Raw genomic sequence first — 143,095 nt, forward strand, 5'->3', positions numbered from 1 at the left:
AACCCTCTGTTCCTCACAAACCCTCGCCAAGTTTTACTATGAATCTAGTGGTTTTGCTTCCAACTTTTTTCAGTCACCCCATCGAATTAAAGACAACTTTAGCCTTGAACTGGAAAGAAAAGCAACGTTTTGTGTGGGGTAAGGGAATATTCAGATCACACGTCTAGGACAATTTTGTGCATTAATAGAATATGGCGGTGAATGGGAGAGGATTTGATAGGAAAAGCATCGGCACAAGTTGTCAAAGCCCAAGCATTAAAATCAGCAGTTGCGGACAAGTTTCACAACATCATCGCCTCCTACGCCCTTCCTCAATTTGAACACAGAATGGCTTAAGAGTAGATTTTTCATGGTTGCTAGAAAGAGAAATGAAAACGGAGGAGTAGCGTTGGATGGTGATGGGAAAGATGAGAGGCATTCAACTGAGTGGAACACACGCAAACGACAAAGATGATGAGACCAATTAAAAACATTATCCCTGTATGGCTGTGTGGCTGTGTTTGGATTTGATGGGAAGGAAAAGGAAACGAGGATGATTATGGAATTTTAAGAAAACTAATGAAATAAAGAGTTATTAACCTTTTATTTTCAAGGTATGAAAAAGGATATGGAGACGAAAGGACGTTCACTTTGAAGAAGAGGGGGTTGAAAATGGGGCAGCACATTAAAAGGCAATTTGTTTGGGGGTGGGAGTGGAGGGAGGTCACGGGTGATGGCTAAAACATGAGCTTCAAAGTTCACGGGCCTGTCTTTGCATGTGTGCTTATATGTAGGGAGGACTGTGGAGGAGGGGTTGCAGTCCATGACATCCTCTTGAAGAGACACACGCAAATGGCCCTTTTAACTTTTTGGTCATCTTGTCCTTTGTACAAGCCCTCAAACGTATGCATCATCAAATGACCGACCATTTGTGGGGGCGTTATCACATGATGGCTAGTTACTCCCAACCTCTATATTTTCTTATCCTTTGTTGCTCAGATTTGGAAATGATTAATATTTATTAAGAGTGAGCTTCATCTGCGCCTCTCTTTTCATTTCTCTCTGCAGGCCCCTTATGGTCTTTGGAACGCGGGGACTGGCACCATGTGCATGACTACAAAATCTAATGTGATTGCCTGATAACAGTAAGAAATCCTGCAAAAAGAAAAAAGACATGTAAAAAGTAAGAAATCCATGAAGAAAACTCTATAAATAGCGTCCTCCAACCAAAGGAGACAAGTCCTGCTCCTCTTCTAAATCCCTTTTTGCACTACCAAATGATTGAATAAAAATTCAATCATTCATGGAAGAATTTTAGCATCTGTCATTGGCGTAGCTTGTGAAAAAGTCTAAGTTTTCCCTGCTTAGCTAGAACGAAAAGCTATTACAGAGGACCAAGAATGAGGTTTGAATCCATTTAAGTGTTACCATTGTTCAACACCAAAATTTTCCATCAAGCTAGGCATTATAAACAACAACAATGAATGCATTAACAACAAATGGAAACCATGACTATCTTCTTATTAGAATAAAACTCTTAAAAGCATAACACGATGTAATAAATCTGGATTTATTTCTCTTTATGTTATGCATTCTACCTTCGGGAAATCATGCAATCATACATCACCTAAAAATAATTAAGTTTTTAGAACTTTGCTTCTATCTTTTCAATTTTAGTGTAAAATGAGAAAAAATATTAGTCATTCATGCACTCTAATAGTGCTTTCACATTTGTTCCAAAATTATCCTCAAAAGTTAAAAGACAAGTACACCTATCACTTTAAAATACCTATTGACAAGTACATCTATCACATTTTTTTTTTATCTCTCTTGTACAACTCACTTGCCACGTTTCTACTCTTTTTTTTTTTTTCCTTTTTCATCTCTTACCATCGTATCCATTCTCACATGTTATATTTTGTATTGTTATTTTTCTCTTTCCTTTGACTTTTTTATTATATGCTCATGTATTCTCTTATAAAAACTTCTTTAATTTTAATTTTTTTTTTCACTCTCTAATCTCTCCATATTTATTGATTTCAATTATTTTTTGGACATATTAAACTTAAAATCATAATATATAATAAATAGTTAACATAAAAAATTAAATAAAAACATAAATATATATAATGGATAAAAATAAAAATATTATCCCACAAATAATATACTTGATGATTTTAAATATTAATTATAATAATATGTTTGATAAATTAAGGTTTAAATTTAAATTTTCTATTTTACTATTTAGAGGTTTATGATATGAGTTTTTTTTTTTATATTAATGCTAAACAAAAAATTTATTTATTTTGTAAATACTATCACATGTAAAAATAAAAATATCTTTGTAATACTATTTTACGATTTATATTATTTTTATTTTAAATTTATCATATCAAAATCATAATCAGTGATGATATTTTTATATTTTTTTCTTATGGTTTTAACTTGATCGTGGATCTAACTTTTTGTTTGGTTAAAATCTTTCATTTTTAATTAAAATAAAATATAAAATAAAATACAGTTTTTCATTTAAAAAAATTATATTTAACCTTTTATATTAATTTCATAAAAAATAGGTACATTCATTCCTATGGAAATTGAAACCCCTTATCTCCCTTATCATTCTCCATATATTCATTTGAGGACTCTCGGTAAGTGATTGAAGGTCCTTCCTCAGCCCAGAGCGAACTTTGGAACTCTAGGTACATCCATTCCTAGGGGAATCGAGACCCCTATCCATTATCATGGTCCATATATTCCTTTGGAGGCCCTCAGAAGAAATTGAATGTTGTTTCCTACCTTGGAACGGACTTTGAAATTCTAAGTATATTCTTAAGAAAATTTGGTACATTCAATCATCGGGCTACCAAGACCCTTATATCCCTTCCCATGGTCCATTTGATCATTTGGGGACCTTCGGGAAATGATTGGAGGTTGTTTCCCGCCCCATAACAGACATTGGAACCTTAGATACATCATTAAAAAAATTTGGTATATCCAATCATCGGGCTACCGAGACCTCTATATCCCTTCCAATGGTCCATTTGATCCTTTAAAGACCCTTGAAAATCGATTGGAGGACATTCCCTACCTCGAAATAGACTTTGAAACCCCAAGAAAATTTGATATATCACTAAGAAAATTTGGTACATAAAATCCTTGGGCTATCAAAACCCCTATATCTCTTCACATGGTTCATTTGATCCTTTAGGGACCCTTGAGAAGTGATTGGAGATCGTTCCTCACTTTAGAATAGACTTTGGTACCCAATGTACATCCTTAAGAAAATTTGATAATCATTGGGCCATCGGACCCTTAAATCCCTTCCCATGGTCCATTTGATCCTTTAGAGACCTTTGAAAAGTGATTGAAGGTTGTTCTCTATCTCGAAAAAGACTTTGGAACCCTAGGCATATCCTTAAGAAAATTTCGACATCCAATCCTCGGGCTACCAGGACCCCTATCTCTCTTCTCATGGTCCATTTGTCCATTTGAAAACCCTTGGGGAGTGATTGGATGTCATTCCCCGCCTCCGAATGAACATTGGAATCCTAGGTACATCCTTCAGAAAATTTGGTACATTCAATCATCGGCTACCGAGACCCCTATATCCATTCCTATGGTCCATTTTATCCTTTTAAGGACCCTTGAGAAGTTAATGGAAGTCGTTTCCCACCTTGAAATAGACTTTGGAACCTTATGTACATTCTTAAGAAAATTTGATACATTCTTAAGAAAATTTGGTATATGCTTAAGAAAATTTAGTACATCTAATTCTCGGGCTATCGGGACCCTATCCCATTTCTCATGGTCCATTTGTACCTTTGGGAACCTTTAGGAAGTGATTAGATGTATTTAATATAATAATTTATAATGCCAATTTTTTTTAATAAAATTAAACAAAAATATTTTCATATCAAATTAAAAATACCAATTATTTAATTCCATATATATATATTTTAAAATAATCACATAAGTTTATTTACCACTTACATATTAATAAATAGAAAATAAAATAATATAATAAATTTATGATATTAAATTTATCTTAAAAAATTAACTAAAATATTTCAAATGAAACAAGTTCAAAACCATAGTCATCAACTACAGTTTTATGATGTAAAGGCTTACGTGACAAAACTGTAGTTAATGACTACGACTTTGACTTTTTTCCTTTTTAAAATGATCAAAGTAATAATCACCAACTACGGCTATAAACTTAGTTGATGACTATAGTTTTGACAATTTAAAAAAAAAAAATCAAAATCCTAGTCAGCAACTACGGTTTTATGATGTGAAGGCTTACATGAGGAAAACACATTAAATTGACAATTATTTTGTTATTAGGCTTAGGTGGTGTTTGTTTTTTTACTTAATTCTAAATAGAACCTTAATGATTAATAGTGTTAAATATTTGCTTGTTTGTTTTTGTAGTATTTTATTTCTATTAAGTATTAAAAAGTAAAGAAAAACTAATATACTATTTTTTCTATTTAAAAAAAACTACATATTTTGGTTTTTTTTTATTTAATAAAAAGTTTATAATAAGTTATAAAAAAGTAGAAAATAAAACGACCTAAATTCTGAAAACAAATTGTTTTCAACAAAAAAACCAAAAAAAAAACACCACCTTAATTTCCGGATTTTTTTTTTTTTCATAAAAAAAATTGCTTTTGGTCAAAGCTCGTTAATTTTCAAGTTTCTAAGTGTATTCTTACTACTTCCACTAACATTCAGTTGCTGCAATGTGATGTCTAGTTTTCTTTCACTTGAGCCAACGGCAAATCAACATGGTGAAAATAATTCTTGTGCCTTTCCTTTTTCTAGTAGTGCTAAGAAGCTGATTTATAACATGCAACTTGTGAAAACATTTTTGCCTTTTTTGGCATAATTGTTATTGTGGCCATCTGAAACCTGCCTATTGGATTTTTTTTCACATTAGTACGTGGGGGGAAATTTGCCTTGATAAGTTTAACTCTATTCAAACCTTTTCTCCCTATGATAAGTGATGTAGCAAGAATACTTGATACAAATCGGATACAAGTTTGATGGAATGTTGAGAAGACAATAAACCCTATTTATAAAGCATTAATTGTAATAATAATTAATCCATTAATTTTATGTTATTTTATTCTAAGGGCATGAATGATATCACCCCATATACCTATAGAAAGCGAAACGAGATTATGATTCTCTTTATTTTCAAATACATCTCTCATTCTCGTTGAATCACTTCTTGGTTCTAATTCTGCACTTTGTTGTTAAGGCTATATTGGTTTAAATCCCTTTTTTACAAAATTCAAGATAGAGATCTTTATGGACTCTTTTTCAATTTTGATCACAAAATGAGGAGCTTGATATTTGTTTCATGACTAGAAAAAACCATGTGCAAAAGGTCCAGATACTTTCAAGTAAAAGAGGTACTATACCTAAGGGGTAAGCAATTCAAACAGAAACTTTATCTTTAGAAACACAATAAAGATTCATAAAAACCAAGCCTTTGTCCCTTATTCTTGAAACATTGGTCAAATCTCTCCTTAGGGTAGGTTTACAGCTCGACCTCGACAAAAAGCCCCATCACAAAGGATGATCCTGGCACATTCAAAAAGGAAAAGGACCGACCTAGTCTACCATTCTCAAGTTGTGATCAATACCTATGTCTTGAACTAGGGAGCTGTTGGCAAAACTCCACCAGTTTACCTCCCTAAGAGGACTTGATCACAACCTAGCTTCCTCCCTTGGCCAAGAAGGAAAGAAGGTTGGACTTTTCTCAATAGTACGGTAATTTAAAAAAGTTATGCTTAAATTATTGTAATAGAAGAATTTATTACAAATATATGGTAGTTTTTGCCACATAGGAGAGAGGAGAGAGAGATAGGAAAGAGGAGAGAGGGTGAACGGATAAATTTTTTTAAAAAAGGGAACTCGTCTCTTCAAGAGACGAGTTCCATGAAAAAAATATATATATATTTTTTTAAAATTCCCCGGAACTCGTCTCTTTAAGAGACGAGTTCCATGAAAAAAAATATAAAATAAAATAACAATTCCTCAAGGGAATTCGTCTCTCAAAAAGACGAGTTCCATGAAAAAATATATATATATATATTTTTAAAAAAATTCTCAAATTAAAAAAAAAATTCCTTAAAAAAAAAATAATTCCTCAAGGAAACTCGTCTCTTCAAGAGACGAGTTCCCATTAAATATATATATATATATATTTTTTAAAATTCCCAAATTAAATAAAATAAAATAAAAGACGAGTTCCCATGAAAAAATATATATATTTTTAAAAAATTCCCAAAATTAAAAAAAAAAAAAAAAAAAAAAAAAAAAAAAAAAAAAGGAATTTCCTCAAGGAACTCGTCTCTTGAAGAGACGAGTTCACATGGGAAAAAAAAATATTTTTTTTTTAAATTCCCAAATAAAAAAAAATAAATAAATAAAGGCTCAAGGGAACTCGTCTCTTCAAGAGACGAGTTCCCATGGGAAAAAAAATATTTTTTTATATATTTTTTAAAATATATATATATTTAAAAAAAAAATTCCCAAATTTTTTTTAAAAACAAAAAATTTTCTCAAGGAACTCGTCTCTTGAAGAGACAAGTTCACATGGGAAAAAAAAATATTTTTTTTAGAAAAATATATATATTTTTAAAAAAAAATTCCCAAATTTAAAAAAAAAAAAAAAAAAAAAATTTCCTCAAGGAACTACTTGAAGTTCCATTGAGGAATTTTTATTTTTATTTTTTAATTTGGGAATTTAAAAAAAAAAAATTTCATGGAACTCGTCTCTTGAAGATACGAGTTCCCTTGTGGAAAATATATATATATTTTTAAATTTAGGAATTTTTTTTTAATATATTTTTAAAAAAATATTTTTTTTTTCATGGTTCCCTTGAGGAAATTCCTTTTTTTTTTCTTTTTTCTTTTTTTTAATTTGGGATTTTTTTTTTCCATGGGAACTCGTCTCTTGAAAGAGATGAGTTCCCTTGAGAAAATTCCTTTATTTTTTTTTCTTTTTTTTAAATTTGGGAATTTTAATATATATATATATATATATATATATATGTATATATTTAAAAAAAATATTTTTTTTTCCATGGGAATTTGCTTTTTTTTTTTTTAATAATTTGGGAATTTTTTTAATTCATGGAACTCGTCTCTTAAAGAGACGAGTTCCATTGAGGAAATTCCTTTATTTTTTTTTTTAATTTGCGAATTTTTTTAAAATAAAATATATTTTTTAAAAAATATATATATATTTTTTTCCATGGGACTTGAGGAGTTGTTTTTTTTTTTTTTAATAATTTGGGAATTAAAAAAAAAAATTCATGGGAAGAGAGACGAGTTCCATTGAGGAATTGTGTTTTTTTTTTTTTTTTTTTTTAAATTTGGGAATTTTTAAAAAATATATATATTTCAAGAGACGAGTTCCCTTGAGGAATTTTTTTTTTTTTTTAAATAATTTGGGAATTTAAAAAAAAATATTTTTTTTTCTATGAGAACTCGTCTCTTGAAGAGTCTAGTTCCCTTGAGCAACTGTTTTTTTTTTTTTTTTTTTTATAATTGGGAAATTTTTTTAAAAATATATTTTTTTTTTCATGGAACTCGTCTCTTGAAGAGACGAGTTCCCTTGAGTAAATGGGGAATTTTTTAAAAAATATATATATATTTTTTCATGGAACGTCTCTTGAAGAGACGAGTTCCCTTTTTTTAAAAAAAATTTCCATTCACCCTCTCTCCTCTTTCCTATCTCCTCTCTCCTCTCTCCTCTTTCCTCTCTCCTATGTGGCAAAAACTTCCATATATTTGTAATAACTTTTTCTACTACAATAATTTAAGCATAACTTTTTAAAATTACTGTACTATTGAGAAAAGTCTAAAGAAGGTTACTACCGACCATTCTTTTCCTAAACTAAGCATTTAACTAACAGAGTGAAGGCATTAAGAATCCTACTTTCACAAAAAAATAAAAGCTACAATGGGTTACTATAGCAAAAGCCCTACAAAGGCAAATAATCAATTGAGACAAAAATGTCCAACAAAGGCAAATAACTTTTCAAGGTGCTTCAGGGATGAGGGAAGATTCAAATGAAGGTAGATCAAGCACTTTTTCCCCACCAGAGGAACCATTTCAGATTGCATCCTGATCCTTAAAACAAGGCACCACCAAAGGCATAGCATCCGAACATTCACTTTCAATCTTGTTTCCCAAGGTCTAGCTCGTCAAACGATCTCAAGCAAAGGCATTCACACCAACTTTCAATCAAGTTCAAACGAACCACTCACTCCAATATGACTCCTTAAGACGACTTGGGCAAGCATCTTTAGAAAACCACTTAACTTGAGACAGCTCATAAAAGACAGACGACTTAGCCTTTCAAGCTTCCTCTTTCAAAGGGAAGACCAGCACAAGAGGCAATCGCTTAGACAACCATCATTGCTCAACACCACTTCCCAAGAAACAGCCTCCACTCTTCAAGCCCTCCATCTAGAAGAAGTGGAGGTTGCGGTGCACTAAAGGGGCTAAAAGTTTGGTTCACCTCAACCAAAAAGAAGTAACTCCAAACTAAACCACTTTCAAGCAATTAGAGAAAACCCCACACCTAAAAAAGTCTCTGTAAAGCGTAAAAAAAAAAAATTGATAACAAAGATCATGTTTCCAAGGCCAATAAAACCATCAATACGACAAAAGGAAAGAGTTCTATAAAAAGTAAAAAGTTTCACAAGAATCCAATGAAGAGAACTCCATAAATAGCTTCTTCCTACCAAAGAAAGGGGCAAGTCGTCCTCTACTAAATCCCTCTCTATATTCACCAAACAATTGCATAAAAATTTAATCGTTCATGGAAGAATTTTAGCATCTTTAATGACAAATAAAAACAAACAATTAGGAGAAGTAGTTGTATAAAAGAAATGTATATCTAATTAGAAACTGGAATCAAATTTCCAAGCCACCTTTTTAACTTAGGCACGAGCATAGAAGAGAACGCGACATATGTCTTCTTCGCAAGAAGAGTGCTTTCTCGTATTGAAGTAGGAAATATTCACGAAAAAAAAGACATACAAAAAAAAAATAAAGAAAACAACATAAAGTCTAAAGCTTGGGGAATAATGAGAGAAATAAAGTAACAACTTACAAAAAGGAAGCTGCTCGGCATGTCTGATGTGGATCTTGCGTTGCGGTTGAAACCGGAAGGAGCAATTCATCAACTAGGGTTTGGGGAATGAAACGGTCGGAGGGAGATATACAAGGAAAATAGTGTTGGGGTGAATTGGCTGTAAGGCCCATAAATTTCCACGCTAGGTAAATCACTTAAACGAAGGTCAGGTTGTAGGCCGCAGCTCCCTTGAACTCATTATGACTAGGGGCTTTGAATCCAAACCATTTAGAGGTAGGCCTACAATTCGTCCAACCTTGGAATAAAAAAGCCCATTTAGGTTTTCTGTGAGATGTTGCAGCTGAAAATATACACCAAAGTTCAAAATTTGGGCCCAGGCAGAAACCAGATTTCAGAATCGCCACCCAAACATGAGAAACCTCGTTCTTGAAAACCACATATATTCATTTCACCCAGTTTATACACACACCACCAATGCCAGTTCCCCCAGGCGTTGTGCACAACCGTAAACTCACTTATGATACACGCACATAACATGGATCGATATCCTGCAGTCTAGGCTATGAAAGACACATAACTCGCGTTCAGCCTGGACGCTACTAAACTCTTACGATGAAAACATCCCTAACCATGGAGAGCATTAGATTCGTATAACATTACCCACACATTGGGGAGCAAATAGTAGCCTGTAAAGATTAACTACCTCTTGAGTAAAAATGGGACAGGCCCCAAAAGGCCAGGATGAAATTAGCATTGCATTCGGTATTACTCTTATGTGCCCTGTGAAAACATGAAAAGTCTTATGTAGATGTAGACTCCTTCAGACTCCTTCCCCTTCGTTACCTTCAGCATTATCTCTCATCAAGAGCCTGCCTGGTGGAGGTAACTCCCTCTGGCAGAATGATTCGCAACTATTCCCTTTGGATCATACACAACTTAAAACATCTATGACCTAATGCAACAGTTGTTACTTGGAGAGCTCCCTCATGCTGGGAGGAGTGTCATGGTTAATAGCCCAGAAAAATGACCTCCCACTTCATCCACCATCAAATCATAACTCAACGAAAGAGAGGAGCCCCTTGTAGTATAATTAGATTCGAATTAGATTTGGAAACCGTAGACAAACTTGTAGAAAAATTCATGATCTAAACAAAAATATTATGAACTGCTGAACAAAAATACATCTGAACTTAAAGTTATTTAGAGGAAACGAAACTATAAATTACGAATTACTGAAACAAGCAGTCTCAGAGGATTGTGAACATGATAATACTAAACTAAAAAACAAAACGGTGTTCAGCAAACCCTATATACAGATTTAACTGGCTATTTTGTTTAAACATTGCTAAGAAAAATAAATTTAACAATTAAGCACGTTCGCCACGGATTCGCCTGGCCAGTTGGATGTCCTTGGGCATGATTGTCACCCTCTTGGCATGGATAGCGCAGAGGTTGGTGTCCTCAAACAGCCCCACAAGATATGCTTCTGCGGCCTCCTGAAGCGCAAGAACTGCGTGACTCTGAAACCTCAAGTCCGTCTGAGACAAATAAACTCACGTTAGGAATCCGATGAATGTAAAAACTCACAGAATTGATAAAATCAGAAGCAATTTGTTCTGGAATACCTTAAAATCTTGAGCGATTTCACGGACAAGGCGCTGGAAAGGCAGCTTGCGGATCAAAAGTTCGGTACTCTTCTGGTATTTACGGATTTCACTGTTGAAAATTTAGACGAGTTAGGGTTCTGTTGTTAAAAGAAGTAACAACATTTAAGCATGCTTTGAATTCAAAAATAAAAAAGCAAAAAATAAAAATAAAAATAAAAATTACCGGAGAGCGACAGTTCCGGGACGGTAACGGTGGGGTTTCTTGACTCCACCGGTCGTTGGGGCAGACTTCCTTGCAGCCTGCACATCGATAAACACAGGAGCCAAAATTCAGAACCGTGATGTCAGATCGAACGATTAACGATTAGATTTTAGGGTAAAAGAAATTTCATATAAAAAAAAAACCTCAAAACCGTAATAAAAAACACTTTGAAAAATCCTAGGTAATCTCTTACCAACAGAGGATTGCAACAGAGATTAAACGAATTACGAGAATAAGAAGTCAAATGAGGAAAAGCAGCAAGAAAAAAAAAACCCACCTTTGTAGCGAGCTGCTTCCTTGGGGCCTTCCCACCAGTTGATTTGCGAGCAGTTTGCTTCGTACGAGCCATTTCGCTTCACAATAGACGACAAAGAATTGGGGAAATCACAAAATCTGCAAGGCAGAAACAAATAATAAAAAGATCAGATCGGCAAAAGAACCGCTTTCCTTCAAACTAAAACATCCCGGCCCAGAAGAACCAGAAGATGGAGGAAGAGAAAACCTAGAGGAGAAGAGGAGACCGGCTGTTACCTTAAGGAGATTAGGGTACCTGATGCAAGAATGATCAACGGGCTGATAACGGGAGGTTTATATAGAGAGATTAAGTCGGTGCTTATTAGGAAACCGAGGCCTTCAACGGCATTTTAGAAAGAGGGGCTACTAATTTGAAAAGTCCTCGATCCGTGTGATTGTCTCTCATTGGCCGCTTCTGTAAGATCAGGATTGCCAGCGTGGCAGTTTTGTGTTTCTTTTGTGAGTGAAATTGAGGCCGAGTTGTGGTTGGCCGAACCCGCCTGAGTCAAAAGCGACGCCTTGCCCTCTTCCACGAGTCTTCACTACTTTCCTTTTCTTTCCGTCTTTCCTCTCCTCTTTTCTTTTATTTTTTTTAATTTTTAATTAACACTTTTTATGTTTTACTTTTATTTATTTAATTGCGCTCCAATTTTTAATAATTATTTTTCATTTGATGCATGCAAGTGGCCCTTAATAATACTCATGCAATACAACCACTATTAGTTTTAAATTTTGTTAGTCTGCACACCTATAAATTTATTTTATTTATAAAATTTATTTTTAAAAAATATTTTAAATGAAAAAATTTTAGATAAATGTATTTAATAATTTTTTAAAAACTAAATTTTTATTTATAAAATACATCTATAAGGATACTAACGATGAATTTGAAACCAATAATGACTCAATGTATTTATATTGAATTTTTTAGGGTGGGAATATAATTAGTCGTTTTTAATAATATGTTAAGTAATAAAAAATGATATTAAAAATAAGTAAATTTGAAAATATATTAATCAATCCTAGACAGATTCTTAAGAAAAGACGTGAATATGGTGTTTCGTATTTTTTATAAAAATTTTGACAAATTAAGATATAATAATAAATAAATAAAAGAATACAATACAACTTAAATCAATACAACGATGGAGACATAGAAAGAAAGTGCTTATAGTGGTTCAATGGTAACTTATATTCGGGCCATTTTGCTTTAATATGAGATTAAGGTTCTTCCACTACTATCAGGGTTTTCTTCAACCAAAGGCTATGAATTTATTTTCCATGTGGATTTAAGGCTCTAATATGTCTTTACAAACCTTCATATGATGTTTCACACTAGAATAAAATTCCTCGCAAAAGTAGGGCTCAAATATATAAGCGAAGTGGGGTTAAGATTTACTAAAAGTTGAAGATTGGTACACTCATCAAACTCTTTTGAAACTCGTTAGAAATGACAATGATTTTTCAAGGTTGGTGAATTAATAAATAAACTTGGAGAATTTCAATTAAAGTTTTGGAATACAACAGTGAAACTAACAATTAGTTGCAATTTCAATTAACAGATCAATTAAAGTATTAACAATTGAGGAAATCTTACACTTACGAGAAATCATTAGACTACAAACAACTCAATTGGTTGAGGTTGTTCGACTAATCGATTTTAAACCGATTAAGATAAAACCTAAATTATTCTAAGTTTGTAAACCACAATCATAATTTTGTTCAATTCCAACTCAACCAATTCGATTAGTTCAACCAATCCTTGAATGGTTGAGGTTTATGTTACAGTCTTTAAGACTAATTACAATAACCTCCAAAAAATCCCCCAAACAAGTCAACCTAGCAATTGACTAAAAAATCCCGAATTCTTCTATTATTGTAAGATTGCCATTTTTTAGCTCAAAAAAATTCAAAAAAATAAAGTATTATCACTCCTTTTATATCGGGTTTTCTCATCATTTAATATTTTTTTTTGAAGAATTTAAGTCAATTTAGAAATCAATTGAATAAGTTTTTGAATCATTATGAGCGTCAAAAATATTTTCTGCTTCCCTAGTTAATGTATCTCAACCTTACAACTTTTGATATCCTAAACACAGCCTTTACATATACTAGAGATCCTTCATAGGTCATGATCTTGATTTTTCTTCTCAAGTTGATCCTTATAATTTCAGGAAAGTTGTGTTTTTGGAGGGCCATTTCCAAATAATATTGTTTTCAAAACCCAAGTTTGCATAACCTAAGATATGTCCACTAATTGAAAAAAAAAATTCCATTTCATGCACTCTGGTGTGAGGTGTTATTTCATACCGAAAATGCCTTCCCCTTGGGCCAGCTCAACATCCACATCAGAAACTTAAAAAAGACCAAAAAAATTAAACAGAAAAGGAAAATATGAAGAAAAGCCTTGATTTTAGTCTCATTCTCTTCTTAAAAATAAACAAGATAACGATCTGGTGCATCAACGATAGCTTCAACCTGACTCTTTGAAAACCCAGAACTCGAGGTACGAAGCCGAATTTCGAAATATGGGTATCGATCGCCTGCTCAAGACCTCAATAAACAGATCAATTGTATCAAAGAAGCTATGAAAATGGAAATTTTATGAGATCTGGTTAGAGCAAAACAAGAGAAAGTGACAGAGATAACTTCAAGTTCCAAATGTTTTTCGGGTCGAGTGCTTTGTGGGTTTCAAACTTCATAACTTCAAGTTTCACATTTTAGTATTTTTAAAATTGCGCATCGGCCTGCTGACATGGAGACCGGGTCACATTTCAGTGTTTATTAAATTGCGCGATGGTTGTTGACATGGAGACCGGTGGCTACTGACAGGAAAAACTAAAGGGCAATTTTGGAATAGCTTGCCGAAACAGTATATAGTGCACAAAAAGAATAATAGTTTTGTCATTAACGGACAAAACCCATATTCCAGTTTCTTTGGGTTTGATTTCCATATTACCTTCAAATAACCCACTACAAACACAACTTTCCCTTTAATTTCTTTGACAACTTTAAAGTTAAAGAAAATGCTTAACTTACAATTAAATTGTCAAATTTTGTATTTTAATCATTAAAATTTATTATAGAAAAATCATATGCTAATAGTAACCACCAAATGTTAATTCAAAATTTATGAAGTGATTTTCTAAATTTTTAGAAGCGTTTTACAATTGTTTGCAAATTATATAGCTTTAAATTGTATGATCTTCTAACTTTTTTTTGGTGTGGTGCCAATATTCCTTGTTTAACAAATAATTTCTAATAAAGCGTATTGGGAGTGATTTTGAGAAGAATATAACAGTTAGTTATTACTTTAAATGCTTAGTTCCAACTTTTGAAATCATTTTTAAAAATTATAAAAATCTTCTTAAACTTTTAAAAACCTAAAACTTCACTAAAGTGATTTGTGATTTATGAACAATCACTTGATAGGCATTTCATAACCTTTTTTTCAATATCCAAACATTAAATTATCATACTTAAAAAAGGTGTTTATAGAAATGCTACTAATAACAATGTTACAACCAAAAAATGCTTTTAAGTATAATCACTTTCAAACTAATTCTATGGAGATTCTTCTAATTCAATCTTCTAGCGTTGCATTCAAACCTATAATACTCATATCTATTGTAATGATATTAAGGAAATGTTTAGTAAAACTTAATATTTATTATTTAATGACTTAAGTTGACTTTAAGTTAAATTATAATTAAGTTGTTAATTTAAAACTTATTATTTAATTTTTATTTTAAGTATTAAATTTGTTTGATAAAATTAACTTAAAATTTATTTTAAATTATCAAATTAACAAATTTATCCTCATTAATTATAATTAGGGCAAAAGAGGTTGACAATGAAGATTGTGAAGTAACAAAAGAGATCACGAAAGTAATTAGGACAAATAGAGATAAAAATACAAACTTAAGAATAAATTAATTATGTTTACTTATTAGTCAAAGTTATTTTTGACTTTAAATCATACTACTAAATTATTTTACCAAACATACATAATTTACTTAATAAATTAAATTAAATTATTAAACTGGAGTTAAAGCGTTACTTATTCTCCTTTTTGGCCTAATCTAGAATTTTTATGTAATCATTTTATCAACTCTCACCATTTTTTCTTGATACAAAACTGTCTTCACGCTCTTATTTTTCTTTTTTATGATTTAGTCGAAGTTTTGTTTAGGTTTGCAAAGAACCTAGTACTTCATCCAACCTCATGGTACTCATATATTTTGATTCTTCAATCAATACAATTTAATACTGAGATTATATTATTAAGGTTCAAAAAATTTCTCTAAATCTTAAAGATCTTAAATGTTTTTGTAATTAAATTTCACCTAATCGATAAGACTTAAGAGCTAATATTAGTGGAAATAATTAAAAAGAAGATCTATTTTACCCATAGAAAGAAGCTTGAATTGATAAAAAGCATGTATCTAAACATTATTTACTTATTAAGATTTCTCATGCGCCTTATGCTGCAATTGAGACAAGTAAAAAATTTCTCCAAATAATTTTTTTGTACTTGTATGGATTGTGTTTCATCTACTATATCATACAAATTAATTATGTATCCACTTTCATCAAATATCTTGATATCTTAACAAGAGTTTACAATTTGCCAAATTAAATTGTGGAAGCAAGATCTAATTGTACTTGTGGTTAGTTGTTGCATCTTTGATCTTCATATTTTCATAGTGCAAACAATAAATAAATAAATTGTCACCAAAACAAAAATACCATATCACTTTTGTTTTATTTTTTTTAATATGCATTCAAACAATTATAAAAACCTAATTTCAATAAAACCAAATTGTTAATGGGTGTTTGGAAAACCAACCTTAATAACTTAAAAGTAACTTAATAACTTAATTTAAATTATTAAGTAAATTAAGTATGTTTGGTAAAATAATTTAATAGTATAACTTAAAGTAAAAAACAACTTAAAGTAATAAGTAGAATTAATTAACTTATTTTCAAGTTTATATCTTCATTTTACCTTATCATTTTCATTTGCTCAATTACTTTAATGATCTCCTTTAGTACATATTCTTCATTATTATTCCACCTCTTTTACTCTAAGGTCATGTTTAATTGGTCGGATATAACATAAAACATAATAAGAGAAAAAATTTTATATCTTATCTCATGTTTAGTTGATGATGGGATATGATAAGTTATATAATCATTTATATTATCATATGTTCAACCAAACATGGATATAATAAATGGTAAGATATATTATCAATTTTTTTTTCATGAGATATGTTAATTACATATTAAGATATGTGATATGTGATATGCATATCCAATGCATCATAAATTTATTTATTTTTATCAATTTTATATTTTTTTATATACTCATTTTGCAAAATAATTTTTTTATTATAAATTAAATTTATGGTTAAAAAGAAAAACTAATAAAATATTATGAATATATGATATATAAAAATAAAATAATATTAACATATGATACATAAATTATTTTTATATATTGAATAATATAATATAAAAAAATTTCTTTATAAATTTTAAATATTTTAATGATGAATTTTATTAAATATAAAAGAAATTTCATATTTTTTATTTGTGATATAATTTTTATTTTAAACATTGAAAATAATATATATACTATTTTTCTATTCCTTTTACAAATTAAATATAAACATAATATAACACAACATATTTATAGGATATGCTACCTTAGAATATGATATTTATAGGAAATATTTGAAAATATCATATTTCATTGAAAATCATGTCCTACGATATGTATTTATTATCCAATGAAATATAATATCTTAAGATATATATATCATATCATATTCTATCTCGCCAAGTTTAATTATAATTTATGATGATAAATATGTCAATGTAATGATTTAAAATAAATTTTAAGTTAATTTTATCAAACAACTTTAATACTTAAATAATAATTAAGTAATAAATTTTAAGTCAATAATTAAGTCATTAAATAATAAGTTTTACCAAAAAGCCTTTTAATAAAGTTAAGATTTCCAATCCTAAAACCCAAATAACTTTAATATTAATAAAATTCTAATAAGATAAGGGAACAAAAACTTGGTTTATTAAGGAATTCTACAAAAATCGTTTTAAATAATCTTATAATTTTTAGAAAAGATCTTAAAAACTTCACCCAATAACATTTAAAAAAAAAAAACCTTTGAGGTGTTAAGAATAAATGCATCCAATCCCCACCCAATTTTCATATAAAATATAAGTACGGTTGAAAATTTACATTTAAAATATAATGATTTTTAAAAAGGGAGAATTATCCAAAAGGGTAGGTTGGGGAGAACAATTACTAAAAAGGGTGATATCTTTTAATAATTCTGGGGAAGACTTTAATAAGCTTAATATACCAAAACTGCCCTTTAACTAAAACTTCTAAAATTCAAAGCATTTAAAGCACTTCACTTGATTTGTCAATACATTTATGGTACATGGGTCCCACATTTATTGTAATTATTGATATTTATATTTTAAATCAAAATTTTGGGTTTAACCCTTACAATTATATATAATTTGTTATTTAAATTTACTATTTAAAACAAAAATACTTTTAAAAAATATTTTCAAAATATCATTTATTATTTTTTTTTCTTTTTTATTTTTATTCTAATTTTTAATTTTATGAAGAAAAAAATAAGTTTTATAATTATATAATAAAAATGATGATTTTTTCATATATATATATGTTAAATTGACAAATTATGTTTTTGTATTAAATTTAAGAATAATAAAATGTTTAATTTTTCATTCAGATTATCTAAAAAGAATAAGAAAATGATAGAGAATGTTTAATCATTTTTTTATTTTTATAATAAAATAATTTTAAAAAATTTATATGATTTTTTTCCGTTGCATAGTGTTTTTTATTTATTTATAAATTTTCATATATATTTTTTTTTTCAATGCATCAAGTGGATGATGTTAATATATTTGATATGTTGAATATTAATAAGGTATAAAAGGTGATCCTCAAGATTATTACTTTTATTATAAAATACAGGTACAACAAAAATATGTTATAATTACAATATAAATACACTTACATTACAATAAAACCTAATTAAGAAATTTATGAATTTTTTTATAAAAATGATAATTTGTATGATCATACCATATTTCACAACATACCTATATCATAAATAATTTCTGAAATAAAATAAAATACTAATTTGAATTCACGTAGTTTATATATATATATATATATATATATATACAAAAATTATTAAATAATTTCAAAACACTAAATAAATGTTGTTAATATATTAATACGATGTGTTAATACCAATAGAGTATGAATAAATATTTTTAAAATTATTACTTTTATAATGAAATATAGGTACAACATAAATGCATTATACTTACAATATAAATACACTATCATTACAATATATTACAACATAATTTAATTTATTTTTATTTAATTTTTTCACGTGCTATATTACCTAATGAATAATTGTGAGTTATTCCATTTAATAGGTGTGTGTTAGTCAATTGAATATTTATATATTATTCAATTGATGAGTGCTCGTAAAAAATAATTATTTATTATATTATGATAATAAAGTTTTTAATTGTATGTTTTATATATAAAATGATATAATAACTTTAGAATATGGTTTTTATTTATGAGATATTAAATTTTTTTTTTTACAAGGTTCTTTAAAAAATCTCAAGTTTTTTTTAATAAAAAAATAGCAAATTTTTAAACAGTTAATTATTCAAAATTGACAACAATTTTTTCAAGCTAAGAAATGTACCGTTGATTGCCTATCAACTGGGACATATCATCATGTATGGGTTCCACAACATTTATCAACCTGTACTTATCATCATGTGTAGGCCCCACATGATTGACAATCTCAATTTATTTATAAATAATATAGAAAACATATTCAAGGGTAAAATTGTCTTCTAAAACAATGAGCCTTTATAGTCATTTTTTTTTTCTAACCCACCCTTTTGGATAATTCTCCCTTTTAAAAATTGAATCATTAAAATTTTTTATTACCTTAAATTGTAAAATTTCAAAAATATGAAGTAAATCTATATCACGGATATAATAATAAAATATTTGGTTAAAATTGATGAAATAATCCGTAAATTGTAAATATAACCCTTCTCATGTTTTTATTTGAAAAGTAATCAATTTTTTATATAAATATTTTTTATTGTTCCAAGTATTTATATGTAGGTTTTTAAAGAAAATATTATTTTTACAAGAAAATAATTAAGACATTTTTATCAAAATGAGACAAAAAAAATGACAAATGGTTAAATTTCAAAAATTAGATTTTCATTGAACCTTTTAATCAAATAACCTTATAATAACTAGGATTAATTGATTAAAAGGGATGAAAAGATCCCAAATTTGTAAAATTAACAACTCCCACTTTTGAACTTGAAGAGTAATCAATTTTTGATATAAATACCCTTCAACATTTTCATTATTTTATATGTGTGTTTTAAAAGAAACTATTATTTTTGCAAAAAAAAAAGAAAAAGAAAGTGCGGGTAATCTTTTAATCAATTATCCCTAATAATTATACCAATAATATAGAAATTATATATTATCATTTTTATCTTTAAAAACAAAAAATAGGGAGTGTATATATAAATTGTAGAATATTTATATAACCACATAAATTAATCATATATGATTGAAGGATACTAATAATAGAAAATCACTTTAAAGAATATATATGTTTGAGCGATCACAAAAAAAACAAGTGATTGATTGTTGCAATCGAGTCTTCCTCTCTATGATCTTGATAACAACTATGGTGACTCTATGAGAAAATAGAAAGACCCTTTATCTAGATTAGAGAGGGGACTTAGCATAACTCAATATTGGGTTTTCATTGGGTCCTCCCATAATGGGTTTCAATGAGACCCATAGCCTACAGTTGCCACTCAATTGAGCTTCTACTCAAAAGATACAAAACTCAATCCAAATGTGATTACTAGTTAATTGAGCTCATTATATAATATACTATCCATTAACCCGTTTTTTGCAAATACAAATTATTCAATTAATGTTAGCCCATATAAAAAATTTCCAACATAAATACCTTAATTTTTTTGGATAAATACAAACAAGACTTCTTTTGAGATAAAATTCTAAAGTTAGAATTTTCAAAACTAAAAAAAGAAGTCTATTACAAATACAAATGCTCTAAAAGGAAGTCCATTACAAATACAAATACAAATACTATATTTATATATATATACATATATGTAAGCAGACACTTTATCAATGGTTATACAAACAGTTTTCTATTTTGATCATCCTCACCATCTTTTCTCTGCCACAATGGAAGGCTACACCAAAAATTCGGAGATTCCTGAGGGTAATTGAGAAAAAATTTCCTCACTTGTTGTACAGGGTTTTATTTTTGTATATTAATTTGTTCCCACCATTGTAGGTATCTTCTACATCAATTTGGATCAATTGTTCGAGAAAAGGTTGTTTTCTACAATCTTTTTAATTTGAAAATATTTTTGTCGGGAAAATTTTACTGACTCAATCTTGATGTCAAATTTTACAATGCAGAGTATCGCAAAGAGAGAGCGCGCTGTCTTTCAATATCCGGGCCTTTACTGAGAACCGGCAAAATCATGGGTTTATAGAGCAGAAGTAAGTCACAGTACCGTTTGGATACGTAACTTTCAGACTCTGTTTGGAAATTTTTTTGAAGTATGTTGGTTTCTTGCAGTTTGATTACTTTACTGTATCGATGCCTGGATTCCATGACGAAGGGGTCTGCCAAAGAGATTTCCTTAGCAGCTCACACCATTGGTTTGTTGGGACTTTCCAAATATTAAGTTAATTTTTGCTCTCACTTTCTGTTTTGGAATATTCGATCATTCATCCTTTTCTTGGTGTCTATTTGTAGGACTGGTGGCTGTGGCGGTTGCCCACAGGGCACGTGAAGTATACGTGGAGTCGCTCCCTGTGCTGTCCGCCGCTCTTAAATCTGGTTCCGTATCTTCAAAGGTACGTATATGGAATGGAATCTAGTTATGGCCAGATTTAGAGTTTTGATAAAAAATAGTATATTTTAAAAAAAATCTAAAAAATAAACTAGATTATAAAATAATGTCTAATCTAACGTGTTTGAATCACATAAATTGTCATGTCATAAAATCGTAATTAATGACTATAGTTTTATTTTTCTAAAACGATTAGGAACCGTAATCATCAATCACGATTTTAACTTTAAGTTTAAAGCCGTAGTTGGTGACTACAGTTTTAATTTCTTTTTAAAATGGTCAAAGACGTAGTGACCAACTACACTTTAACTTTATATATACAACTTTAATTTTTTTAAATAAAAATATTATATTATTTTGATTTTAAATAAACTTATCTCATTATTTAAAAAATAATAATATATAAAATTAAATAATTGATATTTTTAATTTGATATAAAAATATATTTTTTTAATTTTATTACAACAACCGGCACTATATTTAATATAAATATATTTAGTTAATTATATTTAAATATATATAAAATATAATAAACTATATTTATTTAAAATAAATAAATTATAAAAGCCTATTTAGAAAAAATATATATATAAATTATTATATTAATTAATAAATTATTATACATTATATGTAAGTGGTATATAACATCTCTCTCACATACATACATATATATAATTTAATTTAAATTTTAAATTTATCATATTTTTATTTAAATATATAAATAAATTATTATCATATCGATATGATATTATGAACTTAAATTAAAATATGATAAATTTTAAACTTAAATTAAACTTTTATACATGTGATATTATATACCACTTACATATAGTATATAAAAAAATTATTAGTTAATATAATAATTTATATTATTTATTTTTTAATAGGCTTTCATAATTTATTATATTTTATTTATATTTAAATATAATTAATTAAATATATTTATATTAAATATAATGCCTGTTATTTTAACAAAATTTTAAACAATATTTTTATATCAAATTAAAAATATCAATTATTTAATTTTATATATTATTATTTTTTAAATAATAAGATAAGTTTATTTAAAATCAAAATAATATAATATATTTTATTTTAAAAAATTAAAGTTATATATATAAAGTTAAAACGATTTTAAAAAAAATTCAAAACTATAGTCACTAACTAGGGCTTTAAACTTAAGTTAAAACCGTGGTTGGTTACCAATGTTTTCTAATCGTTTTAGAAAAATAAAACTGTAGTTACCAACTACGGCTTTATGATATTGTGATACAACCGCACTAAATTGACCATTATTTTGTAAACAAGTTTATCTTTTAGATTTTTTTTTTTTTAAATGTAGTATTTTAGGTCAAAACTCCCGAATTTATCCCTAACATAATTTTTAATGATCTCAAAATTTAATGCAGATATTAGAATGTTTGGTTCTTGTAACCTTTTTCGGGGCAGAGAATTGCGAAGATACTCAAAGTGCAATGCAGATGATATGGGAGTTCATTCATAAGAAATCAGCCTCAACTGTAAGCGCTACTGCTATATCCGCCATGTATACATTTTTGTTCATGTTTTCATATTATTCTCATCATTAGTTCCCATGGGTCCAAATCTCACTCTCTCAGTTGCTAGCTACTGCAATATCGGCATGGACATTTCTTCTTGCATCCATGGATGGATGGAAACTTAGTTATAAACATTGGCAAGGGTAAGTGTAACGAGCCTGGACAATGTCTTAAAATTTTGAGTACATTTAAGAAGTGATAAAATAATTTTTTTTTTTTGAACTTATGTAGGGCAACTTCTTATTTGTCTAATCTACTGAAGGAGGAGGATGAAGCTGTTCGTCTTGCAGCGGGTGAAGCACTGGCTCTAATACTTGAGACAGGATTTCTTGAGAAGTTCTCCGGCCACTGCTCTAGCATAAAGAGCGATGAAATCATAAACAATGTGAACAAGTTTATCCTCAAATTTAGAGCAGAATATCATGAGAGCCAAGATTCTAGCAAACAACTCGATTTCATTTGTGATGTTCTAAAGTTTTTTGAGGTATTGCTGATTTTCCATTTGTGCATTTCATTATCTAATTGTAATTTGCAAATATACCGATTTTGAAATGTTTGGAAGCAGGATGATTATTATCCCCAAGTTTCTGTGAACATTGGTGGGCATATACTGACATTATCAACATATTCTCAGTTAATACAGGTTTGTTAGCTATTTTTCTTGTTCTTTTAACTTCTCCAAGATTTTTCAGCATCTGCTAATCGATTTTTTCAAACAGCTCAACTTTCTGAAGCAGTTTCTGGGGTGCGGATTTGAAAGGCATATGATGGTTCGTTTTTTTTGTTGGGATTGAGCCATAAGCCATCATCATTGGCGCTTAGCACATCTAAAGGAAAGACCAGAGGTCCAGAACCGTGGCCACTAGCCCAGATGGTACCAGGATTGATATTTAGATGAACTTAAGGTTTGGTCCTAGATTCAATTCCTGGGGACGCCTCCTTTAAAGGAACAAATAAACAATTGGTGGATTGAGGGGTCATGGTTCCGGGCACCAACCATGATGGGTTCATAAGGCTCAATCCCAACATTTTTTCTCCTATGCGTTTCACATATGATCAATTTTTTTAAATGTCTAGTTTGTGAATCAAATCTTTGATTGGTTAAACAGGGAAACGAATTTCTCCAGAGTGTCTTCGACTTCACACCGGAAAAACATTTCCATCATGAAAAAATCTGGGACGAGGTTAGTTTACAGATCCAGAAAATGCTCATTTTGATGCTTTTAATAAGGGTTAGAAATGTTTAGATTCAGTACTTCTGTTTGAGGATTCAAATTATGTAACAAAGTGTTTGAAATATTCAGGCCACTGTCATGTATTTCATACCCGAAGCAAGAACCAAGAGAACCAGACAGGTATCTGTTTGTAAATTTCCTCTGAAGCATTTCACTTTCTTTTCTCCATACCATATAAATTTACTTGGAGGTTCTTCATCATCACATGTTCCTTTCTTTATCCAGAGACTATTTATGTCCCCTAATTCTGCATATAACAAGGCAAGAACTCAGTTACTGAACAAGAATAGAATGTTAACCAAGGTAATTTCTTCCCGCTTGCTTTCTTTTCTTTTCTTTTTTTCTTTTCTTTTCTTTTGTGTAATTAAATTAAGGTACTAAAAGAAATTTATTATCTTAAATTGTAAAATTTAAAAAAAATGATTTTTAAAGATATAAAGTAAATTTATTATTTTCTTATAATATTTTACAAAAGTTTCTAATTTTAATATATGTTTTTGAAGTTTTATTTACTAACTGATGGCTTATGCTAACATCTCGAGTTGGTTTCCATGTGCAGCGGGGAAGCATTGGTCATGGTGATGAATGAAGAAGTGGAGCAGGAAAAGAAGATTGTTTTAGGGCTTCAAGTACAGTGCTTGGGTCTTAAGAGCAACAACATTTTTTATTTATTATTTTTTAATTTTTTATATTAAAATTATAAAAAAATAATTTACTATAACATCATATTTTAAATTTATAAAGAAATGGAATTAAATGTATAAATTTTATGTAATATTTTATTTTATTTATTTTAAAATGTATGATTATTGTTCAAAGCCAGCTCAATCAATGCAAGTTGGTTCAACCAATCCGTTGACTAATTGAGGTCAACCTTACCCCTCTAAGACTAATTGTAGAAGTCACTAAAATCCCTCATTAAATGTCTCATTCTTCTACTATTATAAGATTGTAATTTTTTAGCTCAAAAAAGTTTAAGAGAAATCGGGTATTATCACTCTTTTAACTTTGGTAAACTTTTTAAACATCAGAGTGTTGATAACCCTAAAACAATCAACACCGAGTAAATTCAGGGTATCATCAGTGGTAGGATTTGAACATAGGATCATATATCATTTATTAGAACCCCACTTTCCATTGTTCATCCGAACTAACTAGGTTGCCCTGATGGATAAAATATTAATATGCTAAGGGAACAAAAACTTGGTTCAATAATTGACATCTACAAAAATTATTTCAAATAATCTCATAATTTTGAGAAAACATCTTTTAAAATTATCTGGTGATGAGGCCCTATTCCAAATATCAATGACACACCCCACCCCCATTTTATAATCATGGTCTTGGTTCATGTCTTTTTTGAAACAAGAGAGTTTTTGATAATGAGAATGAAAAATAATTAATAATTAATCAAGTAGCTTCTATGAAGGATGGTCTATAATTGTTAATTAATAGGGACCTTTTATATTAAAAGAAAATATTGTATTTATAATGTGGGTTTTGCGTTGATCATAAAGTTAATATCATTTTCCTAATGTAAAAATTTTATTTTAACAAAAAAAAAAAACTTGGAATGTCCTTGCCTTCATGATAAGACTTCTCAAAACAATTTCACAAATAACATTAAAATAACGGATAAGAAAATGAAATAAAAACAAGTCTAAGTTAATAATTCTATTAAAATATTAATAACATCAAATTTCAACTTTATGCATAAATGGAGTTAAACATTTAATTTTATTATACTATTTTATTTAATTTGTTTTAAATTTTATGATTATTGAATAACATAAAAATAAAATAACAATTTCACTAAATTCATTCCACTTTTTTGGCTTCTCCTTTCTTTGCTAAGATGAGAGCTATAGTTTTAAACATAACAATATAACAGGAAAAAAAAGGCCATTATAATCTTTTAATTTAGATGGAATTAAGTAACCATAGATAATGAAAATGAGTTTCTTATTGTCTTTTTATAACTGCTTTCAAAAACAATTTTTAAATTTTTTTTTGAAAACTATTATATGATTTTTGTAGAACAAAAATATGTTTGAAAATTTATAATGTTTTTAACCTATTTTGAATATTTTAAAAATGATTTTTATATTTAGTATTTTATTTTTAATTATTTTATATGTTTGTATAATTAATTTTTACAATAATTTTTAGAAAATAAGTGAAAATAATTAAAACAGGTTTTTTTTTTAAAAAAAAAATTATGTTTTTTTATACTTAAAAATAGAAAATAGAGGACATATTTTGATTGCTAAACCAGTTTTTTTTCTTTCTTTCTTTATTTATTTTTAGAATAAAAATTGTTATAAAAAATAGTTTTATTTGAGACGGCAATTTCTCGTGGGAAACTCTATCAAGGATGGCACAAAACGCCACCGTTTTAGGCCATCTGGTCTCACTCCCAAAACGCAGCGTTTATCTCCTCCACCTCTAACATCTCCACCATCGCGGCTGGGTTTTGGTGTGATGGAAGGCAAAAAGAGCAGAGGCTACGCCTGGGCAATCTCAGCTGGAGTCAACGCTGCATTGGCTGCCATTTCCGCAAAGCTCTTCTCATCTCAGGTAATTTTCTCATACTCATCTCTCCACCCTTGGATCTGAAAAACCTATGCAGCCGTTCCCCAATTCATATATTTGCCCTGATAGGTTGCTTTAAACCATTGAATGCACATAAAATTTTCTTTGGATCGCTTGAAATTAGCATGGATGAGTATGGATTCACTTCATTTGAAAATTCATAATTTTTTAACTAATTTTAGTTCTATTTGATTTTCTTTCGTATTTTCCACAATAAAACTATACGTGTGAAAATAATTTTTTCTAGCATTTTTTTTCTTTACTTTGTACTTTCCTACAACCAAATTAAGATATGAAAATAAGAGCAAAACCATGAATTCAGAATTATATGAAGGATGTAAAAGTATGCTTTTACTATTGCACATATTTGTATATTCACTTATTGGAATTGATTGGATTTGATTCGTATAAGGGCCTCCAGTATGAGTAGCAAGCACCTGAGTAACAGTGTCATGACCCAAGAGAATTAGAGCCCTCATTGATTTGGTATTTTTGTTGACTCCTCAAGGATGGAGCAATGTTCTGTTCAATTTCAGCAGTTATGGCCTTTTCTTTGGCTTGGGTTTGGTGTAACCAAATACCAAAACAAGCTGGGATGGGGATTTGGGAAAGAAATGTGGGGAATAAACTTGAAGCTTGTATTAATGAATTTAAGTAGCTTGATGATGCATGTACTAGGTCACTTTCTTTAGGATGTTTTGTGGCTCTCAATGTGTTGATGCAATGCTTGTGAGCTGCAAGAGCCTTGTGCAATACTCTTGGTCTAGTTCTTTCCACATAATAGATTGGACTGGAATCCCTATTATCAAGATAAGCCTATGAATTAATAATAGTTCATATTGACAAAATGGGGCTGCATGATATTGACTGCAAATGGTGGTCTGGATGGAGGCGACCCTTTAATTTGGGCATTAACTCCTAAATGCATCCATTTCTGTGGCTTAGTCACAGACCAAGTTATTTTACAATTGAGAGTATCCAATCTATGGCAGATTCTACCATTTGGGAATTCCAGTGCAATCAGATTAGATTTCTAGGTTTCATACCCTGGGAAGTGCTATTGCCATCATGTATATGTATAGTACAAATTAATAGAGGACAAGTTGGTGGGGTCAGATTTGCTGAAATTGTTCCTTTATGCTCTGGTGTGAAGCCATGCCAAACTGTTCTGAAATTGATATTTTTAATTTTCAAAGGGTGTAACAAGTTGCACTGCATAGCAAAGTTGGTTTCCACTCTATTGCAGGCATATACCAATACCATAATTCTACTTGCCTTAACTGCTTTTCTTGATGGTCATGTAGTCTTCTCACATACATCACCCACAATATCGTATTGGGCAAATCATGCCACATTTTTTTGCTCACTTTAATTTCCTGGCGTCCCTTGGCAACTTGTTTGTTCAATTTCAGTGGCTTCCACAGTATAGTTAAACATTGGCGATAGTGACAAACGGGTTGAAGAATTGACTCTTTTCCTGAGCAATATTCTTTTTTTGTCTTTTATTCTTATTATTATTATCTGTCTGAAACTTGATACATAAGTTTTTCTAAATTGTTGTGAACTTGTAATTTTGTGTGTCTGCATGCACAAATGTATCATTTTTTTACTCTTGTGAAATGAGTCACTTCTCGTATTATCTTCTCCATACATCCAAAAGAGAAAACTCATAAACTCATCTCCTTAATTTCACATGCATTTGTCATTTTCAACAGGTCATCAAATATGGCCTGGTCATAATTTTCAATGTGACGATGTGGGGATGTTATGTTAACAGCCTCAAAGCTCTCTCATCACTACAAGCTACAGTGACAAATTTTGCAGCTAATTTCCTCTCTTCTGGTCTGGCTGGGTTCTTTTTATTTGAGGAAGCATTACCATTTCAGGTAACTTAATAGATAAATTACCTCAAGATATGTGCAGATCTTAAAAAAATCTTCAATGAGCAAGAGTCTCTCTCATAAATCTCGATTTATTGCTTCTATTAGTGTTCTAATATTGTCTCTAAGTTCCACACTAATGGATTTTTGGAAAGGAAATCTAGAAAACAGTGAATGAATCTTGCAATTGCTGAAAAGTAATTTTGATGATTTATCCAAGGCATTTGCATTTCTAATTATAAGGCTGGTCTCATAGTGGTTTGCAGGTGCCCTGCTCATTGTAATTGGTGTTTTCATACTCAGCAAGTCAAGTATAGAGAGGAAAGCAAGCACAGATTAGAGGTTCGAGTTCTATGGCTCTCCATTTTTCTTTGTCATTCTCAATAACATTTAACTATGGTCATAATATGCCTTTCCACTGGCAATTCGTTTGTATTGAAAGCAATGAAAATCGACATGCATACTGTATCTTGCAGAAATTGAATCAACTGCAGGCGGAGCTCCAGGAACATCATCATCTGAGATTTATGGCTGTTGACTGTCTGGGGAGAACTGCTCAGGCTAAGAAGTGTCAAAAGCCCAACTGCTGGCTTCTTGAGTTGCAAGATCTTCTGCAAGTAGGTTTAGATTGAATCACATGTCGTCCAAAAATTAAGGAAGCGACCAATTGCGTGGTCATATTTTGTTGAGAAATCTGTGATCATAATTTTATTTTAGACTGCATTTGTAGAAGTAAAGTATATTTAGGAAATGGTTCTTGCCAACTCCAAATATACCATTGAATTTGTTGTAAAGGTGCAGAACAGTAGTATTGGTCTGTTCTATCAAACAAGGACTTGGTACCTTACAAATTTGCTTTGTACTTTTATTTGGCATCATGTTGAAATGTTGTTTCATTATTTCTTTAATTTTCTGGACAAATATCTCGATTTTTTTTTATTTTTTATTTTTTTAAATTGTGTATGGGTTGACTTGGAACTTAACTTTAGCAATCGAAATTTGATACGATGGGCCTGGTTAATTCAAGTCTAATTTTAACATCAAGTTGGGTACCTTGGTTGACATGAGGTTGGGTTGGGTTGAGGTTCGTTGCCTACCCATAATTATATACAAACCTAAGGCTTGTATTGTAATCAAGATTCATCTCTTACTGATGAAACAAAACCTAGCATATTAGTACCATATTTCATGACGTAATACTAGTAATTTTATTTAGGCCCAACCCATCTCGACCACTTTAACATGAGGCCCAGGCCCAGGCCAACCCATTCAACTTTCGAACCCAGTTGGGATCTGAAGAGTTGTTGCTGTTGGCCAAATTTCGAGTGTTCGGAATTAGGGCATTTGATTATTACTCTCTGCGATTATTTTCTGGTAAGATTCGATTTCTATGCAACCATTTAATGGCGATTCCTTTCTCTCTTTTGTGTTTTCTTTGATTATCATCGTCGTCATCTTCATTTCTTCATAGGTAACCACAATCTCATCTCGAATTCTTACTTGTTGATTGCAGAACTGAATTATAGCGTATATGTCAATTCGGTTTGTTTAGTTTATATCCGAGTCTGAAGGCGAGTTGTGAATTCATGTTGAACGTTATGTCTTTCGATTGGTATCTTCATTGTTCAATTTTGCTTATGCTTGATGCTTCTGTTTCCATGCTTTCAAGTGCGTCATCAGTTTGTTGGTTTCTATGGTTTTGTTCTGTCCACTGGAGTCTTTTCTGTCAAATTGTTTTCAAATTAATTTTGCATTTTTCATTCTTTCATCCGGTTTGATTCAAAAATGGGTTTCTGTTTTGATGTCTACTCAATTGATGAAGGAATTCTTTATTCGTTTTCTGCTGATAAACAAATTGTGAACATTTCATTGATGCTTAATTGATCAAAATTCAAAATTAAATTGGAGAATTGAAACTGTTTGTTGCAGAATTTGCTATTTGTGGATCTTAGATGGGTGGGGATCGTGAAATAAGAAGAGAAAAAGTTCATCCTCATGGAACAACTCAGAATCAGGTGTCGTGTAGGAAAAAGTCTGAAGATAATAATTTTGATTCACATGATCATTCTTGGATGGACCATGCAGCATAAACATTTTCTTTCACAAATAGCATTCCTCATGATCATTGTCATTTTGGTTTATTTCAGTGGTTGATGCAGCCTCAGACAATGGAGCAACTGATGGCCATTCTAGCTGAAAGGGATGCTGCCATCCAAGAAAGAAATTTAGCCCTTTCAGAAAAAAAGGCTGTTTTGGCTCAGCGGGACTTGGCTATTCTGGAGCGAGATGCAGCAATTGTGGAAAGGGATAATGCCCTACTGGAACGAGACAATGTCATTTCAACACTTCGATACAGGGGGAACTCCATGAACAGCTGCAACTGGTAAGAGTTCCTAGTTCCCTGTTCTCATTTCACTAGTCTCATCAATTTCAAATGCCTGTATTGATGTTTAAGTTGATGTACATCCATTGTTAGTTCCTTTAAGAAAAAGAGTTCCTCAACTAGGAAAATTATGCTTTGTTTGGATTTTGGAAAGTTTGAGGTAAAGTATGAGGGGGAAATGGAAAAAAAAGAAAGAAAAATGAATGTAAATAAAAAATAGATTTTAAGCATCCGATTTATTTCTTTTCTCTTCTCTTTTATATAAAGAACGATGAATATAAATATGTACATGTTTTGATTAACTTCTATTATATTTGTTTTCTCTTTGATTTTCTACTATAAAGAAGAAACAAGAGATTTTAAATTCCTTTCTGTTTTCTTTTTCTTTTTTCCTTTTCCTAGTACTTTAAATGATCCAAATAGATCCTTAGAACTTTTGTGTTACTTGTTGTAATGGAGTTGCCATATATGTACCATTATTGTTTGATTCTTCTGTTTTATCTAACTGGCATTAGAAATTGAAAAATAGGGGGAAAAGGAAAGAGAATGCATGACGCAACAAAGTGGCTGAAGGTACGAACAATCTTGGCATTGTTGCTTCAACTGTCTAATTGGTGTTTATGAGTAAATATGCATGTTTTTTTCTTAACACAAGATTGTAATGGATAAAGAATTCCAACTATATAATTTGAGCACTAGTTAAACGGGTAACATTCCTATTTACTAACCAAATCAGGATTAAATAGTTACTTCGTTTCCTTTACGAAACGGGCAACTGTCTTCGCTAGGAAACGAGAAGTTCGTGTTCTTGCTTATCACGAAATGGAATATTTTCTGTTATTAAGCACATTTCCCAAAGTGTTTCACATGTCAGAATTGCCAAACTATAAATACACAAGGTGGTTCGTGAAGAAAGATCATGAAAAAATAACCAAAACAAAGATAGCTTGTCTGTGATTGGATCTGCCCCTTAAATCTGAATCTACGATTTCATTGGATGTAATCTGCTTCCATGGTTCTTAACCCTAGACAATGTTCTTTATCTTTGTCTCTGTATTAATGATTGACCACAGATTGTGAGATAAATGCTTGGGTTGGAACACTTACTCTATTGGTTTTTGGAAAGTTTGAGAGTAAGAAAATAGAAATGAAAAATAGAAGAAAAGAAAAAAGGAAGTTTGGTTGTCCATGTAAAAGTTTTAGGGAAAGAAAATTAAATTGTTGAGGAACGTATTTTTCCCAAACTTTCCTCACATTTTTTAAGTGGGAGGGATCTTTTATTTTTATTTTTATTTTGCATTTTCCACCATTTTTTCCTCAGCCCTTTTTTTCCTTTGTCCTTTTCATGGTATCCAAACATAGGAAAATCAATTTTCTTAGCATTTATTTTTTCTTTCTTAACACCTTCCAGAAATTAAACAAAACATTATGGAAATAAAATTTTCATGCTTATATTCAGGGAAAATTTTACAGTTTTAGTTATGAAATTTTACTTGCTTGTTCATATTCTATGAAAATGACACTATCCAAGGTTTAGTGAAATTAGAGGGACCTCCACCCACATTTGAAAAGTAGACATTATGGAAATAAAATTTTCATGCTTATATTCAGGGAAAATTTTACAGTTTTAGTTATGAAATTTTACTTGCTTGTTCATATTCTATGAAAATGACACTATCCAAGGTTTAGTGAAATTAGAGGGACCTCCACCCACATTTGAAAAGTAGACACTGACTGACAGCTAGTCTTAATTTATTGACAGGTCCTCTTTTCTGTTAGTGGAACTTGGTAACATCATGCCTATGATCTCCCAAAAAATTATTTTGCTCCACTTGGAGTCCGTTTAGGAGTAATTTTGAGAGGGGTTTAAAGCTCTTCTTAATGCTTGAAGGCACTTACGAAAAGTAGATGTTTAGTAAACTTTTGAAAATCAACTTTTAACTATCTGGAAAATCACTTGAAGTGATTCCTAAACAATCACTTGATAGATAATTTTTCCAAAAATCACTTTTTTGTTATATAATACAATGTCAAAATCACTATTAAAGCACTTTTTTAGTTTATATTCAAGCACTAAACAATTAGTTTTAAAAGTGCTTCTAATCAATGCGCTATTAACAAAAGTGCTATAGATAATTTTTTTTAACTAGAATCACTCCCCAATGGGCCTTTATTCAAATAATAAGTGACAGAAGTACCGATTTAACACCCATAAACAACTTTTACATTCATTGTAGACTATGTAAGGTAAACTTGCCCCCAGGCTTGGTAGTTTTTCTTGGTTTAAGCATGTCTACTACCCCCTCTTATGTGCATATTCAATTGGTATAGTTTTATTTTTTAAAATTGCATTATGAGAATAATTTTTTTTTCTTCAAATATCAATTCATTAAAAAAAAAAAGAATCAGTTTTCAAGTTAAACTCGTGTAAGAATTTTATTTTATTTTTTTTTGTTGGAAGAAATATTAATTTCCAACTTACATTAGGAACGTAAAAGGATGTTTATATATGGATGTATTTTTCAGGTTGCTCTTCACATATGCCTCCTTTTTTTTTTTTGGTGTTCTGTAAACAACAAATTTACAAAAAGGCAGTGAGCAAAAAAAGGGGGTACAACCTGAAATACACAGGATGTCAACAAATTGCATTTATGGCAAAAAGAATGATAAAAAACAAGAAACAAAAAATAAAAGGGGGAAAAAAACCCTGGCTCCTTAGACAGTCAGCAACATGCCTTCATTGAACAGTGTAATTAGTATGACCAAATTCCTAAACGAAGAAGGTTAATATGTAAGTGGTGAACATAAAAATAAATAAATAAAGTTTTCTATTTTAGTAGTGAGGCCTCTTTAGGTATGCTGTGCATTATTAGTGGCACCAATTGCAACTCGGTCACCAGGAAACTTCTTGGGAGAGTCTCCAAAATTAGATGGCTGGAGGTACCTATAGTTTGCAGGCACCTAATTTGTGCTAGTCAGGGCTTGTGAAGGTATTCCCTAAGTTAAAGTCAATTTAAGTCCTTCCAAATTATGTCTGATGATGAATGCTTGCTAAAATAATTGTTGCTCATCATTTGGTGATAGCTTTTCTTTTCTTTCTTTTTGTTTTTTTGGAGATTTCACTGATGATTGATTAATAATTTGAAGTTGCCTGCTAGCAGAAAGTTGATGGAGGTTTGTTAGCAGTTGGATTCTAGTCTCTGCCCAACCTTGAAGCATGGAACATTGTTCGGCTGCTGAAAGGAGGGAGGAAACGAATAGAGGGAGAGATGATAACTTTTCATTGTTAGCATTCAATGTGAAGATATTGTTTTATTGGTAACTTCCACACTTGGATAATGATAAATCACCAGTCACGTTAGTTTGTTCATGCACTCGTTAACAATTCCAGCTTTAGCTGTGCTGCATGCCTTTCCTTTTGCACCCGCCCTTCCCCTTCCCCTTCCCCTTCCCTAGTTTGTCATTGTTTCTTTGCAATGGCTTTTCATGCTGATCGAAACCTAAAGGTTGACCTTAACACCATTTCCTATTGGAAACAATACAACCTCAAAAAGAGACCATAGAAAGCTGAAACGCGGACTTGATGAGTGACCTGAATTCTCTGCAGGTAGGATCAGAATGAACAAATTGGCTAACAAAAAGGAAAGAATTGTCTAATTGTTTTGATTTTATCTTATTTAGAATGCACATGGGTTTTGAAGTATTTGCAAACACTTTTTGAAAGAGTGATGGCTGTGCAAGAGTAGGACAGGCAGCTAATAATTGGTGGTACTGCATAGTCACTGCTACATGAGTTAGAGCTTTGTATTCTGACTTTGTGCTCGACTTTGCAACTACTGTTTGCTTCTTTGAGCTCCAAGCAATAAGGCAATCACCAAGAAATACATAGTAGACTCCTGCTGATCTTATATCACCAAGATAACTTCCCTAGTCTGTGTTGGCAAAGGCATTTAGTATGAAATTTTTGTTTGGTTCAGAGCTAAGTCCCGGGGTTTTTTTTAAGTATGTTAAGACCTCTTTTGTAGGCTTGCTAATGAATCTCTATAGGACTTTGTAAGAATTGACTTAACTTGCTAACAATGTATGAAACATCAAGCCTTACTATAGTAGATGTTGCAGTTCTTCAATTTTCCTACGATACACGGTAGGATTTGACATAGCTTCCCCTTAATATCTTGACAGAGTTTTGACTTCAAGTAGCAAGTGTAACATACGCCTTGGCAGCTTCCATTTTGGTTTTCTTCAATAAGTCAACAATATATTTGGATTGTGTCAAGCATAAAACAATAAGCTTTAATACCAAGAAAGTGATGGAATGACTTCAACAGCTTCTCAATCACCTAGAGATTGTTTCTAGTGACAAGAATGCCGTCTATATAAACTAATAGCAAGGGCAAAGTTTTCTTAAATTTGTAGACAAATTGAACTTGAAAATTTTGAAACCCGAATTGAGCAAGGCACACACGTTGAGGTCTTGTAAGGTCAATAAAACCTTCTAGTTGGGTCATATAAATATTTTTCTACAACACTTGACTAAGAAAAACATTATTCACATCTAACTCTTTGATGTCTCACTTGTTGGATACTGCCAAAGTAAGTACAATTTGAATGGTAGTTGGTTTGAAAGTCTTAAGAAAAATCAACTCATGGGGTTTCCAACCATGCGCTTTGAACTTCAACTTGAAAACCCATTTATTTCCAACTACATTAAGATTGAGAGAAAGGAATTAAATCTGATATCATATTTTGCATCAAGGCCTTATACTCTTCTTCCATTGCCCCTTTCCAAATTGGATCAGCCAGTCCTTATGATCCAGTGAAGTTCAGTAGGGCCAAAATCAATAAGGTGAGTGACCAGTAGTTGTAATATGGTAGTTGGCTCTTTTGTGGCAAGTGGCTCAAGTAAGACTAAACTAGGCTTATCAAGATCATGTGGAGCATCATCATAAGATGGATTAGTTTGTGGAATATGTGATGCAAAACTAGGTGTGTTAGGAAATGAAGGAGTGCCTATCATGATATCACTCATAGTTGTTGCATCAATGGCAGTGAAAGTACTGAATGGAATAATAATTTGTTGTGACTCAATATGATTTTTGGATTTTGACCTAAACAATTCTTGATAAGGTAAAATTCCAATTCATGAAAAACCACATTTCGAGATATATGGACTTAATAGGAAGAATGAAGTTATAACCTACAAATAAGCACTTTGATGATCGAAATTGAAGCTTGTTGGAGTTATATGGCCTTAAGTGAGGAAAACTAGAATATCCAAAAACAAGGGATAAGACTTGTTGAGAAGTAGTGTTGGTAAATGAGTAATAAGACTTGCAACAGAGGAGAATGCATGCCATCAAAATGTGAGACATGGAAGCTTAGTGTCAGAAGAATTCGTTCAAAATTATCCTTCACTTGAACTTTATAAGGGAGAAATAGGGATGCAACTTGGCTTGGTTGGTTCGACCCAATATGAAATTTAGAGAGACTTTTATAATTATTTTAATACTTGGGTTGGTTTTGGGGTTAGATTTTTTAAAAAATTTGGTTTGGGTTTGGGTTAATGTCAGACAATCTAATCTAAGTCTGATTTAATGTTTTTATAATATTCATAATGTTTATTAACTTATATAATAATATTAATTTTCTTTTTAGATTTTAAAAAATATATCATATTATATTATATCATATGCTTTTTCAATTTTTTTTTTTGAAAAATATATACATTTTTTTTCATTTTTTTTGTTGGAAATATTTTACACACTAATGTAAAAATAATCATAAAATATAAACTCCTTAAAATTAATTCAATCCCATATATTTACTGATTAAAGGTAGTGATTAAGATGATCAAATTTAATATCCATATCATTAAAAGATAGTATATGAATGATCAAAGATAGTATATTTGATAATAATAAAAAAAGTGTGTGAAATATTAATTATTTTTAAATAATTACTTGAAATTCTTATTTTTCAGAATCAAAACATAGAACTAGGAGAAGATTATTATCTTTCATCACAATTGCTTATAGTTACGGTGAATTCTATCAGCAAGAAGCCCCTTTGGGTTTGTGGCTCCCAAGTTTAATTTATTTAATTGCGCAAACATACCTTTACACGTTTTGATGCAATTTTAAATTTAATAATTCCACTTTCTTCCTTTATGACAAATTTATGTGATGATGACCGTTGAGCTAATCTCATGAAAACTAGTTAGGTATAAATAAAATTAGGAATTAATTCCTAATTCTCTTTAATTTACATTTAATACATATTTATTAAGAAAATTTAAAAATAATAAAAGTTATTTATAAATTTATATTTTAAAGATTTTTTTTTTTTTTACCTTTCTTCTATATATTTTCCTTATTTTTAGAAAATCAAAATTAAAAAAAGGTAAAAAATCTCCCTTTCATTAAAATATACTTTTTTTAACCATTTGTTAATGATTTGTTTTAACAATTTTAATGCTCGTTTTGTGAACTTGTATTTAAAAATTATTTTTTATTTTTAACTTAAAAATAGTTTTTAAAAACAAGTTTTAGAAAACATGATTCAATGGATTTATGTTTTTGTTTTTATTTTTTAAAAGTAGTAAAAATGACTTTTACTTATTTTCTAAAAATTGTTAATTATTTTGATTTATTTTTAAAAATTATTTTTTAAAGAACAACGGTTAAATAATATTATAAAATTTTAAAAACAATTTTTTGTTTTTAAAAGCAAAAAACTATTTTAAAATCATATAGCTAGATAGATTTGTAGGACCCATTTGGTTATGTTTGATAAAAATGTTTTTTATTTCCTAATTTAAAAACAGTTTTTAAAAATAAATTTAAGAAAACATAGTCAAAGGAACCCATGCTTTTTTTTGTTTTAAAAAATCTATGAAATTAACTTCTATTTATTATTTAAAAATTGCTTTTTATTTTATTTTATTTTTAAAAATTGTTTCCAAAAAATAATGGTAAAACAGTATTAGAAGTTTTTAAAAATATTTTTCTATTTTAAGGGAAAAAAAAACTGTTTTGGCCAAACAGGCTCTTAACCTCCGAAAGTTTTTACTTTTTAATACTAGAATGTGGATTAAAGATATTTAATATAAAATATCTTTTATTGGTGGCGTAGAGTGTAATAATATTGTGTAAAATATGTATAGAATTCGGACACCAGCTGGCGAGGTCTGCGACACGAATCTGGAAGTACCCTTAAATCTAACGGCTACAGGAGAGCCACACCGGTGCCGTTTCAAACACCTAGAGGCAGACAGAGGTGCACATATGACGTACCATGCAATTTTCTTTTATTAAGCTTGGGTTGGTAAAAGAATAAAAAGTAAAATTGAGTGAATAATTAATTGGGGCGGAAGGAAGGAAACGAGTATAAACCCAGTGCCCCCTTCTACTGTTTCCCCTCTTCAACGCACAGTCTCACATTTCAAGAGCTAGGGTTTCTCAATTTTGCTGTCTCTGCCACTTCTAGGTGAGCTCCGATTTCTCTGCTACTCTTCAATGGCGATTTTCTATGCTCTATTCTCACTTCTCGTCGCTTATGTTTCTCTAGCTGGTAATAGTGATTTCGGACACCTAGCTAAATGCCATCTCCATTTCGTTTGCACCATCGGAGTTTCGAATTCGTATCACTGCATTGATTTTGTTGAATTGGTGTGGTTTCTGTTTGTTTGATTTGGATGCGTGGTTGAGATTGAGTTGTGTGCGAAGGTTGCTTTGACTGACTTGTTAGGGCTGGTTTTGTCATATAGAGCTGAATTCTGTGAGTTCTTTTGCTATCTTTTGGGTGTGTATGAGTAGCGGGAAGCTTTGATTTTGCTATTTGTGGTTTTTCTGGATCTTGGGTTTCTAGGGGAAATTGGGAATTTCTGGAATTTGTTGTTTTTGTGCATGGAGGCTCGGTTGTTAGTTTAGCTCTGGAAGTGATACAGCCCTTTTGACCCCTCGGAAGGGGAGTTTTGGTGTGGGAATCTGAAAGACCAGTTTGAAGGTCTTGAAAATAGGCTTTCTATTTATGATTTGTCAAATGGTGGAGTTCATGCTGTTTTTCTTTTCATATTTATCTTTATTTGGAAATTCCCAAGAATTTACAGACAGAAAAATGTGTTTGTAGTCCATCAAATGAATAAAATGAAATTTTTTCCTAAGATGGTCGATGTTGGCTAAAAGGTTTGTATTAAAGCTACGAATGGTGAGTGAAAGTAAGGAAAGGAGAAAAGCGTTATTGAGTTTTAGTTCAACATGGAAACTTAAGTGTCTCACAGAGCAAATGACATGATCTTAAGCGGTTGTACTTTGGCTAAAACTAGGAAATCATATTGGACTTGAGGATGGATGGAAGAGCATGAATGCTACTTCAGATTTGTGTGACAGCTAATAATTCTCTTCCCCTTCATAATTACTTGTTTCGGAAAGCACTGTTGTTATGGGTTTTTTTCCTTGTTGGGTTGTTCTAGGTTTTCCTCCTCATTTCTGGTTGACCCCTATGGGCCTACAAGATCAAGTAGGATTGTTAACAAGCACAGCTTGAGTTATTATGAATGGCTCAGCTTGGCCTCATGTTTAGCTTGTTCAATTGAAGGACATTTTTGAACATGTGATGTAAGTCCCATTGCCTGGACTTGAGTTTAATAAGTTCCCATTTTAGAACAGAGTTGTATAAAAAAGATACAAACAGTATAATTTGTGTTCCTTCAGCATTAGATTAGACACACATTAAGCTTGTCATACTTTGTTTTAATAAAGTCATTATATAGAAAGACAAAACTTACTCTTGCAAAGAGGTAACTTCTTCTGCATTGAAGAGATATAATTCACATTGCTTTTGGGGAAAAAAAATAATAATTTTCAGTCACTAATATCCGATGCCTATTTTGCTACTTGCAAGCAGGTTCAAGAATGCCATGAGAAACCTACATAAGTGATGTTTACTAGGTTCCTTAAAAAAATTCATTATGATAGTCTTTAACATGAAATAAGGTGTTAGCTAGTTCTTCTATACTCTGATGATAGGCATTGATTCAATCGATTATGAATGAAAGATGTAACCATGTATGACACATCTGATTCTTACTGGCTTTGATAGATATCTTTTAACTCTGGTGCTTACTGCTTGATTAGCTTTGATAGGTAATTTGTAAGCGTTTATGTTTTTTCAAAGGAAGGAAAACGCACGCATTTATCTGTCCAGAGGGTTGCCTTCCCTATTTAGTATTCCAATGTTTTCTTCTCAACTTTCATACATTAGATGACTTCGTCATTTTCAATGAAGATCACTGGGTGTTGTTCTTTTTATTTTTATTTTTTAAAATTCATTATTCTTTTTTAATTTAAGTTAAATTCATTAGTTTTTAAGTTTTTTAATCTTCAATTTATTTTTTATAGGTCTACTGTCTCATGTACACATGTAGTTTATGGTGAGAGATTTTGGTTGATGGTGATATTATATGCTTCCAGTTGAGAACAGTGCTCTCCCTGAAAGACTGCCTTTTCTAGTTATTTTAATATTTTTTGTTCAACTGTGACCATTTTTGTTTGACTGGAGGCCCTTTATTTTTAACTCATTTAATTAAGCTCTGCTGCCATGGGGGTTCTCATTTTTTTCTACAGGGTTTTGATTTCCATCAGCTGCTTTTTTCTTGTTGCTTTTCTAATAAACTGATTTTCCTTGAGCTGCATCTAGAAGTTTCAGCGATATTGGAACTTTCTCAAAATGAATATGGAATAGGATATAGTTCTGTGGCCATCTGAACTTTTTCTGGGTTTTCACTATTTCCTTTTCGGGAAATCCTACACCCGGCCTGGCTGATAGGCAGATCCACCCAGGTCTCATTCTTGATTACAGGATTTCACCGGGATTAGTTCTGCCAGATGTTTTGGGACCTAATTTACACCTATATTCACTCCTTTGTGTGTGGCTTTAAACATGGAAGCATTCAGTTTTTTGGTTCATTGTATATGCTCCAATATTGCATACCCTTTCTTGTAGACCCTATGAGTTTTTTCTTTGATCATGTTGTCTTTTGCAGCTCATTTCCATTCTAATATATCAGCATGTCCTGCTTTGAATATGATTATCCCTATGAGTTTTTTCTTTGATCATGTTGTCTTTTGCAGCTCATTTCCATTCTAATATATCAGCATGTCCTGCTTTGAATATGATTATCTGGTTCAAATTCTTGTACTCCTTATGTGTGGGCTTCCTCTAAATTGATGTCCAGTTCTTGTTGCTGCTCCCACTCCATCTTCCTGCTTGCATACATGTAGCATCCAGGGGGAGCAGCAACTGCATTTGCATTTCTGATGGATGCTTTCAGACAGATACATGAATTTTCCGTGGCCCTTTCTTGTTAGATATTTCACGTAGATGCACAAGATATATTGGTTTGCTAGGGATCATATATAAGTGATTGTCTTGGTTACTTTGAACAGATTTTAGGGAAGTTTTATTTAATGTCAGGATGTTCCATTCTTGCTAATGTTGTATCTTTTTCGATATATTTCCAAATTGATAGTCCAAAGGATTATGTTGTTACTAAATACTGGATTGCCTTTTCATTTGGTTTTGGAATTGTGGGTGAGTTATTTCCTATGTGGAGAAGATATTACACAATGATGGGTTTCTACTTCTGATGTTTCTAGTATTTCTGAAATTTGCTTTACAGCATTTTGGTGCTTCTTTTCATGTTCATTACTTTTAAGTAGTCATGGGGGTTTCTTTACTTCCTTTCTTCCAAAAATATCTCTGAGAAACAAATTCTGATCTGTTTGTTTTTCCCCCTTTTGGATGCAGTATTTTCTAGTTTGGGTGACAATTTGATGTTCAACTGATTATACCTCACACTTATACTTGAGGTTTGAAAGTAAGAAATACGATTATTCCCATCTGCGGTCTCAGATGGATGAGGGTGGGCATCGTGAAAATGGAAGACACAAAGCAGACCCATATAAAGCAGTTCATAGTCAGGTATCTAAAAGTGTAAATCTCTGCAGATAATGGAATTTTTTTATAGTCCATTATTTTCTTGTCGATTTTATTCAAATCCATTGAACTACCATAAACTTGATAAGAGAGTGCAGTGTAGACATTTTTCCATATGAATTGCCACTCATGATGATGTTCTCTCATTGTCATTGTTTCAGTGGTTGATGCAACATCAGCCAACAATGAAACAGATAATGGCTATCATGGCTGAAAGGGATACTGCTGTTCAAGAAAGAAATTTGGCTCTTTCTGAGAAAAAGGCAGCAGTAGCTGAGCGTGATATGGCTTTCCTGCAGCGAGATACAGCAATTGCAGAGCGGAACAATGCCATTATGGAACGAGACAATGCCATTGCAACTCTTCAATATCGCGAGAACTCATTGAATGGTGGCAACATGTCTCCATGCCCACCAGGATGCCAAATCTCGCGTGGGGTGAAGCATATGCACCATCCTCAGCCACACTTACATCATCCAACCCATCTGAGTGAAGCTGCATACAGCGCAAGGGAAATGCATATTGGTGATGCCCTCCCTGTTTCACCTGTTGCTTCTGAGGCTGCAAAATCTCGACGGGCTAAACGACCGAAGGAGGCCAAGCCAATGTCATCTAATAAGAAGGCTTCAAAACCTTTGAAGAAGCCTAAGAGAGAAGGTGAGGACTTGAACAAGATTGTGTTTGGCAAGTCACGTGAGTGGAAGGGTGGGCAGGATATGAGCAGCGGAGGTGATGACCTTAACAAACAGCTAGTTGTCTCAAAATCTGATTGGAAGGGTCAGGACTTAGGGCTAAACCAGGTTACATTTGATGAGTCAACCATGCCAGCACCTGTTTGTTCGTGCACTGGAGTCCTAAGGCAGTGCTACAAATGGGGGAATGGGGGTTGGCAGTCATCATGTTGCACAACCACCTTGTCAATGTATCCCCTACCAGCAGTTCCCAACAAGCGTCATGCTCGAGTTGGTGGGCGGAAGATGAGTGGAAGTGCCTTCAACAAGCTGCTTAGCAGGCTTGCCGCAGAAGGTCATGATCTGTCAATTCCGGTTGATCTCAAGGACCATTGGGCCAAGCATGGAACAAACCGCTATATCACCATCAAGTAGACTGACTGCAAAGGATCTCGAGTCAGATGGAAGAAAACAGCCCATGCTGGGTCAGGTATTCATCCTCAATTCTTCCTTTAGTTGCGCCATGAAAAGGTTAGATGGTGAGGCAGTATATTGGTAGTTCTTCATAGTTCCAGCCATTTTAGCTTTTCTTGCAATCCTATGGACTCTTTTTTATAGGCTGTCTTTTCTTCTTTCCATCTTTTTGTGTCTGTATTCAAGTGATGATTGAAAAAAGATAGAAGGGAGATCTGCCTCTCATTCTCTTAGTTTACAGAATTAAATGTAGTGAACTTGAAACGTCCTTTATCTTGTGACTGAAGATAATTGTAAAGCAAGGATTGCATTTCATAGAGCTTTTTCTGTCCGTTTTGTACTAATGGATAGAATTTATCATATAGCTGGTTATCTATGATTCTCGCCAATGTGATGATTATATTTCTGTTAAACTTGGCAGGTGGAGGTGCATTTGATTTTCTGGGAAATGTAACCGGTACAAGGTTTTATGTTATGAAATAAGCTCTAGTACAATAGATAAGACCCACTGGAGTCCATACCCTACATTGAAAAGTCTGAGAAGCAAGCTTAACCTATCTCTGGTTCATGGAAACATGCAGAGATCATCACATAAATTGATAATGATGACCAAGTCTATGTATGATGAATAAGAATTTGCATTTTGTGTTTTTTTGGCAAATCTTGGTCTTCCGATACTCGTGGGTTTTTGTGAATGTAAAATTATGGCCATAACATCCATACGAAATGAAATGAAATTTTTAAGCTCTCAAGAGAAAGATGAAAGGCATAGTAATGCCAAAATTCCGTTGGAAAAACAAAACGGGTTCTAGGAAAATAATTTTACGGTTTCTTTAATGGCTTTCTCGTGAACAGGATTAACGAATATCTAAACCTTACTAGTGATTTTAGTTCTTTTTTGACTTATTAATTCTTTTTTGTAGTAATAAAATTCACTTATTAATTCTTTTTCTGCCAATTATCAGCAAATAAGCAGAACGGGTGCTTATCATATTCAGACTACCTCTCTTCGTTACACTGGCACCTCCACTAGCAATGTTTCAAGGGCAATTTCTTATTCTTTTGAAACTTAGGAGGGGAAAATCAACAAATTAGACTATTAAAATAGTCTATCCAACAAATCAAAATCCGTAAAAACAAAACTTCGCAGTGTTGTGTCAGATCACAGATATCAGCACCAATGAATCAGACAGGGATAACTGTAAAAATGTATGTTCTCATCATCCACAAACACTGTCAAAAAAAAAAATTCTAAAAATAAATAAATAAGAAGAATAATGCCTCAGACCGTCCTAGTTCATGAATTTCAACATGAATGCAAATGCTTTTGCATTTCAGTTAATATTCAAACTATCATCATAGGCCATACAAATCAATTGAGGAAAAAAAAAATCAGAAATTACCAAAAAAAAAGAAAAAAAAAAGCGTCAGATGTAAGAAACATCAGCAGTCAAAAGATCAGACAGGGATAACTGTATATTTCTTGTTCTCATCATTCACATTTCGATTATTCAGGAAGAATACCGAAAAAAAAAAATCCCAATGAAAAGTGAACGAGATGAAATGAGGAAACAGAGAGGCATCAGATCTTCCTATTCAAAGAAAAGAATCATGCTACTCAGATCGAAATCTGAGTATTCAACAACTCTCGATATTCATCATTTGGCCTCGTGCATGTGTGTGCGAGTAATGATTTGGAGAAGAACAAAATCGAAACAAGATGAAAGAAAGAGTTTGGCATAAACAGATAGATGAAGATGCAAAAACATATCAAAGATGAGCGGCGAACTTGATCTTGGTGGCGAGGAAGCGGCGAGAGCTAGGGTTTTGAAACCGAGCGCAACGCATCGTTTTATAGACGAGGGATTTTGCCTTTGTGGTTTGAACCAGGATTGTGGTTTTGACCCTACGGCTGGGATTTTGAGATGGGATAGGGCTTAGCTGCACTGGATCCGATTATAAGGCGGCTCGCTCAAATGCCGGCCCATTAAACTCAACTTCGAGCCCATCTTGGAGTCATTTTAAAAGGGGTTAAAAATGCTTTCTAAGCATGCTTAGAAGCGCTTATTACGTTTGTGATAAATCACTTTTGGAATCTCCCCTGATTTTTATCAAAATTTTGTTAATATATTTTGAAAAAAAAAAACAAACTCAAAATCATTCCTAATAAATCTTTTTCCTCTTCCATCATTATTCTCAAGTATCCAAAACAGAAACATCTTTTCCCTGGCTTGTTTCCAATAGCATTAGGATACACCTTGCTCCATTCTCCATGCTTCAATTTCCTTCTAACGAGAAGAGAGTATGTGAAGAGTCGGCTTTCTCTTAATTGGGTCCAGAGTCTCTGACAAAACAAAGGGAAGAGAAGAACACCTTCCCACCACTAGGCTCTGCAGTTCCGAGAAGCTGTAGACGATGGACTTCCAGGGTTAATGCCTCCTTCAAAGCTGCAAAATCACACTAAAGTTTCGTTTCTATGGAGACTGTATGAAGCAAGAAGAGTGACATGATTTGAACCACATTTCATGGAACCCTCTTTGGCGAAACATCAGGAGGGGTTGGGATTGGGATATTAAACTAGCGGCAAAGAAGCATAACGAGGGAAAAAATAAAAATTCATATTTGTACCATCCCTGAACTGTGCCTCTTGTTCCATGGCCTGAATTCGGAGTTTCAATTCATTGTTCCGACTAGTGAGCTCGGCAGAATCTCTCTGGATACAATTAGAGTATAGCCTCAAGAGAAGAATAAAAAAAAAAAATCAAAATAAATTCCAACCCCCTTTAATCCTACCTGTAGGAGAGTAAGCAGGTGAGATAACGTAGTTGTCTCTGTTTGTAGAGTGTGCACCTTGTGTTCCAATTCTGCCATGTATCGCACCTTCCTCTCCTTGGAACGAGCAGCTGACTGACGATTAGCCAGAATTCTACTAGAAATTCATTAAGAACATGGAAATACACTCAATGATGCGTTCATCCATAAACCTATGCATATATGATCTAAGAATGGAGACAAAGGGAAACACCTTTTGGCACGCTTGGGGTCTACTAATGCGATCTCAGCAAGTTTCTCATTTCCCATTATCTTTTTCAGCTCAGCTCCACTAAAATCAACTTTGCTGCAATCTAGCCTCAACTTTACCAGGTTTCCATCCGTTGAATTGCCCTGAGAGGGAGAAGGTGGCCGCATTGGTAACTCTTCACCACCGCACTTGCTCCCCATGAAAATAACGTTGGGCAATTTCAGCATCGTCTCCTCCAGCGCTCAATATCATGGTTCTTTTTCATCAATACAGTCACCTTCATTTGTCTTCGTGCCACATCTGCTATCCATGTCCCTTGTCCTCGGTGGGAGACGAGTTCAATGTATCGGTATTATCCAAATTCATAGATGGCCTCGGCCTCTCCTATTTCCTCTTATCCTTCTCTCTCTCTACATCCCAGTCCCATTCCTATGTCACCAGCTGGCTTGGCTTATCTACCTCATGAATTTGTCCTGCCCAAAATTCCCTTGCCCATAAGGGCTGTCAATTGAGGTGATGGAACCCAGATGGAATATCGTTGTTGGAGTCTGTGCCCTCCAGTACTGGCAAGCTTAATTCTCGCTGACCCAACAGACATTACCTCTGGCAGCAGACGAGGCGGGAGAACCACCATTTTCGGTTCACTGTTTGGCTTCTTAGCTTAAAATCGAAGTGTTTGTCAACATACACTCCTTTTTTTTTCTTAATGACCCATACGCCAAAATGTCTGATCAGAAGCCGAACCATTACTTCAATCCATCATCCGATGCCATCATTTAAAGCCACCGGCATCAAAAGAGGAAATTTTTTATGGTCATTATTATGATGTTTGTAGCCCTTGCGAAGACTTTTGTTAGCATATTTAATGCAAACTTTTTAGGCACCCTATCTCTTTCCCCTAGTGCGATTGATCCACTTGCAACATTATTAAAGTACGAGTCTAGTATTATTTCAAACATTTGCATTAGTTCATTTGTTGGACAATGGCTTTCAAATGAGGGATTAACAATGTTACTTACATTGACCAATCGTCAAGGGCACAAGTGAACGAGATGGCTCAATCTTCATTGAAGCATTAGGAGGTTGATTTTATGTCACTAGCCTTTATCAAAAGAGTGGTTAATCACTAGCGAGGGCCTTCTCTATTCTTATTTGTTGGCTTAGTCTTTAGTTATCTTCTAGTTGGTAGATACAAATTTGTGGAACTTTTCTTCAACTTTTTATCACATTTTGAGTCATTCATATGGAGTAGGAGTGATGCTAACTTCTCAATTTAAATGATATTGGTATCGGTGTGAGGTTTAATATGATATTGCAAAGGTGGAAATTATAATTTTGATAAAGATTTTTTACAATAGCATATAGATTCTCGTATGATGTTATATAACTGAGTTGACAAGAGAAAAAATATCTTATGGTGTCATTTATTATTCTCCTTTGTAAAATAAGATTCTTTTCTTGGTTAAGTTGTAATGTCGAAACAAATACTTTCATCCAATCAATTAGTAATCTATAGTATGACTATCCCTTAAACCATACAAAACAAAGAAGATAGAAAGCTAATTAAGGAAAAAGAGGTTGAGAGATAAAAATATTGGATGACTTCTACCCAGTACTTGAACAAATGATTGTGAATATCCTAAAGTTTCTCCTAGTCCCTAGCATCAAACTCTCAATCACTATAACTTTGACATACACATTTTTTCAACCTTTATTATAATCAAGAAGATTGAGGACGAGGGAGTATGACCTTTTTTACAAAAAAAATAAAAATTAAGTACCTTATCTTTGTTGGGATGTAAAGAAACGTTATGTCAACAATGTTGATATCTAAGTGATCGATAATTCATAACCAAACAATTGATGAGAAGTTTGATGTTGTTTTGGTGCAATTGGTAATGGTATGATTGGAAAAAAAAATGCAAAAATTAATGGATCCATGGATGGAAGGATAGTTGGAAGTTGGTTTGAAAATGAGAGCAATGAAAGGTGATCTTATTTTAGTTGTCTCTAATGAAGTTGAGTTTGTCTAGTATCAATGTCAAACCCTAACCCTTCTATCAACTTAGGAGATAAATCTAAACATTTGGTTATACTTTGAAGGTTTTTGGGCATTGTCATGAATACATAAATGAAAGGGTTTAGAACAAATTGGTATGGTGAAGAGTTTTTAGATTTACTTATGGTTCAAAGAACAAAAGCAAGAAAAATATGCCTTTAATTAATGAGAAAGATAGACCCATGAAAAGTTTTTTTTTCTCTTAAACATACTTTTGAATCTCCATCATCATGATGACATTGACATGATCAACAATGGGTCATCATGGTTAGGTAGCATGTCAAATTGAGTTTGGAAATGTCTTGAAAATGCACCATTGAACAATTTGACATTTAATGATGAAACGAGTCAAACAATACAAACCACTAAGAAATCAAACTGTTTAGGTGTTTCTAATCCAATAGAGCAAGTTGATAGGTTAACTATTTAACAAAATCCACTTTATTGAAGATAAAAAAGTGGATAAATGTAAGAACACGATTCTATTGCTCTCCAATGATTATTAAAAAAAAATCAAAAGAAAATATAATTACACGTCATGCCATTCCCATCATTCACTTTTATGCTCTCATAATATTTATATTAATTTTATAAAAATAGTTTATTAGCATTTTTATATAAAATCATCACAAAAATTATTTTCCTTCCCATCGATTTCTTTTAGAATTCACCTCCAATATTTTTAATATTTCCATAGAAATTCAATTACTTAAATTTCATAAATTTACAAAATTTCCAAACTCAAAATTCAATCAACACTCATGCACCAAACGTGAAAGAATAATTGGGATTCGGACTGGCAACGAACCAACCCATCCTTGTAAACTGAACCATGTCCCATCAATGGCTTATTCCGGTACCTTTACCAGCAGTGCACAAAGGCCAAAACCGTAGCCTGCAGGCTCCAGCCCTGCGCCCCGCTGCATCACATACATGGCGTGCACAGCAGCCTTCTGTTTTATCGGGCAAACGAGAAATCCGCGTGCATTTAACATTTGATCGCCGATTTCATTCCAACGCGGCTTCCCAATACTGTAACTGCACACGCCTTTCCACCAATCACTAGTTCGAAACCAAATTAATATGATTAAATTTAAAAATAGTAAAATTTATTTTAATAAATGTGGGTTTGTCATAAGATTAAAAGGGAGGGTGGAGATTGGCCCGACACCATCCAAGTGGATGGAGAATCTGATGGGAGTGGGCCCTGGTACTTCGTTAGTGTTTGAATGTTAGAAGACATGATCTTCTGGTCTTAGTGGGCCATACGCCAAGGACACTCTCCCCCATACTTGTTCTATGGACAAGGAATTTTATCAACAAATAAAGGGGTGTGAACCATAAGGGACCAGACACCGCAAATTGCAGTTGTAATGACCAAAAAGCCTATTCTCGTCAGTAACATCGATCACAAAACGGTGGTAGTTTTGGTATTTTGTGAAAAAAGCTCGTCCACGTGTCGAACACATTGACTTATCCAAGGAAAGTACCTCCGCCCTGAAAAAATTTCAATAAGGGAACAAGACTCGCGGGAAGCATAAACCCTAGGAAAATCTCAAGACAACGACTGGAAAAGAAAAAAAAGGAGAAAATAAAAATAAAACGGAAAACAAAAGGATGTTCAACAAAATCCATCGACATTTTCTCTCTCCACAATTTATTTCCGTATTAATAAAAGTCCTATTCTAGGAAAACCCAAACAATCCCTTTTTTACCCTTTTCTATGCTCCATTTGAATTAGGGTTTCGTTTGTTTTTCTCATCCTGATCCAGGTCGAAACCCTAATCGCCCGATCCGTCTAACTAGCCGTTAGCCTTCCGTTTCCCGCTGTTGATCTACCGGCTTCGATTTGTAACCGTTGGATCCGTCATTTGGACCAGCGTTCCGCATTCTTTTTGACATAGTTTTTATTATTTTTTTTTAAATTATTTATTCGACCGTTACTTTGCCGGAGTTGGCCGGAAATGGCTGCAGCGGTGGAATCGGAGAATAAGGTTGAAGAAAAGAAGTCGGAGAAGGGGGGAGAGCTGTTGTTATGTGGGTCAACGTGTTGGGATGCAATCGGGCGGCGCAAAGGCACTTTGGAGGGCAATTTGGTGTCTCCCACTCGCCTGCGACCGCTCGTTGGCGTCGACATCAGGTTTGTCGCCGCTGGTTGTGGTGAGCTTCACTTCCTGTCGATTGAATATACGCATATTTAAATATTTTGGGTGTTTTGCGGATTGAAAATGGTCATGCTAAGAAGTTCATTAAAATGTAATTTGTGGAGTTATGTTTTCGTGTCTGATAGTTAAAATTATTGTTTTGGTGGTGTTCAATTGAACTCAGTTTAGATTTGATGTTTTTGGTGGATTGCTAATATTTAGGTTTTTCTAGATAGAGACCTACTGGGTTCTGATTGTTACTGTTTTTGTTTGAATGCCAATGTAGCTTCCTGTCATTGTGTGGCATTGGATGTTGAAGGTCGGTGCTATACCTGGGGCCGCAATGAGGTATGTGAAATTGAATAGAGTTGATATAAATGGTTTACCTTTTTGTCTATCATTGTTTGCTAATGAAGAATGGGCGTGCAGAGGGGGCAGCTAGGTCATGGTGACAAGCTTCAGCGCGATAGGCCGACTTTTGTATCTGAACTCTCAAAGTGGGTTATCCATTTTTTAATCACTTTGCAAGTCTAGTTTCCTTCCAAAATATTTAGAGGAATTGGTATCTAGATCATTTATTGAATTGGTCATGGGTGAATTTTTTTTTTAATATATATTTAATGGGTTATGCTCTTGTTTATAATGTACTCAATGCCAACTTAATCTTGAAATATATGGACATACTGATACTAAGTTATATCTGTTCTCGAGATATTGAGTTGCATCATTGTCTTGGAAAGCAGGCCTCTACAAGCTTGAATTTCATTGAAACCTGTGACTCTAATAAACCTTTTTTTAAGCTGAGCCACACTAGGTATCTTCCTCGTTTTGGGGTTTGTTGAGATGGGAAGAGATTCTTGATGATTGACTAATCCAGCTAAGGGCTCAACTTGTCTTAAACCCTCCTGGTGGAATCCTTGCACCTTGTTCCTTGTCCTTAAAACTCTAGTCAAAGGATGGAACAACACTATCTGCTAGGGTTGTCAAATCTTCATATGTAGGAAGTGGGTATAGAAGTGTGTAAATACAAAACAAGGTTTGAAATTTCAAACAAGATGACACAGGAGAAATTGGAGTTTTTGTTAAAAAAATCGTTGTAGCGTCCTTGCTCCTATGATTTATTGTTAGAACTTTAGTTGAGGATGGAATGACCCCAGTTAATTTTAATCATCAAATGACCCCAGTTAGTTTTAGTCAGCAACCGACTTCAGTTAGTTTTAGTCATTAAACGACACCAGTTAGGTTTCGTCAACAAACTTCACATGCAGTACTTGCGTGTTAAAACTTTGATTTGTCGACATTAAGAATACCCCTATTAGCATGGAGTTGTCAGGAATTTGAAGAGGATAAGGGGTATTTGTTGATTCTGCCAGGGCTTTGCTCATGGATTACAGTTTCTGTGGGACTTTTATGTGTATTTAAATCCCCTTCTTTGTGGGATTTTTAATATATAACCAAAAAACAATGGAACGCTTTCTCTCTAAAAAAGGAATTGCATAATTAAGTGAAGGAAATATTGTATGGCAAAGAGCGAACTTTGGGCTTGGCAAATTCTTCGAATGGTTGTGATTTGTGACGAGACAGAAGCAAGTGGGTGAAGATATTGAGGATTGGATCATAGAAAGCAAACAGTAATGCAAGATGGGTTACAGTGCAGGTTTGAGTTTTGAGTATGAGAAAAAAGATGTGAGGAAAAGGAAATGTAAATAGACACTAGTCTATTTTACCTATCAAAAGGAAAAAAGAAAGGAAAAATAAATAGACACCAGCCTACCTCAATTTGCTGGAGATGATGGGTAATGTGAATAATTTGTGTAATCCTCTCAAAGAGATTTCAAGCTCTGTTGCTATAGTAGCTATCAGGTGCAGGAGTTCTATAATTAAAGCTCCCGTAATGTGTGCTTGTGGGTGTTTTTTTTTTTTTTTTTTTTTCTTTTGTGTATGTGGAATAAATTAAGTGATTAGGGACAAGTAAGCATCTTATTTTGAATGTTCTTTTTATAAAATTGAACTAAAAATAATAGCAATATTTATTAGGGGGTTGCTTCTTATGTTCTAATAAGTTTACTAGAATGTATTTTTCTGTATATTTTCATAACTAGCTTATACGTTATCCTAATTGTGCAATGTTGATTTGTTATATAGCTAAAGCAAATAAGCTTCAAAACATGAAGGGAGTCAATGTTTTAAATTGTTATTGCCATAGAAAGTAGCATTTGTAACATGATCAGCAGAATTACTTTTAGATTCATGTTATTAGGCTACTTGTTTCTGTTTCTTATCTCTGTTACCTCCATACACATTTCTCCTGTCTCCTTGGTCCAACTTCAAAATCAAGCCAACCCAAAGGAGTCAAGATGAACAAACTACAATTGGAGCTATTCCAATTCATGGATCCACTTTGCTCTTTACCATTTGGTGAGGAAGGGAGTGGGTGTGGGTTTAATATGATTCTTGAAAATTTTCTTTTGTTAGTTTTACTCTATTGGATGATGCTGTGCAGCTTTAAACTTCTTTTTTTCTTTCATTGGAAACTTAGAATTTACCTCATAAAAGATGATTCCAACAGTTCAAGAAGGCTGGGTTATGTTTTAGAAAGGAGAATAACAACAAAACATACATAAGAAGATGTAAATGCATTTGAAATGGCTCATTTGGCTCCCCTTTGTTTGTTTTGGTGCATATGGAGAGAATGATTGAATTTTTAATGGCAAAGAGCATTCAATTGAAAAGCTAAAGGAGATATTCATTAAAGCCCATTGGGGAATTGCTGGTGTTTAGTGAAGAAATTTTTTTCTTTTTTTAACAGTATACTAGTTGGTGTTACTTCTCATCCATTTTTAATGTAGGAATTAAAATTTCTCTTCAACCTTTTGTGTCCTAAGCTTGTGAATTTTAATGTTTTTTTTTCCTTTTTGCTAAGCTTTAGTGACATTGTTGTTGTAGGTATAAAATCATTAGGGCTGGATCTGGAAGGAGCCATTCGGTGGTAGTTTCTGAAGATGGACAATCTCTTGCCTTTGGCTGGAACAAACATGGGCAGCTGGGTTCAGGTTCAGTAAAAAATGGTAGGTTTAATTTTTTAAGTTCATATTTGTTATCTAACTCTATATATGGTTGTTAATGGTGCCTGCATGTGTTTGTAGATCTCAATAAAATGGGTAATTCTATTATATTCTTAAACTTGTATGCATATTATTTAATTTTGATGTACATTGTTAATGGTACTTGAATGCATTCAAGGAATAATGTCTTTGCCCTATCTTTTGCAGAAGTTGAGCTATCACCTGTTCGCTGTCTTGTCTCTGAAGTAAAAACCGTTGCTTGTGGAGCTGAATTTACTGTGTGGTTATCTTCTGCTGAAGGAGCTTCTATACTGTATGGTTTGTGAAATTTGCTTTATTTCTGTTTGCTCAATTCTATGCCTTATGTGGCTTAAAGATATCAATTTAAGTTAGCTTACCCACCGAGTTGTATTCTGTTTCTGTATTTCTAGAACTGCAGGTCTTCCACAGTATGGTCAACTTGGACATGGGACAGACAATGAGGTAATTGAAGATATATTATTTTCTTTGTCTTGTATTATTTCCATTGAATTTGACCATGATAGGTTGACACTGCTTCACTCGACATGGTTATGGATGCTGGACATGGTAGTTTAGCAAAATTTAGTCCTGATGACATGGCTCTATATTTATGGTTTTTATGTTTCATGAAATTTATATTAGCAGGGAAAATGTTCAGGTAAATGGTAGAGATGCTATGGCATGTTATTTCTGAAGCTTATCAATAATTTCGTCTGATTATCACAAGTTTGAGCTGTTTCATTGGTGATCAATGAGTCATGAAGTAGGTTTATCATTGGGTGGGTGGATAATTGTAGTTTTGTCAATAAACGAAATGACCATGACAGAAAGAACTGTGTCATCAAATTAAATTTTTACTTGATGAATAAATTGATTCTTTAGTAATGTCATGATTAAATACATTAGTCACATGTTTTCTCTTACTTGAGAAGCAAATAGAGGCGACATGTTTATATGCATCCAAATGGTGCCACAACTTGGTGGACATTTTTTCCATTCTAGCAAGAGGTTGACTGTTCAGGAGGCTATTCATTTATAGGAAGAAGTCTCTCATTTAGATCATTGGTTTACAGAAGCATCACATTTTAGAATGCAATATACATGTAAGGAGAGTTTTAGCGATTGCATTGTACATGTAAGGTGAGCATTTTGAATCCTGACATATATTTGACACTCTTGCAGTACAATAGTAAAGATAGCTCAGTGAGGCTTGCTTACGAACCGCAACCACGCCCCAAAGCAATAGCTTCTCTTTCTGGGGAAACCATTGTGAAAGTTGCATGTGGAACAAACCATACAGGTAGTTATGACCCTTTCTGTCTCTGTGCTCTTTCTTTCTCCCTCTCTCCTACTTGCTGTATGTGGTTGTTTATTTTGCTTTGCCTTCATTTGTTTTGAACATCCAGTGGCGGTGGATTCAAGTGGCCATGTTTACACGTAAGTATCCTGCAGTTAATTGAGTTTCATGTAGCTTTTTGTCTTTTTACTTTCATGTTTTTTATTATGGATTTATTTATCTATTTACAGTTCATAAATTTTTTTGCTGGTTTAGGTGGGGATTTGGTGGCTATGGAAGGTTTGCACTGGCTTTTCTCATTCTGTTTTCTGTAGCATGCTACTGTTGACTTACAAATTCCTGATATCGAATGAATTCTTGAGACTTGAGTTTTCTTACATAATTCCTAATTGCCTTTATTCTTGTCCTTGGTGACCAATTTATCATGCATGTGAATTCTTGAGTGATTGTATATAGGCTTGGACATAGAGAGCAGAAGGATGAGTGGGTTCCTCGTCGTGTTGAGGTCTTTCAAAGGCAGAATGTTCTACCTCCTGAAGCAGTGATTTCAGCTGGTTCTGTTAATTCCTCATGTACTGCTGGTACGTAATGATGTTCACTTATGTGTTTCACTAAATAGATGTGCTTTTAAGGCTATGGAATTTGTGATGTTGATAACCATACCCATCAAAAAAAAAAAAAGAAAAAAAAGAAAAAAGAAAAGAGAAATTGTGATGTCGATAACCACCCCTTACCTAGATCTGAAAAGGTTTTGAGATGTACAAATTATAATAGTTTTCTGTAAATAAGAATACTTGAGCTTGGATGACTGTTGTTGCTCCTATGCATTTTACTGCGATTTTGTGAAATGCATAAAATTTCCAGTTCAGAGGTTCTGGTTGTGGATATTGATTAATTGTTTAATAAACTACAATTGGTGCACTTTCTTCTTACATGCTTCAAGAAATGCTGAACCACATAAATGATAGGGAATAACTTGTTGTTTGAATGGCCTTTGGTATTCTTAACTACTCAGCTAAGAATCTGACAGACTCAAATTTAGAGCTATTTGCCTTACCAATTACTATACAAGAACTAGAATAGGGAATTGATGTCTGTAATAGAAATCACTGTACTGAAATGGACTGGACCCCATATAGTTAAAGGTAAAATGTATAATTTTCCCAAAATTTCTAGTCAAGGAAAGGTTTCCATTAAGGTAAAATGGGAAGAAGTAAAAAAGAAAAGTGAAAAGAAACCAAACTAGAGGAATTCATGTTTGCCTGTTTATCAAACAAAAGATAAAGAAACATATAATATATTTTCCTCTATAATTCAATAAAAAGAAGGCCAATAAAAGTAAAATATTACTTGGACTTGTTTGTTGTTACTTAATTCGAAACCTAAAAATAAAATATTTTTGTTATTGAACTGAGACATCATGTATCAGTGCTGCAGTGCACAATCCTTAAAGAGGCTCCATAGCACAAACATGGCTTCCATCTGTATTGAACTGTCAGCTTCTTATTTCAATGAAGTCTGCAATTGGCTGCTCTTCTGTTTCTCAAAGAGCCTATCATGCTTTTACATTTTGGTATTGGGGTTAAATGTTATTTCTTCCCTTTACAGGTGGAGGGCAGTTGTACATGTGGGGCAAAATAAAGATTACAGGTGATGACTGGATGTATCCTAAGCCTCTTATGGATTTAAGGTTGTGCTCTCTGTCAGTCCTTTTCTTTATCTTAATGATGTTTATGAACCTTTAGCATCTATTTTAGAGTTTGCTCTTGGTGCTGATATTTCAGAGTTGACTGTCTTTATTGTTTCTTTATATATGCAATGTCAAATTTATGTACTATGTTTTCAGCAACTGAATTATGTCCTCTTGCATTGTGTGCCTTGTTGGACTAGACATCAGAATCCATGCATTCTACCTTGTTTGCTTCACGAGTCCTGTTTTCCACAGTTCTCCTTTAGATTGTTTTTTGCTGTTACCTTTGTGTGTGTGGTTTTTTGCTGTTATCTTTATGTGTGGTTTTTTTTGGCTGGTCCTGCATTTGGAATTTTTTTTTTTCATTAGTCACATCAGTTTGTAGTTTGATTAAGCCATGGTTTTATGAAATTCTAAAACCAATGCATAAGTTAAACTCATATGAGGTCTTTGTTATGGAAACTTGGCTATCAGTGACAGGAACTCGAGGTTTTCCATTGTCTTGAAAGGCTTAAAATTGGTCAGGTGACAGGACTTCTCGCTGGAATGGGGGAAAAGATACTAGTTTTGGCTCAAATCCCTTAGAACCTTAGGGTCATTTTGAATTTGCTCAAGTTCCTCTCTTCCCCTTCCTGAACCCTGAGCAGCTCTTGTACCAAGCAATGCGACTCTTTACACCACTTTGACTATCTCTTTTACCACCTTGAGGATGTGGCTGGTGATGGTTGGAGGGAGAAAATGAAAAAAGGGAGGAAATTTAAATATGTTTTTCATCCAATTACCAACTTCCACCTAGCATGGTGGTAAAAAGTGGAGCCAAAAGAATCATTTTCCTTCTAACATGGTTAATTGTGATGCTGTTGAGCTGGCTGACATCTGCTTTTCCTTTTCTGTAGTCCTATGATCACAACATTGTAAATTATCATCACAGCATACCATGGGGCTCTTGTGCTCAATTTCTTCAATGTATCTGGAATTTCTTATAAAGATTAAAGTTCATATCCTCCTGCACTATTTCTTAATTTCAAAAAACTTGAAGATGTTAATCATGCATATTGTTGGCCCATAGCATGGGTTGGGCAGCTTGGGCTCATGGAAAGTGTAGGATTTTCTTTAGCTAGTTGAGAGAATTGAACTTCACCATTCTGGATTTTGATCAACATTATATTTCAGTTAACTTGACAACATTTTTATCTTTGTTCTTTCAGTGGTTGGCATCTAAATTGCATGGATTCAGGCAATATGCACCATTTTGTTGGTGCTGATTCCTCCTGCATCAGTTGGGGCCATGCCCAGTATGGAGAATTGGGATATGGCCCTAATGGCCAGAAGTTTGTTTCCCTCTCTTCCACTTCCAGACTCTGTTTTTTCACACTTTTAACATTAATTTATCTTTCTTTTGAAGTTTCTGACCTTTTCTTCACATGTTAATGCTATGTTTTTCACACTTTTATGTTTAATTCTGTTCAATAGGTCTTCTGCAGTTCCAAAAAAGGTAGATATCCTTGAGGGCATGCATGTTATCACGTGAGTATTTGGCTTTTTTGTTTTTGTTTTGTTGCTTTTGTTTGTTTTTGTTTTTTGCATTTTGACACTTTCTATGTTAAATGTGTTTTTTTTTTGCCCCTCTATTTCCCGCCCAGTGTTGCGTGTGGGTTTGGGAATTCGATGGTGGTTGTTGATAGGACTAATGTTGGTGATCGACTTGATCAGGTAATTCTTTTAAACCTGCATGTGCAACTTTCATTTGTTAGAATTGAGTGCTTTTCCCGTAGTTTACAGTCTGGTTCTGGTTTCAAATGTGTTGCTTTTAGGGGGTTGGGTTGGCATGAGGTTTGACTTAAAATTGCAATAAAAATGCAGTTGGTGATTTGGGAGTTCCTTGGGGAAACACCATACTTATAGAACCACATGTTGGAATGCCAGAAGAATGATTAAAAGGGATTTGTAAATGAAACTAAGGCTTGAGGGTCCAATTATTTACAAGAATGAAGGTACTAGGTTGGCCTATAAGTTTCTTTATGCATCTGATTTTGGATGTATAATATTTTTTTTTTAAAAAAAGGCTTTAGTGATGTGTAGATGAACTAAGATTTCATTGTGAAATGAATCTACATAGCTGGCCTATAATATGGACCCAAGAAAGAAAAGGGAAAGAGGATTTGGGGGTTGGGGAGGGGGGGAGGATTTGGTTGGTTGGTGGTGCAGCATGGGGTGGTCCACGTAAGGAGAAATAGAGTAAAAGAGATGCGTACTTGGTTCATAGTGTTTGGCACAACCTGCCCATGTCCACTCTCCTCTAGCTTCAATCCTAAGCTTGAGGTTACTCTATTATCAATCAGGCTTTAAACCAAAGTCTTCAAGATTTTACACTTGGATGTGCAAGCTTCAATTGACCTTTATAATTTGCCACAACTAATACTTTTCACTTGACTAGCACACAAGTGCCATCTCACTTGAAATAAACCCCCGTGTGATACCTTACACTAGAAGTATTTCTCACAAAGTTTACAAGAGAAGAATAATATAACAAATTTTAGTTTTCAAATTTGGCTCAAAGATTACAAAGAAACTAGGATTAAAAGGTGTACTAAGTATAGATTTGCAAGTGTAATGAATGTGGACTCAAACACTCTTCAAAGCTCAATAACTAATGTAACAATAATTGCTCAAGGTTCCTCTCGTTCATAGATGCACTTGGAGAGCTTTAAATAGGAGTTTTTGAAGAAATGAGCTGTTAGACACATTTTGTACTTTGTTGGATTGACCACTTAACTAGCCATTAGTAGATACAAAAGACAACAGATGACCATTGGGAAGCTGACAACCATGACCGGTTGAGGTTGTTCCACGCCGGTTGTCGTGCACTTCTTGATTTTTTTTGAAAATCTTCACTTTTTAGTTCAAAAACAGTTGGGGAAAACTGGCTAAACAAACTCTTTATAATTTTGAAAACCTTTTGGGTATGAATTACCTAATTTTAATGAGGTTGTCATTTGAAAAGATTGAAAGCAATTTAATTTTTAACTTGGATAATTTTTGCTGTCTTGGAATGAACACTTGCATTCCTAACTTAGTGCACCTCAATTTTACATGAAATTGACCTAAAGTTGAATCTTTGATCTTCCTTAGCTTTATATTATTGAGTTGCATAACTTCTTCTTGATTCATCCAAGGTGATCTTCGTTTCCTATCATAGTTGAAATTAAACGTTAAAATCAAGCTTTGTTTTGTTATCATCAAAACATAGGTTTAGCCAAACCTTGGGTTAAAATTCATGAGTGACTTGTTTCACTTTAGATATATACCAGATTCCATTATGTGTAGACCAATAATCATGTTTTTTAGAATATGCGATTTAGGATGCCCGTTTTGGTAAACTTAATCTTTTTGCAGTTATAACCATCATAAATGCAATTCCTGCCAGATCTGTTTTCTATTTTCATGTGTATATTGAAAAGAAGCAGTCTCTGTATTGATTTAAACTAAATTAATAATTGTGTTTTGTTTGTTTAAGTGGCTGCTTCATGTGCATTTCTGTTAATAATAGATAGACAACAGTTTCTAATTCTTCTTTGTTTCTGACAGCTTGATATTTATGACGGGAAAGCTGCTGGTGAAGGTATGCTGATGTCTATAGTAACTATTTGAGCTTTTTGTAGAATTATTGGTCATTGAATGTTAAGTTTCGTTATCAGAAATATTTTTAGTGTTCATGTATTGGTTGCCTATTTGACATGTGCTCATTTAGGTAGTCTAATTGATGGAAAACCAAAATCTTTTTTTTGGATGGTTGATAATCCAGATTTCAGGTTGACTGGGGATCGTTAAGATTCAGTCAAGACTTTAGTTGACAAGTTTCTGCCTGTGGGACAAATACATTCCTGAAAAATGATCCAATCTCTGCTTTTCAAAATTTGAATGATTAGATTTTAGGTTTCTTTTACACTGATTCTGCAATACCCCCACTGCAGGGAGCGAGGAACCTGAAAGCCTGAATGCAGTTCCTAAGAAAACTACAAAGAAAGGTGCTGCTGCTGCTAAAGCTTCTGAGAACTCCAAGAAGAGGAAGAAGTCAAAAGAATCATCAGACTCTGAAAGCGAGGAGGATTATGAGGATAATGACAGTGATGATAGTGAAGTAGAGGTCAATGGGGAGGCAGAGAAGAAAAGGCAACGGGGTGGAAAGGCTTCTGGCAGAGGCCGGGGCAAAGGTGCTAAGAAACCTGCAACAGGGAAAAAAGACTCTGGGCGCGGGCGAGGCCGCCCTCTTGCTGTTGAGAAAACCTTGCAGCATTCTCAGGGGAAAGGGAAAAGAGGAAGGCCGAGGAAGTGATGAGTTAACATTTCTCAATTCGGATTGAAAACCTCGCAGCATTCTCAGGGGAAAGGGAAAAGAGGAAGGCCGAGGAAGTGATGAGTTAAACATTTCACAATTCGGATTGGAAATTTTGTTATCAATCCAGCGAAGTGTACTTAGTTTTGCCCATTGAATTATTTTTATTTACAGTTCCTTCAAACTGTTGTGATTCTCAATGGAAACAATCCTCCCTAACCAACACTCGATTCTTGAGGGCTGGGAGAAGGCATCAAACATCCTGAATGGTGATTTTATACCTGATTTCTTTTTGTTTAAATTGAAAGGGCAGTCTACTCATTCTGTTTCATTTATAAGAGGCCGAGTTGGGAAACCTTGCTATCGTCATGAATCCAAAAGTTGGAGTTCCCACATTTTAGAATTGAACTATTGTAGGTATATAATTTTTTTCAGGGACACGGTTGAAAATGCAAATCCCAGTAACCAGCTAAGCCCAGAAGCTCGAACAGACGGGATCATGGTAGTCGAGCCACATGCAAATAGAAAATTTCTATTTTGGTTCACGTGTTCCTCTTCTGAACTGCAAACTACCCTAGGCGATTTGCTTCTCTGGGTTTCATCTTTGCTGTTACCTTTCTTTTTATTACAATATTTTGGACTTTCTATTAAAAGGGTATGCCCCTTTTGCCCTTTAAAGGGAATGCAATTCCATTACAGGATCACCGTCTTGTATGGGAGCTGAAACTCCGAGCAAATTAAAACTAGCAGTTTGGTTTGGTCATGGAGCAATGTATCCTCTCCACAAGAAGCAAGCAACACAGGAAATTGCTTATGAGCAACAGAAAGTAATAGGATATATGGTTGTAATTGTATTATACCGAAATGACATGCTAAAATCACACTCCAAACAAGAGGAAGTTAAGGTTCTTGGTTTATTTTACATCAAGCTGTAGGGCATCTATGAGGCTAAGTTATACTGCCTAGCCTGAAGGCAGAGAGCATTCCTCTTGTCCAATGTAAGACCAGGTTTCATGTCCATGTCTATGTTTTCCTTGTTCATACCAGCAGGCATTTCTCAGTCAAATGAGTAAAGAAGATTAGCTAGTGCAAGCTCCACTGTCACAACTCCAAGATGAATCCCCGGACAACCTCGCCGGCCAACGCTGAAAGATATCAGTTCATAATCCTGTCCTTTGAAGTCAACAGAGCTACTCAAGAATCTTTCAGGCAAGATCTCTTCTGGGTTTTCCCAGGCTTCAGGATCTCTTCCAATGGCCCATGCATTCACAAATACCAGGGTCTTGGGTGGTATGTCATAAGCGTCTATGGTGCAGTTTTCTAGTGTCTCCTTTGTGAGTAGCAATGGAGCTGGAGGGTGCACTCTCAGCGTCTCCTTCACCAACGCCTTGAGATAAGGCAGTTTATGAAGATCATCTTCATCTACAAAACCTTTCCTTCCAAACACAGTTCTCAGTTCTTCTTGGGCTTTCTTCTTCCCTCCAGGATTTTTCGTCACTTCTGCCATAGCCCAGACCAAGGTGGCTGCACCTGGATCTGTTCCCGCCACAAATACGTCCTGCAAAAAAACAAAGAAAAAAAAAAAGAAGGCAAATTGAGAAGAAGGATAGCCCATAATAACCATAAACCATAAGAGATCATAAGTTTTTTTCCCAGATTAATAAACCAGTGATATTCAAGTTAGCCAGTTAGATTGAGAAACAAACGACCATGAGCACTGCCTTGATGTGATCCCAAGTGAGATCCACTGAAAATAACCTCTCCCTCTGTAATCTAAGCAAAACGACAGCGATGTCCTCTTGCTCTTGTTTTGGTCTCTTGGGATCAAGGTGCTCGTCGATGACTTCCTGGTAGAACAAATCCAATTCCTTGAAATTCTTCTCCGGCCTGAGCAATCAGATCAGTGAGTTTATCAACCCACCCCATAGACGGAAAATGGTCCGTGAAAAAGAAGCTGCCCATCATTGCCTGAGCGTCATTTAGTAGCCCATGAAACCTACTTCTGTCATACCCTTTATCCTCGTACCTCTTACCAAAAGCGGTCCTACAGATTATATTGCTGGTGAGCAACATCACTGTCTCACTCAAGTCGGTGAGTTTGGCCGCAGAAGCAGACTTGGAAATTTTTTCAATAATTCGGGAAACCTCATCTTCCCGAATGGAACGAAAGGATTGTACCCTTTTGGAGCTGAAAGGATGGAGGACACAAATCTTTCTCATCTCCCTCCAGTACCCATCATACGGTGCAAAAATCCAAATCCAAGCCATTGTAGGATAGCCTTTTGTCACGGACTTAGTCGTTCACTAAGCTCGTGCGGCACTTGACAAGCCAAGACGCTTGATCTTGCTAAGTCAGCCTTGCTCCCTAATGTTTAGCTTGCTAGGTTAAGACACTCGCGATTCAAAAGCTTAAGAAGCTTGGTAGGCAACTCCTTAAAGAATGGAAGCTCTTATTAACTCAAGAAAGCCTTTACAAGTGCTTGGATGCTCACTTACTTGGTTAGGAAGTGATTTGGGTGGTGCCTTGACCAAATGAGGGCCTTACCTATTTATAGGCACCAATGGAACTCTCTGGAACCTTGGAGGGTTCCTTACAAATCAAGAATATTCTAGAACTCCCTATACTAATCTAAGTACAACTCTATGTACAAGAATATACAAGAGACCTCTAAAATTCTCTAGAAAGCCTTGGACTCCTCTCATGCCTTCCACCATAGTGTAGAGATGTGTGGACATCTTTAGGCATCTTTAGAACCTTTCACACTTTTCCCACCAATGACTTAGTATAGATGGCTCTAGGAGTTTCCAGAAGCTTGCCTCCTTTTATATAAGCCCATGGGAAGGGTTATTTGAAGCATCTTGTGACACTTTGCTGGCCAAGCGAGGAAGACCTACTAGAAAATTCAAGATCATGTGCTTTCAAGAGCTCTTTTGCCATTTTGGCCAAAGAATCCACCAGGGTAGGCACCAAGCCGAGGCCCAAGGACAAGATGGGTCCATATTGCTTAGAGAGCTGCCATAGGTAGACATGAGGGGTTGAGTTATCCATCTGGTACAAGTTCCCAATGAAGGGAAGCCCAGGACCAGGTGGAAGATGAAGTTCAATATTTTAGAATCTTGTTAGTATAAAATCAAATTTAATTTTTTTTAATAAAATTGTATTTAATGGATTCTTTTGATAAAATTGAATTAAACTTTTTTAAATAAATAAACTGAAATCATTAATTTGAAATTACTTTTAATATAAATAAATTCTTTTTGAAATTTCTTAAAAATCTTGTAATCTTTAAAATAATTAAATCATTTTTTTTATCAATTTAATAAATCATCTTGTATAATTCTCATGTTATTCTTTTTATACACTCTTATAATATGATTTTGTCACCATGATTTGTTATATATTGATTTGTGTCATTTTGTTTTTGGGTATCATAATTAATTAATTAATTATCATAATTCATTTTTATTGAACTTTTGACTATCATCTTTTTGAATTCTTCTCCTTCTTAATTACTCCTTACCTTGTTTTCTTAAGATCATTTTGTTTACCACATTCAAATATAAACATTAGATTTAAGCACAAAATAAATCAAACCTTCATCTAATAGCAACATTTATTTATTCCAAAAGTCTTATTTTTCTAACACAAATTCAAATAGTTTATATACTAAATTTGGAAAAATTATATTTTTAAAGTTGATTACATCAAAATATTTATTTTCTTAAAATTATTTTTAGAATTCTTTTTTTATTGTTGAAAGTTGGGATTCTTTTTGTATATATCTATATATATATATATATATGTTAACTTTGTTTTATCAGTTCCAAAAGCTAAAATAAATGTTTATCCTTTGAAGTACCACATTGTACAAATTAGAGACCTTCAAGATTTCTTATAGAAAAAAAAAAAAAAAATACAAATACAAATCTCACCTTGAAGCAAAACCATGATAAGTTTTCTTTTATTGAAATAAAACTAATGTTAAAGAAACCTTCATAATGTGTGTTTATATGCAAGAATAGAAAAAAAAAAAAAGATGAGCATGAACATTGACGGATTCAAGTGGGGCTTACAGGGGGCTTCACCTCAATAAAAGTGGGTTTTAAGCATATGACCTCAATTTTGGAGAAAAATTACGCTACCGATGAACTAAATCTTGTTTTTTGCCTTAATTTTATCCCTTCTAAATGTAATCTCTTTTATTTTGCCCTCTCTAAATCCTATTTCTAGCTCCGTCCTGAGCACGAACATAAATTACAATATCATGTAAATATAAAAAAGAGAAATTAAATTAATAAATAAAAAGAAAAATAAAATGTTTTTTTTTCTATTTCTATTTCAATATTTCATACATGATCTCAAGTAATTAAAAAAAAAAAAAAAAAGAGTGAGCTTTGCCAAAGGAAAAACATAAAAGAAACCAATAAGCTTCCTTTTGTTAAGTATTTACGAAATTCTATATTTTTGAAACAACTAGGTAGACTTAATTTTTAAAATGTAGATGTCTTTGGCTTTATAGAATCCATATTATATTTTACATCAGATTTGTATAAACTTAATTCTTCAAATAAATACAAATCATAAATGTTTTTAGATTTATAAACAATCATATGCCACGACTATGAATATAGCAACTATATAAAATTTAACAATATGATGGTACAACTCCAAAGTGAATGCTGGTAAATTGAACTAATTTTCCAATAACTACATTCCTCATAAAGTTCAAAATGGTAAACACCTCTTGAAATGCATTTTTTCTAGTATGATTTAATCTATTCTTTATTGTAAAAAATCTCTATCACATGCTACTTATTATTAAAGAAAAAAAACTTAAATAATAGATATATATTATCTCACACCGGATAAGGGAGAAAGTTTTTGACATTATATCAATATGGATTTTTCTTAATCATGTAAATGCATTTTAAAACCGTGATGATTCATTTGGATTTAAAATGAACAATATTTACACAATTGAGTGTAGATTGTTACAAATAGTATTAAAGTTGATTCTCGCCTTCAATGTAAGAGTTTATTTAGCCTCGTGTGAGATATTTGTTTATTTGATCTCATAATTCTGTAAACACATGACAAAAATATTGTATTTGCTTAAGACGATTGTAATATCATACATCGAATAAGAGAGTTTCTAATGATATATAAATATAAATTTTCTTTGATCATGTACACACGTTTTAAAATTACAAGAACTCATTTGAACTTAGAGCAAATAATATCTATAAAGTTAGATACGAATCGTTATAATATAATTTTTAGGAAAAATTTAGAAGTGTGTACAAGGAGAAGAATATATTTTTCATGGGTATATATTTGTTTGTGTAACCGCTCGATCAACTTATGGATTGAGCGAGACATGAGATTAATTATGCACCACGAATTAAACTGCAACTTGCAGAAGGTCCAATTAGGTATACGTAGGTTCAATCAACATAACAAATATGGGGTGTAGCTAGAAATATCAAGCAAGCGGGGCTCTATATTAGCCACAATTGATGGGATGAGTCTTATGGCAAACAGTAGGAAGAATACCCCGCCATTAAACAAACTCCACATGATTTTTCAAACCCATGCAAGTAAACTAACTTCCCCCCTATGACAACGAGGTGTCCTTGTGGATGTCTTTGAAAAGTTTAGAACTTCTCATGGTCATGAGCTTTAATTACAACTTCATAGATATCATTTACTTTAAATTGATTAATTGACCCATGTTACTCTAAAGAACATCTATACATATCAAATAAATCACCTTTTATAAGTATCCATAGCTAAAGTGAGATATCGCATTCACCATTTAATATAAATACAATGTTTTTGTTATGACCTATAAGATTAGGAACTCATTTCCTAACACGATGTGCTTGAAAATATCATATTACATTAAAAGAATATTAAAAATTTCCTTCATACATGATATACAATATCATACCAATATCCTCGTTGTGGTCTATAAAAGGGTTAAAATTTCTCTTATTGTTTCGTCATTCCTCATTGGATTAATATATGATTTGTTATGAACTTGTAATTGTTATTCATTTTATGGTAATTGGTTATCTCTTGTTTTTCTATTTAAAGCTTGATACTTGAATATTTTTTTTCAAAATATTAATTTTGAAATTAATGTTCTTTAGGACAATTAATTTTTTTTTTTTACTTATTGCTTTGTCTGAGGAAATTTTGTTTGAAGGAAAAAATGAATTTATTTATTTATTGCGGAATTGAAATAGGTCACTTTTTTAAGACTTTAGAGGCTTGACAAATAAGTTTTTTAAAGTACTTAATTTATTTTTTAAATTTTCTATACTAATTATAAATTTGATATTTCTCTTATATTTGGAAATATGTAATAGAATTTTCATATTTTCCTTTGATTTTGGTTTAGAATTTGCCAAATTATTAGTTTTTGTCTTAAATTTATAAAATAAAAACAAACATAATAATGATATTTTTGTACGGATATTAATGTTAAAATCTAATTTAAATTTTTTTAATTATTGCAATGAATTTGGGGTTTTTGATTATTTGAAAATATGTTAAATTTCTACTTTATCAAATTAATAATTTGATAATATTCTATTTTGATAATTTAAAATAAGAATAAATACAATTTATAATTTTTATGAGACATTTTATTACAATTTTAATATATTTTTAGCATGTAAAAAGAAAAAAAGAGTTAGCACAACAACATTTAGACATCATAAAAGCAAAAATAATTAAACAATAACTTCTATGTTCATAAATTTATCCAGATTAAGGTATCTAGATCATTATGTATTAATACTTCTAATTTTATAGGATGCCTCCAACACAGACTTCAAATTAATTAACCTAGTAATATGACCTTTTGTCTTCCATTTTTACATCAAATAAAAAGATATGCATATTTATTTACATGCCTATTCATCAGATATGGCTCCTAGCCAACAGGCAAAGAGCATTCTTCTTGTGCATGGTGATACCAGGTTTGACATCGGTGTCTATGTCTTCCTTGTTCATTCCAGCAGGCATTTCCCAGTCAAATGAGTAAAGTAGATTAGCTAGTGTCAGCTCCACCATCACAGCTCCTAGCAGTAACCCTGGGCAAACTCGTCGTCCTCCTCCAAAAGGTATGAGCTGGTAATCCTGTCCTTTGAAGTCTATGGAAGAACCCAAGAATCTCTCAGGCATGAACTCTTCTGGGTTTTCCCAGAACTCAGGATCTCTTCCAATGGCCCATGCATTCACAAACACGAGGGTTTTGGGTGCTATCTCATACCCATCTATCACACACTTTTCAAGTGTTTCTCTCGGGACCAGCAATGGAGCTGCTGGATGCAATCTCATCGTCTCCTTCACTAGTGCTTTGAGATAAGAAAGCTTCTGGAGATCATCTTCATCCACAAAGCCCTTCTTCCCGATTAAATTTCTGAGTTCTTCTTGTGCTTTCTTCATCACTATGGGATTCTTCATTAGTTCTGTCATCGCCCAAACCACTGTGGCCGCACTTGTATCTGTTCCTGCGACAAATATGTCCTGCAAGGAAAATCAAAGAAAACAAATATAAGGGGTTAACTTGTAATATGCAGTACTATATACTCAATATTAATCTAGCTAGTCAAATTAATAAATTACCACGAACATAGCTTTAATGTGATCCCAAGTGAGATCAACTGTAGATGAACGATCCTTCTGCAGTCTAAGCAAGACATCAGTGATGTCTTCTTGCTCAAGCTTTGATCTATTTGGATCCAGGTGCTCATCAATGATTTCTTGACAAAACAAATCCAATTCCTCGAAAATTTTCTCGAGCCGAGCAATCATGCCTGTGAGTTTGTCGACCCAGCCCATTAAAGGAAAATGGTCCGAGAAAAAGAAGGCCATCGACATGGTCTGAACTCCACCTAGGAGTTCATGAAATCTACTTCTTTCACATCCTTCATCATCGTACCTCTTACCGAACGCAACCCTGCAGATTATGGTGCTTGTGAGAAGAATTAAGATCTCACTTAAGTTGGTGAGCTTGGAAGCAGAAGCAAACTTGGAAATCTTTTTAACCGTTTCCAGAACCTCATCTTCCCGGATATGACGAAAGGATTGCACCCTTTTAGAATTGAAAAGATGAAGAGCACAAACCTTTCTCATTTCCCTCCAATAATCATTGGATGGAGCAACAGACAAAGATAGGCCATTGTAGGTTAACTTTTTCAGGCCAAGCATGGAAGGCCTGCCAGAAAATTCAAGATCGTGTGTTTTCATGACCTCTTTTGCCATTCTTGCAGAAGAAACAACTAGGGTTGGCACGAAACCAAGGCGTAAGAACATGAGGGAGCCGTATTGTTTAGAAAGTTGCCATAGGTAGAGATGAGGAGCTGTTTTACTAATCTGGAGCAAGTTTCCAATGAAGGGCAGCCCTGGAGGACCTGGTGGAAGGGGCGTTCTTCCATTGTTTCTGTGGTTTCGAACAAGAAACAAGAGGAAGAGAGGGAGAGCTAAAAGGATAAGATGCAATATCATCACGGTTTGAGGGGGTTTGGGGAGCTGCTGAGAGTCTTTGATATGCAAAAATGTTGAAGGAGTCTCTCCTCAATGGCACTGGGCTATCAGATGCAGTATTTGATTTGCGTTGGCCGATGAGCGTAGCCTATCATCCAATGGACCTGCTTCGGAAGCCTAATTAATGTTAATACTTAATTGGCAGTTTGTCACAGATGTAAAAGGGACTGTAGTGGTTGGATCATAACAACAAAAATTTGGGTTTGGCTAAATGATTGGAGTCAGGCAGCTGATCGATTACGTGGATAAGAGAGTCCCTCTCTTTTTTCTCTCTTGACAGAACTGATATCTAGGGAAGAGTCACAGAACAAAAGGGGCCACTTGTGAAAAGTATCCATCCATTGACGGGAATGTTCAATGAATGAAATAGTAATACAAACAAAACTATAAAGCTACTCCTAAAAATAGGCATACGAACATTAATTTTCAATAAAGCAATAAGCGTCTTTTCAATGAATTAAACAAAACTACAAAAATTTCTTCTCAATTTAAATACAGTAGATAAGATTTCCTAAGAAAGAAACAAGACAATGGTAATCCCTTTCAAAGACCTGTTCACTGTGACCACAATTTTCCCCAAGAACAAACGTGGACAGCCAGGAATGGATCATAAAATGGGATTTGGCTTCACCGGCGGACAAGAGATTTGAGTAATATTATCTACAATAAATATGGATCTAGATTCCAGAAGCATGCAAATGGGCATTGTGGATAAGACTGAGCCTGTTTCAAATGCAAGGAATATTGGGTTTGGGCTGGGGATGGCAATGGGCCCGTTGATTAGAAATAATTCTTATCTCCTTTCCATTTAAAAAATTAAACGGGTAGGGCGGGTAGTTTAACTTTTTTTTTTTTAATTTAATATATATTTTTAAATTACTTTTAAAATTTTTAATTATATTAAAATAAGTATATTTTATAAATAATTAAATTATTATATTTTTTTTATAACTTATTTTATTATTATCTATACACTAAAAATAGTAAAATAAAAATTAAATTAAATTAATTTTAAAATTTGAATTAAATTAATTTTATATATAATTGGGGTGGGACGGGGCAATACCCGAACCCGCCCTAGGTTTTTTTAAAAAAAATCCCAAACCCGTTTATTAAAATTGAATCCTGTCCTATTAGGAGCGGGATAGGACGAGTATCCAAAAAAACCCGTCCCATTGTCATCCCTAGTTTGGACAGGTATTGTTAGCTTTGAGTTTAAAGATATCCTTACAATTTTACAATACATCTAACATTTAAAGGAGTATAGCACTAGTCACTATCTACAATTTAAAGGAATTCATGAATATATAACATTAATAACTTTTTCGTTTATTCAGCGAGATATTAAAATCACCATCTCATACAGACATAATGTTCTAGTTGTGTCCTACTAGATTACAAAACCACAAAGATAGTCACCTCCTCATGAGTTGAGGATCAATTATGATATTATTTGTAATAACTTACTCTCAATTTGCCCTTGTGATTTTAAAATGTGTTTATAAAGTTAGGATGAGTCCATATATATATAGTATTATCTAATATGAGATATTACAACACAATTATAGATGTAGTTGGGTTGGACCTATCATTTCAAATATTAATCACTGGTATAGAAGTTTTATGCTCCAAATATTAATCTCTACTGTAGAAGTTTTATGCTGCTTAATAACCCACTAATAAGTTATACTAAAAATATTAATCTCTGCTGTAAAAGTTTTATTTATTTATTTATTTATAGGCAATAGTTTTGATCAAATGTCATAAAATAAGCAAAATACTCGTCAAAATTTTGATAAATATAAATGGTATTTGTAATACGATTTAAATGGTATTTGTTTCTTTAAATGCAATTTTTTGTAATACGATTTAAATGATATTTGTTTTTTTATTGAATAGAAAAATTTAAAATATTTGATTTTTTCTATTTCATTAAAAATAATTTAGTGATAAATTAATATAATTAAAATAAACTTATTACTAATAAATTTACTTTAGTTATCTTATTTGATATCAATAATTACTTTTAATTGAATGTAAAAAGTCAAATATTTTAATATTTTTTATTAAGTGAAAAAAAAAATACATTCTTAATTTTCTTTCATGGTATAAAATTAATCTACATACGTGGGATGCTAAAAAAACATATCATTAATTTTAAGAAAAAGTTTATAAAAAGCCTGTTGTATGACTAGGAGAGGAACGTAGTTTTCATGAGTATAATTTTCTTTCTGTCACGGAACAACTTTTGGATGGAGTGTGGACATGAGATTAAGCCCGTCTACTCAAACTACAACTTTGGAGAAGGTCCAAGGTATGGTGCTCAATCAACATGGAAAAAGCGAGATAGTTGGAAACAAGAGGGTCAATCATGGCCACAATTAATGAGACATGAGTATGACATGGATAACGATCCAAGTCATATAAATGATATAATACAGCCAAGGGAAACTTATCTAAAATAGTAGCAAAAAGTCTACAAATGTGTCTTTTAAGTACACTAATTTTTCCTCTTGGTTTTCTCAAATGTTATTTGATATTTATATTTTTTAGATATCCAAATGCCATCTTCTAACTAGAGCAAATGATCATTTCTTATAATAGAAAAAATGTCCGTTGAGTTTATGTAGTCGTGTTCTTGAAAATATGACAACTAATTCATGTTCTTAAGAACATAATATCTGGTTTGTGTTATTGAGAATACAACATATGGTTCTCATTCTTAATAATACGATTGTAAGAGTCTCTTATATAAATAATTTATGTTATCTTCCCGTCTTTACTTGAATGCCCACTTCATGTCTAAGGCCCATTATGTTTGATTTCGGTCATGTAGTTTTTTTTTTTGTAAATTTTTTGTGTACATGTGCTTTATTTTATTTAATTTTTTCTCCTTACTTTAATTTTTTTGTTCCACTTTTTGTTCTTTTTATGCTTTATTTATTACTTTAATATTAATTATATTATTATTATTGAATATTAATATTATTATTACTATAATTATTTATGTTAGAAAATTTTAATTAAATAATGATATTATTATTAGAATTTAATATTATTTGTATGGATATGATGCCTATTACTAGATGAATATACCATATACCAGTCATAGAAGATGCCTCTTTTTTTTTTTTTTAATTAACAAAATTTGAAGCTGTCATTGTAAAAATCACTTATACTAGGATTTCACCTCATGTAATGCACTGATACAATGCCTATAAGAAAATCAAAGCTTGCCTTATTTTTTTTAATTATATTTAGTTTTCTAAAATTTTCATAATTTTCAACCTCGGGACCATCCTCCAAGCTTACACTCCATTCCATTATTTATTTTGCAGCTTGGGGGATTCGAACCCAAATTGGACTAAGCTGCTCATTGATAATAAATGTTGAATTTAAATTGGTTAAGGTTCATCGTTAAAAAGAAAAACCTAATTCTAATTATTTTATTTTAAATTATATTTAATTGATTAATAAAAATATAAAAATCAATATTATAATATTTTAATAAGTCTTTTTTATATATCATTTATATGATAATTAAATATAAAAATATAAATATTAAAAAAATCATATACGTATCATCATTTATTTCACTCTATTAAATGAATTTGAATTAAATAAATTATACATTTTAATATTAAATATATCATCATTTATCTTATTAATTCTATTATAAAAAATTACTATCACTTCACTTTTAAATTTTTTATATCTATCCTTTTAATTTTGAATGTTTTTATTTTAAAATATTTAAAATATAAATTTATTTAAAAAAACTAAAATATAAATAATAATGATAATAAGAAATTTATAATATTTTATAAATTAAAATTAATTTGATAAGATAAATAATAAATTATATATTATAATCGATATATCATTGCATATAGATATTTTTTTTCATAACAATATTTATGTTAATTACATTTACAAAATAATTTTAAAATATATATTTTTATTTATTTTATAATTTTTTAGAGTTTTTTTAAATATTTTCATGAATTTCAAACCTTGGTATATACATAAAAATCAAATTGCTCTAATAGAAGGAGAGATTAATAATTATATTATTATAATTATACTGTTTATAATAAAATTATAATTTTAAAAAAGAAAAGACAAAATAGAGAAAAAAAAGGTATAATTGATTTAAAAGTGAAAATCATGGGCATATTTTGATTTTTAATTTTTTAGATTCTTTTTAAGGGTTGTTACAAAAACATAATAACTTGAGATATATAAGTTACTTGTAAAGGATAATTTCTGACATTTTTTTTCAGTGGTACATACAAAATAACTGGGGGTTGTTTGTTTTTGTTTTTGTTTTTTGTTTTTTGTTTTTTGTTTTTGTTTGTTTGTTTATTTATTTATTTATTTTTTAAGTTAAGTCCTAAACCAAGTTACTTTAAGATTTAAAATTAAAGTAAAATAGAAAAATTGTCTTTTCTATCAAAAGAATATATATATATATATATATTTTTATAGAAAAAGTGGCGATTTAAAATGTTTGAAAATATGTTAAATTTCTACTTTATCAAATTATTAATTTTATAATATTCTATTTTTAATTTTTATGAGACATTTAATTACGATTTTAATTAATATATTTTTAGCATGTGAAAAAGCCAAAAAAAAAAAAGAAGTGTCATTGACACTGTTAGATCAAGCTCTATTCAAATTTATATTAAATTTAAATCTTTTCGATTTTGATATACAAAAAAAATTCTATTTTAATATAAGTAAAGAAAAATATGTTAAATTTAATAGTTTGAAAATAAAAATTAAGTTAGTTTTTTTTTTTAAAAAAATCTTGATACTTGAAAAAATAATTTCTATGTTCATAAATTTATCCAGATTAAGCTATCTAGATCATTATGTATTAATACTTCTAATTTTATAGGATGCCTCCAACATAGACTTCAAATTAACTTAGTAATATGAGCTTTTGCCTTCCATTTTTACATCAAATATATAAAAAGATATGCATATTTATTTACATGCCTATTCATCAGGTATGGCTCCTAGCCAACAGGCAAAGAGCATTCTTCTTGTGCACTGTGATACCAGGTTTGACGTCGGTGTCTATGTCTTCCTTGTTCATCCCAGCAGGCATTTCCCAGTCGAATGAGTAAAGAAGATTAGCTAGTGTCAGCTCCACCATCACAACTCCTAGCAGTGACCCTGGGCAAGCTCTTCGTCCTCCTCCAAAAGGTATGAATTGGTAATCCTGTCCTTTGAAGTCTATGGAAGAACCCAAGAATCTCTCAGGCATGAACTCTTCTGGGTTTTCCCAGAACTCAGGATCTCTTCCAATGGCCCATGCATTCACAAACACGAGGGTTTTGGGTGCTATCTCATACCCATCTATCACACACTTTTCACGTGTTTCTCGCGGGACCAGCAATGGAGCTGCAGGATGCAATCTCATCGTCTCCTTCACTAGTGCTTTGAGATAACAAAGCATCTGAAGATCATCTTCATCCACAAAGCCCTTCTTTCCGATTGAATTTCTGAATTCTTCTTGTGCTTTCTTCATCACTATGGGATTCTTCATTAGTTCTGTCATCGCCCAAACCAGAGTGGCCGCACTTGTATCTGTTCCTGCGATAAATATGTCCTGCAAGGAAAATCAAAGAAAACAAATAGAAGGGGTTAACTTGTAATATGCAGGACTGTGTGTTCAATATTAATCTATCTAATCAAATTAATTTTGGACTGAAAATTAATAAATTACCATGAGGATAGCTTTAATGTGATCCCAAGTGAGATCAACTGTAAACGAACGATCCTTCTGCAGTCTAAGCAAGATATCAGTGATGTCTTCCTGCTCAGGCATTGGTTTATTTGGATCCAGGTGCTCATCAATGATTTTTTGACAAAACAAATCCAATTCCTCGGAAACTTTCTCGAGCCTAGAAATCATGCCTGTGAGTTTGTCGACCCAGCTCATTAAAGGAAAATAGTCCGAGAAAAAGAAGGCTATCGCCATGGTCTGAATTCCACCTAGGAGTTCATGAAATCTACTTCTTTCACATCCTTCATCATCGTACCTCTTACCGAACGCAACCCTGCAGATTATGGTGCTTGTGAGAGGAATTAAGATCTCGCTTAAGTTGGTGAGCTTGGAAGCAGAAGCAAACTTGGAAATCTTTTTAATCATTTCCAGAACCTCATCTTCCCGTATGTAACGAAAGGATTGCACCCTTTTAGAGTTGAAAAGATGGAGGACACAAATCTTCCTCATTTCTCTCCAATAATCATTATATGGGGTAAAGGTCAAACCGAGGCCATTGTAGAATAACTTCTGTTGACCAAGCAAGGAAGGCCTACCAGAAAATTCAAGATCATGTGTTTTCATGACCTCTTTTGCCATTCTTGCCGAAGAAACAACTAGGGTTGGCACGAAACCAAGGCGCAAGAACATGAGGGGGCCATATTGTTTAGAAAGTCGCCATAGGTAGAGATGAGGAGCTGATTTATCAAGCTGGAGCAAGTTTCCAATAAAGGGCAGCCCTGGAGGACCTGGTGGAAGGGGCGCTCTTCTTTGGTTTCGAAGAAGAAACAAGAGGAAGAGAGGGAGAGCTAAAAGGATAAGAAGCAATATCATCATGGTTTGGGGAGCTGCTGAGAGTGCTTGATATGCAAAAATGTTGAAGGAGTCTCTCCAAAAAATGAAAAAGAAACAGCTCTGAACGGCAATGGACTATCAGATGCAGTGTTTGATTTACGCTGGCCGATGAGCGTGGGGCTGATTTCTAATATCATGGACCTGCTTCGGAAGCCTATTGTTAATGCTTAATTGGCAGTTTGTCACAGATCTGGTTGCTCTATGAAATGGACTCAAATTTGGGCTTGGCTAAATGATTGGAATCAGGCTGATCCCACTACGATGGATTGTGTGAAGAAGAAAGAATAAACTACAGTGTGGGTGACTTTTCAATGGATAAAGCATTAAGACAAGCAAAGCTTCATATTTTTCAATAAAGCAGTAAACTAAGGACAAAGGAGCATCTCCATCTTCCAGATATAGACCGTAACGTGTTTGATAAATATGTATACCATTAGGATATGTTTGGATGTCAAGTCAAAATGAACTGCCCATATTTGTGTTTTATATGAAAATGGGGCCAAATCCTTGAAGGGGATTGTTTCTGTCGTGTTCTTCAGAAGTCAGTTCCACGCGTTTAAATTTTCAACGGTGAGGACTGGACCATAAATTGGATGGACTGGAATGCAGCCTACAGATTTCGGTATATCATTTATACAAAATTAGATTCGAGAATCAGATGATATTGTTAAAAAAAGCTTTTGTGGATCATATTGGGCCTGTTTCAAATGTAAGAAATGTTGTGTTTGGGTTTCGGTTGGCCAATGGTATGCTGGTTCCTTTTTTAGACCATGATCTAATATTCGGCTCCAATTCCAATTCCATTTACTTTGGTCTTATATACATTATAATTTCCTTCTTCTTTTTTTTTTTTTTGGTGAAATTTTCCAATATATATATCTTGAATTGCCTTAGAAGACCTTGAATCAACAACTCCAAAGACAGAAAAAAAACTCTACAAATTGTCTTATTAGATTAAAAGTGATTATAAGAAATATTTTTAGTTTAAATAGTGTTTTTTGAAAAAATATTAGGTGTTATATAAAATTTAGGAAATATTTTTAAAAATCTGAAAAATCACTTGTAATGCTAGAAAATCAATTGTAATGTTTTTTTTTTTTTGAGAAATATTGTATAGGTAATTTTTTAAAAAACATTTTTAGAAAAAATATTTTCACTAAAAACGCTTCAAGTAAATATTATCAAACACACATTAAGGAAGACAAAAGAAAATTTAAAGTGATTTTATTTTTTGAAATAATTATGTAGATTTACTTATCTGAATAAATCCAAAATGAAATTGGCTTTAGTTTTTAAAAAATCCATCTTATATTTTTTACACCATATTTGCAACTTGATTGTTCAAAACCATACAATTTATAAATGTTTTTAGCTTTACAAAATCTTATATATCAGGATCCTTCATATGGTGAAGACATAATTAATTTACAATCAATAATATTTTATTTATTGTTTCTCTTTAATTTAAATGTCACGATTTTTTGTTTAATCAAAATCTTATTTCAGTGAACTTACACAATGATTCAGATCCTTGTAATATGATTTAGTGAGACATGAGTATGACATGGATAACGACCCAAGTAGGGAAACTTATCTAAAATAGAAGTAAAAAAGTCTACAAATGTGTCTTATAAATATATTAATTTTCCCTTATTGTTTTCCTAAATGTTATTTGATATTTTTATTTTTTAGGTGTTCATGTGTTATCTTCTTATTGAAGTGATAACTTCTTATAACAGAAAATATATCCCTTGAACTTATGTAATCATACTCTTAAAAACACGACATCTAATTCATATTCTTGAAAACACAACATCTAATTTGTGTTCTTGAGAACACAAAATATGGTTTGCATTCTCAAGAATACAGTTGTAGGAGAGTATTCGATACAAGAAATTTATGTTGTGTTTTCATCTTTACTTGAGTGCCCACTTCATGTGCAAAGGCTTATTATGTTTGATTTGAGTTATGTAGTTTTTTTTTTTTTTTTCACTTTTTGTGTTCTTGTGTTTAATTTATTATATTTAATTTTTTCTACTTAACTTGAATTTTTTTGCTCCACTTTTTGTTCTTTTTATGCTTTATTTATTACTTTGATATTAATTATATTATTATTATTGCTATAATTATTTATGTTAGCAAATTTTAATTAAATAATTATATTATTATTAGAATTTAATATTATTTGTATGGACATGCATGATACCTATTACTAGATGAAGTTATTATTTATATTATTAATATTATTATTTATCTCTTGATCTCATATACCATGAAGATGCATTCATTTTTAATTTACAAAATTTGAAGTTGTTATTATAAAAATCATTTACCCAATGTAATGCATTGATACAAAGCTTTCCAAAGCATATGTATGAAAAAAATATATTGATTTTATAATATAAATATACTAAAATAATCAATACAAGATGATAAGCTTATTTTTTTCTTATATACCATTTGACATCTTATATATAGATATAATTTTTGTTCAAACTATTACCTAATATAATACATCTTTACTCGTATCGAGTACTTTCCCTCATATAGCATAGATATTCTCTACTCCCACAATGCCAACTACAACACAAAGGGAAAACATCCACTAAATAAAAGGAAATCTCTTCAAGGGAGCTTCCAATGGCTGAAATTGGTGGGGAAATTGCTTGCAATCTATTATAGGCATAGGCTAAAAATGTTATACACTTAATTGATTGCAACTTAACGTTCTCGGATTCCTAGTAGTGGTTCTTATAAAAATATAAAAGGTGCGTCTCTTATATAATATAGTCTTTCTTAAACAGCCTATTTAAAGAGTCATCAGGAAGCAGTATATATATAAAAATTGAATTGCTCTAATGGAAGGAGGGAGTTAAATTATATTGTCTGTAATAAAATAATAATTTTAAAAAATAAAAGACAAAATACGGAGAAAAAAAGAAGGTATAATTGATTTAAAAGTGAAAATCATGAGCATTTTTTTATTTTTTAGATTAAGGGTTATAAAAACATAATAACTAGAGATGTATAAGTTATTTGTAAAGGATAATTTCTAGCATTTTTTTTTTCAATGATACATGCAAAATAATTAATCGATTGTTTGTTTGTTTTTTTTTTTTTTTTTCAAGTCTTAAATCAAGTTACTTTAAGATTTAAAATTAAAGTAAAATAGAAAAAAAAATGTCTTTTCCATCAAGAGAATTTTTTTTTGAAAAAGTGGTGATTTAAAAAACAAACAATTTTAATTGCTTTGAAATTAAAGTTAAGGAAAATTTAAAAATTAAAAATAAAATAAAACTTTAATATGGAATACACTAAAAGTAATGACAAGAGTAATTGGCTGTTGTTTCTTTGTACTAATTCATGTCAAATAAAAGTAGGCATATTTACTGTCCCATTAATGACTAGGGATCCTCGCCAAAAGGCAAAGAGCATTCTTCTTGTGCATTGTAATACCAGGTTTGACGTCGATGTCTATGTCTTCCTTGTTCATTCCAGCGGGCATTTCCCAGTCAAACGAGTAAAGAAGATTAGCTAGTGTCAGCTCCACCATCGCAGCTCCTAGATTTAAGCCTGGGCAAATTCTTCGTCCTCCTCCGAAGGGTATGAGTTGGTAATCCTGTCCTTTGAAGTCTATGGAAGTTCCCAAGAATCTCTCAGGCATGAACTCTTCTGGGTTTTCCCAGGACTCAGGATCTCTTCCGATTGCCCATGCATTCACATACACTAGGGTTTTGGGTGGTATCTCATACCCATCTATCACACACTTCTCAAGTGTTTCTCTCGGGACTAGCAATGGGCTTGCAGGGTGCAATCTCATCGTCTCCTTCACAATTGCTTTCAGATACGGAAGCTTCTGAAGATCATCTTCATCTACAAAACCTTTCTTTCCGATTAAATTTCTGAGTTCCTCTTGTGCTTTCGTCATCGTTCTAGGATTCTTCATGAGCATTGTCATTGCCCAAACCAAGGTAGCTGCGCTTGTATCTGTCCCTGCGAGAAATATGTTCTGAAAAAAAATAAAAAATAAAAAATAATAATAATGAAATTAATTAAGAAAAAAATAGACATGGGTCATTTCTAATATGCTTTAGATTCATGTTATCTAGTCATACTAATTTTGGGGTAAAAATAAATTACCATGAGAACTGCTTTAATGTGATCAAAAGTGAGATCAATTGTAAACAGACGATTCTTCTGCAGTTTAAGTAAGACGTCAGTGATGTCTTCTTTCTCAGGCTCTGGTCTATTTGGATCCAGGTGCTCATCAATGATTTCTTGATAAAACAAATCAAATTCCTTGAAATTTTTATCGGCCAGAGCAATCATCCCTGTGAGTTTATCAACCCAGCCCATCAAAGGAAAATAATCCGAGAAATAGAAGCCTCCCACCACAGCCTGACCTTCACCTACGAGTTTCTGAAATCTGCTTCTTTCATATCCTTCATCATCGTACCTCTTACTGAAAGCAACCCTGCAGATTATGGTGCTTGTGAGAGAAATTAAGATCTCACTTAAGTTAGTGAGCTTGGAAGCAGAAGCAAACTGGGAAATTTTTTTAATCATTTCCAAAACCTCATCTTCCCGAATGGGACGAAAGGATTGCGCCCTTTTAGAGTTGAAAAGATGGAGAACACAAATCTTCCTCATTTCTCTCCAATAATCATTATATGGTGAAAAGGCCACATCCAGGCCATTGTAGGATAGCTTCCGCAGACCAAGCAAGGAAGGCCTACCAGAAAATTCAAGATCATGTGTTTTCATGACCTCTTTTGCCATTCTTGCTGAAGAAACCACTAGGGTTGGCACAAAACCAAGGCGCAAGATCATGAGGGGGCCATATTGCTTAGAAAGTCGCCATAGGTAGATATGAGGAGCTGATTTATCAAGCTGGAGCAAGTTTCCAATCAGGGGAAGCCCTGGAGGACCTGGTGGGAGGGGCGTTCTTCTTCGATTCCGAAGAAGAAACAAGAGAAAGAGAGGGAGAGCTAAAAGGATAAGAAGCAAAATCATCATGGTTTGGGGTGTTTGGGGAGCTACTGAGAGTATGTGATATGTAAAAATGTTGAAGGAGTCTCTTTAAAATTTAAATACACTTCTCAACGGCAATGGACTATCAGCTGCAGTATTTGATTTGTGTTGACCAGTGAGCGTGGCCTATCATCCAAAGGGCTGATTGATGAAATCATTGAAATCATGGACCTGCTTCAGAAAGCCTACTGCTAATGCTTAATTGGCAGTTTGTCACAGATCGGGTTGTTCTGTGAAATGGACTCTAGTGGTTAGGATCATAACAACACAAATTTGGCTTGGCCAAATGAATGGAATCAGACTGATCGATTACGTGATGAATAAGAAGTGATTATAAGCCACCCCTCTGTTTCTGTCGTGACAGAATAAATACCTAAAGAGGAGGTACAGAAATTAAAGGACCACTTGTGAAAATTATCCATCAATTAATGTGAATGTTCAATGAAGGAAAAGTTAGGACAAATAAAACTAGAAACCTTCTCAAAAATTTCTCAATCAAGTAATAGGACAACGGCAATTCCTTTCAAGGATCTGTCCACAATTTCCACAAGAACAAACGTGGACGGTGAGGACTGGACCCTAAAATGGGACTTGGCTCCACCGACAGGAGACTTGAATAATATTATTTAGAATAATTTGAATCCAGAATCATGCACATTGACATTGTTGGGTCTGTTACAATTGCAAAGGAACATTGGGTTTGGGCTGGCCTGCTCATTCTTACAACTATAGATGCAATTGGGCTCGGTCTATTGTTCCAAAGGTTAATTTGATCAGATGCATACAGGCTGCTTAATGAACCATCTTGTGTTATAGGAAGAACAACGTACGATGATTTTGCGCTGTGGGTGAATCCTAAACAAACAGAGAAGAGTTGAAGATATCAAAGTGATCATCTTCCGGACGTGACAATAGAAACAGGAGCTAGACAGAGGTGGTTTTTTGTGAATACCTACCACCCGTGAAATATGTGCCAAGACCCGTGAAATATGTGCCAGACTGAGAAGGACGAAACAAACTCTACAGCGATGTTGATTGACCAAGTGAGACAAGAAAATTACAAAGTAACTCAAGCAAATATCTGGATAAAATATCGAGTCATACTTTTCCCTTTTCAAAATTTCGACGCCTTAATTTTCTACAACTTGTTGATACCTCGTGCTCCTGGTGTTCCACGTAGTTGCCAAATGGATGGACACGCAATCTCAACCCACAAAGGTTCTTGATTCAGTCGTTATACCTGTAAAAGACATCCGGACAGGGTGTCCGGACCCACCCTCCGATGGTTTTGTTAGCCATGGTTAGAGAGGGAGATATAAATCAGTTGGCCTTTTACTAGGTATCAGGAGATTACCTTCCTCTTCGTGTGAAGGTTTATATATAGTGCCAGGAGTACTGTTCCTCTCATTAATGGTGGGGAGATATTTTATGTTGTCATGATGATATTTAGATGGCAACAGGGTCATCACCACCCTACGGGCGGATGTCAGAGATCATGAGAAGTGATCATGTAGAATGATCGTGGGAAGTGACTTGTTGTCACCTCAATCCGTCCTTTCACTCTGCAGGTGATGGGACGTGGGCCATGGTTGGTTGTTGTGATAGCGTGTAAGACTCGCTTTACTTTAGTCAATGATCCGGACGATCATATCCGGATAGCCATGTTGGTTATCCGGATGTATTGTGGAGCGGGCGCATTAATGGAAGTCGTCCGGATGTCTATGCTTTGTAAGCGTCGTTTGTTCTTCTTTAAGGTAGTCCGGATAAAAAGTGCGCCATGTGTGCTTTATAGAAAGATCCAGATGAGGATGACCCGGATGACAATGCGTGCCATGTGTCACTGTAAGATGCGTGCCACGTATCACTGCAAGATGCGTGCCACGTGTTTCTTGGAGGGAGGGGTCCCTACACAACTGACCAAGACCGGAAAGTAAAATATCCAATTTGGTGTGTTCTTCTCAATTATTATGAGACAGTCATCTTAGAGCAGAGCCCAAAGTATCGGCCGAGTCGTATCCACCTCGACACTTACCGCAACGAGTCCGATATCAAGTGCAATCCTATGCACTAACTCAGCACTAAATTGGTAGGACTCAGTTGGCTTGTCTCAAATTTCGAGTTAACTCGGTTGAATCGATTAAATTACAAAAGTTTTTATGATTCAAATTAGTGATTTTTTTTCCCTTTCAAATCAGAACATAAAGATCATAAATTTTTTTAAAAATATCAGAGGAAGAAGAAACATTAAAATTTAATCGAATGGTGACTTCCTTTTAAGTCTAAAAGAGAAGAGATCAGACAGATGAGGGCTCACTTACCTCATCACAATTGACGAAGCACAGGAGCTTTGGGGCTGATGGATGGTGACTCCTCAGCGTCGATTTCAGTGGACTAAGCATTGGATACCTTTTTCGGTGATGACGACCATTCAAGGAGAGCTTCTACGGTGGGTTTGCAAACTTGCAGTCCGGTGGACATGGGGATAGTGAAAACCATTTTTGGGGGAGTATAGTAAAAGTGGAATGTTATGATTTATATGCACCATGAAATTTAATGAGAATAACACATTTGAATATTTTTAATTTATTATATAATCTATTTTTTTTTTGTCTTATAACATTCCAAATTAATTAAAGTAGAAAATCAATAATTATTTAAAATATATATTTAAAAAAAAATCATAATTATAAAAACAACATTTTAATAATAGGTTTATATTAGGGAATCAATAATTATTTTTGTATGTTATAAAGATTATATTTATACTTGAATTATTTTTAATTTATTATATCATATAAATTTTTTATCTTATAATATTGTAAATTTTAATTATATTAGGAAATCAATGAATGCTTTTATAATTATTTAAATGATGTTAGTTATGAGACAATTTTATTTTATTATTTTTTTCTACCTTATTTATTTGTACCTATTTTCTAATAATTTACGTAATTTTTTTATAATTTTTAAAACTTTCTAATTATCATAATTTGTGTATCGTTGATACCAAACCCATACACCGAGACTTATGTGCCTTAAGATCGTCCGAATCAATAACTGATATTGTGACTTTGAACCATGTCTTAAGAGTCATCGTTTCCTAGTAGATAACTATGAGAACAACAACTAGGATCAGAAAGGTTTTGCTGCAGGGGGATCGCATGGATGTATTTTTCATATATTTTTCTGTGTCTCGTGGACAGGTAACTTCCATCGTTTGAGCTTCCACATGGTAATTGATACCCCACTAAACCGCAACTGGTGGAAACCTCCAAGGATGTTTCCAGCAAGTTGGCCAAGTTGTCCCGTGAAGGGTCCCCATTAATTATTGAAGCAATTCATATATTTTTCTGTGTCTCGTGGACACGTAACTTCCATCGTTTGAGCTTCCACATGGTAATTGATACACCACTAAACCGCAACTGGCGGAAACCTCCAAGGATGTTTCCAGCAAGTTGGCCAAGTTGTCCCGTGAAGTGTCCCTGTTAATTATTGAAGCAACGAGAAAAAACAAAATTATTATGGAAAATGGAAAAATGACATAGCATAAATTATTAAATTGATTCCATATACAAATTTTTGATAGAAAGTTGATGAAATTTAACAGCATTGTGACACCATGTTTCACGTCGGTGTCTATGTCTTCTTTGGTCATACCATTAGGCATTTCCCAGTCAAATGAATAAAGAAGATTACCTAGGGCAAGCTGAATAATCACAGTTCTAAGATATATTCCAGGACAACCTCGTCGGCCAGCCCTAAAGGCCATTAGCCCATAATGTTGTCCTTTGAAGTCGATAAAAGTACCCAAAAATCGCTCAGGGTTGAACTCGTGGGGGTTTTCCCTGGATTCAGGATCCCTTCCAATTGCCCATGCATTCACAAACACTAGGGTTTTTGGTGGTACCTCACACCCATTGACACTGCAATTTTCAGGTGTTGCTCGCGGTATCAATGGAATGGGTGGATGCAATTTCATTGTCTCCTTGGTTAATGCCTTGAGATAAGGAAGCTTCTCAATATCATCTTCATCTCTAAAGCCCTTCTTTCCTCCTATATTTCTGATTTCTTCTTGGGCTTTCTTCATCACTATTGGATCCTTCATTAGAGCTGTCATTGCCCAGACCAAGATGGCTGCAATTGTATCAGTTCCTCCTACAAATATATTCTGCTAAGAAAATTAGTATATATATGTGGAAATATAATTCATGTGTATCTTCTTCAGATTAAAAATAATTAACTTGAAAAACTGACTACCATGACCACTGCCTTAATGTGATCTTGAGTGATATCAATTGCAAATGAACTGTCATTAATTCTGCCGACCAATTAAAATGTCAGCGATGTCTTCTTGCTCATATTTTGTTCTCTCTGGATTCAGGTGGTCGATGATTTCTTGGTAGAACAAGTCCAATTCCCTCAAAATTTTCTGGAGCCGTGCAGTTAGGCCAGTGAGTTTGTCTACCCAGCCCATAAAGGGAAAATAATCCTTAAAAAAAGAAGCTCCCATAATGGCTTGAGCTTCGGATAGGAGTGTATGAAATCTACTTCTTTCCCATCCTTCATCCTCGTACCTTTTACTGAAAGCAATCCTACAGATGATGGTGCTTGTGAGAAAATGCAGTGTCTCGCTCAAATTGACGAGTTTGGAAGCAGAAGCGAACTTGGAAATTTTCTCAATCATTCTAGAAACCTCATCCTCCCGAATAGAACGAAAGGATTGCGCCCTTTTAGAGTTGAAGAGATGAAGAGTACAAATCTTTTTCATCTCCCTCCAGTAGTTAGTATATGGAGCAAAAGCCAAATCTAGGCCATTTTAGGATAACTTTTGCTGGCCAAGCAGGGAAGGCCTACTAGAAAATTCTAGATCATGGGTTTTCATGACCTCTTCTGCCATTCTTGCAGAAGAAACCACTAGGGTCGGCACGAAACCGAGGCGCAAGAACATGAGGGCGCCGTATTTCTCAGAAAGCTGCCAAAGGTAGCGATGAGGAGCTGATTTATCAAGGTGGAGCAAGTTCCCAATGAAGGGAAGGCCTGGAGGACCTGGTGGCCGGAAGAAGCATTCCTCCATTGTCTCTCTTATTTCCAAGAGGATGAGAGGAAGAGCCAAAAGGATAATGTTGGAATCCGTGCAAGCGATTAATGGCGAAAAATAGAAAAAAAAGAGAAAGAAACGTGGTTTGTTTAATTGCTTATGTCCACAGGGAAAAATTATATTTACTATGTTAAAATTAGATTTACATAAAAGGGTATTTATACTAACCCTTAAAAAAAAATTTCAAAAATATCCATGAATCATAACGAGGGCACCCCCAACCTATCGTTTGCCCCACAACAAAATAAGTTCAAGTCTGAATAGTAAATGTCGTCGCTACACTCTCGTTCCACTCCGCTTCACTCCAATATTTTGCCCATTTTCTTCATATGTCTTTTCGCTCATATATGAACCACATACTACAAGAGATAAGAACTAACATCATCATGGTCTGAGAAGCTGCTTATAGGTGTGCTAAAAAAAGTCTCTAACTATGATTTCCCTGTAAATCGTAGACCATCGTAGACCATCATAATCCATGGGAGAATATTACTTACACCCACAATATTATTATAATCTATAGCTATTCTTCTGCTTAAATGGGCTGTGCAACCGATAACTTGTGCTACACCACTGTTTTAAGTATTTAGGTCCAGATGTGGGCCTATGAAAGCAAATAAAAAAATGGAAAATACGTTATGGGCCTCCTAAGGAAGCTCAATATTAGGATTAATGGAACATTAACTCTTGGTTTTTTTGAGGTAAATACACCTGAAACCTCAAACAAAAAGCAGGAGGAAGGTGTCTATATTATATGGGCCCTCTAAATCCAAATATACATTCAAATCTTATTGGGATCCATTCCATGGAGATGGGTGGCTGAATAAATGAATTTTTGACAAAGAACTCTTTTGAATTTCTTTAATTTATATATCCTTCTATAGTGTGACATGGAATAAAATTTAATAGAGTAAATCAATTTAATAAATTAAAGTAATTTAATAATTTAATTTAAGTTATTAAATATATTTAATTATATAACTTAAAATAAAAAATAATTTTAAATAAAAAATAATAAATAATTAATTCATTATTAAGTTTATATTTTTATTTTATCTCATGTTACAAGAAATCGCTGATATATCGTGTGTATCATATGATATTTTAAGGTGATATATGGGAAGCAGAAAAATCGGTAAATGTCATAAAAAATCTCCTCGGTATATATGGAGATAAATAATCGATTTTTTCATTTTATCGGGCCAGGCGGCGTGTTTTCGTCGAAATATAGGCGATAAATGGTCGATTTTTCCCAACATTGGTTTGTGGGGCCCAGGTCAGTCTCCTGCCGTCGCAAGTTCACGCTGTCAGCCTTGTGGGCCCCAGGAGAGAATCTGCCATCAAGCCAGCACTTCACGTCCACGCGTCACCAGACCTTGTGGGCCCCAGGTCACAGTCTCCCACCAGCACTTCAATGCATCTCAAGCTGCATTTTGAGGAAAATTAAAGTTTAACAAGCGCCCAGGTCAAGTCTCCCATCAGCACTTTAATGCGTCACAAGCTGCATTTCAATTTTAAGGAAAATTAAGTTTAAATTAAATTAAATTTACATTTGAAAGGGAAGGTGTAGACCCCCATATGGGGCTCGCTTTTTTATTTTCTGCAGGTCACACTTCTTGCCAGGTGGAGGACTATTCTAGGGCCATGTGTGAATCACACTAGTGCTTTGATAGGAGCTATCAAGAGGCGACGCCTGTGGGAGAATATGCAGAGGAGTTTTCGTTTCTGTTGAGAAGTGGCAGGCCAGCTGCAGGTTGGCGGGGGTAGTGCTTTTGGGGCAGTGAGATATTTTTGGGAGCTGGCAGCTAGAGAAAAGGAGGAGCGTATGGGGGGGGGGGGGGGGGTTATGCTGGCGGGAGGGATTTTGCAAGGGGATTCAGTTTTTGGGAGGTCCTGGAGCTTCAGGGAGAGTATCCGTTTAGCTTGAGAGGGAGGTCAGTTGAAGAAGAAAGATGGCTTGTTGATTTCTGGCCAACCTAGCTGGAGAGGATTATTTTCAGGTATGTTTATTGTGGATTTCTCATTCGCTTCAACTGGTAAGTTTTTCTTCTCTTGTTTTTGTTGATTCTTGGATGATTTTTGTTGGTTGGGAGTAAGCATGCTCATATCTCTTTCTTTAATGATTTTTGTTGAGGACCCGTTTGGCTCTATTTCAGTTTCCCCATGAGACATCTGTAACCTTGTTTTGATTTTTATTTAGTACTCATTTGATTTCATCCACCCTCATATGAGCTCATTAATTAATATATGAAATGAGGCTTGTATGAATTCATTTCGTTCCTATTGCTTGCACTCTGTTTTCATTTTCCCCTGTTTCTGGTACCTGTTCGTGGAGTGCATCATTATTCCCATTTCTGCCCGTGGGAGCAAAGAGTTACAGAGGATATATCTTCAGTGGTGAATGGGTTGTATGTTGCTGTATGAGAGCTGTCGTCAGGAGAGCGTATTCAGTGAGAGAGGAAGCTGAGGTTATAGAGAGATATGGAGAGCTTGAAAAGCAAGACTACTTGAGAGAGTGGACTGTGAAGAACAAGCTGGGCATTTGAGAAGCAGAGAAGGCCTTTAAATTGATTGAAGAGAAAGGTGTGATTTCATGGAACACCCTTATTGCTGCTTGTTCTCATTGTGATGATCATGCAAAGGGCTTGAGAGTTTTCAAGCACATGACAGAAGAAACTAATGTAAGGTCTGATGACTTCACTTTTACCAGTGCCCTTGCTGCCTGTGCAGGGCTTGCTTCAATGAGCCATGGTAAGCAGATACATGCTCATCTAATAAGAACGAGGCTGTATCAGGATCTGGTAGTTGACAACGCACTTGTGAACATGTATGCTAAATGTGGTTGTATTGGCTATGCATATGATATATTCAACAAAATGGTCCATCACAATCTTGTCTCATGGAACACCATAATTGCTGGATTTGGAAGTCATGGGCTTGGGGAGAGAGTTGTAGAACTTTTTGAATAGATGAATGCAATTGGGATAAAGCCAGATTCGGTTACATTTATTGGACTTCTAACAGCTTGCAATCATGCCACAGCCAAGCCCAAGCCAATACCAAGCCCCAGTCTTGTAAGAAACTTAACTTGGCAGAACCAAGCTCCAGCAAGTCATATCCCCTCCAGCCAAGTTCCAACGAGACTCAATCCTCCCACTCACAAACCGGTGCAACCACTAACAGTTTAAGAGACACACTTAATTTGTCTCCTAGAAATAAAGCAAGCAAAGCTGTCCTCGAATGCCGCCGGTGGCGAAACGCTTCCACTCTGACTACGTCGTGCCCTCAACTATCGACTCTGATCGCCGTTTCTCCAGTCGACGCGTGTCGTCGGAAGACTTGACGCTAATCGATTCTCTGCCATCTCATCTGGCCCTCATGATGGCTTCGGTATTTGTGATATTGTTGCTAGTTCCATTAAGGCTGCTACCAAAGTGATTGAGGATCTGCAGGAGAAACTTGAAGTTGCTTTGCAGACCATGAAGCAGTCTGTAGTTCATACAAGGAAGTGAATGAGAGGTTCAATGAATTGCATGGGAAGAATGAAGTGGAATTCAACATCTGTGTTGATGGGGACATCACTAAATTTGACATTGTTAAATTGTGCTCCAATGTATTCTCGAAAGAGTTTAGAGTTCTGGACAGCTGCTTGCAATGATCTCGGGGAGATGCATAAAGCTTGGATAATGAAAAAGGTGATAAAGAGCTTAGGGAGCTCCATTGTTGTTCATGGAAAATAGGCTATCTGTTTGACGCAAATCATGGTTACTCATCCTCCAAAGCCTGGAGGTTATGATTTGAAATGCAAGAAGGTCCTCAATAAGCTGTCCAAGGGCAAAGCCAAGAACTGACTTCATGATCTACAGAGGATATTCATAGACTTATAGTCCGCGAGGTCAGAACGTTGATTGTTGGGTATCACAGTCCCTGAAAGAACAGCAACAGATTGAAATAGAGAGTTCTTTGACCAGGATCCATTTAGTCAAATTGGCTTGGTGACCATAAAGGATGGGTTGGCTCAGTGTTTAACAGATCTTGGTGGCAGTCCTGATTCCCATGTTAAAGCTTTGATGGCTTCTGATATACCTAGTATATCTTCTCCCAATACTGGGTTATCTGTTGCATGTGCACCATTCACCAAGCAAAATGCGCTCTCACTGTTGGACTGAAGTCACCACCTGAACTATAAGCAAGGTCTCCCAGCTCAGTTCCTTATATCCATTAAGATGAGAAGCTGGCTCAGAATTTCCCTCAGTAGCAACCTTGGATATAAGCCACCTTCACAGTCTTTCCTGTTTGCTTCATAAGATGAAAATCTCCTGAATGACTAGTCAGAAATGTACTCCTTTCCCATCGGTGTCATCCAGCAGCAAAGAAGTTTGGCTGGAGTTGAAGTTTAGCTGGAGAATGGCATTGGCAACTTCGATTGGGTTTTGGGATCAGCCTTTGGAATTGGTTCTGGAATTCTTGCAATCGCAGCACTTAAGTTTGGCGCTGCCTCAGCAGTCGGAATTGATGTAGATCTCCAAGAAGTCACTGCTGCAATTCAGAATGCCGCTCTGAACAACATAAGCCCCTAATAAAATGCAGTTAACCCTATTTCCACCCAGCCAAGGAAGAAAGACAGTTCTGCACCGTCATTTGACCTTAATCAGGCAGCTAGCACTGAAGATGATAGGGCTGATGGATCTCACAATTTAGGCGACTTCCCCATTGACCACGAAGCCGAGCATAGTCCCGAAAACAGGTGTATGTTTACAACTTCAGCATCGAGGGAGTTGTTCAATTCAGTAGACAATGTCATTACCTTCAAGCCTGTGGACTTTAACCTGATTCGACACCAAGTCAGAAGCTGCATTGCCAGGAAATTTTCCTCCGTCATAGGTGACAAGCTTTCAATCCAAATAGAAGATGAAGCTCTAGAGAAAATGTTTAGCTGCTTCACAACTGGGCAGTGTAGTTCTCATAGGTTTCTAGGGCGCGAGGGGCTGACTGAGAGTCACTTAATGGATATTCCTCATGGTTCTGAATATATGCTGACATATGAGGATCAGAATGAAGATACATCCAGATCAAGGCCCTTGGTGCTTAGATGGAGCAATGAAGAATTAAGATTTTCCACTGGCAATGATGGAGTTACTCGTCTTCAACACTGTTTAAAGCTTTGGAGTGCATACTATGGCGTTCCTAGAAGCTGTAGAACAAGAGAATAATTATGGGGAACCTTAGCAACATCATACCACTCCAAGTCTATGGGAACTGTTGACTATATATGGCATATTGAGGAATTTGTTCTTGTGAGAGTTCTTGAAACCTTACCTGTTGATGTTTTAAGGAAAATAGGAGGGCTCTCAAGTGAGAAATGGAGCAGCGACCATCCTGCTCTCGTGTGTACACTGGCCTTTGCAGGTGATGGCAGTAGTTCTTGACCTGGTTCAAACCCTCTGATTGGCATTTATTGGAGGCTAGTGTACAAAATGCCATTTTATGCGGTTTCTTGGAGTTGGGCTGCTGCTCTCAAGTTCCCATTGAAGGATATATGGTGCAACCCTAGCATCTCTTTGAATGAACAAATTCATGCATGGAGTCTTGTCATTGTGGCTGCAGTTAGAGGTTCGTCAGCTTACCTTATGCCTTCAGCGCACTAGGTGGAGGCTCGAGCTCAATCAAAGAGTCAATATTTCTGGGGAAAGCAAAAAGGCCTGACGAAGTCATTGACATCTTCCATTTGATGCGTGTTGACTGTCGTATATGTACCCAGACACTGCCGCATACCTCCTCCACATATGAATGATCTTAAATCCTCAGCACAAGGATAGTTTGAGCACATGCTAACTGAAGATGATGATGTCCTTCTACTGATGGCTGATGATGAGATAAAATTTGAAGTATGGTGTATTGGTAACAGAGAATTAGGAATATGCTATGAAGCAGGGTACAGTTGACTGTGGTGCTTATCATGTGACTGATTCGAGAGTTGATGGGCTTGGTGTTTCATTTTGCATTGAGGGCAGCCTTGAAGATGCTAATGTCACTCGTCCTATTCCAGCCGAGCAAGCAGTGCTGATTGCTAATTCATCATCACATGGAGAATTGGCGTCCCCCAACGGCTCCTTGATAGCTGCAGGCAGTGAAGGGTGAGCAGGGTCCTCACAACATATGACTATTCAAGCACCCATTCCCACTGCATGGCCACCTTAGTATGGGCACCTTTTGGCCACGTGACTTTCTTCCACTTCCTCGTCCATTAATTTTGAAAATAATTTTTCTGAACTCCATTTTGTAAATAACCTTTTTTTTTTCAAATAATTACAACTCTCATTTTTCATCCTTAGGGTTTTTAGGTTCCAAAATCTCGTTTTCAATAAAATTTTGCCGCCATTTTCTTTCTGACAAGCTACTTTCAAATTTTCTTTGTTTTTTAAAAAAAAACGTTTTAAAAATACTTGTGAACTAAATTCCGTAATTCCAAGTGATGGAATTTATGGAATTAGTTCATGTAACAATAAACGGGCTTTGGTAGGGGCCCGACATATGTGATTGACTGACTAATTGATTGATTGATTGATTTGATTACCACACATGATTGATTTGTTTTGCTCTATGACATGCATGAGATTATTCTTTAATTGTGCACTAACCCCCTCTCTTGATAGCGCATGATGGTTCATTGCCTAAGTACGCACTCATTCTCACTCTGGTTAGTCTATATGCATTTTCCGACTCTCATATGTGCATGATTCGCTCTAGGTATTCATTGATTTTCTTATTGATTGTCATGTCAACTTCATTTTATTAGTAGAGACCCGATTTTAAGGACTTAGAGGGGTACTACGGTCTTTACCGTACCTTCTCGATAAGTAACCTGACCCCCGAACCCGATCCGATTTTTCACAGACCACCTTTTCCAAAATAAGGAATCACACTTAGGGTTTTTTTTCTTATTTTGTTTACCTTTTAAAAATAAAACAAAAATAAGTGGCGACTCCAAGTCATTTTCCAATAAATAAAAATCGAGCTCGCCATAGAGTGGAAAACGCATGAGCCAAAATGCGGGGTCCACAGAAGGCCATGCCTTCCAGTAAATTTATATATTTATTATTTTATTGATATATATTTATTATATAACATTAAAATTATTATATAAGGTATTCCAAAGATAAATTTCTTAATACTTATATATATATTAAAAATTATAGGTTTATAAATTAATACATGTTTTTTTTTGTGTATATAAATATCATAAATTAATTAGAATCAAATTGTTATAAATAAATTAATTTTAATTATTATATCTTTTGTATAATAACTAAATACCAAATAAATATAAATTAATAAATAAAATTATCAATATTTTAATACAAAATAATTATACATATATTATCATTCTTTTTATATCATTCATGAATATATCCAAATTAGATAGATGTATATAAAATATGTTTTTAAGTTATTAATATTATTATTAAATATTATAAATTATATTATGCATGCATTAATTCCTTCAACAAAACAATTTTAAAGTGTTTATTATACTTTTAATTTAATTTAAAATATCTATTATACTTCTAATTTAATTTTTAAAAGTTTTTTTCTTATATTTCTATGAGTTTTGATTAATTTTTTGTTTATGGATATTTTATGTCAAAATATCAGTTGATATTTCATGTCAAAATATCAGTTGATATTTCATGTCAAAATATCAGTTGATATTTCTCCAATATATTCCTAAAATTGAAGTACTGATATATTCATAATTACCAATATTTTTATAATTGATTATAAGTTAATTTTATCAAACAATCTTAATATACTTAAAATAATAATTAAATAATAAATTTTAAATCAACAATTTAATAATAATTTAACTTAATGTCAACTTAAATATTTACTTAAATTTTACCCAACACTCCCTTAATTTTTTTTTACAAACACCCGCTTAATTTTTGTTTGAATTGATTGTTATAGAAACCTTGAATCAAATTATAATAATATTAAAATGATTGACGTGTAGGATAAGGAAAAAGAGAAAAGGCATGGACGACTTTTCATCGAATAAGATAAGAAGATGAAAACAAATATACGGAGATGCTTCCAAGAATGGCATGGATGATATATTTCCTTTTGTTTTAAATGATCGATCCTGCTGGACCACAAACTAGGAATGAAAAATGTAAATAATTTGAGTCTGAATCTTTCTTTTGAGGTTTGATATTTTCTGCCACTTTGTTCTTAAGCATTTTCAACTTATCTTGGAAGTAGAGGAAAAATGGACTGAGCCCATGGTCTAATAACCAAGGACCTTCATCGTCTGAATTTCAATATGAAAATGGTGCAATTAACATTATATAAAATTGAGTACCGTCATCAATACCATAAAATATTAGGTCATATTATTGGATCCAAATAAGAAAATCGTAGGATTAAGAGTACATTATTCTCAGATAACTTTTACAGGAACATACACTAGATGTCCATTAATTATATTTCTTAGCCATAAGGCAAAGAGCATTCTTCTTGTGCATTGTAAGACCAGGTATGACATCAAAGTCAATGTCTTCCTTGTTCATTCCAGCAGGCATTTCCCAGTCAAATGAGTAAAGAAGATTAGCTAGTGTGAGCTCCACTGTCACAGCTCCGATATGTATTCCTGGGCAAACTCTTCGGCCTGCTCCGAACGGTATCAGCTTATAATTTTGTCCTCTGAAGTCCACGGAAGAACCCAAGAATCTCTCCGGTATGAACTCTTCTGGGTTTTCCCAGGCCTCCGGATCTCTTCCAATGGCCCACGCATTCACAAATACTAGGGTTTTGGGTGGTATCTCATACCCATCTATACTGCACTTCTGAAGTGTTTCTCTTGGAATTAGCAATGGAACTGCAGGAAGCAGCCTCATCGTCTCCTTCACTACTGCCTTGAGATAAGGAAGCTTCTCAACATCATCTTCCCCTATAAATCCCTTCTTTCCAAATGTATTTCTCACTTCTTCTTGGGCTTTCTTCATCACTCTGGGATTCTTCATTAATGCTGTCATCGCCCAAATCACGGTGGCTGCGCCTGTATCTGTTCCTCCCACAAATATATTCTGCAAAGAAAATTAATATTCAAGTTAAAAAAGATTAATAATATTCAAGTTAGTGAAGGATTGATTGATTACCATGAGCACTCCTTTAATGTGATCCCAAGTGATATCAATGGCAAACGAGTTGTCCTTCTGCAGTCCAATCAAGACGTCGGTGATGTCCTCTTGTTCTTGTTTTTTTCTGTCTGGTTTCAGATGATCTTCGATAATTTCCTGGTAGAACAAATCCATATCCCTGAAAGTTTTCTCGAGCCGAGCAGTCAGGCCGGTGAGTTTATCGAGCCAACCTATCAAAGGAAAATGATCCGAGAAAAAGAAGCTTCCCAACATAGCCTGAGCATCATTTAGAAGTCCATGAAATCTACTTCTTTCAAATCCTTCATCCTCGTACCTCTTGCCGAAAGCAACCCTACAGATTATGGTGCTTGTGAGAAACATCAGTGTCTCGCTCAAGTTGATAAGTTTGGAAGCAGATGCCAACTTGGATATTTTTTCAATCATTTGGGAAACCTCATATTCCCGAATAGGAGTATAGGATTGAACCCTTTTCAAGGTGAAGAGATGAAGAACACAAATCTTTCTCATTTCTCTCCAATAATCATTGTATGGTGAAAAGGCCAAATCTAGGCAGTTGTAAGATAGCCTTTGAGGGCCAATCAAGGAAGGCCTACTAGCAAATTCAAGATCATGTGTTTTCATGACCTCCTTTGCTATTCTGGCGGAAGAAACCACTATGGTGGGGATGAAGCCGAGGCGCAAGGACATGAGGGATCCGTATTGTTTAGAGAGTTGCCATAAGTAGCGATGACGGGCTGAGTTATCCATCTGGTGCAGGTTCCCAATGAAGGGAAGCCCAGGAGGACCCGGTGGAAGGTGGAGTAGTCCTCCATTTTTTCTGTGTTTTCGATGAAGAAACAAGAGCAAGAGAGGAAAAGCTAGAATGACAAAAAGCAACACTGTCATGGTGTGAAGATCTTCACTGCTATGAGTTAGTGCTATATTGCTATGTAAGGAATGGGCAAAAGACGAATCCTATATAATATAATTCTGGACTGGGCTCTTGCCGTATCGTACCAATCTTATTAAATTTTAATTATTACATATTCCAAGAACTCAGTACGTGGAGATATATTATATATTGGCCTTAATTGGAAGAGTACATGTAACTTACCTAATCCATAAAAGGGATATAAGATATGAAAATACTAATATATCCTTTAAATTTTTATATATTACCACTAATTGATTTTAAGATTATAAAATAATGATGAACCAAAATATTCATTGACCATTCAAATAAACTTTTTTTATCTTTATTGCATTACTATTCATGCAACCATAATAATTCTATTTTAACTATTTGGATTTCTAATTATTTTTTAAAACTTTTTTTTATAAATAATTGAAAAAATTAGCATTATTTTTTATTTTAAATTATAAATGAAGAAAATTTATGTTCAAAAACTATTTTAAAAAATACTTTCTAAAAAAATGGTAATATGATTTATATTTTTTATATTTTCTTTTTGAAAAAACATTTAATTAAAAAATGAAAACTATTTTTAAAATTAAAAATTAAAAACCTTATTTAGTACTATTTTTTATATGAAAATAATAAAAATAAATACATTTCATTAATTAATTATCCATTTTTATTTTTCCATTAGTTATTTTAATATAATATATATATATATAGCATGTTTACAATTAAACAAAGGAATTTGGTCAATTATGTGTTTTTCGTGTGACTATCTTTTACATGAAAAATAATTAAATAACTAAATTATATATATTTATTACTTTTTTTAATTTTTTTTCTTTATTTTTTTTTTGTCTAATAGAAAATTTTAATATATCCATAATTAACAAAGTAATAGATCAATTGTGCACATTTTCATCTATTAAAATAAATTACTTTCTAATTTAAATAAATAAAATGAAATAAGTAAATAAATTTGAGGTTATTTGTATTTTTTAACATATCTTATATTAATATTTTTACGGTTAAATTAATTTTTTTTATTTTTTATTTAATTCCAAAAATAAAATGAAATAAATAAATAAATTTGGTAGTTTTTAACCAATCTTATATTTATATTTCTTATGGTTAAATAAATTTTTTATTCTTTTTTCTTTATTTCCAAATATAAAAGGAAATAAATAAATAAATTTGTCTTAAATAATAGTTTTTAAGTAATTTCTTGTTTTATTTTTAATTAAATTTTGCATTGAAAATAAAATAAAATAACGTTTTATTTGTTTTGATTATTTTAAAAGTCAAACTATTGGGAACATAATTTACATACTCATGTGAATATAATTTATGCATATGAATGTGTGAAACCAATGTTTGGTTAATCTCAGTTTTAATGATAACAAAACAAGGTTTAGAACTAATGATTATATTTTTAAGTGTGATTAGGCAAGACGATTTTCAAAGTGGCAATTACAAAGACAAATTAAGCCAATGAGAAATCATGAAAAAAAAGACCACCTCAAAGAGAAGTGTTTTTCAAGACCCAAGCTTCATAAAGATCTCTTTGTAAGGTTGTTGGTGCACTAGAATTTTTATGCATTACATTCTTTACTTATGCACCAAAGTCATCCAAGAGTTATTTTGTTGTAAATATTTTAAATTGGATGATTTCATGTTTTCAACTAAAACCTTGTGTCAAATGTTTTTCAAACTTGTTTAAAAGGTTTTAAGTTGAAAAAGTTGGTTGTTGAGCCAAAAACGACTCAACTGGTTGAACCAGATGAGGAACCGGTCGACCCCCAACTTAACCGATCTAGGAGCAGGTCGACCCCCAATTCAATCGGTCAAAGGTGTGAACAGTAACCGATCGACCGCCAACTCAACTGGTCGAGGGGTGTAAAAATCTTCTCTCTCTTCCAGAATGGTTGTTCAACCAAATGAGAAATCAGTCAACCCACACCACAATCGGTCGAGGTCCAACGGTCACCTGCTAAGCATTAAATGTTAACGGCTAGTCAACCGATCGACGCTTAACTCGACTAGTCGAACCCTCAACGGCTAGTTTGACTTTTTTTTCTTCTATGAAAAGACTCCAAATCTTCATTATTTATGAGCTCAACCTTCCCAAACCTTTTTTGAATATATTTGAGCCATGGAAAAGTGTTTTGAGTGCACCATTATTCTAAAACTTGCATATCATTAGTGCACCTTTCAATCCTAGTTTTCTTGTATCATTTGAGCTTAAAGATTTTGTACTAGGATTTTGTGAGATTAATTATTTGTATATATTTGAGAGTAAGATTCTCAAGTGTGGGGTATCTCTTAAGGATTTTAAAGGGTGCTTAGAGCCAAAAGTCCAAGATGGTAGATTGGAACCATAATTCAATTTTATTACTTGAATGTTTGGTTTAGAAGCCTTGAATTAGTAGAACCTCAAGCTTAGGATTGAAACTAGAGGAGAGTGGATGTAGGTCGGGTTGCGTCGAACCACTATAAAATTTTGTATTTGCATTCTCTCTTCCCTACTCTTTTACTTTATATGCAATTGTCTTTATATTGTTTTATTATATACTTACATATATTTGTCTCTTACATTCACATAGTTTAAATTTTGCAAAAAAAAACCATCACTCTATTTACTCCCCCCTCTAGGGTGATTACCATAGGTTGAATTAGCCTAAATTTTCTAACAGTATAAAATGTATACCATTATACAAGGCTATTACACTAATTGTACAAGGGGTGTACAAAACTGTACATTTTGAACAACTTTTTTTTTCTTGTCATCTAAGGATTATACACTCTCTTACCACAAATTCTTTCATTTCATGTACTTTATTTAACTTACATATGACAATTCAAATACTTACCCTAATAATGATATTTGAGGGAAAATTTTGTTTTTACATTTTATATCATTTTCTAAATTAAACCAATGGAAACATGATTCATACATCATATGTGGACACATAATGTATGCATATGGATGAAATTTATATCATTGTACAAGGGTGTTATATTAACTGTGCAAGGTAAATGTTCAATTGGATAAAAAAAATGTTCTAACTATACAAAACAAATGTTCTAACTATACAAGGGGTATACAAAGCTATCCTTTGTGAAAGATTTCAATCAATTTTGGACAACTTTTTTTTTTTTTTTTTTTTGTCTTGTCATCTAAGGATTGCACACTTTCAAGGTACACATTTCTCTATCACACACTCATCTTATGCATTTTATTTAACTCACACATGACAATTTAAGTACTTATCCTACTAATGATCTTTGAGAGAAAATTTTGTTTTTTCATCTTCCACTATTTTTTGAACCAAACAAATGAAAACGTGGTTAACCTACCTATGGTTACACATTGAGTAGGGGGTATATGGAATTTGGGTCACTGTACAAGGTATTTACACTAAGTGTACACGACAAATATACTAACTGTAGAAGGGTGTACAAGACTATCATTTGTGAAGAATTTTAAGTGATTCTGAAAAACTTATTTGTTTATTTCCCCTAACCAAGGATAGATGACATTCCTTACATACATTGGTTAAGCATACTGTGGACCCCGCATTTCGGCTTATGCATTTCCCACTTGATGGCGACCTCAATTTTAATTTGAAAAATGATTTTTATTGATTTAAGAAAATAACTTGGAGTCGCCACTTATTTTTGTTTTATTTTTAAAAGGGTAAACAAAATAAGAAAGAAAACCCTAAGTGCGACTCCTTATTTTGGAAAAGGTGATCTACGAGAAATCGGATCGGGCTCGGGGGTCAGGTTACTTATCGGGAAGGTACGATAAAAGACCATAGCACCCTTCTAAGTCCCTAAAATCGGGTCTCTACTAACAAAATGAAGCTGACGTGGCAATTTACGAGTAAATCAGTGAATATCCTGAATGATCATGCACACATAAGAGTCAAGACATGCATAGACAACGATTAGAGGGAAAATGGGTACATACCTGGGCAACAAACTGTCATGCGCTATCAATAGAGAGGGTTAGTACACTATATAGAGCACAAAACATACCACATGCATCACTAAGCAGGGATTAAAATTGTTCGAAGGAAAGCTGGATTTTTTAAATTCATTTGAGAATCGGAATGTTAGATATTATTTGAAAATTGGATTCTTAGGAATTAAATGTAAGAAATGAGAACTTTTAGAAATTAAATTTGAAAGAAAATTGGGATTTTGAAGAATTATTTGAAAGTTCGGGATTTTTAAGAAAAATTAAGTTACGAAAATTGGGATTATGGGAGTTAAATTTCGAAAGGGATCAGAATCATAAGTTTTTTTTTTTTGAGGCGTAGAAATTATGAAAGTTGATGTGTAAAAATTGGAAATCTTAGAAATCATTCGAAGGCAGAATTTATAGAAATAATGAACAATATGATAATGATAATGATAATAATAAGTAGCGGGGTAAATACGGGAATTGGAGCATGGGAAACTGGAAATTAAGTTCGGAGATAGGACAATTGGAATTTCAGATAGCTAAATTTAGGAATCAGAATTTTGAAGAATTAGACTCTAATGATTGAAATTTTTAAGAGAAATAAATGGGTAAGTATGGAGTAATGTTACGGATTAATCAAAACGATATTTGGGCGGATGAATAGTGAATAGTGGGATTTTGAAAATTAAATTTTGAAAGTCGGGCCTTTGAATAATTAACTCTAATTATTGGAATTTTTAGAAGAAAGAAGCAAGTAGACATGGAATTTATAATAATGATAACAAAGATGATATTTAAATGAATAAAAGTGAATGGTGGAATTTTTTTTAGTCTGAAGGTTAAATTTGGAAATCCGGTTTTGAAGAGTTGAATTTTAATGATTGAAATAAATAAATGAACGAATATGGAATAACGATACTTATTAACAAAAATAATGCTCAAACGAATAAAATAGTGGGATTTTTCTAATTGGAAATTTGAATTAGGGCGTTGGATTTTTAAAGGATATGACTTTGAATAAATAGGTAAGTATGAGATTATAATACTAATTAACGAAAATAATATTTAGACGAATAAAGATGGATAGTAGAATTTTTGGGATTGAAGTTTTAATTAAGGCATGGGGTTTTCGGAAGATTGGACTTTGAATAGATGTGGAAATAATGATTCTAATTGATGAGGATAAAATTTAGACGAACTGTAGAATTTTTAGGATTGAGAAATTGAGTTAAGACAAGAGATTTTTGGAGAACTAGGTTTTAAATAAATAGACGAATACGAGATAATAATCCTAATTGATGAAAATAAGATTTAAACGAATTACTGATAAACTAAATTAAGACAGGGGATTTTTGAAGGATTAGATTTTAAATAACTAAATAAACATGGGATAATAATTCGATTTATGAAAATATGATTTAAACAAGTATTTGAAGAATTAAATTAAAAACATGGGATTTTTGAAGGGGTAGGCTAGATAAATAAATGAATGTATAAGATAATAATTCCCATTGATGGACATAAGATTTAAACGAGTATTTGAAGAATTAAATTACAGAAGTAGAGGAAAAATGGACTAAGCCCATGGTCTAATAACCAAGGAGATGTCACTATGATAGCCTTCATCGTCTGAATTTCAATATGAAAATGATGCAATTAACATTATATAAAATTGAGTACCGTCATCAATACCATAAAATATTAGGTCATATTATTGGATCCAAATAAGAAAATCGTAGGATTAAGAGTACATTATTCTCAGATAACTTTTACAGGAACATACACTAGATGTCCATTAATTATATTTCTTAGCCATAAGGCAAAGAGCATTCTTCTTGTGCATTGTAAGACCAGGTATGACATCAAAGTCAATGTCTTCCTTGTTCATTCCAGCAGGCATTTCCCAGTCAAATGAGTAAAGAAGATTAGCTAGTGTGAGCTCCACTGTCACAGCTCCGATATGTATTGCTGGGCAAACTCTTCGGCCTGCTCCGAACGGTATCAGCTTATAATTTTGTCCTCTGAAGTCCACGGAAGAACCCAAGAATCTCTCCGGTATGAACTCTTCTGGGTTTTCCCAGGCCTCCGGATCTCTTCCAATGGCCCACGCATTCACAAATACTAGGGTTTTGGGTGGTATCTCATACCCATCTATACTGCACTTCTGAAGTGTTTCTCTTGGAAGCAGCAATGGAGCTGCAGGAAGCAGCCTCATCGTCTCCTTCACTACTGCCTTGAGATAAGGGAGCTTCTCAACATCATCTTCCCCTATAAATCCCTTCTTTCCAAATGTATTTCTCACTTCTTCTTGGGCTTTCTTCATCACTCTGGGATTCTTCATTAATGCTGTCATCGCCCAAATCACGGTGGCTGTGCCTGCATCTGTTCCTCCTACAAATATATTCTGCAAAGAAAATTAATATTCAAGTTAAAAAAGATTAATAATATTCAAGTTAGTGAAAGATTGATTGATTACCATGAGCACTCCTTTAATGTGATCCCAAGTGATATCAATGGCAAACGAGTTGTCCTTCTGCAGTTCAATTAAGACGTCAGTGATGTCCTCTTGTTCTTGTTTTTTTCTGTCTGGTTTCAGATGATCTTCGATAATTTCCTGGTAGAACAAATCCATATCCCTGAGAGTTTTCTCGAGCCGAGCAGTCAGGCCGGTGAGTTTATCGAGCCAACCCATCAAAGGAAAATGATCCGAGAAAAAGAAGCTTCCCAACATAGCCTGAGCATCATTTAGAAGTCCATGAAATCTACTTGTTTCACATCCTTCATCCTCGTACCTCTTGCCGAAAGAAACCCTACAGATTATGGTGATTGTGAGAAACATCACTGTCTCGCTCAAGTTGATAAGTTTGGAAGCAGATGCCAACTTGGAGATTTTTTCAATCATTTGCGAAACCTCATATTCCCGAATAGGAGTATAGGATTGAACCCTTTTCAAGGTGAAGAGATGAAGAACACAAATCTTTCTCATTTCTCTCCAATAATCGTTGTATGGTGAAAAGGCCAAATCTAGGCAGTTGTAAGATAGCCTTCGAGGGCCAATCAAGGAAGGCCTACTAGCAAATTTAAGATCATGTGTTTTCATGACCTCCTTTGCTATTCTGGCGGAAGAAACCACTATGGTGGGGATGAAGCCGAGGCGCAAGGACATGAGGGGTCCGTATTGTTTAGAGAGTTGCCATAAGTAGCGATGAGGGGCTGAGTTATCCATCTGGTGCAGGTTCCCAATGACGGGAAGCCCAGGAGGACCCGGTGGAAGGTGGAGTAGTCCTCCATTTTTTCTGTGTTTTCGATGAAGAAACAAGAGCAAGAGAGGAAAAGCTAGAATGACAAAAAGCAACACTGTCATGGTGTGAAGATCTTCGCTGCTATGAGTTAGTGCTATACTGCTATGTAAGGAATGGGCAAAAGATGAAGCCTATATAATATAATTCTGGATTGGATTCTTGTCGTATCGTATCAATCTTATTTTAATATTTACATATTTCTCTATCATCAAAGAAAGCTACCTAGGATGGAGAGTTTAAGTCCAAAATCCATTGGTAGAAAAAAATGGTAAGAATAGTATTCATCTCAAAATATTTATCAAATTAATCTTTTTGTATTCACCTAAACATCCACATAAATTTTTTTTAAGTGTATAAAACCATCATTAGTGACTGTAGTTTTAAAAGTTTCATAAATATCCTCAAAACCACAGTATGTAACTATGGTTTTACAATTTTCCACAGTTAGTAACTGTGATTTTAAAATTATTTTTAGTTCATCCATGTTTTAATGGTATTATAATTTTAATATTATTTTTAAAATATTTTTTTATCATGATAACCATAAAACCACCGTTATTAAGGAATAACCTAAAATCATAATCATTGACATTAATTTTTATATAAAAATATAAAATTTTAAAATAATATAAATAATTTATTTAATTAAAGAAAATTATTTTTTCATATTATTTTTAAATTTTAAAATAATTAAATAAATTATTTATATTATTTTAAAATTTTATATTTTCATATAAAAATTAATGTCAATGATTATGATTTTAGGTTATTCCTTAATAACGGTGGTTTTTATGATTATTATGATAAAAAAATATTTTAAAAATAATATTAAAATCATAATACCATTAAAACATGGATGAACTAAAAATAATTTTGAAACCGCAGTTACTAACTGTGGTTTTAAGGAGAATTGTAAAACCACAGTCACAGACTGTGGTTTTAAGGATATTTATGAAACTTTTAAAACCACAATCATTAATGGTGGTTTTATACATTTAGAAAAAAAAATCTATGTGGATACTTACATGGATGCAAAAAGATTAGTTTGACAAATATTTTGAGATGGGTACTATTCTTACCATTTTTTTTCTACCAATGGATTATTTTGGACTTAAACTCTAGGATGCAAGCATTTGTATTTTTGCATGCTCCTCTCAATTTTTTATAAGAGTATGGCAGTTTTAAAAAATAATTACTAAATTATCGTGGTAGGAAAAATAATTTTAAATCTATTGTAGTTTTGTCCAAATAGGAAAAAGAAAATAAATTATAAGTAAAAAATCTCTTTTCAAATGATGATTTATGAATTTTTAAAAAAAATTATTAAAAAAAATCATTTTTCCAATACACAATTTATAAAATTACATTTTTTATATGAGAAATTGTCTCTCAAAGAGACGATTTAAAAAGAAAAACAAAAAAAAAATTGAGAAATAAATCGTCTCTTCAAGGGATAATTTTCACAAAAAAAATTAAACAAAGAGAAATTGTCTCTTGAAGATATATATATATATATATATATGTGTGTGTGTGTGTGTGTGTATGTATGTATAACAAGTGAGAAATTCTCACTTAAAAAAAGAAAAATTCAAAAATCCATTTTTTCCATTCTTTATTCCACTTATACAATAATACAATTATTATAAATATATATTATAAAATTAATTAATTTTATTTACTAGATTTAATATATAAATAACATACTAAATTTAATATAAGATAAATAATATTTATCTATTTTTTTTTTCTCTTAGTTTGGAATTTAAAAAAAAAACTATTATCAAGTTATGTGAAAAATGAGTTTAAAAAAAATGTTATTAATTTATTAAATAATTATTTATAAAATACTTAATTTTTTTGTTTTAATTTTTAAATTAATTTTATTATATAAATTTTAAGATTAATCTTTAAGAGATAATTTCCACACAACAAAAAAAAAAATAACAAGAGAGAAATTCCCACTAAAACAAAAACAAAAACTTCAAAAATCCAGTTTTCCATTCCCTATTATTCTCATACAATAATACAATTATTATAAATATATATATTATAAAATTAATTAATTTTATTTAATAAATTTAATATATAAATAATATACTAAATTTAATATAAGATAAATAATATTTATATATTATTTTTTTCTTTCACTTTGGAATTTAAAAATAAAAAAACTATTATCAATTTTATGTGAAAATTGAGTTTAAAAAATTGTTATTAATTTATTTTGTAAAAAAAAAAAAAAAACAAAAAACAAAAACGTGAGAAATTATCTTCAAGAGACAACTTTCAGAAAAATAAAAATAAACTTCAAAAATCCATTTTTCCATTCCCTATTATACTTATACTATAGTACAATTATTATAAATATATATATTATAAAATTAATTAATTTTATTTACTAAATTTTATTTATAAATAATATACTAAATTTAATATAAGATAAATAATATCTATCTATTATTTTTTTCTTTCACTTTGGAATTTAAAAAATAAAAAATAAAATAAATAAAAAGAACTACTATCAATTTTATGTGAAAAATGAGTTTAAAAAAACAAATTTGTTATTAATTTATTAAATAATTATTTACAAAATAAATAATGTTGTTTTGTTTTAATTTTTAAATTAATTTTATTATATAAATTTTAAGATTAAAAATATTAATCTTTAAGTTAAAATTTCACTGTAAAATGAATAAAATATTAAAATAAATAAATTAAATAATTTTAATTATTCTTAATCTTCAATTTTTTCTTTAAATTAATTCAATTAATTACAACTAATAAAATTAATTTAGTTTGATATTGTTTTTTATTTATAAGATAAATAATATTTATCTATTTTTTATGTAAACAATGATTTTATAAAAAACAAATTTGTTATTAATTTATTAAATAATTATTTACAAAATAAATAATTTTATTTTGTCTTAATTTTAAAATTAATTTTATTATATAAATTTTAAAATTAAAAATATCAATCTTTAATTTCAAATTTCACCGTAAAATGAATAAAATATAAAATAAAAAAAATATCATGATTATAAAATTAAAAATTTTAAAAATAAAAAAAAAAACAAAAAAAAAAAACCAATAACATTGTTCATGTAAATGCTAAAAAACCAACAAATAGTCCAACAATTAATAAAATATCAACCATGATAAACAAAATACAAAATCAATTATTATCATGAATGCAAAAAATCAATAACCTTGTTCATATAAACCAGCAACAAAGAGAAATATATATATATATATATATATATATCAACTAATAATTTGTATTAATATGTTCAATCTCTAAACAATCAAACGTATTCAAATACTAAATGATCAAAGATCAACTACTATTATGAATAAAAAAAAAATAATACCTTGTCCATATATATAAACTAATAAACCAACAAATATCCTATAACTAACAAAATAATAACGATGAATACCAACAAAGCTAAAATATTAAAATTCAACATTATTATATGACAATTTCAATATTAGCAGACGATAAATTAACATACGTCACTAATAAACAAACAACTAATAAAAGTTAGCATGCATCACCAATACAAATAAACCAACAAGTAACAAAAGAGCAACATGTATCATCAATTTATGTTCAATAAAATATATGAGTCATCAATGTGTGCCACATGAAGGAGACTTCCTTCTTCGTTGTGGGTGTTGGTGACATCTTTCCAACTCCGATTGATCTAAGGGACCATCTAATGTTGTTCCATTTCCTCGTCCTCGGCCTCGGCCTCTTCCTCGTCCATATCTTTGATCTTGAACTTGGTCATCTCCCTGTTGTTCAACAAATGGTGTAGGAAAGAATTGCATTTGTGTCGCCACATCATCTCTAAACGAATGTCCTAATGATTGTGGTGACAAAGCAATGAGTGGTGTTGTAGGTGGAGTAAATGACACCTCAATACTAGACGACATAGGTATATGAAAAGAAGGCTCATCAATATAAGAATGCAATAGCTCTTGGATGAATGATGTCCCAACATCTTCCTGTATCACCCTCTCATCAATGGATGAAACTGATTAATAAGGTAATGACTAGTCAAATGGTGTAGAAAAAGTGAAGGCAATATGTTGTAGAGGCCATGTTAATGGAAAATCTAGTGATGCATCATCGATAGGGAAGTGTGGATCATTAGAAATATGGCATCCAGGTGTTCGTACACTTCCACATTTAGTTCCTACACCTCCACCTGTAGTCCAAACCCCACCACCTCTAGTTCATATCCCACCATCTCTCATCATTACCTCCTCATCCGATGATTGTCTCTATGTATCAACGACATTGGGGGGAATAAGCAACCTATCAGCCTCATGTATAACCTCTAAAGTGGTTGCACATAATTGATGAATTTCATCATGATGACCTATATTCGAAGTATTTGGACCAATCCACAAATGTATCTATTGCAAACTATGATTCTATAAGAATTAAGAATAAAAAGTTAGATGTTTTTCTAATTAGAAGAAAATAGAATAATAAATAATAATAAAATACATTGTAATTACCACTATCTCCCATGAAGATCCAAGTGGAGTAAGAAAAAGACGAGTGATAGAACGATACCACACCATATATGGGTGGTTATACCCATAAGAAGTAGACGTTGCCTCAGCTCTAGCAAGATGATCTTACATAGCCTCCCACCTTTGAATATAGTAGTGATGAATACTCATCCAATCTAAATATGTCAACCCCTCAAATCATATTTATGTAATCTTAACTCTATATCGCACTGCTCGAGAATATGCTGTAATAGCCTAAACTGCCTCAAAACACGATCAGGTCTATACCACTCCACTATGTAGAAACAAATAAGAGGTGAAATAGTCAACCACAAGTCAGAGGCAATAGTATAATAATCTAGGAGTCCAAAGATGACATCATCAGTATAGGGCTCCCATATAATCTGCAATTAAATTTTAAATATGACTCACATTATTTAATAATATTTTGATTACAAATTGTTTAAAAAAATTATTCAAAATAATGAATTTCTCATCTACTTTAGCATAAGTCAATCAAATAGATACCTATATTGGGGTAACAAATGCATAGGTGTCGAAGTAGTACAAAACTCATCTTTCCAACTACAAAAAGAATATATATATTAGAAGTTTGTATAATTGTTTATTTATGTATATATGTGTTTACATATGCTATAACTAAGGTTGAATACATACCGCATGCCTAAAGGTGGTTGTGGCAATATTCCATCATGTAGGGTTGAATGTAAGTGCATAGGTGCTATAAAGGCAAATATATCCCATATCCATAACTGTAACAAAATGAGAGAACTCGATACATCATGTACATCAATACGGGATGCTCGACACATATCTCGATATAGTCAAGCTAAGCAAACACTACCCCAACTATAAGTATCAATAACTCCAAAATCCTCAAGTAGTGGTAACAACATTAAATGTATCATATTATTCGATTTATCTGTAAAAAGAAAACCTCCAATCAACTATAAAATGAATGCCCTAGTATAGCATCGCACGGACTCCACATCAGCATCAGGTGCCAATGAAGGAAAATGCTCTGGCAACCAAGTCAAATAAAGCCTTTGTCCAAATATATCTCTATCTTCAGGCACCACTCCTAACAATGTAGCATACACCTTTCTCTAATCCAAGCATGTGCTACCGTTAACTACAACACCATCAATTAGTAAGCCTGAAATAATACTAACATCCTGAAGTGTGATGGTACACTTTCCCTGAGGTACATGGAAAGTGTGAGGTTCAGGGTGCCATTTCTCTATAAATGTTGTAATAAGGTGTCAATCCAATGAAATGAAACCTAATCGGGCAACACCATAGAATCTAGATTGTTGCAAATATGGAATAATGTGGGCATCTAAAACACTATTACAATATAAATTGGCTTCACAACATCGACAATGTAGCTCTCCATGATCATTTCCTTCCCATGTAAGCGAATATCAGTGTACTTCTTGGTTATACAAAACAAAACAATCTACAGGTCCAAGATCCATGAGAATGTATTATCTACATCATTTAAATAATTTCATTAGTTTATTACAAGACATTCCAATGACATTATATGGAAATAACTCAATGTCTATCTTTAATGTTACAAAAAACTTTCATTTAAATAGTAAAATTTTCAACTTAAACTTACAATATCATTGAACGGTTGTGTTAGAAGACTCTCTTCTGTTAAGGCATTTTCAATTATTATGACCTTTCTGTTTACAAAGCCCACATCGGACTTTGACACTTGGTTCTCTCCAATCCATTTTATTCCTAATCCTTGAATATCTTGGTATTTCTTTATCACATACTAGAGTTGGATTAGGATGAACAATTGAAAAATTAGGTTCTAGCTAATAGGCTTGATGTGGAATTGAATTGAATTATGGTGTATAGCAACAACCATATGCATTCATCCTATAATGTTTGTTGACAAATTGTCAATAATCAATCCTTGCATGTGCACATGCAGCTAGCACATGTGAACATGGGATACCAAATGATTGTTATTTATTATAAATACATTGTTAGCCCAAGGGTTTTCCTAATCGGGTTTTGATGATAACAAACCATGGTTAAGTGACTAATTGGTTTAATGTTTAAGAATCTCAAGTATAAACTCGAAAATTCATCAAATGACCAAATGACCAAATGGATACAAAATCGAGACGCTTGGAAAACTTGTGATCATAGAAAACTAATGTAAGATGAATACATGAGTGCACTTAGGATTCTCATACGTTTCATGCATCTTAGAAAATTTGGTTTATTCTTTAAAACGTCGATTTCATTAAAACCTCGATTTCATTAAAACCCGAGTTTTTAACTAATGTACCTTAGGCAAAATGATTTATAATTGGCTTAATAATTTACCTAAAGACCTTGCCTAAGTGTTAGAAAAGAAAAGAATCAAAAAATAGGTTTTCAGGGCCAAAAAAGGCTCAACCGATCGAGGCTATGGCCAATCGATCAACCGGTTGAGGAACCGGTCGACCGGTTGTGGTTGTCCAGTTGAGGACCGGTCAAGGGAGGTCAAAAATCTTCTCTCTCTCCCAATAGCCTTCTCTTCCCGATCGAGGTGTTTCTCTTACCGGTCGAGATCCGATCGAGGACCGGTCGAGGTCCGATTGAAGCAACGATAACCTGTCATGCATTAAATGCTCCAACAGCTAGTGAACCGATCGATCCCTAGCTCGACCGGACGAGGTTACCTTTTGCTGACTTTGACTCCTGAGCTTAGAAACCTATAAATTGAGAGCTTCACTTCATTTATTGATAAGAGAACACTTGCATTCAAAGCCTACCTACCTGTTCTTGATCAAAAAGCTCTCATTTCTTTCATAGTGCATTAAATCACCACTTGCATATCCTTTAGTGCACTCTTGTTTGCCATCCTAACCTTGTCTTGTATTTGAGCCATCTTTAAGCTAGGTTGAGTGATTATATCTTGTAACAATCTGAGTGTTAAAGCCTTCAAGAGGGTTGAATCTTGAAGAGGTTGTGTAAAAGCCTATTGGAGCTGAAATCCAAGTGTAAGAAGATTGGAAGCTTGGTTGAAGCTTCAAGTTAGTGAAACCCTCACTCGGTTAGGAGATTGAAGAGAGTGGACGTAGGCAAGGAAGTACCGAACCACTATAAACCCGAGTTTGAATTCTCTAAACTCTATATCTTTACTTTGCTTATATTTTGTTTAAATTTGTTGTGATTGAAAAGATTTTAAAAAACCCAATTCACCCCCCCCCCCCCTTTTGGGTGTTTTTCTTAGCTAAGCATAGCCTTTGTTTTCTCATACATGTTCTTTCTTTCAACTTCACAATTTGTATATTGTTTTCTTTATCCATATGAAACTCATAGGAAGCGATTATCACTTCAAATATCTCATTTGTTATTTTGTTAATGGCATAGGAAGTATACAAATCTCCATTTGCAATTCGAGCTTGTATTTCTATTCGATAAGTCTCGAAATATGAAATACAACGATAGAAAGTTAATCAAATAAAAGCAGTGATAGGTAACATTCTAGCCCTTTTAAGCACTTCATTTATGTATTTAGCAATATTTTTAGTCATCCACCCATACCGATGTCCTCCATCATGTGTCAAAGTCCATTTCTTCGCATCCAACCTGTTAAACCATTCTAAGCATTTTTCATCTAATTGTTTTAACTCAGTCATACATGACTCATACTTTCGTGGTTGATGTTGAGACCCAGCTCTATACACTAAGTCTTTTAATATCTTATTTCTAAATTTATCATTGAAATTGCTTACCACATGCCTAAGACAATATCAATGGTATGCATAAGGCAGGTTCCATCCAACACTAGGATCCCTAACAGTGGCTTGTATTCCTGTATAACGATCAAAAATGAGACATATGTCTTCTCTTTGCGTGACTTGACTCCTTAATGTATAAAGAAACTAAGACCAACTATCTGACAATTCCTCTTCAACTATTGCAAATGCAAGAGGGAAGATATGACCATCAGTATAGTTGCAATAAAAAATTTCCCTATATATTTTCCATATAAAAAAGTATCATCTATTTGTATTACTGATCTACAATGCTTAAATACTTCAATGCATGCCCTAAAAGCCCAAAACATATGCATAAAACGTACATTTCCATTGCAACCTACTAGTATTGATGTCTTCCAAACAACCTTAGTCTCAAGGTTAGTAAGTTTAACAATATTCATTCACCTAGGTAAAGTTTGGTAAGATTCATCTCAATCACCAAATATCCTTATGATTGTTTTCCTCTTTACTTCCCAAATCCTCTTGTAATGAACAATATAACCAAATTTATCTTTCACTATTTGATGTAATGCAACAATTGAAATTGTGTGATCACTTTGGACTACATTTTGAACTTCTTGTGCAATCAATGTGGAATCTAATTGTGAGTGGTCTTGTGATAGTTTAAGGTAAACACAAGTGTGAGGACCTGTGTACTTTGTTATCTCAAACAAACCATGAAATTTATAACGACATGCACGAAACCTCCAATTACAACCCTCAGACCACTTTTTGCAATTTACGGCCCACATATCTAGCTCAGATTCAATAACAATCAAATATTGATTCCTACATATAGAATAACGTTTAACAGTATATTGTAAGTCTACCTTACTCTCAAACCGCAAACCCTTAAACAATTCATTTGATTCATTCCATAATCTAGTGCATGTTGCCAAATCCTTGTCGACCATGGAGTTAATTACATCCCAATTCAATTCTCTAAATATTGGGGAAGGGACATCATGTTCACCACCACCTAGCAATGATGCATCATTTTCTGTATTTTCATTATCCTCCATGTCCATAATATCCTCATTACCATCATCTTCATCAAATAACTCCACATTGTCATCATCATTTTAAGGTAAAATATCAACATAATTTTCAACTGCCATTACAATTGAATCAGTGATCCCTGCCAAATCTACCATAACTATAGGTTTCATGTCATTATCATAACTTTGCATATACATAAGGGAAGATGTGTTCTCTTCTACCATTTGTTGACTTGGACCTACATCTTCAATACGCATTGGGGTAGTAAAGTTACTTGACATAGAGTAATTATCAATTGAAAAAGTTTGATAATACATTTCAATAGTATTTGGAGGAGGATATTGTGCGACAACAGTAAACATTATGCTCACATCACCATCATCTCAAATAGGCAAAAAGACATAATTAAGAGTATTCCTTCAATTTGGAAAGGAAACTAGATATTAAAACACCATATTTAACTTGGTGTAAGTACGATTAATATTCAGAGCATGACACAATTTTTTTTTTAACTCATTAAATGTTATCATACTATTTAAATATGTAAATTTATATATTATATACATTTAAATATACTTTTACTATTTAACATTTTAAATATACATTTACATATTATGTATATTTAATACTCACAATTACTAATTTATATTACACACAATTACTTTTTTTTTTATATTATATACATTTAAATATTTATTTTAATAAATCAAATAACATTTTAGTTTTATTTATACTTTTATTTTTATTTTTATTTTTACATCTCATTGTTTTACAATAATTTTTTCAATGATTTAAGACTAACATTAATTTTAAAAAATATATACGATAAATTAATAATTTCGGATAATGTTGTATTTCTATAGATTTTAATATTTTTTAAATCATATTTTATGCAAATATATAGATATATGATTATTCTATTATTATTATTTTCTATTCTCATTTTACTATTATTTTATTTTATTTTTAATTTTTAATTTTAATATTTTATAAAACATATTATTTGATTGATAAATATAAGCAATAATCCAATTAGTTCATATTAATTAAATAAACTAATATCACTTTTATTTTTTGAATGACTTAATCTATTCATCTCTATATAATAATAATTTACAATAAATAATATTCTAAAAAAATTAGCATAAATCCAATAAATTAATATATATATATATATATATAACAATAAATATCTATCATGCATTATAAAATAAATATGAAACAAAGGCAAAAATATTACCTAGGAATAAAATAACATAACTTTTATTTTTTTTAATGATTTAATCTATTTAAAATAATAATTTCGAATAAATATTATTCAAACAAATATTACATAATTCAAATAAATTTAAAAACTTATATAATAATAAAAACCATACATTACAAAATAACTTGAAATAAAAATAAAGCCAAAATATTATCTTTCAAGATAACCAGTGTGAGTGTCCGAAGAAAAGAGATGAAATATGCGAAGAAGTTCCCAGAGAGCAATGAGATGGAAAGTGAAAAATTGGATAGTAAAAAATTGAGTTTCAAATGGGGAAAAATGAGAAAATGAAGATGAAGAGATTTGAAGCCGATTTATATTGTAAGTGAAATTGAGAAAAAGTATGATAAGTGTAGTGTGTAGGATAAAAGGTGAACGTTTGAATGTTTCAGAAGAAATGACAATACTTGAAATTGTCAAATTGCTGGAGTGTTTAAACATTTCAGAAGAAATGACAACACCTTAAACGGTATACAAATTGGTTGAGTGTTCCAATAGAATTGTAATGTAATAGTGTGTGAAGTGGAGTGTAATATGTGATGTCCCACATCGGATAGGGGAGGAAGTTCCTGGCGCTATATATGTAGAGGCTCCTCTTAACCAAGTAGACGTGTTTTAAAGCCGTGAGGGCCCTCTTGGGCCCAAAGCGGATAATATCTACATGGTTGGGTACGGGTCGTTACAAATGGTATCAGAGCCGATCCCCGACCCCGGTGTGGGGGTTTGTTTGGCTTTGTCTGTTTGGCCCTGCAATCCCATGGGACACAACGAGGACGTTGTGTCTGCATGGGGGGGTATTTGTGATGTCCCACATCGGATAGGGGAGGAAGTTCCTGGCGCTATATATGTAGAGGCTCCTCTTAACCAAGTAGACGCGTTTTAAAGCCGTGAGGGCCCTCTTGGGCCCAAAGCGGACAATATCTACATGGTTGGGTGCGGGTCGTTACATAATAAGTAAGATTCTCCTATGGACTATGGGTGTAGTACATTGTTGGACTTGGGGAAATGATATAATGTGTGTAATGGAGGCTTTGTGGTAAGTTAAATTCTCTTAAAAAGATGTGAAATTATTCATTTTACAATCAAATTTTAACTTAAAGATTAATATTTTTAATCTTAAAATTTATAGAATAAAATTAATTTAAAAATTAAAACAAAACAAAATTATGTATCTTATAAATAATTATTTAATAAATTAATAACAATTTTTTTAAAACTCATTTTTCACATAAATTGATAATAGTTTTTTTTTAATTCCAAAGTAAGAGAGAAAAAAATAATAGACAAATATTATTTATCTTATATTAAATTTAGCATGTTATTTATATATTAAATTTAATAAATAAAATTAATTATCTTATAATATATATTTATAATAATTGTATTATTGTATAAGTGGAATAAAGAATGGGAAAATTGACTTTTTGAAGGTTTTTTTTTTTTTTTTGAAAATCATATCTTCAAGAGACGATTTCTCACTTCTTTTTTTTTTTTTTAAAATCGTCTCTTTAAGAGACAATTTCTCATATAAAAAATGGAATTTTAGAAATCGTGTTTTGCAAAGATGATTTTTTTTATAATTTTTTTAAAAGTTCATAAATCATCTTTTGAAGAGATGATTTTTCACTTACAATTTATTTTCTCTTTCCTATCTGAACAAAATTACAATAGATTGGAATTATTTTTTAAAACTGTCATACTCTTATCAAAAATTCGCTCCTCTTTCCTAACTCTTCACCCTTATGGAAACTCATATTTTTTATAAAAGTACGACAGTTTAAAAAAATAATTCCTAAACTACCGTTATGGAAAAAATAATTTCAAATTTATCATAGTGTTTTCCAAGTAGGAGAGAGAATGTTATTTCATTTTAAAATCATCTCTTTGAAAAACGATTTATATATCAAAAAAATCGTCTTTTGAATATACGATTTCTAAAATTCATTTTTAAAAAAATTTACATACTAAAATCGTCTCTTCAAGAGACCATTGGGAGAAGTTGGCTCTTGAAGAAACGATTTCCTCCATGTTTGGGAGAAATCATCTCTTCAATAAACGATTTTCTCCCAAAAAAAAAATCTAATTTTCTATTCCCTACAATTTTTTAAATTAATGATATATTTTTTAATAATATAATTATTATAAATATATATTATAAAATTAATTAATTTTATTTACTAAATTTAATATATAAAAAAATTATGATTATTGAGATATTTATCAACAATAATATTTATAAAAATATAAATTATGTTTAATATTTAGATATAGATTTTTTTGATTATTTCTTTGTTGATGGTTCATATGAACAAGATTATTAGTTTTTTGAACTCATGATAATAATTGTGTAGACCCCGTTTGGGATTCATTATACCTCATTTTTCCTACAGCTCATCTTTGCAGGTGGAAGGCTCTCAAGGTGCCACATGCTGTCTCCTGATTGATTGGTAAGGAATCACAATAGTGCTTTTGAAGAAGCAACCAAAAGGCGACACCTGGCAAGGAATCTGCAGGAGCGTATTCTTTCTGTTATGGAGAGGGCCAGTTGCCAGAAGTGGAGGACCTATTTTCTTCAAGCTAGCTACATGAAACATGTGTCGGAGCAGCTGACCGTGGCCATGGCGTTAGTTGGGATGGTGACCAGCTGAGTAAGGAATAGGAGAGCAGTTGGGAAAGAGAAAAGAAGAAGGAGAAGAAAAAAAAGAGGAGAGGAGAGTTCGAGGGGGGAGCCTTTGGGGGAAAAGGGGTCCTGATCTGGGCATTTTCCAGAAGGGTCATAAAAACAGGGGCTCGAAGTCAAGTGAGCTTCGATCTGCGAGGAAGCTTTTCAGGTATGGACCCTATTCATTACCTTCTCTATTTTGTTTTTGGATATCGATAAGACTCTATTTTGGTGTTTGGATGCGAGCATTGGAGATTTTATTATGTTCTTATGGAATCTGAGTTCGTTTGCCTCCATGTTGTGCTTGATTTCTAACTTGGCTTTCAACTTGTTTACACCGACTATTTTAAACTGCTCTCCTCTGTTTCTTGATTGTTTGCGGGTTATCCTCGATGCCTGGAGTATACTTACTCATTCTCTCTGTTCTGGAAAATTTTGAGAAAAGATTCATCACATGCTTTTGATTTGTGGGGTCGTGCCTGCATTTTTTTTTTTTTTTTTTTTATCATTCCACCCGAGGAAGAATTATGTTCGGCCGACGTTCCACCTTCTCCGGATATCTCACATCCGGAATTCAGTCCGGCCGACGTTCCACCTTCTCCGGATATTTCACATCCGTCGGAATTCAGTCCGGCCGACGTTCCACCTTCTCCGGATATTTCACATCCGGCGCCTGACGCCGGATGGGAGAGGAGGATGATTAAACTTCCCCGGTCAGACATGTCCGGATCCTCTGATAGCGCTTACCCGGAGAGCATCCACAGCCGACAATTCAGATTCCCCGGACAGCTTGGCTCGTCAAACACTCGTGATTCACTGGATCCTTTTCCGCCCACAATAAAAAAGCAAACTCCGATAATACTGACGACCAAGTCTCCTGAACTGTCACTCATCTTTAATGCAAGATAGATTGGGCTTTGGTGGGGGCCCCACATACATGATCTTATGATCAATTGATTGACTTGGTTATTATACATGATTTATTTATCCTGCTCTCTGACATGCATGCTATTATTCCTTAATTGTGCACTAACCCTCTCTCTTGATAGTGCATGGTGGCTTATTGCCGAGGTACGTACCTACTTTCCATCTGATCATTGTTTATGCATATTCAAACTCTCATATGTGCATGATCACTTTGGGTATTCATTGATTTACTCATCAATTGTCATGATTGCTTCACTTTATTAGTAGAGACCCGACTCTAGGGGCTTAGAGGGGTGCTACGGTTTTTGTCGTACCTTCCCAATAAGTAACCTGACCCTCGAACCCGATCCGATTTTTCACAGACCACCTTTTCCAAAACAATGAGTCACACTTAGGGTTTTTCTTTCTTATTTTGTTTACCCTTTAAAAATAAAACAAAAATAAGTGGCGACTCCAAGTCATTCTTTTAATAAATAAAAATCAATTTTTCGAAATAAAAATCGAAACGCATTGAACCGAAATGCGGGGTCCACAAATTGATTTTTTTTTTTTTATCATGGTTGGTACTTTATTAATTGTTGGGATATTTGTTGGTTTTAGTATTTACATGAACAATATTATTGGTTTTCTTATAATCACGATAGTAGGTGACTTAGATTCTTTAATATTAAAAATATTTGATATTAAGGATTGACTTGGTGTTTATATTTATGATATTGTGTATTTGAATTTTCAGGCTTTTATTTGGATATATAGTTTTTGAAAAAATGATTTCTTAATTTTTATTTATTCTTTTTTATTTGATCGATTTTCTTGAAACCTATAACATTAAAACTTGAAAACAAATAAAAAATTTTATATAACAAAATATTTCCTCGATTTTTTCTTAATAAAAAATAGTTAATCATTTCTAATTTTAAGTGTATTAAATTATTTTAAAAGAAATATTTTATTATATTTTCAAATTACTTTAGTTGCTTATCATTTATAATTACTAAATAAAATATTTTAATATACAAATGATTATTATTTCTTTTAAAATTGATTAATACTTAAAAAATTATATCTCTTAATGCTGAAAATTTTATTGAAAATTAATTTATTGAATAATAAATTATTTTATTTTTCTATATTTTATTCATTTTATAGTTAAATTTTAAATTAAAGATTAATATTTTAAATTTTAAATTTTATATAATAAAATTACTCTAAAAATTAAAAAAAAAAACAAAATTATTTATTTTGTAAATAATTATTTGATAAATTAATAACAAATTTGTTTTTTATAAACGCATTTTTCACATAAAATTGATAATAAATTTTTAATTACAAAGCAAAAGAAACAAAAAAAAACATTGGATAAATATTATTTATCTTATAAATAAAAAACAATATCAAAGTAAAATAATTTTATTAGTTATAATTAATTGAATTAATTTAAATAAAAAAATTGAAGATTAAAAAGAATTTTTAAATCAATATCTAAATATTAAACATAATTTATATTTTTATAAATATTATTATTGATAAATATATCAATAATCATAATTTTTTATATATTAAACAATTTTTGCTTTTAAAGGAGAAAATCGTCTCTTGAAGAGACAATTTCTCCCAACTTTTTTTTTTCTTTTTTTAAGAAAATTTTCTTATTTAAAAAATAATTGGAGATGATTTTTTTTTTCTTTTTTAAGAAATTGATCTCTTCAAAAGACGATTTTAGTGTGCAAATTTTTTAAAATATGAATTTTAAAAATTATATCTTTAAAAGACCATTTCTTTGGTATATAAATCGTAGACAATTTTAAAAGGAAATAACGTTCTCTTTTTTATATGATAAAAATTACAATAAATTTGAAATTATTTTTTTCATAATGGTAATTTAAGAATTATTTTTTAAAACTGCATTACTCTCGTAGAAAATCCTTGGAAACCCCACGGTTTGTTTTTTATCATGACCCTTGTGCGTACCATATAAACGCATTTAAAACATGGGAAATACCAATTTTCATCAACCCAATAATTCAGTATGTGGAGCAGATCTCAAAAGACAAGGCCTTAATTTTAAAACATATAAACGCTTAAATTTTCCATACAAGACAAAACGTGACGTGTCAGACATATTAAATTATAAGTGAGATAGGTGGCACATCACATCCCATATATATAAACAATTTCTTTCATATCACTCCACTGACCATATTACCCCAAGTCGATTTATGTATACTAATATAATCCTTTTTTTATTTTATTTTTTTATTTTACCCCTGTGACTTTTCTAGAAATCAGCGGATTTTGAATTTTAACACATATTTAAAGGTATTTTCAAATTTACCATATCTTTTAAAAATTTAATTAAAATCTGTTTTTCAAAGAGACCATTTCTATTAAATTTCAAAATTATCTTTAAAAAATAATTTCCGTATTTAAACTGATGTTTTCATTGATATTTTAAAAAGTATGGAATGTTAAAAAATAATTTAAATAAAATATAAAATATGATAATTCTAAAGATTATTTAATATTGTTCTAAAATCTTGGAAATATTAGGATAAGACTAGAAATATGTTCAACCTTCTTTGGCAACTAATTTTTAAAATGGTTCTAAAAAAATAATTTTTAAGAATAAATTTTTAAAACTGTTTTTTTTATATTTTATAGAACAAAAGTCTATTTAAAAATTTAAAATATTTTTAAAATATTTTTAATATTTGTAAATATGTTTTAAAAATAATTTTATATTAGGAATTTTATTTTTAATCATTCCTTTTTATAATTATTTTTTAAAATAACTTTAAAAAATAAATTAAAATAACTGAAAACAACTAAAATATGTTATCTGAAAACACCTATTTTCTATTTTTAAAAACATAAAACAAAAAATAGTTTTTTAATTGTTACACATGTTTTTTTTGTTTTTTTTTTTTATTTTGAAAACAAAAAGCTATTCTAGAAAATAATTTTCAAATAGACCTTTGGTCACTTCCTTGTCTTCATTTTGACTCTCTTAATGCTCAGAAAATTAAAAATGTATTTATCGATTTTTTATTAATTTCAAATACAAGTTGACAAGCCGTATTTTCAAAATAAAACTTCACTATAAAATAAAAAATCGTATTTTTAAAATATAATTTCAACCTAAGTCAAAAAAGAACTTATACGCCTAGATGACATTAAAAGGAGTTATAATTTGAAAATAAATTTGAAGAAATCTTCGTTTCAATTATGGAATCAGCCACTTGGTTTGTTGAATGGAATTATGGAACTCAACTTCTGAATCAATCAGGCGGCTGATGACTTCACGTTTCAATTATTAGGCCTGGAATTCCTCCAAGAAGACGCATGCTTCGTTTGAATATACTGAAGTGTCTTCCATATTATAAATTTTTTTTTCATGAAAAATGTTAAATTACCTTAATGATGCTTGATATTGAAAAATAAAAGCAACCCAGATATAAGGATATAAACGAATAGAATTAAGATGTAAACAATGAAACCCGAGAAAAAATACATGACATTATCTGATTAATGATAATTTTTCAATAGGTATCGAAAACATGCCTTTTTTTGTTGCTCAAATTGGTGATTTAGAAAATATTTATAATTTTTTGTTACTATTTTGTTTACTTAGATTTAATGATTTGTATTTGTCTCATTAAATATGGTAACACTTATAATTTATAAGATTAAAAATGATAATAATAAGAATTTAATGACTTTAATTGGATCACAAATTTAATATTTTAGTTTTTAAAATTAGTTTATATTATTTAAGAAATTTATGAGAGACCTATAAGTGATAATTTCTTATATGATATGTGAGTACAATTTGGAAACAATATAAAATGTATGAATATAAGTTAAGGTTAATCATGTGAGTATCTTATTTGTGTCCATTTACTCAATGGAACAAGATTGTATTCAAATTAAAGTTTTTGACCTTAAATTATTATATCATGTCGATATTATTATTACTTGTCCGTTTATTTATGAATTTATTTACATAGTCATAGATTTATTTTTTATTTTTTTAATAAGGTGTAACATACAACACTTTGAATTTTGGTTAATTTGTATTAGTGTCGTACTACTTAATAAAGATTGATGTAATTCTGCCCCATGGGCCTCAACCACCTTGGATTTTATTGCTTATTTTATTTTCTTTTTAAAAAAATATATAATCAAGTGAGGGAGACAAAAAATTATAAGTGGGATAGGAGTCATCAGGGTAATTGTCATTAATATTATAAAAATAATATTGAATATTAAAAAATAATATAAATAAAATATAAAATATAATAATTTTTAAAATTATTGTATTATTTTTCTAAAATCTTAGGAATCTTAGGATAATGCCAGAAATCTTTTGTCACCGCCTTGTCTACAGTAAGACTGTCTTAGTGCATGCTCAGAAAATTCAAAATGTAATTATCATGCTGGTCAACGTCGCAATGATCGTGAAGATATTTGAGTACGAAAGTATCAAGGAAATGATCAAATTTATACATGAGTTTTTCATTTATGGGAGAGTGGGTGGTGGAAGGTAGTGAGAGAAGTGGGTTAGTGGGTAGTGAGAAAAATTATTATACTATTTTTCTAAAATCTTAGGATAAGGCCAGAAATCTCTTCGTCACTGCCTTGTCTTCAGTAAGACTCTTAATGAAAAATACATTTTTCTAAAATATAGCATTTTTTTCATGAAAAATGCTAAATTAATGCTTGGTATTGAAAATTAAATAGATTTTTGAACAATGATATGAACAAATGGAACTAAGATAAAACAAATAAAATTAGGGTATAATAAATAAGACCTAAAAAAAATACATGACACTGTCCGATTGATGATAATTTTTCTTTTTTTATTATTTAAATATTTCTTTGCTATTTTGTTTACTTAGATTTAATGATTCACGTTTATGTCTCATTAAATACGGTGACAATAATGGTTTATAAGACTAAAAATGATAAGAATAAGACTTTAATGACTTTAATTGGATCACAAATTTGATATTTTAATTTTCAAAATTAGTTTATGTTGTCTAAAAAATTTACTAGAGACCTACCATAGGTCATTTCTAGTATGATTTGAGAGTAAGACTTGAAAACAATATAAATTTTATGAATATAACTTGAGGTTAATTATGAGAATATCGTATTCGCGTCCATTTATTCAATAAGTAATGATGGTGTTCAAATCGAAGTCTTCAACTTTAGATTATTATATCATATTAATACTATTATTTCCCGTCCATTAAGTTAAACGTTTATCGGTGGTATTATTTTCAAATTGAAATTTTCAACCTTAAATTATCATCTCATGTTGATATTATTATGATTGGACTCCTATATGATGACTTTATTGACATAGTTATAGATTTATTTATTTATTTAATAAGGTTCATGCATTTAAACAAAATACAACACTTCAAATAATCAATTTTAATAATATAAAAAATTAACCAAAATTCAAAACTTCCATCCAAATCCATTTTATATAATAATAAGTTGAAATTTCAAAAATGCCCTTCAACTAAAAGTTTTTGAAATTCAAAACATTTTAAACACTTCACTTTTTTGTAATGACATTTAAGGTGTGTGCCCACTTGTCTAAAAGTATAAGAAAATGATAAGAATGTTTTGTATTTCTTATAATAAATTAATTTAAAAAAGTTATATGATTTTTCTATATTTTTTTTTTCTTTGCATAGTGTTTTTTTCTTAATTTTTATATATGATTTTTCTTTTTTTATTTTCAATGCATTGAGTGGATGAGTAGTATATGATATGTTGGATATCAATGAGGTATAAAAAAGCATCTCTAATACTCTTACTTCTATTATAAAATAAAAGTATAACAAAAATATGTTATAATTATAATATAAATATATTTATAGTACAATACATTATAATAAAACCTAATTGAGAAAATTTTAAACTTTTTTTTATAAAAATGATAGTTTTATATGATTATATTATATTTCATAATACACTTATTCCGCGAATCATTTTTGAAATCAAATGAAGTACTAATTTGAATTTATGAGACTTACATATATATTTATATAATTAAACAATTTTATTACATTGAGTGAATAATGTTAATATATTGATATGATGTATTAATATCAATGCCAATAGGATATAAATAGGCATTTCTAGAATTATTATTTTGGGAGAATTATGTTTTGGGGGTAGATGGGCCCCAAATTAACAAAAGGTCCATATAACCCTTCAAATTGAGTTGAAGGATATGAAATAGTAATGGATAAATATACCCTTTAAGAACATATATAAAATATTTTATAAAATTAAGTTAAATAATTTTTTTTTCAAAAATACTAAATTAAATAAAAGTAGTTTTCAAAAATATTAAATTAAATATTTTTTTAAATATTAAATTAAATTAATTTTTTTTCAAAAATATTAAATTAAATTTTTTTTTCAAAAATATTACATTAAATTAAAGTATTAAAAAAAATATTAAATTAAATAAATTTATTTTTAAAAAATATTAAATTAAATAAATTTATTTTAAAAAATATTAAATTAAATAAAATTATTTTAAAAAATATTAAATTACATAAAAATATTTTTTAAAAATATTAAATTAAATAAAAGTATTTTTCAAAAAATATTAATTTTTTTCTCAAAATCAATAAAGGGCATGTTTGGAAATACTGAAGGATGATATCCTTCAACTCAATTTCTATACTTTCATTGGGTCTTGGACTCAATTTGAAGAGTTACATGGACCTTTTGTTAATTTGGGGGTCCATCTACCCCCTAAACATAATTCTCCCTATTATTTTTATCATAAAATATAAGTACAACATACATATATTATACTTATAATACAAATATTACACTAACATTACAACACATTACAATATCATTTAGTTTATTTTTATATTATATTTCATAATATACTTATTCGAATCATTTTTGAAACCAAATGAAGTACTAATTTGAATTTATGAGACTTACATATATATATTTATATAATTAAATAATTTTACTACATTGAGTGAATAATGTTAATATATTGATATGATGTATTAATACCAATGCCAATAGGATATAAATAGGCATTTCTAGAATTATCATTTTTGTCATAAAATATAAGTACAACATAAATATATTATACTTATAATACAAATATTACACTAACATTACAACACATTACAATATCATTTAGTTTTTTTTTTTTTTAAATTTCATTACAATATAATTTATTTTAATTTTTAAAATTTTTTCACGTTTCATATTATCAAATGAATAGTTGTGTTATTCAATTGAATATTTGTATATTATTTAGTTGATAACTACTCGTGAAAATAATTGTTTATCCTATTAGCTAATAATATTTTTAACGGTATGTTATATATATATGATCACATGATAACATTAGGATTTGGTTTCTATTTAAAAGATATTGAAAATTAATTCTTTTTATCTACTTTTCTAAAAATTTCTCAAATTTTTTTTGTCACTTTTCCAATTTTTTTTCAACCCCACTTAATCAAAGAAGTAACCAAAACAAATGATAAATTTATTAAATATACTTAGATTGATGTGATAATACAAAATAATTTATGATGCTAATACAAAGTAATAAATTACATTAATAATACACAATTAATTAAACTATCTTCACGTAAATTCTAGCATTCAATTGGACTTATCATTTACAAGTTCTAAATAATAAAATTATCTTTATGTTTGACTTTTCTTACTAAAACTTTGTTAAATAGTAAGTTGATAATTTAAAAGAGAAAAATAATTTTTTGGAAAACAAGATATGCACTATTTATATATATAAAATAAAAATAAAAATCATATTTAAAAGGTAAAATTGTCTTATAATAAATTTTGTCATTCATAGGAATTATTAAGATAAGTGACTTTTTCCAATCATTATCATTCCCAACCAACTTTTTTTTTTTTTTTATAATTTTCCTTTTGAGGCAAAGTTATGGGTTTGAACCACTTAGAATTTTATTGCTTATTTTATTTTCCTTTAAACAAACATATAAAATAATTAGTCTAAGTAAGAGAAAAAAAAATCATTTTTCTATTTTTAAAAACTGAATAATTATTTATTTTCCAATAAATAAAAATAATTGATTAATTCTTTTCTTAACAGAAGATAATTGTTGAAAAAAAAATTAAACATTTATATCCATTGGACTCGTACATTTTTATTTATATATTTATTTATAATTATATTATATATTATTTTATTTTAAATTTAAGAATCATCATATTTATTTATATGTTAAAATATCATTGGTGGTTGAAATTTGAGTTTATTATTTCATTTATAGCTTATTTTTTATGGACTTCTAAAATGATTATTTTGTTTTCAAATCCAATCGCAAGTTGGATTTGATCATGCGGATTGAATATATCGATAGAAACCTCTGTCCTTTGAAAGCCCACTTAACCCTCTACGTGTTAGAGAAATATCTTTTGGGCCCATTGGTGGGCTGCCCAACTTCTTTCAAGACAAATATTTGGGCCCATCGGTACACATGGGTCATCGTTGGATAAACCTCATTAAGGTCGTTCCTTTGGGCCTAAATCCGAAACGGAGAAACCTGGATAAAAACGGCCCACCGTAATCCATTTAGGCAAAACCTTTGCCAAACAGGGCCTAAGTAGGCTTGGGCTACCTTAGAGCTCTCCCGCTGAATGATTTTTAGGCTGTTAGATGACTATGACCTGAATAACCCAATTAAAATGGCATAAAATTTTAGGTTTAGGGGTCAATATTTGAATAATAAAATTTTAAATGAAATAAATATTAATATATTTTCACATTCTAAAAGGCTTGCATGCTTTTTAATATGGATAGGGTTAACTGAAACCATGTAATTTGAGTAAATGTTATAAATTTTTTTAAAAGAAAATAAATCTGTTTGATAACTATTTTTAGAAATAGCTTGGAAAAACAATTTTGAAAACAGCTTTTAAAAACCATTTTCTAATATTTTGTAAAACAAATTTAAAAACCTAAAATATTTTTAACATATTTTTAATATTTTTAAATATATTTTAAACATAAATTTTATGTATAATGTTTTATTTTTAATCATTTTACATGTTTATTTAATTATTTAAAAAAAAATCCTTAGAAAACAACTAGAAATTATTATCTAATAACAACCTATTTTTTGTTTTAAGAATAAAAAGCAAAAAATAGTTTTTGATTGTTAAACATTTTTTTTTCTTTATTCTAAAAATAGAAAATTGTTTTTGAAAACAATTACCAAATAGCCCTAAACTTTCCAAATTAAACATGAGATTAAATGAAAATTTCAAATAAAAAATATAAAAATTTGAGTGATAATATCTTTTAAATATTTTCTAAAGTAATTTTTATAAGAAAATGAATTTGATAAAGAAAAAATATAAATATAGATATAAAGGTTTAAAAAAAATTAAGGTTGTACTGGGTTTGTTGGACTTTGTTGCATCTCTATTCTTATACAAAAAAATTTCATTGAATATGAAATCCCTACTTCTAATCACTTTTTTATTCTGGTCATCCCAAAACTTATAACCAAAATAATCAACACCATAACCAATGAAAGTATATTTTAGTGATTTAACATTAAGTTTGTTTCTGCCATGATCATTAATATGTACATATAAGACACAACTAAATACCCTCAAATAAGAAAGCTTTACTTCTTTTTTAGTCCATAGTACTTCTTCTGGTATTCTGTGTTCCAATGGTGTTGATAGTCCCTGCTTTGGCAACCCTACCTGTATACATATGCTTCTAGCTTCTCAATCAATGTCCTGTTCATTTTTTTTGGTATACCATTATAGTGGGATGTCCCTAGCATAGTCTTCTCCAATTTAGTTCCATTTTCATAATAGAACTTCTTGAACTCAAAGTCTTTATACTCCCAACCATTATCAGACCACAACTTCTTAATTCTCATACTTGTCTCATTCTCCACCATTGCTTTCCATCTCTTGAATATATTAAACACTTCGAATTTGTGTCTCATAAAGTATACCAACACTTTCCTCGAATGATCATCAATGAAGGTCACAAAATAAGATCTTCCTCTAATAGCTGAAACTAATGCGGGTCCCCAAACATCTATGTGAACTAACTCCAGTTTTGCTTCTTTTGGAGTTCTTCCAACTTTCTTGAAGTTAACTCTTCTTTGTTTCTCAAGTATGCAGCTTTCACACATGTCAATGTCAACTGACTTCAAACTTGATAGCTTCTTATTCAAGTGCATAATTTCCAACCTTTTACTGCTCATGTGACTAAGCCTCTAATGTCATAGATTCAAATCTTCTTTTCTCTCAACAATTACAATAGATTCACAAACCATCTATTGTCATGTAAAGAGTACTACTCTTCTCACCACGGGCAACAATCATTGCTCTCCTTAAGATTTTCCACATGTCACCTGCAAAAGTTGTCACATAGCCATCTTTCGCCAATTGCTCAATAGAAATAAGATTATTTCTTAGGCTTGGAACATGTCTCACACTATCCAACTTCCATATATACACATTCAGTTTGATCTGTACTTCACTTTTTCCAATGATATCACATGCTTAGTCATCACCTAGATATACCTTTTCCAGATTACCTGAGACATAATTCTCAAATAATTCTCTACTTAAGGTAGCATGAAATGATGCCCCTGAATCCAACATCCACGATTTTGTTTTGCTTTGCAAAAAGCAAATGAAAGCATCATCCGATTCTTCTAACATAACATAACATTTGCATTGGTCTTGTTGTCACCATCCTTATCCTTCTTGGTAACCTTGCACTCATTCTTATAGTGTCCATTCTTTCCACAGTTCCAACATTTCATATCTTTCTTACTCATCTGATGTTGAGAATTTTTAGAATTTTTGGATTTTGGCATGTCATTCCTCGATTTGGATTTGTCACACTTATTATCTTTATTTTGGTTTTTGTCTTTGCTCTTCATGTTTAATGTTGATCTTGAATTGGAAAAACTTTCTTCATACTTCCTGATTTCCTTGGTCATAATCATGTCCATTACTTCTGAAAACACCAATTTCGATTTTTCGGATGAACTACTGATTGAAGTGACTATGTCTTTCCAACTCTCAAGCAATTAACCAGGGATTAATAAGGCTTAAATCTCATCATCAAATTTAATATTAACTGAATTTAATGGATCCATGATCTTATTAAATTCATTCAAGTGTTGCTTGAAATTCCTATTCTCAGGCATCTTCAAATTAAACAACTTTTTAATCAGGTATACCTTATTTGTTGTAGAGGGTTGTTCGTACATGCTTGTTAAGGCAACCATGAGAGACACTATTGTGTTCTTGTTTTTTATGTTGAAGGCAACCGATTTCGATAGGGTTAGCCTAATTGTACCAAGAGCTTTGCGATCTACCAAGTTCAATTCATTTTCATCCATCGAATATGACTTTTCTCCTAATGGAAAATATAAATCTTTTTGGTACTATAAATAATCATCTATCTATATCTTCTAGAAACTGAAATTCGTACCATTGAATTTCTTGGTTTTGTATGAATCCTTCTTTGATCTCATTACTTCTGCTACGGTGTTTGGTTAAACACGTCAAACCAAGGATTTGCAAACCTAAGGCTCTAATACTAGTTTAACCAAATCATGAACACATAAAACACGAGGTTTTTAATGTAGTTCAACAATCAATATGATCCTTATATACATGAAGTACACCAACACTCAAGAATCCACTAATCAAAATGAATGAGAAGGAGTACAATGGTGAAGCTCTCAAAAAACCTCTCAATTGCGATTGCACTCACTAAAAAACAAAACCCTAAAACATAAAAAGGTTAAAATATGGAATATGGACAAACTTGTCAATCATCATATAAAATATATAATAGGAACTCAACCCCTACGAGCTGATTGAGCAGTTTGACCCTCAACATCCCAAGCAAAGCACACCAAAGTTGGTTCAAGCTTTACAATCCAACAAAAAGTATCTAAATTTGATTTTCCCTATAAATTATCCTAGACCATCAGATTCCATGAGAGACACCCAAAATACTATAATAAGTTGTAACCATTCTTGTGCTTTAAATGGGCCATGCAACCTATAATCTCACTCGGACCATTAACAAAAATCTGTAGCCCAGCCCAATAAAGATGAAAAAGTGAAAACACAGTCTGCTCCATGAATTCACGTGGGACACATTCTTTGGCTGAAATCAAACCACTAATGGAAACCCATGAAATCTCTACATTAGGTTTTGTCCCTAATTCAACAATATCTTTTGGGCTGGCCCATGGATTGCCCCTTGGACTCGGCTACAATTTAAACCTAAGTGAAGTACCACAGTTTCGAAGGACTTTTATGATCACTGCAATTGTACAAGTGGAACCTGGATCCAGATGTGGATCCCTATGAAAATTGGAAGCAAAAATTAAAAAGTAAAAAAAAAAAAAAAAAAAGGCATGTTATCGGTATTTTTAGTAATTTTTTATTTTTATATTATTTATTTTACAAAATGTTTATAAAAAAAATTAAATTTGTGATTAAAATAACTCAAAAATACTTATAAATATATTGAAAAATAATATTAACACATGTATTTTATATATATATAAAATTTTATTTATTTCAAAAATTAAATATAAATATTACATAACATATTTCATTGTATATGTATCTTGTCCTTTAAATATAACATTCAAGAATATCATATCCAGTGAAAATTATATCTTAAGATATAAGTTTCCTATCCAATGGGTTATCATATCCTTACATATACATATAATATCTTATCTTATTTCGTCGACCAAACATAACTTTAGTTATTTTAAGGGTTTTCACTTTATAATTATATACAAAAATTTAAGATTTTTTTCTTGATATTTAGAGGTAAATGCACCAAAAACTTCAAGGTTAGGTTTGATTTCTAGAAAGTATTAAGAAAAGAATAAAATACTAAGACAATATTTAGTTTTCATAAAATATAAAAGAAAATGTAAAAGAAAGAAAATAAAGAGGAAAAGTAGAAGGAAAGAAAATGCGAAAAAAAATATAAAAATAAGTATAAAGTTAATAAATTATTTTTATATATTACTTTAATATTAAGATTAAATAATTAGAAAATACATAAGTTTCTAACTAATTTTAATTATATTTTATTTATTTTTAATATTTTTCATATTTCAACCAATATATGCATTTTTTTTCTTTTATTAATATTTTTGAAGAACCAAATATAACCCACTGAAAACAATTTTCTCATGTTTAATCCTTCTATAAAAATACGAAAAAAAAGTCAATATGAATAAAATTAGTTAAAAATTTATGTATTTTCAAATTATTTAATTGAGGTAAAATACGTTAAATAAGTTTAAATTATATAAAAATAATTTATTAATTTTTTTTTCTTTTGTCTTTTCTTTAACTTTTTCTCCCTATTTTATTTTCTTTCAAATTTCGAACAACTAAATATAGTTGAAATAAAAGGGAGGAAGGGGTGTCTAAATTATATGGGTCTTCTAAATTGAAACATACATTCAAATCTTATTGGGACCCCATTCCATGCATGCGAACATTAATGAAATTAAAAAAACCATAGCATTTTGCTTCACTTTTAGGTCGGATCGTTTTGAACTTCATAAAAAAATTAAAAACAATAAACAAGGAAGCTTGGAGATGGGTAGCTGAATAAATGAATTTTGACAAAGAATTCTTTTGAATTTTGACAAAGAATTCTTTTGAATTTCTTTAATTTAAATATATTTCTCTGATTTCACGTATTAATTAAATTTCATTATTTGGTAACTATTTTTTAAAATATTTTTTTGTTATTCAGAACAAAAAAAGACAAAAAAAAAAAAAAACAAGTTAATAATAATAAAAAAAATTATATTTTTATTTTTAAGAATAGAAAATAATTTTTTTAAATATCTTTTAATTGTTTTATGTTCTTTCTATTTATTTTTTGAGGACTATTTTAAAAAATAATTATACAATAATATAGAATGATTAAAAATAAGATACGAGATATAAAAATTATTTAAAAATATTAAAAACATGTTAAAATATTTTAGGTTTCAAACAAGTTTTTAATTTATAAAAATGAGGCAATAATTTTTAATAACTGTTTTTATAAATTGCTTTGGAGGAGTATTTTAAAATACAATTACCAACGTACCCTTTTAACTTTTTGTACAACAAACTCTTGTAGAAACCTTGAATCAAATTATAATAATATTAAAATGAATGACTTGTAGGCATGGACGACTTTTCATTGAATAAGACAGTAAGATGAAAACAAATATAGAGAGACACTTCCAAGAATGGAGTGGACGATATATTTCCTGGATCGATCCTGCTGGACCTCAAACTATGAATGAAAAATGAAAATAATCTGAGTCTGAATCTTTCTTTAAGGTTTGATATTTTCTACCACTTTGTTCTTAAGCATTTTCTACTTATCTTGGAAGTAGAGGAAAAATGGATTGAGCCCATGGTCTAATAACCAAGGAGATGTCACTATGATCGCCTCATCGTCTGAATTTCAATACGAAAATGGTGCAATTAACATTATATAAAATTGAGTACCGTCATCAATACCATAAAATATTAGGTCATATTATTTGATCCAAACAAGAAAATTGCAGGATTAAGAGTACATTATTCTCAGATAACTTTTACAGGAACATACACTAGATGTCCATTAATTATATTTCTTAGCCACAAGGCAAAGAGCATTCTTCTTGTGCATTGCAATACCAGGTATGGTATCAAGGTCTATGTCTTCCTCGTTCATTCCAGCAGGCATTTCCCAGTCAAATGAGTGAAGAAGATTAGCTAGTGTCAGCTCCACTGTCACAACTCCGATATGCAATCCTGGGCAAACTCTTCGGCCTGCTCCGAATGGTATCAGCTTATAATGCTGTCCTCTGAAGTCCACGGAAGAACCCAAGAATCTCTCCGGCATGAACTCTTCTGGGTTTTCCCAGGCCTCAGGATCTCTTCCAATGGCCCATGCATTCACAAACACTAGGGTTTTGGGTGGGATCTCATACCCATCTAAACTGCACTTCTGAAGTGTTTCTCTTGGAACTAGCAATGGAACTGAAGGAAGCAGCCTCATTGTCTCCTTCACTACTGCCTTGAGATAAGGAAGCTTCTCAACATCATCTTCCCCTATAAATCCCTTCTTCCCAAATGTATTTCTCACTTCTTCTTGGGCTTTCTTCATCACTCTGGGATTCTTCATTAATGCTGTCATCGCCCAAGTCACGGTAGCTGCGCCTGTATCTGTTCCTCCTAGAAATATATTCTGCAAAGAAAATTAATATTCAAGTTAAAAAAGATTAATAATATTCAAGTTAGTGAAAGATCGATTACCATGAGCACTCCTTTAATGTGATCCCAAGTGATATCAATGGCAAAGTCGTTATCCTTCCGCAGTCCAATTAAGACATCAGTGATGTCCTCTAGTTCTTGTTTTTTTCTGTCTGGTTTCAGATGTTCTTCAATAATTTCCTGGTAGAACAAATCCATTTCCCTGAAAGTTTTCTCGAGCCTGGCAGTCAGGCCGGTGAGTTTATCAAGCCAACCCATCAACGGAAAATGATCAGAGAAAAAGAAGCTTCCCAACATAGCCTGAGCATCATTTAGAAGTCCATGAAATCTACTTCTTTCACATCCTTCACCCTCGTACCTCTTCCCGAAAGCAACCCTACAGATTATGGTGCTTGTGAGAAACATCAGTGCCTCGCTCAAGTTGATAAGTTTGGAAGCAGATGCCAACTTGGAAATTTTTTCAATCATTTGGGAAACCTCATATTCCCGAATAGAAGTATAGGATTTAACCCTTTTCAAGGTGAAGAGATGAAGAACACAAATCTTTCTCATTTCTCTCCAATAATCATTGTATGGTGAAAAGGCCAAATCTAGGCCGTTGTAAGATAGCCTTTGCTGGCCAATCAAGGAAGGCCTACTAGCAAATTCAAGATCTTGTGTTTTCATGACCTCCTTTGCTATTTTGGCGGAAGAAACCACTATGGTGGGGACGAAGCCGAGGCGCAAGGACATGAGGGGCCCGTATTGTTTAGAGAGTTGCCATAAGTAGCGGTGAGGGGCTGAGTTATCCATCTGGTGCAGGTTTCCAATGAAGGGAAGGCCGGGAGGACCTGGTGGAAGTAGTCCTCCATTTTTTCTGTGTTTTCGATAAAGAAACAAGAGAAAGAGAGGAAAAGCTAGAATGACAAAAAGCAACAGTGTCATGGTGTGAAGATCTTCGCTGCTGTGAGTTTGTGCTATGTAAGGAATGTGCAGAAGATGAATCCTATATAATATAATTCGTGCAAGTGCATCGTGAAGCCTAGATACTGTCACATTGCTAAATCCAAACTTCACCCCATAATCATAAATTTAAATACTACTAACCTCCTATTTAATAATAAGATTAAAAATAGATTCGACAGATATTTTTACACTAAACTATTTTCTCTTGAAATATTTTTTAAAAAATCACATATCAAGTGTTTTTTCGTAAAATATTACAAGTAATTTTCAAATACTATCATGTGATTTTTCAGATTTTTAAAAGAGTTTTTTAAATTTTATCAAACATCTAATTTTTTTTCAAAAATATTTTTTAGATTAAAAATACTTTTTAAAATCACTATCAAATGAACCCTAAGTGAAATCTTGTATGAATTTATACAATTAGAGTATGTTTGATAATGTTTCTACTACAAGTATTTTTAGTGAAATTATTTTTTCTTAAAATGGTTTTAAGAAAATCATTTGCATTGGTAGAAAAATTAATTATACTATTTTTTGGAAAAATGCTTTAGAGATAATTCTCTTTAAAACACTTTTAGAAAAAAATATTTTTTCTAAAAATACTTCGAATAAAAATATTGTCAAACATTCTTAATGCGTCTACAAAAAACATCTTATGTAACTATTTACTAAACATGTTATATATATTGATTGATATGAATTTGATTCAAATCCTATTATACTCGACTTGAAACCATATAAAAGGTATTGAGTATGATTCGTGTTCACCAAGCTTATAAGATTTCGTCACCTCTATATTAATATTTCCATATTTCTCTATCATCAAAGAAAGCTAGCTAGGATGCATGCTTTTGTATTTTTGCGGGCTCTTTCACTATCATCAAAGAAAGCTAGGTAGGATGCATGCTTTTATATTTTTGCGGGCTCTTCTTTCCCAAGTCCTCACCCATATGGAAACTCCATGGGTTGGTTATGACAGTGCATGATATACAATGATCATAAATAGCAGGGGAAATACCAATTTTCATCGACCCAAGAATTCAGTACGTGGAGATATACTAGAGCAGATCTCAACAAGCAGGGCCTTAATTTTAAAACATGTAAACCCTTAAATTTACCATACAAGACAACGTGCATGTCAAACATAAATTATAAATGGGATAGGTGTCATCAGGGTAATTGTCATTAATATTATAAAAAAGATATTGAATATTAAAATTAATATAAATAAAATATAAAATATAATAATTTTTAAAATTATTGTATTATTTTTCTAAAATCTTAGGAATCTTAGGATAAGGCCAGAAATCTCTTCGTCACTGCCTTGTCTTCAGTAAGACTCTCTTAGTGCTCAGAAAATTAAAAATGTACTTATCATGCTGGTCAACATTGCAATACCTGGAGGGCGACGATCGTGAAGACAATAGCCGTGAGTCCATAATTTTGAATAAACCTGAGGGCAATATTTGAGTACAAAAGTATCAAGGAAATGATCAAATTTATACGTGACTTTTTCCTTTTTGATGAAAGTAACAATTTAAACTCTGAATCATCAATCATGTATTCCGAGATTTAACTCCCTTGAAAAAACAAAAGGCTTGGACGGAAGAAAGGATAAATGAAAAGGGCATCAACCGCTTCTTCAAAGGACAAAAGGCTGATTACTTCAAGATCAATTATTTGGCCTGCAAGACGCATGCATGCTTAGTTTGAATAAATTGGAGTGTCTTTTGTGGGATCCTCCCTAAAAGGTGTCACGTGGCTCCCTCTCCCTTGGACACGCAGACGACCCCCCTTGCGACACGTGGCATCGCTCATTCCACCCAGACGGACATTCTACACGGCCGACGTTCCACCATCTCCGGATATACCACATCCGGCGCCTGCCACCGGATGGGGGTGAAGTGCGATTCAACTTCCTCGGACAAACATGTCTGGATCCTCTGGTAACGCTTACCCGGAGTATATCCGCAGTCGACGATTCAGATTCCCCGGACAACTAGGCTCATCAGCCACTCGTGATTCGCCGGATCCATTTCTGCCCACAATCAAAAAGTAAACTCCGACAATACTGACAACCAAGTCTCCTAAACTGTCACTCATCTTTAATGCAAGATACACTCGACAAGACATTCTCAAATCTTTTCAGATTGCCTGACGCACCCCCGGTACCTAAAATCATAAATTGAGGCGACAACCGCCGCCTGAATACCTTCCTGACAGCCGCCACCTCGCACCAAAAACGTCATGATTGCTTCGCCACCCTATGAGCCACAATCATGACGATGGGACTCGCTAGCACAGCGGGGTCATACTCTCTGACTCATATATAAACTCTAAGGAGACTCTCAGGAAGGTAAGCATCCTTGACCAAAATCACGGAGCAACACTCCCAAAGAAAAACTCTATTTTCCAACAACTTCCAAAAGACTAACTTAATCATCGGAGGTGTGTCCAGACAACCCATCCGGACATCTTTTTTGCAGGAGGAAGGAGGAATCACTGTAACGCGTTGATCGAGATTCCATTGCTGGTGATTACCATTGCAACGGGGGAATTTTGCCATCAACATCTTTAACGTTATAAATTTTTTTTTTCATGAAAAATGCTAAATTAATGCTTGGTGTTGAAAAATAAATAGATTTTTGAACAATGATATGAACAAATGGAACTAAGATATCAGGATAAAAATAAATAAAATTAGGGTATAATAAATAAGACCTAAAATAAATACATGACATTGTCCTATTGATGATAATTTTTCCTTTTTTATTACTAAAATATTTCTAATTTTCATTTTGCTATTTTGTTTACTTAGATTTAATGATTCTGAAAAAAATTTATTTTGTAAAAAAAATGACTTGGAGTCGTCACTTATTTTTGTTTTATTTTTAAAGGAAAAACAAAATAAGAAAGAAAATCTTAGGTGTGACTCTTTATTTCGAAAAGATGGTCTGTGAAAAATCAAATCTAGGTTCAGGGGTCATGTTACTCATTAGGAAGGTACGGTAAAGACCATAACACCCCTCTAAGCCCTTAAAAACGGGTCTTTACTAAATAAGATGAAGCAAACATGACAATTGGTAAGGAAATCAATGGATACAAAAATGATTATACACTAGAAGCCAAACATGCATAAAGAATAGTTAAAAAGAGAGTGTGTGCATACCTTAGTAGCAAGCGATAACGTTATCATGAAACAAGGTTAGTACATAATAATGAGCATAAAATATGTCATATGCATCACTAAATAGAATAAGAAACCACCAATAGCAAACGTTACACTTCACTCAAATTTATTTTTTTTAAGAAAACATAACTAATGTGGGCCCCCACCAAAGCCCAATTTATTTTTGCATGAATTAATTTCATAAATTCCGTTATTTGGAATTATAGAATTTAATTCATGCTTATTTTAAAAAACACTCAGAAATCAAGGAAAATGTGAAAAACGTTTTTCGAAGAGAAAATGGCAACTAATTTTATTGAAAATGGGATTTTTGGGACCTAACATTCTAAGGAATGATGAAAAATTGAAGAGTAGAAATTATTTGGAAACTAGAATTTTAAAAATTATTTGAAAACAGGAGTTTGGAAATTATTTTTAAAATCAAAGATGAAGAAATAAAAGGGATGACACGTGGTTTGCATGCCAAATGTGGCCATGCATAGGTGTAGAAATGGGAAAGATGGTGAGGGACAACCATGTAGGAGTGAAGCCTGGATGCAATTGTGTTTTCTCTACCGATGGCTCATCCTCATCTAAATCACATGGATTTCTTGCTTGGACCGGTCATCACACAACCTACACTACTTGAAGAAGCACATGCCAGTTGTTGCCTTATTTGTCCATGAATGGTAAGCTCTCTGTTTGCAAAATCCATTTGTATACTCTCTGGCCTTTCTTCAAGAGTGTTCAAGCATTCCAAAGTTGCAGCAGAATGCAAACCCATAGATGAGTGATGATCACTTGTGCTGGAACTACTTGTCGTGTCTCCTGTGTTGAAGGGCATAGGTAGATTCAAATCTGAACCAGAATTTTGTGTATTAAAGTGGCCCAAGCGACCTCCTGCTTCAACATTCCTTTGCTTCTTCAATTCATTAACAACATTTCTCAATTAATCTCTTCCTTTGATAACCAAGCCAAGCATCAATTCAATCTGCATAATCTCTTATTTGGATATTTCTAAATTCTCTTTAGCCAATGCAACATCAGTTCCAGCATTCCGTTCAGCATTTGTTGCAGCATCCTAAGTCATCTCCATTCATTTCAAATGTACATTTGCCTCACCCAACTTCATCCTGCCTTCAAATCTTAGGTATCATCCTTCACACTCTTCATAAAACAATCAACAAGTGAATAACTTCCATGCCATGCTTGATGATTCGAACTGTCATCAACCTTTTCCCGTTGTTGCAACCATACATCGTCAGTGAGCTACTATGAAATAAGGAATCCATACCCAGGTTTCTACAATATGGAAAGGGAATTGTGGGAGAGTGGGTGGTGGAAGATAGTAAGAAAAGTGGGTTAGTGGGAATTGAAATATGGTAGTGAGTATAGTATTAGGGTCAAGAATATGGTGGGTATGAAGGTCAGAAGGATGGTGAGATGAAGGTGGCCATGTGCATAGGATTTCATGTACATGGGAAGATAGAAAATAAACGAGTGGGGAATGAATGGTGGAATGGGTAGTGAAAGGTAGTGAGGGAAGTGGGTTTGGTGGTAGAATGAGTGGAGGAGGTTCTGGACTCTAGGTACTGTAAGGCAGCCATGCATGGAAAATGCATGCATGTGAGGCCCAAGATGCAAAGGAACTAAAGGTCAGTCAGGTGATGGACTGTTTAGGGAATTACGGCATCCAAATTTTCATCATAATGACCTGTATACACAACTCATATATATATGTTCAAGGCTTGGAACCACTCCATTGAACATCAAGAACCTCCTCTTAAGGCCCACCAATCCAAGTGGACTACTCATTTCTCAAACAGCTTGAAATAACCTGATTGGTGCGGCCCTGAACTTCTAATGTGCATGAAACACCACCTTCAACTTTACTTGAAGCCTCCTTGTCATCGATAGATCCACCTGAACCGCTATGAGCATGGATAATAAGAAGGAATGCATCCCAAAACCACAAGCCCGATGGATAACAAAGGTGAGAAGGACTCATAGGATCTGGGTCTTAAAAAACTAAAAAGAAATGTGCATGTCACATGAAATTTGGCTAGGAAACAGGTTCAGACCGGAATTATCAATTGAGAGTTCTTCGAGTGAACCAAATAAAAAGAGCAGGTGGCTATGTAGCAACTATAGGGCGGCCATACAAATTGGAAACACATGTGCATAGACCCTGGGTAGAGATAGGCAGTCACTAATGAGGGCGGTCCCCTTTGCTTGAGTGGTGTACTGCACAATTCAAGAAACTCAATTTCAATTCCACATAATTGCATTTTTGCTGCTTCTTCAACTTTCACCTTTGCTTGAGCAACATTTGCATAGATTGGCACGACTTTTGCTAGCTCAATCATTGGCTCAGGCTTTCTATTTTCTCAAACTTGGACCATGAATTGGTTCAGTCTGCATATGGGGCCAACAAAGGTAATCTGGTAGAGGTTTGGATATAGATGGATGGTTGCATGGGGTCCATCGAGGATGGTTGTGCAATGCAAAAGTTGCTTGCGCATAGGGGATGAATAGAAAGGTATGGGGGAGGAATTGAAAGAAATGGGTTTGGGAAATAAGGTATCTAAAGGTGGCCATGCATTGCAATACAAAGGTGGGAGAGATGGTAACTACAACTGCACTTGCATCCTTAGGCACCTCATCATCTCGGTACTTCAGGCAGTATGCCATGTTCTTGTCGTGGTAGGGGTTACACTTGGCCATCATAGAAGATGACTCAAAAGCACCGTTGGCAATTTCAGATGCGAAAAGTTGCTCATGGTATGCCTTTTCAGCAGAAATCATAGGAGCATAAGAAATTTATTCTGGACTTGTGTACCAATTGATTCCCATGAGCAATATTTCCCTCTTAAAAAAGTCTCACTTATTTTTCTTTTGTTTGTTCGACATTTCAACTTCCCCAGATGCCTACTACTCAGCCATTCAGTTCCAGAAGTGCTCTGAATCAAGAGAAGACACTGATAATAGGGGACCCCCCAGGGTATGTCCTTGATACCCAAAAAATGAAAAGTAAGCGTCAAGCCTTACAAATTCAGGAGCCATCCCACTTGGTTTCCCAAATTCATACCTATGCATTCTCACTGGAATTCCATTATTTCCAGTTGTAATAGCTACTATATGACTTCAATGCCCATCACTATCCAAATGAGAAGCAAAACCAATTGAAGAATCAAATGAACTAGCTGCTATTGCAGCTTTTGCAAAATGTTTGGCTCCAGCCATTTTCCCATTATAGAAGTTCATTTCAATGTCAGGATCAACTTCATATTTTCCTTTGAGTCCACAAATGCTATCACAATGTCCTCTCCAGCCCTGTCAATACCTTTTTACATCCATTAAGAAGTTAAAGTGGCTCTATCAACAACACCTTCTTCTACTATAACAACCAGATTCCCAACTGTTGATACCAACTCAAGGGAAGGAGAACTTTGCTCTCTGATAACATGCTTCAGCCTGAGGGCATATACCTTTGCAGAAGTTCATAACCAAACTCGGGTCTTCTTTTTATATGACTCCTAGATTTGGATGAGAGCCAAGGGCAAAGGAAAACCACAACCAAGGAACACCTTAGAAGCAGGGCATCACATAAACCAAAGAATCATAAAACCAAGTCTCATCTCATATAGACATCAATGAGTTTATGAACAAATAGGGAACTTAGGTGGGCACAGGACCAAAAACATGATCCAAGCATATCACAAGACAACTAAGATAAGATTAAACCATACTTAAACAAAGCCACAGAAAAAGCGACATGCTTCATTTAAGCACAATCACAACAATCCAGAGAGACAATAGCAATGAACATATAATCAATAATATGATAAGAATTGAAATAGCATAGGATTTCATGTTAACATTTAAGCATGCATTTAATGGCAAAAAATGAACCGATTTCCTTGGTTTATGCCATGGAAAGTCATTTCTTCCTCCTCTGATATCCAAGAAGCTGCTCTAGGTGTGTGATGGTATGAGAATTAGGGATAAATGAGTTCTTCCATTTCCTCCCCAAAAATTCAGTCCAAGTGTAAGTGTGTGTGCTTGTAGTGCTCTCCAAGAGAGAAAAAATGAGGAATCTCTCCAAATGCACATATATATATATATATATATATATATAAATAAATTCATATATATATTACACATTACACACATTATTTGGACAACTTTACTTAATGGGTCAGTCAAGTGAATTAGGGTGAGTCCATAAAAAATCAAGCAATAATATGTGTCCAGTCCCATTATGGACCACAATGCAAAAATTAAATTAACACTGATTTATGATAATATCAAATTGATTATGTAAGTCCACACATAAAAATTCCAACAATTCTCCCACTTGGACTACATAATCAAACATCACAACATATACATAATCATAAATCAATGTCCCATAGAATCTCATCAAAAGCAATCATATATGCTTCATTGCTTGATTCATAGGGAAATGTACAATAATAGCAATCTTTCCAACAATAACATAGTATTACAATACCAAAAGTGGCTCCACTAACTTAATACAACCTAGGCTTCCAACAACCCCATTTGAGATACATGTTCCTGAAACACAATTATGGGTAAGCCTTTTGTTAATGGATACGCCAACATACTTTTTGTGGACATGTGTTCAATATCAATAAGAGACTCTGCCACTTTCTCCTTAACAAAATAGAACTTTACATCAATATGCTTGGAGCGAGAAATACTCCTAGCGTTCTAAGAGAAAGCATAAGCTACGAAATTATCACAAAATAATTTCAGCGGTCTAGAAATGGAGTCAACAACTCCCAAAGCTGAAATAAAATTTCACATCCACATAGCATGACAACAAGTCTCATAACATGCCACATACTCTGCCTCCATGGTTGAGGATGTTGTAAGTGTCTGCTTGACACTTTTCCAAGATACAACTCCTCCTACCATCATAAAAATATAGCCCGTAGTGGATTTCTTATTATCTATGCAGCCAGTAAAATCAGCATCACAAAACCCAACTACATCAAGTAAGTTGGTGCGCCGATATGTCAACATAAAGTCCTTAGTTCCTTGCAAATACCTAAGGACCTTCTTAGCGGCTTTCCAATGTTGACTCCCAGGATTGCTCAAGTACCTTCCCAACATGCCCACAACAAAAGCAATATCAGGGAGTGTACATACTTGAGCATACATAAGGTTGCCAACCACAGGTGAATAAGGAATGGTCTTCATTTCCTCTTTCTCATCATCATTTTGAGGACACTGAGCCTTTGAAAACTTATCACCTTTCACAATTGGCGCTTTAGAAGATCTACAGTTGCCCATATTGAACATCTTCAATATCTTCTCAATATAGGTTCTTTGAGACAATTTAAGCACTCCATTAGCCCTATCACGAAGAATCTTTATGCCCAAAACATAAGAAGCCTCACCAAGATCCTTCATGTCAAAATGGGTTGACAACATGTGCTTTGTCTCAATCAACAAGTCAGAATCATTTGATGCGAGTAGTATATCATCAACATATAAAACAAGAAATATGTAACTACTCCCACTGACCCTCAAATATATGCATCTTTCAACTGTATTATCTTTAAAACCATTTTGGGTAATAATCCTATCAAACTTCAGATACCACTGCCTCAAAGCTTGTTTAAGACTATAAATGGACTTATTAAGCTTGCAAACTTAATCTTACTTTCCAACTTCTGCAAAACCAGTAGGTTGTTCCATATACACATCCTCATCTAAATCACCATTCAAGAAAGTTGTCTTAACATCCATCTGATGTAGCTCAAAATCAAAATGAGCTACTATGGCCATTGTTAGAAATATTAGGCTAATCCAACCTATGGTAATCACCCTAGGGGGGGTGAATAGGGTGATGGTCTCTTTTCAAAAATTTAAACAAGTGAATGTAAGAGATAATTATATGCAAGTATATAATAAGCAATATAAATACAATTGCATATAAATTAAAAGAGTAGGGAAGAGAGAATGCAAACACAAGAGTTTATAGTGGTTCGGCGCAACCCGGCCTACATCCACTCTCCTCTAGCTTCAATCCCAAGCTTGAGGTTCCACTAATTCAAGGCTTC

The 143,095-nt window shown here is 32.3% G+C and overlaps 13 protein-coding genes, 1 long non-coding RNA gene, 4 other non-coding genes and 2 pseudogenes across 37 annotated transcripts; 6 read left to right on the plus strand and 14 right to left on the minus strand.

Moving 5' to 3' along the window:
* Window positions 1-10,300: 10,300 nt before the first annotated feature.
* LOC100257369 (histone H3.3) lies at window positions 10,301-11,675 on the minus strand. Of its 2 annotated transcripts, none has more exons than XM_002278773.4 (5): window positions 11,502-11,675; window positions 11,248-11,363; window positions 10,932-11,008; window positions 10,727-10,817; window positions 10,301-10,639 (listed from the first exon to the last, which is right to left on the minus strand). In XM_002278773.4, the coding sequence occupies exons 2-5, from the start codon at window positions 11,317-11,319 to the stop codon at window positions 10,469-10,471; spliced, it is 411 nt and encodes a 136-aa protein (XP_002278809.1). In that variant the 5' UTR covers window positions 11,320-11,363; window positions 11,502-11,675; the 3' UTR covers window positions 10,301-10,468. The 2 variants fall into 2 exon arrangements, with proteins under 2 accessions (XP_002278809.1, XP_002278833.1); XM_002278797.3 differs by having other exon boundaries at window positions 11,473-11,602.
* Window positions 11,676-20,616: 8,941 nt separating this feature from the next.
* LOC104882613 (uncharacterized) lies at window positions 20,617-23,650 on the plus strand. The gene is made up of 10 exons (XM_059734472.1): window positions 20,617-20,653; window positions 20,729-20,768; window positions 20,857-20,940; window positions 21,020-21,102; window positions 21,200-21,300; window positions 22,707-22,817; window positions 22,887-22,999; window positions 23,088-23,340; window positions 23,422-23,499; window positions 23,576-23,650. Exons 1-10 carry the CDS (start codon window positions 20,617-20,619, stop codon window positions 23,648-23,650), a joined length of 975 nt encoding a protein of 324 aa, XP_059590455.1.
* A 273-nt stretch (window positions 23,651-23,923) lies between these two features.
* Window positions 23,924-24,747, plus strand: LOC132253283 (uncharacterized). The gene is made up of 4 exons (XR_009465158.1): window positions 23,924-24,040; window positions 24,161-24,211; window positions 24,317-24,394; window positions 24,651-24,747. It is a non-coding gene; the product is annotated as an uncharacterized LOC132253283 (long non-coding RNA).
* Window positions 24,748-26,460: 1,713 nt separating this feature from the next.
* Window positions 26,461-29,471, plus strand: LOC100262483 (uncharacterized). Its single transcript, XM_003634329.4, has 4 exons — window positions 26,461-26,668; window positions 28,399-28,569; window positions 28,820-28,905; window positions 29,040-29,471. The coding sequence occupies exons 1-3, from the start codon at window positions 26,573-26,575 to the stop codon at window positions 28,901-28,903; spliced, it is 351 nt and encodes a 116-aa protein (XP_003634377.1). The 5' UTR covers window positions 26,461-26,572; the 3' UTR covers window positions 28,904-28,905; window positions 29,040-29,471.
* A 319-nt stretch (window positions 29,472-29,790) lies between these two features.
* On the plus strand, window positions 29,791-34,316 carry LOC132252522 (protein BASIC PENTACYSTEINE6-like). 14 transcript variants are annotated; one of them, XR_009464855.1, is made up of 6 exons: window positions 29,845-29,937; window positions 30,077-30,175; window positions 30,493-30,578; window positions 30,711-30,946; window positions 31,476-31,519; window positions 34,108-34,316. XR_009464855.1 is itself a non-coding variant. In XM_059734286.1 (5 exons), the coding sequence occupies exons 2-4, from the start codon at window positions 30,516-30,518 to the stop codon at window positions 31,498-31,500; spliced, it is 324 nt and encodes a 107-aa protein (XP_059590269.1). In that variant the 5' UTR covers window positions 29,831-29,937; window positions 30,493-30,515; the 3' UTR covers window positions 31,501-31,519; window positions 34,094-34,316. The 14 variants fall into 14 exon arrangements, 13 of the variants coding, with proteins under 13 accessions (XP_010664773.1, XP_010664772.1, XP_010664774.1 ...); XM_059734286.1 differs by lacking the exon at window positions 30,077-30,175 and having other exon boundaries at window positions 29,831-29,937; window positions 34,094-34,316; XM_003634328.4 differs by lacking the exon at window positions 30,077-30,175 and having other exon boundaries at window positions 29,831-29,937.
* A 3,979-nt stretch (window positions 34,317-38,295) lies between these two features.
* LOC100233070 (GAGA-binding transcriptional activator BBR/BPC6-like) lies at window positions 38,296-43,747 on the plus strand. Of its 5 annotated transcripts, XM_059734255.1 has the most exons (5): window positions 38,296-38,431; window positions 38,513-38,722; window positions 39,270-39,332; window positions 41,753-41,926; window positions 42,103-43,446. In XM_059734255.1, the coding sequence occupies exons 4-5, from the start codon at window positions 41,858-41,860 to the stop codon at window positions 43,045-43,047; spliced, it is 1,014 nt and encodes a 337-aa protein (XP_059590238.1). In that variant the 5' UTR covers window positions 38,296-38,431; window positions 38,513-38,722; window positions 39,270-39,332; window positions 41,753-41,857; the 3' UTR covers window positions 43,048-43,446. The 5 variants fall into 5 exon arrangements, 4 of the variants coding, with proteins under 4 accessions (XP_059590238.1, XP_010664073.1, XP_059590239.1 ...); XR_788149.3 differs by lacking the exons at window positions 38,513-38,722; window positions 39,270-39,332 and adding an exon at window positions 43,508-43,747 and having other exon boundaries at window positions 42,103-43,102; XM_010665771.3 differs by lacking the exon at window positions 39,270-39,332 and having other exon boundaries at window positions 38,671-38,722.
* A 489-nt stretch (window positions 43,748-44,236) lies between these two features.
* Window positions 44,237-44,318, minus strand: LOC132253301 (small nucleolar RNA R38). Its single transcript, XR_009465176.1, has one exon. It is a non-coding gene; the product is annotated as a small nucleolar RNA R38 (small nucleolar RNA).
* A 47-nt stretch (window positions 44,319-44,365) lies between these two features.
* Window positions 44,366-44,450, minus strand: LOC132253314 (small nucleolar RNA snoR20a). Its single transcript, XR_009465189.1, has one exon. It is a non-coding gene; the product is annotated as a small nucleolar RNA snoR20a (small nucleolar RNA).
* A 56-nt stretch (window positions 44,451-44,506) lies between these two features.
* On the minus strand, window positions 44,507-44,590 carry LOC132253302 (small nucleolar RNA R38). Its single transcript, XR_009465177.1, has one exon. It is a non-coding gene; the product is annotated as a small nucleolar RNA R38 (small nucleolar RNA).
* A 75-nt stretch (window positions 44,591-44,665) lies between these two features.
* Window positions 44,666-44,744, minus strand: LOC132253313 (small nucleolar RNA snoR64a). The gene has a single exon (XR_009465188.1). It is a non-coding gene; the product is annotated as a small nucleolar RNA snoR64a (small nucleolar RNA).
* Window positions 44,745-45,191: 447 nt separating this feature from the next.
* On the minus strand, window positions 45,192-46,440 carry LOC100264275 (bZIP transcription factor 29). 2 transcript variants are annotated; one of them, XM_002280506.4, is made up of 4 exons: window positions 46,112-46,440; window positions 45,880-46,012; window positions 45,715-45,799; window positions 45,192-45,533 (listed from the first exon to the last, which is right to left on the minus strand). In XM_002280506.4, exons 1-4 carry the CDS (start codon window positions 46,333-46,335, stop codon window positions 45,412-45,414), a joined length of 564 nt encoding a protein of 187 aa, XP_002280542.1. In that variant the 5' UTR covers window positions 46,336-46,440; the 3' UTR covers window positions 45,192-45,411. The 2 variants fall into 2 exon arrangements, with proteins under 2 accessions (XP_002280542.1, XP_010664778.1); XM_010666476.3 differs by having other exon boundaries at window positions 45,880-46,015.
* A 3,241-nt stretch (window positions 46,441-49,681) lies between these two features.
* On the plus strand, window positions 49,682-61,051 carry LOC100245560 (uncharacterized). The gene is made up of 16 exons (XM_010666478.3): window positions 49,682-50,327; window positions 50,598-50,659; window positions 50,741-50,808; window positions 53,258-53,379; window positions 53,584-53,689; window positions 53,808-53,859; window positions 54,580-54,697; window positions 54,804-54,834; window positions 54,950-54,973; window positions 55,151-55,275; window positions 56,303-56,384; window positions 57,593-57,715; window positions 57,858-57,911; window positions 58,028-58,097; window positions 59,973-60,006; window positions 60,359-61,051. Exons 1-16 carry the CDS (start codon window positions 50,132-50,134, stop codon window positions 60,718-60,720), a joined length of 1,629 nt encoding a protein of 542 aa, XP_010664780.1. The 5' UTR covers window positions 49,682-50,131; the 3' UTR covers window positions 60,721-61,051.
* A 528-nt stretch (window positions 61,052-61,579) lies between these two features.
* LOC100247133 (cytochrome P450 83B1-like) lies at window positions 61,580-63,826 on the minus strand (annotated as a pseudogene).
* Window positions 63,827-67,477: 3,651 nt separating this feature from the next.
* LOC100250687 (5-OH-xanthotoxin synthase) lies at window positions 67,478-69,574 on the minus strand. Its single transcript, XM_002278336.4, has 2 exons — window positions 68,357-69,574; window positions 67,478-68,257 (listed from the first exon to the last, which is right to left on the minus strand). The coding sequence occupies exons 1-2, from the start codon at window positions 69,236-69,238 to the stop codon at window positions 67,649-67,651; spliced, it is 1,491 nt and encodes a 496-aa protein (XP_002278372.1). The 5' UTR covers window positions 69,239-69,574; the 3' UTR covers window positions 67,478-67,648.
* Window positions 69,575-74,172: 4,598 nt separating this feature from the next.
* On the minus strand, window positions 74,173-76,293 carry LOC100255866 (cytochrome P450 71A1). Its single transcript, XM_002278351.5, has 2 exons — window positions 75,015-76,293; window positions 74,173-74,897 (listed from the first exon to the last, which is right to left on the minus strand). Exons 1-2 carry the CDS (start codon window positions 75,888-75,890, stop codon window positions 74,289-74,291), a joined length of 1,485 nt encoding a protein of 494 aa, XP_002278387.1. The 5' UTR covers window positions 75,891-76,293; the 3' UTR covers window positions 74,173-74,288.
* Window positions 76,294-79,180: 2,887 nt separating this feature from the next.
* LOC100260935 (6,7,8-trihydroxycoumarin synthase) lies at window positions 79,181-81,279 on the minus strand. The gene is made up of 2 exons (XM_002278264.5): window positions 80,049-81,279; window positions 79,181-79,917 (listed from the first exon to the last, which is right to left on the minus strand). Exons 1-2 carry the CDS (start codon window positions 80,922-80,924, stop codon window positions 79,306-79,308), a joined length of 1,488 nt encoding a protein of 495 aa, XP_002278300.1. The 5' UTR covers window positions 80,925-81,279; the 3' UTR covers window positions 79,181-79,305.
* Window positions 81,280-84,264: 2,985 nt separating this feature from the next.
* Window positions 84,265-86,089, minus strand: LOC100252251 (6,7,8-trihydroxycoumarin synthase-like; annotated as a pseudogene).
* Window positions 86,090-94,416: 8,327 nt separating this feature from the next.
* Window positions 94,417-96,133, minus strand: LOC100245351 (cytochrome P450 83B1-like). Its single transcript, XM_002280436.4, has 2 exons — window positions 95,196-96,133; window positions 94,417-95,123 (listed from the first exon to the last, which is right to left on the minus strand). The coding sequence occupies exons 1-2, from the start codon at window positions 96,081-96,083 to the stop codon at window positions 94,515-94,517; spliced, it is 1,497 nt and encodes a 498-aa protein (XP_002280472.1). The 5' UTR covers window positions 96,084-96,133; the 3' UTR covers window positions 94,417-94,514.
* Window positions 96,134-101,761: 5,628 nt separating this feature from the next.
* Window positions 101,762-103,433, minus strand: LOC100250484 (6,7,8-trihydroxycoumarin synthase). Its single transcript, XM_002280423.4, has 2 exons — window positions 102,543-103,433; window positions 101,762-102,470 (listed from the first exon to the last, which is right to left on the minus strand). The coding sequence occupies exons 1-2, from the start codon at window positions 103,428-103,430 to the stop codon at window positions 101,862-101,864; spliced, it is 1,497 nt and encodes a 498-aa protein (XP_002280459.1). The 5' UTR covers window positions 103,431-103,433; the 3' UTR covers window positions 101,762-101,861.
* Window positions 103,434-132,167: 28,734 nt separating this feature from the next.
* LOC100260959 (6,7,8-trihydroxycoumarin synthase) lies at window positions 132,168-133,810 on the minus strand. The gene is made up of 2 exons (XM_002280402.4): window positions 132,929-133,810; window positions 132,168-132,860 (listed from the first exon to the last, which is right to left on the minus strand). Exons 1-2 carry the CDS (start codon window positions 133,808-133,810, stop codon window positions 132,252-132,254), a joined length of 1,491 nt encoding a protein of 496 aa, XP_002280438.1. The 3' UTR covers window positions 132,168-132,251.
* Between the last annotated feature and the right edge of the window lie 9,285 nt (window positions 133,811-143,095).

Source organism: Vitis vinifera, chromosome 18, assembly GCF_030704535.1.
Source record: "Vitis vinifera cultivar Pinot Noir 40024 chromosome 18, ASM3070453v1".
In the NCBI taxonomy this organism is placed as follows: domain Eukaryota; kingdom Viridiplantae; phylum Streptophyta; class Magnoliopsida; order Vitales; family Vitaceae; genus Vitis; species Vitis vinifera.

Coding starts and splice junctions, on each gene's coding strand:
- LOC100260935 (XM_002278264.5), bottom strand. CDS start 80,924: ATGATGATTTTGCTTCTTATCCTTTTAGCTCTCCCTCTCTTTCTCTTG. Junction 79,918..80,048: donor ACATTAAAGCAGTTCTCATG/GTAATTTATTTT, acceptor ATTTTTTTTCAG/AACATATTTCTCGCAGGGAC.
- LOC100260959 (XM_002280402.4), bottom strand. CDS start 133,810: ATGACACTGTTGCTTTTTGTCATTCTAGCTTTTCCTCTCTTTCTCTTG. Junction 132,861..132,928: donor ACATTAAAGGAGTGCTCATG/GTAATCGATCTT, acceptor TTTTCTTTGCAG/AATATATTTCTAGGAGGAAC.
- LOC100245351 (XM_002280436.4), bottom strand. CDS start 96,083: ATGACAGTGTTGCTTTTTGTCATTCTAGCTTTTCCTCTCTTGCTCTTG. Junction 95,124..95,195: donor ACATTAAAGGAGTGCTCATG/GTAATCAATCAA, acceptor TTTTCTTTGCAG/AATATATTTGTGGGAGGAAC.
- LOC100264275 (XM_010666476.3), bottom strand. CDS start 46,335: ATGCTGAAATTGCCCAACGTTATTTTCATGGGGAGCAAGTGCGGTGGT. Junction 45,800..45,879: donor ACCTGCTTACTCTCCTACAG/GTAGGATTAAAG, acceptor AATTGTATCCAG/AGAGATTCTGCCGAGCTCAC. Junction 45,534..45,714: donor AGAGGCACAGTTCAGGGATG/GTACAAATATGA, acceptor GTGATTTTGCAG/CTTTGAAGGAGGCATTAACC.
- LOC100250687 (XM_002278336.4), bottom strand. CDS start 69,238: ATGATATTGCATCTTATCCTTTTAGCTCTCCCTCTCTTCCTCTTGTTT. Junction 68,258..68,356: donor ACATTAAAGCTATGTTCGTG/GTAATTTATTAA, acceptor TTTTCCTTGCAG/GACATATTTGTCGCAGGAAC.
- LOC100250484 (XM_002280423.4), bottom strand. CDS start 103,430: ATGACAGTGTTGCTTTTTGTCATTCTAGCTTTTCCTCTCTTGCTCTTG. Junction 102,471..102,542: donor ACATTAAAGGAGTGCTCATG/GTAATCAATCAA, acceptor TTTTCTTTGCAG/AATATATTTGTAGGAGGAAC.
- LOC100262483 (XM_003634329.4), top strand. CDS start 26,573: ATGGAAGGCAAAAAGAGCAGAGGCTACGCCTGGGCAATCTCAGCTGGA. Junction 26,669..28,398: donor CAAAGCTCTTCTCATCTCAG/GTAATTTTCTCA, acceptor CATTTTCAACAG/GTCATCAAATATGGCCTGGT. Junction 28,570..28,819: donor AGGAAGCATTACCATTTCAG/GTAACTTAATAG, acceptor CTGGTCTCATAG/TGGTTTGCAGGTGCCCTGCT.
- LOC100257369 (XM_002278773.4), bottom strand. CDS start 11,319: ATGGCTCGTACGAAGCAAACTGCTCGCAAATCAACTGGTGGGAAGGCC. Junction 10,818..10,931: donor CCCGGAACTGTCGCTCTCCG/GTAATTTTTATT, acceptor AATTTTCAACAG/TGAAATCCGTAAATACCAGA. Junction 10,640..10,726: donor AAATCGCTCAAGATTTTAAG/GTATTCCAGAAC, acceptor TATTTGTCTCAG/ACGGACTTGAGGTTTCAGAG.
- LOC100233070 (XM_059734255.1), top strand. CDS start 41,858: ATGGATGAGGGTGGGCATCGTGAAAATGGAAGACACAAAGCAGACCCA. Junction 41,927..42,102: donor ATAAAGCAGTTCATAGTCAG/GTATCTAAAAGT, acceptor TCATTGTTTCAG/TGGTTGATGCAACATCAGCC.
- LOC100255866 (XM_002278351.5), bottom strand. CDS start 75,890: ATGATGATATTGCTTCTTATCCTTTTAGCTCTCCCTCTCTTCCTCTTG. Junction 74,898..75,014: donor ACATTAAAGCTATCCTCATG/GTAATTTATTAA, acceptor TTTTCCTTGCAG/GACATATTTATCGCAGGAAC.
- LOC132252522 (XM_010666471.3), top strand. CDS start 29,806: ATGAGGCCCAGGCCCAGGCCAACCCATTCAACTTTCGAACCCAGTTGG. Junction 29,938..30,710: donor CTCTCTGCGATTATTTTCTG/GTAAGATTCGAT, acceptor GGTTTATTTCAG/TGGTTGATGCAGCCTCAGAC. Junction 30,947..31,475: donor TCCATGAACAGCTGCAACTG/GTAAGAGTTCCT, acceptor ATTGAAAAATAG/GGGGAAAAGGAAAGAGAATG.
- LOC100245560 (XM_010666478.3), top strand. CDS start 50,132: ATGGCTGCAGCGGTGGAATCGGAGAATAAGGTTGAAGAAAAGAAGTCG. Junction 53,380..53,583: donor TTCAGGTTCAGTAAAAAATG/GTAGGTTTAATT, acceptor TATCTTTTGCAG/AAGTTGAGCTATCACCTGTT. Junction 55,276..56,302: donor TAATTCCTCATGTACTGCTG/GTACGTAATGAT, acceptor TTCCCTTTACAG/GTGGAGGGCAGTTGTACATG.
- LOC104882613 (XM_059734472.1), top strand. CDS start 20,617: ATGGAAGGCTACACCAAAAATTCGGAGATTCCTGAGG. Junction 20,654..20,728: donor AAATTCGGAGATTCCTGAGG/GTAATTGAGAAA, acceptor CCACCATTGTAG/GTATCTTCTACATCAATTTG. Junction 23,500..23,575: donor CATATTCTCAGTTAATACAG/GTTTGTTAGCTA, acceptor TTTTTCAAACAG/CTCAACTTTCTGAAGCAGTT.